A 102,223-nucleotide genomic window follows, 5' to 3' on the forward strand; every position below is an offset into this window, starting at 1 on the left:
TTTTGGTCTGACACCTGTTTTAGGTTTCTTAGAGCAAAACATTGACACTGCCATCCTTTCTATTATATTGAAGGGTACCCATCTCATATCCGCAACTCCTGCTATACCACCAAATAAAATTTAATGATACTTTCACAGATTCTTAATTACATAATTGTGCACCTTCTATCATTTTTTGATCTGACACTTATTTCGGGTCTCTCGGAGCAAAACATGGAATTTACATCATACCCCGGTAACTATATGGGAGGCGGGGTATCATAATGTGAGTTCATTGCTCACAGTACTCCTAGTTCTTAATTTTGGATCCTTCAATCTATACATATACAGTGCAAATATGAAATGTTTTTGTGTCAAATTAAGAATACATTTAATGATAGTAATATTGTTTGAATTCAGATTTACCTATTTTTGTTTCTTTAGCAAGTATTGTTTTCCCCTTTCAAATTTTGATCAAAAAAGAGGGAAAATAAAAATATGTATCAAATCATCCCCTACCGTCCTGTTTGAATTTTTATTGGAAAAAATATCGATTGCAAGAATATAGATGAAAAAGAGTTAAGCTGGAGATAATAATATAGCAGCAACTCAATTTGCATTCTTAACAGTTATATTGGCTTTTTTAGAATGAAACGTATGGAGATAACAGTATTCAAGTTCAAATGTCCATAAAACAATACAAAATAGGAGCAAAGCAAATACGGACCTCAAAAGCATCATTGGTTGGACCAGGTTCCATGAAGGAGTGAGCATCCCCCTGCTGACCGGTCCCACCCGTCGTGTGTTCCTTGTCATGATCGGGAAATAATGAAAAAATCCGTCGTCAATTCAGTGTGTACTTAATGGCCTAAGAATTAGTATGAAAAATGTCAGTCAGCATTTGACCTAATGATAAATTGTATTTGCTAGAAAGTCATTGTATCGACCATAGAACTTACAAAATAATTTAAACGAGACTGCTGATATTCTTGTTTAAGCAACTTGTTTGTCAATATTTTACCTCGTTTTAAGGGGGCCGACTATAGTTTTATTGTGTGAAAACTACAAATAGCGAAACTCTTCATTTTTATACCATTTATAACTTACATTAACTTCAGTGTACATGCAAAGTTTGGGGGAAATCTACCGTCCAGGTATTTTGAGGGACCGTCTCAAAATACAGGTTCATTTACTATAGGATTATACTGTAAAACGAGAATATTTGGCGCACTACTAATTTTAGCGCCTTTGGCGCAAGAACCCCTGAGCGCTAAAATTTATTGTGCGCTAAAGGATTTCTAAATATCATTTTTTTTTTTGTTCAAAGCTTTTACATAAGTACATGTAAACCGGAACGCGCGATTACGTAATGTCAAAGGTTCAATGGATTTTATAAACACACTAGCACTGTACATGGTAGGATTAATCGAGAAAGTTCTGCCAAATTATAATTTAATTAAACTATTGTTACCCCGGTAGTTGTTACCCAATTCTCGTCATTAGCACCTTCAAAGTTTGGCTTCTCGGCGTGTCAATCATCTATCGCCTTGAGGTAAACAATGATCAAGCATGGCGATTGAGCTAGCAGACAACACCTGATTAGGATTACCGTTTTATCGAAGTAATTATCTGTCGATGCATGCATTGTTTTAATATGATTTAAATGAGAAAATACTCAATTTCTTTTAATTGAAAATAGAAATAAAATAAATTTTTATATTGTGCCACGTCCATGTGATAGCAACACGTACCGCGGTAAAGTTAACTAACGAATGTTAACTGATATACGGGAGTACTAATGTGTTTCCGTGCTTGACTAACAAAAAAATCAAATACGGGTGTGGATAAAAAAACAAAATATCACATTTATATATTTTACTGACAAGTGCAAGCGCTAAATTTATTTTATGACATTCCCACTTGCGTTTGCGCTAAAATACGTATGCGCCAAATTTTCTCGTTTTACAGTATAGGAAAATGCCAATTTTTAGCACTTTAAAGTAAATTATACAAATACTACAATAAACATTTTGTTCAAACTATAATATTTGATGAGTAATACTATATTATACAATATATGTAAAAAACACAATATTCTACCGTCTTGTTACCAGAGGGGGCATCTCAAAATGCAAAAAATTAGCAAATTTTACTATTTTTATATATATTAAAAATATGAAGTAAACAATGGTATTTTACTTATATCATTGTTCAAATACAACTATTTTTCAAAGTGCTAATTGGAGGTCTTTGATAGCAAATGCTTAATTAAAAATACATATCTCAAACTTGCTTTCAAACTTTCAAGATGACAAGTATCATTTTTAACCATCAGCCTTCCTTCATTAAAACGATTAATCCAATCATTAATTGAATTTATAGGAACTCATTTATCTCAATAAACTGTGTACAAATTATGTATTTGATACTGAAGAGGGATTTCTAAGATATTACAATAAACGTTTGTTGAACGAGTTCGACTGAGACAACCATTTTTCGTCACAAGTTTGACGTCATTTTTCACAAACAAGGAAAGAAACTTTTTCAATAATATTTTTATTACCCGAATTTTTTTGAAGAGGTACAGATTATATAACGTCAAAAACACACTGCAAACGTCAAAAACACACTACCTATCAATTGCAAAATCGGTTAAAAAATCAGTAATATCAAATTGTAATTACATTTTTATACCTATAATTTCTTAATTTTGTTTAATTTTAATAATTAAGCGAAAAAAGTTGCATTAAAACAGTAAATACGCTTCATTTTACTATGATGCGCGAAATATTGCAATGGAAACTATAGTCGGCCCCCTTAAAAATTGTAGATCATGCTTTTGCGTATCGAAACAGCCGAGATATATAAATCCTGTATGCAGGTGATGACGGTATATTGATGCATAAGTGAGGGAAGTTGACAATTAAAAAGTTAAAACCATCTCGTTTGTCATGAAGCTTGGTTGTTAGATTACCATTTACGCCCTTTTCAAGTGAAATATCCAAATGCGAAACAGATGTGTCAGACTCTGAGGCATCTTTTATTTCAAGCTCAACGGGAAATATCGTATCGACATAAGAATGGAGATAGCCATTGTTAATTGACAATACGTCGTTGATATATACAAATGTCGAGTTGTACATTTCACTTATAAGATTCTATACAAACTCTGCTTCATATGAATACAAAAATAGGTCTGCTAATAACGGGGCGCAATTAGTACCCATTAGAATTCCAATATACCGTTGGAAATCCTGGTCTCCAAAAACCACAAAGATACATGTATTGTCAATCAGAAACTCGAGCATCTATTTATTATCAAGATCAGAGTACTTGTATGTACAATCAGAATGTTTTACTATGCAAAAAAAAAAACCAATAAACTAATTGTGTGCAAGAATATAGATTTATAATAAAGTTAAGCAGAAGATTAAAATTTAGCGGCAACTAAATTTGAATTCTTAACAATTATATCGACATATTTTACTATAAAATTTTCTAAAACATTGATCATTTTTTATTTCGACATCAATTTGCTTTTGAAATCTTTAGGAAATGCATAAAAAATACATGTAAATTTATTATAGTTCTGTACTTGTAAGATTTAAAAATACCGTTTTATTATTTTCTAAAGGAACGGGAAAACATATGAAAAAAGATGAGAATATTAAGCTTATATCTGCTTCTTGTATTATTATATTAGTCATTTTTTTCCCTCTATCGAAGCATATGTATTTACTGTGTCTATTTCATGACATAATTATCTGTGCAATTTTTGGTATCCTTTATATTAAAATTAAATAGGGCATTCGATCAAAAGGCTGTATGTCGCTTGAATGCCCATGAAGTAACCATTGAACAATAAGTAACAATGTCTCTGGTTTGTCTTTCCAAAGCAGCTACATCAAACCATGTTCTTTGAATTTCAATTGACCTGCTGAATTATTTTTATTCATTTTAAAAATCATTTTATACACTAAAGATTTAAAAGCAAGCAGTCTTTAAAACTGGCCGACGCCCTCAGTTTGATCTTACCTGAGGTAGAGCATATATAAATGTAAGATATCAATTTTACTTACATTTACTTTTATTTAATCAGTTCTTTATTTTGATTGAACCTTTCTCGAGACAGATTCATTATATTTTATCTTAATTTAAATCTAAACTTGGTAGCTTACCCAGAATCTGCCTTCTGCAGACCTGCCATGCTCCAGCGACGCAGGCCAGGTATTTGCAGACTGCTTGTTTAACGCATTATCACCTTGTACTTATTTTCTGAAGCGGGACGATTCAAACTATTATTTTACTTAGAGGGATTTGAAGTAATTCGCCATACATTGAAGCCTTGATAGCTTGGTAGTAAATTTAAGTCTGAACAAACACAATAATTAATATACACACAAAAAATCAAAGTCTTAGACTTATTAAAATCAGCGGCTTTTTCAATATAAATGGAGCGTTGGAAATATTCAAAACAATTTTGTACGGAAACATTATGGCTTTACAAACAGGTACTTAAAGTTGATACTAAAATGACGCTTAAGCTCGGGGTCATCAATATCTACATGTACATGTATCATGTATGTATTTTTTTAACTGCAGAACTCTAGCGATATGGTTGTATATATTATTCTTTGAACAAAGCGCTACAGATCCCGTAATGCAAATAATGTGTAATTTAAGGCGCAAGATTTGCTGCGCACTGTTTGGAAATATTTCTCCACATTCCAACATTGGTAAATCATCTACCTTTCCCTCATACTTCTAGAACATTTTTTAATAAACTATATGAGTATTTTATACACCTCCCATAGCTTGAGAGTCGTCTCTACAAGCGATAAACTTGCTTGAATTAGAATTTTCCCTCAGACAATTCAAATCAAGCCAGTTTATCGCCTGTTAAGGTAACTACAAATGGTTAAGAGGAGGATAAAATATATAAATTGGATTAAGAATATGTCTGAATTACGAGGTGAACGGTAGATGATTTACCAAGTGGAGAAATTCTCCCAAACAGTGCGCAATAAATCTTTGGAATCATTTTAATTCGTGGATCAGTGTTCGTGGTAAGCAAAATTTTGTGGGTTCCTTGAGGTGTTCTTTCTTGGGTAACTCACATATACAGAAGATTCAATAACAATGTTTACAAAAATTAATGTTCGTAGGGATGCAAATTCGTGGATAAGGATAGCTCACAATCATTGGTCCCCACGAACATTGAAGATTTCACAGTATATAAAACTATAACGCACCAGTTCTGAACTAGTAGCTTTTGGAGATAAAGTCTTGAACTATCTATTTGATTTACTTACTATTACCTACATATGCTTGCTACCCCTTTTTGGGTATGTACCGCTGACAAGATACCCCCAGGCCCCTCTATCCTGAGCAATACTTTCTATTTCTTTTCAGGTCTTGTCTCTTGCCAGGTGTGCATTGGCTTATCTCTCTTACGTTTTTCTTGGGGTTCCAGGATAGGGCTTGTCTTATGATGTTATTGTGGGCCTTGCTTAAAGTGTGTCCTATCCAGCTCCACCTTCTCTGCATTCCTAGTATTTCTTCTATTGGGCATTGGTTTGTTCTGTGCTACAAATCGATTTTGCTAATTTTGTCGGGCCATCTAACCTGGAGGATGCTTCTCAGACAAGAGTTGATGAATGTTTTGGATCCTGTTTGTCATGGTAACAGTCATCCTCCATGACGAGAACAGCCTTGTAGGAATTACTTAAGGGTTTAATTGCGCCCTTTATAACTTTTACTGATATATAAAGGAAGTCTCTTGCTTTGGCCATCATTTCTACATTCTGATTTATTGACGGCTTTTTATCAATACACAACATAAATTTTCAAGATTTTGATTCAAGAATTGAAAAATAAGTTGCTGATAATAGAATATCAATATTTCGCAAATTCTATTGAAGATATCCAGTAATGTTGTTAGCAAATGCAATCTATCGTTTACTGGCCTATTTTTATTCAAATTGTGAGGCCATTATTTTCACACTGAATTGTCTTCCGACGACATTGCCCTACTTTCATCAGCAATGAACCATCTTCAGTCTAAAACAACCATATTGGAAGAAAAATCCGCAAAAGTTGGGTTGAAGCTGAATGCCAAGAATTGCAAAGTGATAAAGATAAAAAGCAAGAGTGAAATCAGCCTGCCAGTTGGAAACAGCGAAGCCGACGAGGCGGACAACTTTACCTACCTCGGCGCCAATATCACTAAGAATGGAGATGGGACTTCTGACATAAGGAAGAGGATAGCACTGGCCGGTGCATCCTTCAGGCGACTAGCAAACATCTGGAACACTACAGACAGTCTAAAGATTTCTTTCAGTAGAAAGATAAAAGTCTCCCTCTTTAGGAGTCTGTTCCTCCCTGCATTGCTATATGGATGCTAGACTTGGAAGTTTACCAAGACAGAGGAAAAGAAGATTGACAACTTTTAAAACACGGTGTCTCAGAAGGATTCTTATGGTCAGATGGCAGCAGCATATCCCAAACAAGACTGTTCTGGAGATGGTAGATGTAGAAAGCATCAGTGGTGAGGTGAGGAGGAGGAGATAGAATTGGATCGGCCATGTGCTTAGAAAGGACCCAACAGATGACTGTGTTGTGGCCCTCGGGTAGACACCTGAAGGGAGAAGTAAGCAAGATCTTGGTTGTTAGATTACCATTAACGTCTTTATGATGCAAATTAAGAGTCCCAAGTTGTTGTTTTTTTATTATTCAACAAATAGCATTCATGTTCCTCCTCCCTTCTTACATTGATAACAGAAATGAAGGTGACATTACAAGCCAAATGCTGTAGCTAAGAGAAAAAATGAGGCTCGCTGAACTGAACAGATTGTAACATGTGTAATTTTTGTCTTTTGACCTGAGTTTGCTAACTGTGTTGTCAAGGAACTATTTTATATACCATTTCTGAATTGTATGTTTGCGATCGGAGGCCTACATGCTTTTGTGTCCATATATGCATTTCTTAATTAATAGTTAATTTTTAAAAATGTTCTCCATCGATTTTTTTTTTAATAAACTAACTTACTCGTTATTTTGGTTTTATAAAATGTGTTTTGAGAAGAGCCCTAGAACTACTACTTCCATAGACGCGTACTAGGGCCCACCACTTTTGTAGGTCACCTGAGTAAACTCAGGTGACATATTGCTATAGATGATATCTGTTTTCGTCCGTCGTCGTCGTGCGTTGTGCGTTGTGTGTTAACATTTGAACATTTTCAGCTTCTTCTCTGCAACCGCTCAACCAATTTTGGCATATAGCATCTATGGGTGAAGGGGAACAAAAATTATTGATTTAATGGTCCCTGTCCCCTGGGACCTGAGGGGTTGGGCAAAAACCACTAAAATTAATGCAATCTTTCAAAATCTTCTTCTTTACTCCTGGACATCAAGCAGTCAAACTACTGTCATGATTGTAATCAGTATTGAGTCCTCTAACAAAATTGTGGATTTCATGGCCCCAGGGTCGGGGTTGTAATGCTAGTGCCGAATTAAATAGATTACATTGTGAAAATGCATTATTTCTTTGAAATCTTCTAAGCTCCTGAGCATTAAATAAACTAACCAATTACATAGTTATGTTAAATAAGACTGCCTCTTCCAAAATTGTTAATTTTATGGCCCCGGGATCAAGGGTTCTAGTGCTAGGGCAGGGCTATAGATTCACATTGATAGGTGAATATGCACGATTTCTTTGAAAATTTTCTTCTCTGCTCCTGGGTTTTAAACAAATTAGCCAAGTACATAGTTATGATGAGGAAGGAAGCCTCTTTCAAACTTGTGAATCTCATGGCCCCCGGGTTGAGGTTCAAATGTAGGGCGGGGCTCTACGGATTACGTAATGAAAATGCATAAATTCTTTGAAAATCTTCTCTGCTCTTGGGTATCAAATAAACTAACTAGGTACATAGTTACAATGAGAAAGAATGTCTCTTCCAAATTTGTGAATTTTATGGCCCCTTGGTCGCGGGTTCTGGTGTTAGGGCAGGGCTCTATTGATTATATAGTGAAAATACATTCTTTAAAATTCTTCTTCTCTGTTCCTTGGTATTTATGGCACGCCAAATTCACAAAAATGAGCTAAACACAGTTTCACAGTTGATAAACTAGGTTTATCGACTGTAAACTATAATTTACAAACCGTAAACTATAGTTAACAATTCGATAACTATAGTTTTCATCTGTAAAACTAAATTTAATGGTTGTTAACTATACTTTACGAATGCTAATTTTAGTTTATTTATCAGTAATAAAACGTTAACAATAGATTTTGTTGATGAACATAGATTCACATGAACTATGTAAAACATAGTTCACAAATGAAACTATATTTACAATCTATAGTTAAGAGTGTAAACTAGTTTAGTGCAAATGATTGTTTTCATGCAAATGATTTTTTTTAAGTATAGTTTACGGTTCTGAAACATAGATTATCGTGTTAACTATGGTTTACAGATGTAAAATATAGACTAACGTTGTTAAATAAAGTTTACAGTCCGTAAACTATAATTTACAACCGATAAACCTACCTGTAGTTTATCGACTGTGAAAGTATGTTTAGCTCATTTTTGTGAATTTGGCGTGTCATAGGTATTACATAAACTAACCAATACAAAGATATGTTGAATAAAGCTGCCTCTTCCAAAATTATGAATTTCATGGCATGGCCCTTGGGTCAGGGGTTCTGGTGTTTTAGGGCAGGCTCTAATAAGTAATGAGAATATATCACTATTTAGTGAAAATTCATTAATTCTTTGAAAATCTTCTCCTTTGCTTCTTGGTATTATGCCAATTATCTAATTACATATTCATGAAATCTTAGGAAAGGTGTCTCTTCCAAAATGGTTAATTTCAGGACCCCTGGCTCTTTGGTATTAATCAACCATTTATGATATAATAAAATTGATGATAAAATTTCCAAAATTTTGAAATATGTGGCCCAAGGGTCTGTGGTTCCTGTGATGTGGGGTGCAAAACTGGTTATAAACTGGAAATGCATTTTCTCTTTGTTACTCTGATCTACCTCTGGGTATAAAGTAAACAGAGTAACCATGCTAAGTGTGTAGTAATAAAAGCAATGGTGCCTCTTTCAAAGTTGTGAATTTCATGGCCTTTGGTTTAAAATTTGAATCAAATTCAATTGTTGGAAAGTGGTTACATGATACTCAGGTGACCTATAAGGCCCGTGGGCCTCTTGTGTCAAACATAACTTTCTTTCTACCATAGAAATGAATGACCGATCCCAACCTTTTTTGTTCTTGAATAGTAAAACAAGGACTTCCTTAATACTACAAATATCAGAATAAATCTCGCACTGTTGGAAAGAGAAAATAATTACGATAAAATAATATACAGAATTTTTTTATTGGTTGTACCAACTTTTTGATAGAAATGAAATCAATGCGGGGGCAACATGTTATATGTCAAAATGCTAAATTCTGGTGATTACCTCCCACCCCACCCCACCCTCCCGCCAAAATACTTAAAATTGGTTTGTAAAAAAAAAAATGCACAACATGTAAATATGAATCTAAAATAATGGAAATTCAAGCATGATTATGGTGTATTTTGTTGCCATGGCAACTGAAATGATATTTTTATAATCATTTTCAGAAACTACACAATACCTGCTTTCAGAATATATATATATACATTGGTAAATACAAAAATTGCAAGAAATACTCAAAAAATGGATTGAAATCTTAATATCAATTTGTCCAGAAATGCTTAAAATCTATGCCATGGAAGGGGTTAATAGGTAATAACACCATTTGAAATTAAAAAAAAAAAGTGATATCACAAGATTGAATATGTGATTTTATATACTTAATGGCATTAATTCTACAACGGCTCCTCATACTTAGCACATTTTCTTTATGAGGTATTTTAGGAGGGTTTTACAAAAGTTATCGTTTTTAGTGGGGGGGGGGGGGCGGCCAGAGAATTTTTTTTTTACCCCCTTGACAAGCAAAAAAAAAAAAGGGGGATAAAAAGTTACCTGAAGTCAAAAAAAAAAAATTCCTGAATTCTCCCTTGCAGTTTGAATAGAAAATTACTCTGATTTAACATGTTTAAACTAAGTTTTGCCAAGTTTGTCTTGCAAAACAAAATTTAACTAAGTGGGGCATCCGTTGTAGGGAAAATCACTTGAATAAGGTTATAAATAACTTGCATGTGCTCTCCATATTTAATTGCTGAAATTAATTGCTGGGCCATATATTCACAATATACTCTTGGCAGTCTAGTTTCGTTTTGCAAAAATGTGGAAATAACGGAACTTTCGATCTATCTTTGATTCCCGTGATTGTAAACTTCTTAAGTGAAAGCATGGATGTCGTAGTAAGTACTTTTTTTCTTAACAGAAACTGATTATTTATCATGTTTATATATACTAGTGATGTTCAGGCCATATAGTTAGCAACATCTCTTTGTTAGTGGACTGTTAAATACATGCTTATTCTGTATATAACATTTGGTTTTCTTGATAATTATAAATCTCTTTAAAAATTTTGATATAAAGAGTTTTGATATAATTGGTCCAACGTTTCTAAAAATATCCCAAAACAGGAAATTCTAAAACTAAATATATATACAGGAGATTTTTAAAATGTTGTCGTCTGCTGTGGGTAGTTGACGGACAGTTTGTCCGTTTTCATAAAAAAAAATGATTATGGAAAGTCGTGAATTCATTTTCATTTTGTGAGTACATTTATTTTCTTTGGTGAACGTAAATCAAAAGAAAGCACCGCGTGTCCCTTGAGAAATATTGATGAATTTTTACAGAAACCCTGTTTTTTCATTGTGATTTATAATAATATAGAATAATATCACAAGAAATATGAATTCTGTTACAGGGAGTCAAGTTCATTTATTCTCTCAAAACTTAGCTCAGTTCAATTAAATTATTAACGATAAATGTTCAAACTACAAGAAAATGTGGAGGAATTAGAGTTACTGTATTTCATTGCTCAGTGCTTAACATTATTTATTAATTTATTATAAACATATAAAAGAAAATGTCTGAATCGACGTATTTCAGATTAATCAAGGCAGTGTGGACGAAGAAGAGCAAGAGGCTACGGATAATATAAAGAGAGTTCAAGGTCAAATTAACGAGCTGATCAACATACTGAATACGAATGTTGAGGCGCTACAGAAGAGAGGTGGGAATTTGGAAACATTGGAGGGTCTCGCAGATCAACTGTATGAAAAGGTCATTTTTCAAATTTAACAGAATGTTTCATGCAGAATTTTACATACTCTAAGAGAAATAACAGTAAATGTTATATACTGTAAATCACGTTTTATTCGGAGAACTTTATTTTTGTGTAATTAGAGAAATAATTAAAAGTATTCCTTATAATTATATGTTATGAAAATAGCCCTAATAAAGAATATGCTATATTATAAAATGTTTGTCTATGTATATTATAAAATGTTTGTCAATAATTTATTTTTTTGGTTTATATTGGATTTTATCTCGCTTGGTATTTCAAACTTGCTGGAATATCAATGATTAATTTGTATTAGAAAATTTTCATTCAAAAGTTTATAATAGCAGAAAAAGTACTTTCATCTTTAGAGAAAAATTCAATTCATACTTAAAGATAAATTTAATATATAGCTTCAGAAATAACCACACTTATTCATAGAAAATTGCCATTTATGTTTACAGAGAAAATTCAATCAAAACTTCAGGAAAAAAGTGAAAGTCACACAGGAATTCAAGTCAAAGTTAATGACAAGATCCTTTCATGCCTATAGAAAAATTACTATAATCGTTTACTAATTTTTGAAGAAAAAAAATCCTATGATACCTATTATGGGGTATGCTTACTGAAATTTTCATTCTTTCTTTCAGCGAAATTCAAATCATACAGAAAAAAATTCTATCGTCACGCACAAAAAAAAAAATTTCCTACTTTCAGAGAAATTTCAAATTCAAAAATCTTTTCTACAGCGACAGAAAACTGCATTCATTTCTGACATACTTACCAAAAAATTCCAATTATTTATTTTAAACAATTACAAACAAAATTTTTGTCTGATTTATTTGTTTGTGTTACAGGCCGGTGAATTCAAGGTGGTCACGAGAAGAATGAGGTACAAACACATGGCCAGAAACAACAAGTGGTGCCTGTTGTCCGCGGTGCTCGCCTTCCTCCTCGTGGGACTAATTATAGGAGTGGTGGTTTTAGGAATAAAGCTATCGTCCGCGTAGCTAGAGTCATGTACTTAAAACTTCGGGAGATACGGGTGTGTGTTGGGGTTAGCTACTGCATGTCTGTGTAGTTTGATTACATGAAATTTTACATTTACTGTGACTCTAATACAATGTATGTGGAGCCAGTGATATAGAAACTTGTATATGTACAAGGATTTCCCATGTTCTAAGTATGACTCTTGAAGCCAGTGATATATTTGTACAAAGATTATCCATGTATTGTGGCTCTTGAAGCCAGTGATAAAGAACTGGTGAGCGTTGTGGCCAGTGGACCTCTGTACTTATTCTTTGCTTACGAGCTGCAGAATAGGTTTTTGTACTTATATGTATGATGTACTAGTAGATAAAATACAAATTGTCTTTTTATTGTATATCTTTTATATTTTATACATGCTTGAATGTGCATCCGTCGTTATAGGCAATTCTGTACTTATTATACTAATTGCGGTATTTTTGCTCTGTTTATTTAAAATAAATATCGTGTGTGGTTGTATTTTGTTGTTTTATTAGGGTTAGCAATTAGTTATTGATTAAATTAATATGATGTGGTACTCTATAAGGTTTGTTAAAAGATGCTTAGTGGAGTTTCTTTTACATTCGACAGCTGACTTTTACATTTTAGTAACTGGAGTTTGTCTCTGTTTAAATTGTAGTTCTAAGTCAGTCGTGACTCTTCGATTGTAAAAGTAAGTCTCTTCATAAAACTCCAGTATGAACTTTTCTGACTTTAGATTTCTTATATATTATATGTAGGAATTTAATTATCATAATGAAAAAAAAAGTTATAAAACAATAAAAAGCGTACCGACCATGGGAACAAATCTTCCAAAAAAATATCAAGAACAGCAAAGCCGTGATTAATTAAAAGATTATGGAAGAATTCTCAGAAAGTGTATGTTTCAAATTTATTCAAATCATGGCCCCTGGGGGTATAAGGTAGGGTCACAATAAAATTGAAAGTTCAGTGGCGGATTCTGGAATCTTGAAAAGGGGGACCAGTTTGAGGTCAGGGTAAGGGCCAACAGCCACACCCTAAAAAACGGTTTATGAAATCTTATGTATATATTTTGGATACAAAAGGGGGTCCTTGGGCACTCTTAATCCGCCAGTGAAGTTTTACATTGAAATATATGTAATATAAAAATTGCTGATGACGTATCCTCTAGTTCTATGTCTACCATTCTGCGGCCACAGTCTACCACTGGTGATACTGCCACTTCCGTGCGCTTCCCAATTAAAAAATAAGATTTAATTCTCTACAGTTCCAAAGTACATTACAGAATCTCTGGGGATTTTCAGACAGGTCTAAAAACTTTTTTTTCTTTTCACACCCGATGCTGCATGCGTTTACAATGCAGCCTATAAAAGTTACTTCAAGTAACCGAAAAGTTACTTTAAATTCGTTCTAGGTAAATGGAACCCTTGTAAGAAAATAAATGATTCGTTTTGAACCGATTACATTATAGGCCTATACCCGGCTATACCAACTGGAATCGGTTGTCTATATTAATATTGTCTTACTTTGTACGTGTAATTATGTTCCCCAAACGGAGTTTGGGAACATATTGTTTTTACTCGGTTTCTTATTATTATTATTATTATTATTATTCTTTTTTTTCTTCTTTGTTCTCCGGTACTTTTTTTGTCCGCGAGTGTTCTCAGAAACTGTTCACCCAACTGAGCTAAAACCTTTTTAGGGTTAATAGGTGTGTAGTGTAGGTGTGCAACACGAAGGTTATTTTGCGCGCATACGCATGCACGTGCGGGCGCGTGAAATGAGTGAAATGACGGATATACTTTATATAGCCATAACTTTAACATTTTTTGATGAAATATTTTAAAACTCATTTAATAAGGATATATTCATAGTGTAGATAATGTGACACTGTCAAATTAGCACGAACTCACGCGCATGCACGTGCGCTTCGCTCTGATTGGCTGAAACAGAAATCTCAATATCTTTTCTGTTTTTTGACAAAATGCTATGAAATTTAAAATATAGGCATACTTTAGGATGTACTACAATATGATATATAACAATTGTCATGTAAACACGCGCATGCACGTGCGCTGCAATCTGATTGGCTTAAACTTTAAATGGCTATAACTCCCTTGTTTTTCAACGAAACAGTATGGGATTTAGAACATAGACAAACATAATGGACTCCCACAAGGAGGTATGGTCGTCATGCACAGGCATGCACGTGTGCTTTGCTGTGATTCGCTGAAACAAAAATCGCAATATCTTTTTTTAATTTTTGACGAAATGCTTTAAGATTTTAAACATAATCATGCATTAGGATGTCCTACAATATGATACATAACAGTTGTCATGAAAACATGTGCATACACGTGCGCTGCAATCTGATTGGCTTAAACTTAAAATGGCAATAACTTCCTCGTTTTTCAACCAAACAGGATGGGATTTAGAACATAGACAAACATAACAGACTCCTACAAGAAAATATGGTCGACATGCACGCACGTGCGTGCACGTGAAATGAGTAAATTTACAAATACACTAGATTAAAACGTATTTTTTAATACTTTTGGATAAAACGCTGTAATTTCTAGTATATAAATAGTGTAGACAAGATGATAAGGTCATTACGCACATGCATTCAAATGCGCATGCGTGCAATGCATAAATTTGAATATACTGAATATACTTTTGGGAAACATTGTTATAGTCTAAAAGGCATAGAGTTCGTCTTATTTAATGAAGCTTTAAGGCACCAAAAGGGAGTTGGGGAGCGTTTGGGGAACATCTGTAACGGTTCCCGTTACAATTAGCCCTAGTTATATATGTTATATGTTTATGTTCATTTATGTTCATAGGGCCATGATTTGATAATAAATCTTTTTTTTCTATTTCATACTAGGAAAGTCGCTCGTCCATGAGCATCCCCCCCCCAAAAAAAAAACTAGCGGAATAGTTATTCATGTTTGACTTCTTTTAATTATATTTAGAAAATCAATATTTAAAAGATTTCGAGTCGGGTTTATTTTGTGGTTACGGTTTCCGTTTATAAATTTTGATATGGTATTTACTCGTATTTTCCTCACTGTACATGAACCAAGTGAGCAAAATATGGATTGAAAATGCAAATCGGAAGTGAAGTTTCAATCCGATGTTTTCGAGGACGTCCGCGTTTATAGTATATATTTCGTAACTCGACCTCGAGGCATTTCCCTTAGACTTCACACGAGGAAGGAACAATGGCGTCTCCGACGAAATCTCCCACTAAGAAACCTGCCGCCAAAAGCGCCCCTAAACTCCATCCGACCTTCCTGGACATGGCCATTGAAGCCATTCAGGCCAATACAGACACCAAAGGCGCCTCCGTGCCATCAATCCGGAATTACATTACTGAAAAATATAAGACTGTAGACCCTACGACAGTTCGCTTCCACCTCAAACAAGCTCTGGCGAAGGGCGTGGAGAAAAACATGATCTTAAAAACTAAAAAATCCGAAGAAAGACCCATCATGACCAGCAGATTCAAAGTGAACAAGGTTAAAAAAGCGGCAGAGAAAAAGAAACGGACGGACAGCGAAAACAAAAAGGCGGCAAAACCAAAGGAGACCAAGAAAAAGGAGACGGCAGCCAAGAAAACCAAACCCAAGGCCACGAAACCAAAGGCGCCTAAAGCAGCAGCGAAGTCGCCTAAGCCTAAAGCTAAGAAGTCTCCAGCGAAGGTGAAGAAAACACCTGTCAAGGTCGTCAAACCAAAGGTAACTCCATTTTTATTTTCATTTTTAATAGCAAAAACGCAAACTATTGATAAAGATGAATTGAAAATATACCATAACGTAATGTGGCATTGTAGAAATGTTGATGCGACAGATTAAAAACTTGTTAAAGGCTGGCATTTGATGATTTGTGGCGCCAAATCATCATGAATGGCAAATATTGAATTACACATAGATTTATGTACAGAAAATGATACATTTCAGTTGTTTTAATATTTTCAGACTCCAAAGAGGCCACAAAGTGTGAAGAAAATGAAGAAGGCTAAGTGAGAGCTATTGGAACCAAGGTGCGTTACTGTAAATAGAATGACTGCAAGGAAGTGTTCGATTGGATTTATATATCTACTGGTGCTTTAACTTATTCAATGTATGGGAGATGACATTGGGTGATTGGTGCTGAGAATTTTTATTTTACTTTGTTTTAATATGTGACTGCAAATGGCTACATTACACAAGTGTGCATTTTCAATTTTTAGATAAAGGTTTCTTAAATTTTGGGTTGTTATGTTTATCTCATGGAAATAGTTGTGCACAGCAAAATGAACTAGAGGTACTGTGAGCATCGAGCTCACTAAATGATACCCCCCGCCTCCCATATGATTACAATGGAAAAGTTCATGTTTTGTTGTGTCCAGGAAACCCAAAATATGTGTCGGATCAAAAAGTAAAATAGGAGGTGCACAATGGCAATATATAATAAAGATTCTGTGAAAGTTTCATTATATTTCACTCAGTGGTATAAGAGGAGTTGCGGATAAGAGATGGGTACCCCAAAGCGTAACAGACAGACGGACGGACGGAAATACCGATTACTATACACCCTCCCACTTTTCAAGCGGGGGATATAATGAAATTCATTGATTAAAGATATCTGCAAGTGTTTAAGCTATAATATCTTAGTACATGAATCCATCATGTGAATGATAATAAATTCTGAAGTATCGTTTTGGAAAAGCATCCAAGAACAAAAAATAAGTCATATTGGTATGGAAGCATGCTCTGGAAGAATCTAAATTTATTCAAATATGGCGACCTCAAGTTTGGTGGGGCTGCAACGGGGGGTTGGAGTTTTACATTGGAATAACTGGGGGGGGGGGGGCGGGGTGAAAATATTTTATGGAAATGACATGATTTTAAGAAACTTGAATCTACCATGCTTGGAGTTGCTACCAATGTTGATACATGGCTATAAATGATGGCCATGCTGTTTTCTGAGTATTTTTCACCCCCACCCCCCCATTATTCTAATGTAAAACTCCAATCCCCATTGCAATCCCACCTTACAACTTGTGCTTGTCATTTGAATAAATTTAGATTCTCAATGTGCTACCAGAGCATGCTTCCATACCTATATGACTAATCTTTTTCTGTTCCTAGCTGATTTATAGTTAAAACTTGGATCTTCCATTGTGGCCCAACCCTACCCCTGGGGGGTCATCATTTGAACAAATTTGAATCAACTCTACTGAGGATGCTTCCATATTAAGGTCAGACAACATTTCTCAAAAGTATAAATTTTCCCAAGAATTTGTCATTAAATATAGGTACTAGAACAAGCTTTCTCACAAATCACAAGAGAATGCAACAATTTTTATATACATATAGATATTGCATGTAGTTGCGTGTAACATTGAAAATTGTCAACAGAGGCAGCAGAAGCCATGTTGACAGTGTTGCTATGCTTAAAAATCCGATCCTCAGCCAGGAAGGATAACTGCAAAAATTAATAATGAATTTGAAATGCATCAAAATTTATGGAAAATGTAATTTTTTCATTTTACACAATGAATTTTCATTTGTGTGTAATCTTTATAAGATTCAAGGGTTTTGGATATCTAAAAGAAAAATTTATGAAAGTTGATATTTGTACCTTTCTATAAAAGGAAAAAAAAATTTGAACAGTTTTCACACAAAGATTTTTATGAATCTAGGTTCTAATGGCCATTGACCAATGCTTATTAGCATGATATGACATAAAAGTGATTTGTGGTGTCTTGCAATGATAGCAAAATTTGGTGTGCCTTTTACACTATTTACTATAGGGTGTGAATATATGATGAAGGTCACTGAAAAAAAAAAATTCCTAAATAAGTATAAAAGGATAAATCATGACAATTTCATGAATGCCTGGATACCTAGGGTGTGTTTAAAACCTAAAATATATTTGCAATTAGAAAATACAATGCAGATATTGATAATTTTTTTCTGCAAAAATATTGATTTTTTTTATTAGGCTGCATCTTTGTTTTGTTCATTTATATAATATGATTAATATTATCATCTTTAAATGTTTAAAGAAATTGTGAACAAATAAAATATTTAATTTGGGGGGGGGGGTATTTCTCCCTTTTGGACAGTTCTAGTTTATTTAGCTCCCCCCTCCCTCCTTACAGTATCTTCATATACGCATGTTCTTTTATCATTCCGTTTGGCGACAAAGTGGGTCGCAAAACGGGCAGTCAGTTGTAAAGAATGAGAATTTTTTTTTATTTTTCCTTAAGGACATACGCAAGGTACCTTACCTACTGATAATTTTTCAAATTTTTCAAGATATTCTTATTTTCAGATTATAGTGCCATCAGATGTTCATAGACAAAAATCAGCATGCCTTACTAGGGTGTTTTAGAAGATATTAATTTACGAAAATTTTTGCAATATTCAAAGAAAAATATACAAACATTACGAAACATAAATTCCAGATTTTTTCCCGTCAAAATTTGTTTTAGAAGAGGTGTTCAAATCCATATATAGACATTAAAGGTATTGAACATAGGTCCTTCGTTTAGTGGAACTCTTCAACTTCAAGCTTTGTAAAGATAGGTAACTCTAATGATATCGATGATTTCACATCGCCTATTGTACCAAGAGTTATGTTTCTTATATTTTCCGTAAAATGAAATTGCCATGTCTATAGCACTTTTGTTTTTATCTAGATTTGAATAAACTTCCCATTCCAAGGTAATTGTGTCATTAAAAAGTGAGGGGGAGTTCCTATACCCAGCGGGAAAGATGTAATTTTAAAACATCGACAATTTCATGATTTTGAATAATTCAGTAATGCAAAAAATTGAACGCCTTTTACCCAAAAGCAATACTTGTGCACGGAAAAGAATGATGTTAAATTAATGAAATCCGGGGCGGTCACAAGAAAGTTTTATGTTCACATAATTTTTTGCCCTTTTCTCGGGCTAGATTAAATTTTAACGCCATAAATCCTCATGCTTCATGGCTACAAATTTTGTTCCGTATGGATGATGACGGGTCTTGCATGCATTTTAATTTTCGTCATTATGAAAGACAGTTATTTTAAGAAATGTATTATAAGTCTCAAAAACTGTTGACATCAAATTTCTTAGTAATCAAAATAATTTTTAAATCTTTATGCTTATAATTTTTCAGCGTCTGTACAATACTTCTTGTTAACTATTGGCATGTTTTTTTAAGAATATATATTATAATAATGGTAATATACGGTAAATGACGACAATTTAGGGGTGGGGCGCATTCAATATATCTACCATGCAGTGAGTGTACTCCATCCGTCACTGGTTTTGACAATTACAAATGCACACCAAGTTCGGATTTCAGGACTAAACTCGAACATTAAAACCATGGTGTGAAAATCGATTTATTAAAGTTTCAAAAATTTTCAGGCATCTGCAACATCAGAAGTAAATGAACATCCATAGTTTTATTGCAGACAAATAATGGAATTTATTTCTGGAATGTAAAGGACTTTCTTTTTTCTTTGATTTTTCACGAGTACGAAGCAAGAGTGAAAAAAAAATTAAAAAGGACATTCACAAGAGTGAAATTAAACATTCACCTAGATAAAATTTCCAGTTTATTGCCTTTTTTATTGCAGTAACACACAAATCACCCTTTTCCGCCGTGTGCCAGCGTCCGAGGAAGTTTGTGTAGTAAAGGGAAATATCTGTGACAAAATATCTTTTTTTTCAGTAAACAAAGCTATGTATTCTAATTTTGTCCTTGCGTTGTCAGAGACCAGAAAGGTAACTTTCTTTTTCTGTCTGTAAACAATTTTTCAAAACGCTACTCCTCCTACAATTTTAGTCTGATTTCAGTATTACTTGGCACACAAGTGAAAAAAAAATCGGTTTTTAAAACGGTGTTGCCATGGTGACTAAAAATAGAATTTTCTGTGAAATTCCTTAAAAACGCTACTCCTTCTACAGTTTTGGTCTGATTTCAATATAACTTGGCACACAAGTAGACTACACACAAAGAATAGTGCATCGGTTTTTGAAAATTTGCCATGGTTACTAAAAATAGAATTTTCTGTGAAATGAAAAATGCTACTCTTTCTACACTTTTGGTCTGATTTCAGTATAACATGGCATACAAGTAGACTACACTAAGATACATAGAATTGCATCGGTTTTTGATTTCGATGAACGGTGTTGCCATGGTTACACACATTTTCTGTGAAATTCCTTTAAAACGCCTTTTCAGATTTGGTCTGATTACAATATAATCTGGCACACATGTGCCTAAGCGTCATCGGTTTTTGATTTCGATGAAGTGTTGCCATGGTTACTAAAAATAGAATTTTCTGTGAAATTGCTTTAAAACGCTACTCATTCTACAGTTTTGGTCTGATTTCAATTTAACTTCAGTAAACAAAGCATTTCACTGATTAAAATGTAACAAAGACAATGTATTCTAATTTTGTCCTTGCGTTGTTTTTATTACAAAGAGCCTAGTTCTTATATGTTGAGAACAAGAATCGAATCGTTTATGATCTAAAAAGAGTGTTTGAATAACATACTTCTTCCGCTTATGGGCATCAAAACATGTAATTCCAAATGTGGTCAATAATTCTTCTGAATTAATTAAGTTTAGGGAAAAGTTATAATGTTTAAACTTTTTTGCAACCTCTAACAATTTTTTTTTAATTCGATGTTAAATAAGAACATTTTACATCAATCTGCATGCGCATCTATTTCAAGTGACTTGCTTCTGGTCTTCTACCCATGCATAGTTGTTTTAGAAATGTTAACTGGGTCTAAGTTACTGTGTATCGGCACCAAATTTATGTATTTATACATTGTGAGGGAAGCTTAAGAATCTGTGCCGTCACAGTTTTATTTATGTACATGTACGTATAATAAATACTGGCAACCAAACGCATATATTTCATTATACAAGTCGTTAACATTATTATAATTAATGTAATTTTGCTTGAATTAGGCCTAAACAAATAAGAACATTATCCTTGTCTAATTTAAATCTATGTCTACGTTGAACAAAAAGTACCCTAGAATCTATCCACCATGATTTTCAGCTGATCTTGAATATATTTTTTAAAACTTTTTTCAGTTTGGTTTATTAAACCTATATTTTACCTATTATCTTCACAATCCGCTGGTTTTGGAAATTGTGATAATCTAGAATTCTTGAAAGTAAATAATACAAAAATATTGATTTTAATATAGAAAAAATACCCTAAATAGTTATACCAAAAATCCTATGCGTAATTTCATTGACATATTGTTTCATAACGAAATTAATTGCTTGTCAAATAACGCATGATGTTATCAATCAGTTATTATTTTCATTCGGAATAATTAACGAAAAACTTAGTACGGAATGAAAATCTTTCGTAACTTTGGAACTATGATAAGTTCAATATTTTTTTTTATTTCTCACAGCAATATTACATTTTTCTTGCGTTATAGAATGAAACGTTAGATCAAGGTAATCTTATAATGAAGTGACCTAGGAAGTCCTTGACAAGCTCCGCAAATTTCACCAAAAGGTCGTCACTCACACACACTTCAGAAAAGGCCAGGTCTGTAAATTAAAATTTCCTTTACATTACGGATAATATTAGACCACGTACATACATGTAATTTACTCTCTCTCTCTCTCTCTCTCTCTCTCTCTCAAAGATGGTGTTTTCACCTTTCAAGAATTAGCAGTCTTTAGATAATTGTCTTTACGTATATTTTATATGATCTATGATATGCTTATTCAAATAGACATGTTTGCTGCCTCAGTATCATAAGAAAAGACAATATCAATTAATAAATTGCGCAGTTTATTTTGAAGATATTAATGTATGGGTCTGTTGAAGAAAAAGGAGTCTTCTCTCATTGGGAGATGTGTGTATTGTCTCTTATTTACTTTTCAAAGGAAATAAAAAAATAATTGTGGTTAAATTTAAACCAATTTACATATTGTTGACTTGATCGAAGGAGAAAGGGTGAAGATTGTATGCCAAACACGGAGAAAGATACAGCTTCGTGAAAATTCCACGAATTATTTCTCGGATCATTTACTACTTAGCATATTTAGTAATGGCATTATACATCAAACTGTGAACGTTTGGGTATACTTTGGGATAATTTATGTTTCTAGAATTTTATAGTTACGTGGTAATACACAGAACATTAGAAAATCTGTATGTTCCCTGACTGAAACTACGTGTACGTTATAATTAATAAGTTTAAGCGATATTATCATTATTATTATTTATAATTCTTCTAAAATTCATATCTTCTCAGGGAAACAATATATTTTTCTTTCAAATTATAACCATTTTTGCTTATTTCGGGATAAAAATAGAATTCTGCAGGTTAAAAAAAATGTTAAACATTGATTAAGGTGTAAGTTATTGCAGTTGTCGGTAAAAAAAAAAGACATGCATTGTGCTAATTTATGCATTAGTATATACATGTGTATGTTTCAATATCCACACGTTAATTAATCGGCGATACGCGGTCGCACTATCATCGACACCAGAGGTCAATAGGTGTTTTTATCCTCGTAAAATAAATACTCTCTCTAACCCGCTACGCCCTTCCATCACACAACCGCTATCATAAACAAAGATTAAGGATCTGAAATACGCTGTCGAATAATTATGAATTTATTAATCCTTGTTTGAAAAGTTTCTGTGGCCTTCTCGATCGATTTCGCGATTCAATTATTGAATTATATAATGGCGTAAAACGAGGGAGGGTGGCCTCGGAATTCGATAAATAAAACATTTTCAGTTGGCCGCACGGTCATAAATCATAGACATTTCTTTAGCTAAGACCCCCGAGGACTGAATGATAGGTTCCTAAATCCATAAATGATGCAAATTATCCCCAAATAAGCAACCACACCCATCGTACACAACAGCTGATATTGTTTGGTTTTAGGTCAGGCATAGTCTGTTTCAGGAATAGACCGCCTTCGCCTTGTTTATTCTCTGGCTTTGTTTTCACAGCTCCATTTCACATATCTGCATTATTCAAACATAGATGAAGAATTTTGACTGATTTTTCTGTATATTTCGCATTTTATTCCACCAAAACGCTGTTCTTGGGTGGGTATGAATGAACATTTATGTGACTTCCCATTGGGCGCTGTTATAGTCTTAGCGCAATATAAGCAGTTATACTACAAATGAGGCTACTAAAGGGGCATTATTGACATCAATTCCCGATAAAAATGGTGAAAATTCATAGTTTCAATAAGTAAAAAACTAAATGATCCTCGGCCCAATAACTGTAGAGATATTGACATTGTATATGCGATACTTTATGAGCATTTAATCTAGCCGAGCTGCTGAAATGCGGATGTGTATTTGGAATGTGTGTTTCCCCGTGCAAAGCCCCTTGTGATCTCGTATTACGATGAGCGACACGGTATTATTATCATTCCACGCCGGTATTATGACAAAGTTAGATTGAAATTATTATATATATTGATGATTGAAAAAAATGGATTTTAAGTTCATTCTTGATGTATTTGGGAATCTTTTCCTCTTGTCAGGAATATACTACTGAATGGAATTAGATTCTGAGGAACACTATGTTTATTGTCGTGGTCTCTAAACATAGATGCTGGGAAACCGCTCTTCGTACTGTACATGCAGGGGATTAAATGAATGTACTCTTTGCACAGAATAATAATAAAATAATTGGATATTCTTGGTGGTCTCGTTGTCCTACTTTCCCGATGCCCGGGCCGGACTCGGGGTGTGAACTTTTTTCCCATTCTACAAGCAAATGGTCCGGTCATTTCGGCTGATGTCCAAACCGCAACACTTTCTAACCCTTGTTGTTCTCTGGTCAGTGTTCAACTCTGTCTGCGTCCACTCTCAGGTGAGTTAATTAGGTCATGGCAGGGTCACCATCCATTACCCCATGACCCATATATTTGATTTAATGTATAGTGTGTACTCTTAAACTCATGGTATATAGAGTCAGTGCAAGTCGGAAGTGCAAAGGGAAAGTGGTTTGAAAAGTTTCACGATACGTTTAATGGCTTAAAAGACTCGCATTCTTAATTAGAAAGTAACTAATTTATGGAAATATTATTCTTCTACCTTTTAATGATATAAAGAAATTTCTAATTTGAATGTACGTAATGTATGTTTATCATTCATGTAACATGCATTTTATTTTCGACAAATAAAAGGTTATATCTTTGTCACTTCAACAGTCAAAAAGAAAAGAAACCACTACATCGTTTATATAATTACAGTATTAAAGAAATGTTATTTTTCTGCATTTACACGAGAAATATCTTCAAACATTACAACAGAAATTCAAATGGTGAAAAATTAGATAGCTGAAAAAAAGTTTGAATCCGCCACCTTCCTTTAGATTATGTTCCGCGTCATTGCATGCGATCAGAAGAAAAAAAAATTCTGAGTCACTTTTGGTGGTTATGGTTTTTTTTTCTGCTATCATTAACGCGAGTATTAATTATTTTGGATCACACAAATAACAATCAATAATTTATTATCACTTTAACACTGTCAAAAAGACCAAGAGGAACTATATCGTAATTAGAACAGGTCGTGACTTTCTTGTTCTTCATTAATTTTAATTTTACCAACATCAAAGACGAGTTTGATATTTTGCGCTTCGTGACGAAAATGTAGTTTGTCTCTGAGACACATGCAAATGACGAACGAAGATATGATAACTTCCTATGTAAAAAAAAAAAAAAAAAAATTCACCCACAGTGTTTGAAAATATAATTCTTTTGAATTATTTGTTTTACAAAATAATAATACATTGTTTTAAAATTAATGCGTTTTTTTTTTTTTTTTTTTTTGTAAATAATTTTTTTTCTTTTATAGTTTAATCAAATTCTGTAATATTTTTTAACATGTTTTATAGCTTTTTAGATTTAGAAAAGAAAAAAATGGCGCGAACATAATCAAATATATGCTTGAAGCATAATCTGCAGTTATATACTTAGGCATGCGAAAGAAACAAGTCATATGGTTGTTGAAATTGACAAGCCACAGATTGGGTGGACGTTTAATATCCTAACAAGAAATAACGCGGAAGTTCGGGAGTTTTAATGTACCAAATAAACTGCAGGTCCCCATATGCTTTGTATTAGTCAGTGTTAACGTGCTGCAGCCTGGGATTCTGCACAAGACCCGAAGAAAAATCATTTAATTATCAGAAATTCCCAGCAGTTAATTATAAATTGAGCCAAATTTAAAATCCGATTTTGAATTGTGACTGATATTTGCTAAGGCTAGCTAAAAATGATGTAATAGTTTGGCAATGACATCGAACGGATCGGGAGATATAAATAAAATGCAAATGTAAACACAGCATAACGTAATTATCATTAAAGAATGCTAAATACACCGTACATGATAAGTATTTTTGATAAAAGTAGACACATTGTAAAACATCTTGCAACCATGCATGCACGCAATGTCATCAAAACTTAGAATTCCTGTAGCTTATCCCTAACCAAAATTCTTTGTATTGAGCAAGTTGAATGCTTCTTTTAATTTGCGTCAAAGGTTCGTAAAACATTCAACATAGAGCGTCAGTTTATAGTTTGTAGGCGGATTGAAGCGCTGCTTGGTGCGGGGCATGTCGGTGAGTACACGACTGACCCCGCTATACTGAGCGATAAGTCCTATTGTTGCATGTTGCACATGTTATATTTATCAGCTTGAAGCAAAGAAAAAATCAGATAAAAGTGGTTAAACAAACAGGTGCACTTAAAACTGCAACCGTTTAAAAACGATTCTGGTTTTCAGTTGACAGAAAAGGCCAAGAGAAAGAGAGAGAGAGAGCTCATGTAATATGCTTATACATGATAGCTTCACTTGTGATATAGCAGTTGAAATCTGGAAGATTTCAAAAGAAAATTGATAGAAGTTCAGTCCGTGATTTTCATAATCTCGTTAATAACTGCACCGCACCCTAGTATCGTCATCATATGAAATAAAGAAATATGTTCCAAGTCTTTAAATTAAAGCTAAACACGTGATCAAATATGCATTCTATTCACCAGCAAATTCATACGGGCGCATTATGTCTGCACAGTGTGCAGTAAGTGATCAAAGGCCTACCATTGTTCTGTGTACATTTGTAAAGGTGAAGTTTTGTCAAAATTCTCAGATCGCAAGCTTTCAAGAATTCCATGTCCATTGAAATTGGAATGGTTATATGTGTATATCGTCAAGGTTGTTTAGAGTACATTACACGTGTGTTATAAATGTATCTGATGCATGTAGGTATAAAACGTTAGATAAGAACTGATAAATAATCCATTAATATTGAAATATTGTGTAATAGGCATCATCCCTTTTGATAAGCTGAAATTAAAAAAAAACACTGTCGAGTCAGAAAATGAATATATAAGAGTATTGAATGTATATATATCTGCTGAAAAAATCACACCTTTAAAAATCGCTCTTTTAACGGAAAAGAGGGGTGTATATTTTTTGCACATTATGCATTCCTATCCTTCATTTGAGGTATGGGAAAAAATGAAATAGATCACAGCAAGGCTGTTCATCTGTTTTGACTGCATAGTTATTTATAAGTATTTATTAAAAATTATACATGTATTATTATATATCTTTATTCCGGTATAACACAGTAAAAAAAAAAAATCTACTATTATCGAAAAAATTAGGTGAGAAAAGCGCCTGCCCCATTTTCGTGAATTGTATTTTTTCCCTTTTAAATTATTTTACTTTTAAATTTATAAAAACGTCTAGTAGAATTTTTACCCTACACTATAGATATGAAAATGCCAGGTTTCAATGTTCCGTGATATGCTGCATTTATAAGTCACGTGGATTAATGCATTCTCAATTATTCTTCATAAATCTCAAGATTTTCAAGAAGAAATTTTAGCTTCTTATTCAAATAAAGTATGTGTAAATCAAACTAAAATTAATTATACGTGCGTAACTTTTAATTTTGAATTCCTTGGCGGAGTAAACCATGTCAAAAAATCACGATACCCGGCACCCATCCTCTTATGTTTAGAACCCACACTTTTAACATTGAAAAAATATAAAAGGAATTTAAAAAAATACATTTTCCAAATATATTGTATTTTAAATTTGTAAAACTTCTTGAAAAATCTTCGTCCAGTGATCGAGAATTTCTAGATTCATGTTCGACTATATTTTAAAAAAATATTTCAAAGTACTAGTAGAAGGCATTTCACCAAGTTCGCGATATTTGGCGGGAAGATTGCTACCGTGAAAAAAGAAGAAATAATTTGTTTTATAAAATTGTTATCTTCCAAAAAGTATCTTCTGATTCGTTAGCTTTTTAATAAAATGTAAAAATTTGTTTGTGAAAAATTCTTTGGCAATCATAAGTAAGCAGTATAAGCTGTAGATTTGTGAGGGTCGGGTGTGTGTGTGGGGGAGGGGGGGGAGGGAAAAGGCTTTCAAAAAAATGTTACTATACTGTAGGTTCAATTTATAATAAAAGATCTAAAAATATATATATAATAATTATAAACGATAAAGCAATCGGAATTTAAATGAGAAAGGAATAATATGCATTCTTTTAATACGAACAAATTTCCAAAACCCCTATTCAATAGACAAGATTTATATTTATATCTTCTTCAATCACTTGGGTCCTTCAGATGAGACCTTGAAAACCGAGGCCCCGTGTCAGCGGCAGGCGTTGGCACGATAAAGATCCCTCACTGCTCAATGGCCCTGAATGCCGAGTAAAGGTCAAGATTTGAAGCCCTTCACTGGCATACGGTGACGTCTCCATATAAGTGAAAAATTCTCGAGAGGGACGTTAAACAATATACAATCAATCAATCATCTTCAATCAATTTACGAATTTTGTTATCATATTCATTAAAGCATAACTTTTAATGTCTTTATGGATTATGCAAAGCCTGTTAAGTATACGTTTACTATAAAATACTACCACACTATAACACTGGACATGTAAAGATTAACTTTAAGGACACGCAACGTTTATTCTTAAAATGCAACATCTTGTTGACATGCATCAGAGCTTCTCAGAATACAGTAATGTTTTGATTTTTGGAGATATCCTGAAATTATTCAAACTTAGCGGATTTGTACTGATTTTTATTTGAAAATTAAAAATAAGTGCAAGTACACGACTTTAAATCAGTAAACGACACTTGTAACAATCACTAACTTCGCACTCACTTTAATTTAATTTTAAAAGTTTTACTGTACCAATGATTTACAATACAGCAATCTTGTTTAAATTTTAATCGATCTCTATTAATCATCCATTTGTTAGCAGGTTAGTAAAAATTTCTCTTGTTAGAAGCATTGAGTGAACTGAGGGGTCAATTATTTTACAAAAAGAAAGATGTTCTGTGGTTGATATCTATTTTCGCGCGCTAAGCAATAAATTCCAAACGATGCAGAAAAGCTTTGTACTTGATGGGTGGACCCGATTCTTCGTCGAATTTCGTGCGATAGAATATGAATATATAAATTACCACAAATCTTGTTCCACTGTCAGAAACATCTTCCCCACCCATTGAAATACTAGAATATTGTTTAGTGTTTATCGCGCCGTTTATTCTAGATCTCTTCTAAATTAGCCATATATATGCTGGATCTGTCCGTGATTTAGTTTGTTTAGCACAACTACTGACATGTATATATTTTATAAAATATGAACTTTCAAAGAGTTTATATCAAGTTTGTTGAGGACCAGTTCAAAAAAATGAAGCATGGTAAATCATAGGTCAGGGTTACAGGTCAAGACAGGTGCGAACATTGTGGTTATGTTTAGGGAGGTCTATTTCGTTCACGTTTATTTACTTATTGTTTGAAATTAAAAAAAAAACAGATTTTCCAGCCGTGCAGCAGATTCGATATCTCTTCTTTTTATTTTTTTTTTTTTGTGTAAAAATGTTTTTCCTTTCTGAATTTGTTGTAAAAAAAATTCTTTGACAATCAGACTGGTGGTATAAAGAACTACATGTACTCGGAAATGGCCCTTTGTTTGATTTGGTTTATCTTTCCGCTGGAGTCGGGCGTGTCACATCCCGATTCAAACGAGCCGCTTCCTTAATACAGTCATGGTTTAACATGGGGGTGTTCACTGCACACAATGTCATTATTTGGTTTTCGATCTACATTGTCGTGTACATGAAAAATTTTGTCAGCATTCTAGTTGGAGTAATTATTATTGTATTAGTTTGTATTTTTTTTTCTTTGTCTATACTCTTGTTTAGGGTTTGAATTCGTTCTTCCATAGACAGGTACAGTCCATAGATTCGTCACATTTGTAAACCATAGCTTCGCTCCTTCGACAAAGGCCCATATATGAAGCAGTTTCAACGAGGGGGGGGGGGGCTTTTATTTAAAATTCATCAAACGTATTTGAGAAGAGATCGTACATTAAGTTGGCTTTCTAATGAATGGTATATGCTGACAAAATGTTTGGGGTATGACCACCATCTTTATACATGATGTTGATAAAGATTGTCGATGATGACCACACGTAGAATAAGACCATTTCTCACTCCTTATGAAAATATAGGGTTACTTAGGGACGGTATTCGTGTCTACAAACATTTGCACGTGACCATTTTACATACACGCTCGTCTATAACCTTCAAAATAATTTTCAACATAGATAAAATAAAATAAATAAACAAACAAATTAAAAAAAGAAAGAGCGCACGAACAAACAAACAAAATAATTTTTAAAAATATTAATTTTGCGTGCATGTGTCACTGAGCTAAATACATGTAAGGTGTTTTCTTATGATTATAGATATTTTAAAATATTTCATATTTTTTAATTGATTGATATAATATTTTTGTATTAAAACATGTTGTTAACAACATAATCTAATTAGACTCTACATTTTAAAGAAAAATCTTCTTTATTTATGAAGCCCCTCTAGTTTTTAGCCGAAGGCTCAAGTGAGCTTTTCTGATCACATTTTGTCCGGCGTTCGTCTGTCCGTCTGTCTGACTGTCTGTGAACTTTTCACATTTTCAACTTCTTCTCAAGAACCACTAGGCCAGTTTCAACCAAACTTGCCACAAAGCATCCTTGGGTGAAGGGAATTCAATTGTTTTCAGATGAAGGGCCATGCCCTCATTCAAGGGGAGATAATTGGGAATTAATGAAAATTTGATGGTATGTTTTAAAAATCTTCTTCTCAAAAACCACTGTGCCAGGAAAGATGAAACTTGTGGGGAAACATCCTCAGGTAGTGTAGATTCAAGTTAAGTTTGTTCAAATCATGACCCCCGGGGGTAGGGCGGGGCCACAACGGCCGACCAAAGTTTTACATAGACATAGATAGGGAAATTCTTTAAAAATCTTCTTCTCAAGAATAACAAAGCCATAATTGATCATAATTATATGGAAGCATCCTCAGGTAGTGTAGATTCAAGTTTGTTCAAATCATGACCCCCGGGGGTAGGGCGGGGCCAAAATGGCCGACCAAAGTTTTACATAGAAATATATAGGATATTTAAAATTCTTTAAAAGTCTTCTTCTCAAGAATAGCCAAGCCATAATTTATCATATTTATATGGAAGCATCCTCAGGTAGTGTAGATTCAAGTTTGTTCAAATCATGACCCCCGGGGGTAGGGCGGGACCACAATGGCCGACCAAAGTTTTACATAGAAATATATATGAAAATTCTTTAAAAATATCTTCTCAAGAATATCAAAGCCATAATTGATCGTATTTATATGGAAGCATCCTCAGGTTGTGTAGATTCAAGTTTGTTCAAATCATGACCCCTGGGGGTAGGGCGGGGCCACAATGGCCGACCAAAGTTTTACATAGAAATAGATAGGAAAATTCTTTAAAATTCTTCTTCTCAAGAATAGCAAAGCCATGATTGGTCATGGGATTACTTTATATTTAAACTTTTTAATAATAAACCAATTTCTACTTTTTCCTTGCCACAGTGCTCAGGTGAGCGATGTGTCCCATGGGCTCTTGTACATGCATCCAGACCATATTCCATTTTTAGCCGGATATAAGAAGTTTTGCTATTTTAGACCGAAAGTGCTGCAGACGGCACTTTAATGCAACATCCGGTGGTAATTTTAGAGTTAAGAGGGGGAAGGGAAATAAACATGTAGATGGTGGTTAGTTGCAGCAATCTACCACTTTGACCATACTTCTGTATTTGACTTGGAGTTGGACTTACCACAGGAAATTTCCTATTTCGTCTTAAACGAATTTCTGGGTTTTGTTTTATTAATAAGCCACATTATTTAAAAAATTTTCTGATAGCTGCAGATCGAAAGCTCTCTGTGATTCTGTGAAATGTGAATATGTTCGACCATTTATTTATTGTGGACATTTTTTTTCCTTTTCAACAGTTGTGATCTTAAATTGCAATAGTATTAATAAAATCATTCTACAATAGTCATGAAATGGTTTTAAAAATTAGTAGAATAACACATTGTGAATGGACAATGGCTGAACATACTGAATGCAAGTTACTTTTACTAACCTGTTGTGTTGTGTTTTTCAGGTTTCTGTTCAAGACTTTACAATCCAGTTATATGAGAGAAACTTACCATGGCTAACTTGTCCTGAAGGTTAGTAAATGTAAACCAGAACACATAGGCGCTTATTGTACACAAGGTTCTCCAAATACCATATACAGGGTTGAATACCATATACAGGGTTAAATACCATATACAAGGTTCTCCAAATACCATATACAGGGTTCTCCAAATACCATAAAAAGGGTCCTCCAAATACCATATACAGGGTTCTCCAAATACCATATACAGGGTTCTCCAAATACCATATACAGGGTTCTCCAAATACCATAAAAAGGGTCCTCCAAATACCATATACAGGGTTCTCCAAATACCATATACAGGGTTCTCCAAATACCATAAATACAGGGTTCTCCAAATACCATAAACAGGGTCCTCCAAATACCATAAACAGGGTTCTCCAAATACCATATACCGGGTTCTCCAAATACCATATACAGGGTTAAATACCATATACAGGGTTCTCCAAATACCATATACAGGGTTCTCCAAATACCATATACCGGGTTCTCCAAATACCATATACAGGGTTCTCCAAATACCACCTCCAAATACCATATACAGGGTTCTCCAAATACCATATACAGGGTTCTCCAAATACCATATACAGGGTTCTCCAAATACCATATACAGGGTTCTCCAAATACCATATACAGGGTTCTCCAAATACCATAAAAAGGGTCCTCCAAATACCATATACAGGGTTCTCCAAATACCATATACAGGGTTCTCCAAATACCATATACAGGGTTCTCCAAATACCATAAACAGGGTTCTCCAAATACCATATACAGGGTTCTCCAAATACCATATACAGCCCTAACAGGGTTCCCCAAATACCATATACAGGGTTAAATACCATATACAGGGTTCTCCAAATACATGTACCATATACAGGGTTAAATACCATACACAGGGTTAAATACCATATACAGGGTTCTCCAAATACCATACACAGGGTTCTCCAAATACTACATCAGTGTTTTCCCTAAGAACCCACTACCGGCCAAATTGACTGCTTCATTTGACAAAAATGCCCCTTTGAAATAAAAATTTGTTGTTCATAAACCTCAGCTCCTTGCCTGTAACAACTGATCTCTAACCCTTTACTTTGAAATAAAGGGAAAACACTGACTATATAGCATATACCATATACAGGGTTCTCCAAACAAGGCAGATCACCAAATTTTTGTGAACCCTTATTTTGGTCAGAGATATATTTACAAGCTAGTGAAAACTTTCATAAAAAACTGTTTAATGCATAAAGTGTAAGCAAGGAAGAAATTTTTGTGAGGAGACGTAAAAAAGTTTTCATGAATGAAACATGATATACACTACTACTAGCTACTGTAGATCACATTTTATTCACGAGAACTTTATTTTCAAACAATTAAAGTTATCTCACGTAAATAAGGCTTCACAAATATAGAGAGATTTACAATATATATGGATCTCTCTATAGGTACCATTTACCACTTACCAGTCTCAGTCAGTCTTCATGAAAAAGAAAAAAATCACCAGAGGACATTTGGAAAGACAGTTTCTTTAATTTCACAGGATCAAATGAATTTTAACCAGTCTAAAACTTTTATCATATAATGATCATGACAATATTACTTCATTTTTTTTTGTACACTTTCAACCAATTTGAAATTATTTCCTCTGAGAGGTAGTCTCTTCAGTGTTTCTCATATTCCTTCGGAGGCTTCTTTTTTCTACATTAATTTCTTCCCTGGTACTGCCCCATTGAAATATTTTAGACCTATCATGGTGAAAATATGTTAAAACAATCACGATCGACAAAATGTTTTTATTACTGGTAATGTGTTTTGTTATAAGTTAAAGCGATCAATACGATCAGATAGAAAATATTAAATTTGAAACCCAACCAAAATAAATCTCTGACAAATGGACCGAATTTGACCGATTTTACCAGTTAGTGCACTAATTAGATTTTCATCGTTTTTGTTAGACAGACCTGTGCTTTTGAGATAGACTGCTCTGTTGCCTATAAGGGGATCCACTTGGTGTCCCATTCCCATTGTAAATGTTCTAAACTAAAATAGTTTTTTTTTTTGAATAATGTTTAAATTTAAAACAAAAAACAATGAACCTATTTCAATATTAAATTTCTAGTTTATGATGTTCACAAATATATAGAAAAAAAATGTCACATACTGTCCATGATATTTGCAGACAGATTTATTTCATTCCTTGTCTTAACCTTAAAAATTATGTAGTAGTAAAGTCTTAAGATTTATGTGGACAGAGAGTAAGAAGAGGGGGGAGGTTAAATTAACAGATGGGTTCATTGCTTTCAAAATTCAGTGTTATATCATAGTGATGAACAAAATTGAAATATGATTTCTTGACCCATTGTATTCTCTTATTTTAAAAAATGGTGTTGAAAATTTAACAGTGTATATGAGAGTAAAGGAGAGAATCTTTTCCCTAAGTTTTTATATATTTTTATTGTTTTTCCCTTTAACATGTTCAATATGGTTATAATCCCAGCCATAAATTACAGCATTCCATTTAATAAATTTAGCAGACAAATATCAGATGATACTTGTTATAAAGTAAGTGAACCACTTACCCTTTTAGTGACATGCTTCAAAAAGCATGAAGTAATTACATGTTTTATATGGCAGAGTGTAGCTAATTGTATCTGTTGAATTTCGCCTGTCAGACTTTCATTGATAATTAGGTAAATTGAAGTGCTACTGTTTTGCAGGGTGGAGTAAAGTCGGAAGCAAGTGTGTCCTGGTTTTGGCAGAATTAGCAACATTTACTCAAGCAGAATCATTATGTCAAAGGTAAATAGAAAGGATCAGGATGTATTTATCATCACAAATACAAATTAAAAGTGTGTGCCTTCTAATACGTGTGGTGGCATATATTTTTACCCCTCTTACTAGATACTGTAACTTTCAATTAATGTACAGTGTAAGTGGTTCAAGTCAGATAGTCACTTGGGTTCTTAATTTTTTATTCAAACTAAAAAGAAAAAAATGGAAACAAGGTTTATCTAAAATTAAATGAAATATTAATGGGACATATTCTTAAGTTAATTACAGGATATCAATCTCCTTTTGTATTTCATAATTTAAGTCACAGACTGTTTGGCCATACAATTTTAATTTCAAAACAATACTTTTTTATTTACATTTAGGAATCACTCTGAAAATTCAAAATTTTTATATTTTATATATTGATTTTGAAGAGAGGAGTGGAGGAGAAATCAAACCAATAGCTGATCAGATATTGACAATTGACATTAATCTTGTTATTTCCTCCTTGTGCTGTTTTATATTCTGACAAAAGTATTCAATCATATCGATAGGCCACCCAAGTCCAAAGACTTCCCATCCTCCTGGTAATGAATTGGAACCTTTCAGGCTTGGAATGAGAAATGAAAACGCCATCTGGTGGTCATGGGTTGTCAGAGATATTGACTTTACGATAGGGCCCTCTTATTAATGATGTTAAAACATCTCGAAGATTTGTTAAAGCAGATTTTGTTATCAACTTTTCTTCCCTCTGTTAAGTTTTATCTTTGATCAGGTGTTTTTATTCTCATATTTCCCCCTTATGATATTTTAAAGACAGTCACACCCCACCCTAAATAACCATTTTATGAAATGGAAAAAAATACTTTCTCTATCAATTGAATTTTTTGGTGGTGGTGGTGGTGGTGGGGGTGGGTCTTTTTTATCCATATGACCATATTTTTGTAATTCAAATCAGAAAAAAAACACTTATTTTTGGAGTCTTAGCACCACACTGTTAGAATATGTAATTAATGTAAGTATGTCAGACTTTCCATCAAGGATTGATGACTTTATAACAGGATTTCTTCTGCATAATAAGTTTACACATTGTTTTGGGCGTTATCTGTTAAAGTTAATTGTTTCAATGACCCTTATGTATTCCGCTATTCTCTTCCATGTGATTTAGCAGGCTTGAAGTGAAAAAGTGTGAACACTCTCATTCACAAGTACTGTATTAAAAAAAAAAAGAGTGAAAAAAAAAATAAATAAAAAGCAAAGCAGCTAATATGTTTAAAAGTTCTTATTCATTACAACAAGTACATGTACTGCAGCACATTTTACTAAAATTATGAATTTTTTTCATAAATTGATGCCCCAAGGAAATATATGCGGTACTAATTTAGTTTATTGGAAATCAGTTTTACATTAACTAAAATGAACATTATACTGCAATTTTATGTGTATGCACTCAAATAGTACAAAAATATATGCTTCTTTTTGCAGTTATGGAGGTTGGCTGCTGAAAATAAGAGGATTTAATCAAAATCAGCAGATTGGAAATTTTATAGAAAATGTGCAATTTCAGCAGAGTGACAAGTTTGTATCCCTGGAAGGATGGGATAACGGGCAATTCTGGATTGGTAGGTGACAAGAAACATCTGATAATTAGCTGACATTTTTATAATCGACATTCAGAGAGTGCTACTGCTAAATATAATCTGTCTAGTACAGCCAACTGGCAGAAAAAGTAGGTCCTAATACAGAAACTGGCAAAGATTTTTTGTAAATGGGTCAAAATTACACTATTTTTCTAGAAGTTATTTTGTCTAATTTATAAAATTTATATTGTGGTCTACACCCTATGATACTGTATCTCTACTAAACATAATTGTAAAGTATGAAACTATTTCTTACAAGGGATAAATTTTTGTGGGCTTTGACTTCATACAAGGAATACATGATAAGTGAAAGGACACTTTCCAATGTAAATTTCATTCATTTTCGGTGTTATTAACCTTGCAGTGGAAAGGTCACTGAATCATAAAAAATTCATTTGATTTTCATGAAGTAGGGAAAGGGAAATGTCTTTCTTTATTTGTCACTATAATTGTGGTTCTTGTACAGTTTTGCAAAATATATGCATTAAAACAGATTTCCTTTAGAGTTTTCAGGAATATTCATTAAGGTTCTGAGCCTAAGTTTGAATTGCATTCCTTAAAGCAATCAGTAAAAGAACTTTTGTCATCAGTAAACATGTTAAAGTTTCAGAAATTCTTATACTTATTGTGTTGTTAACAGGTTTGTTCAGAGATGAAAATGGTCAGTATCAATGGAGTGATGGACAGGTGACAAATGTAGAACGGGGCTTCTGGGCCCTCAATCAACCACTGGGCTTTCAAGATGGTAAGGATTTTGGTAGTTGTTCTGTCACTAGATAAAAACACATAGAAAATGGTCAATGGAAAATTTGCCTAAAACATAAATACAGTCAAACCTGCCTAAACAATCCGCAGTTCACTGTATTAAGTGACTTCTCTCATTTAGCCAGAGTGTGGCTGTATATACAACTTTTTGGTACTCAATTTTTTTCATTGTTTCATTTGTTAAGGGCTACCATTGAAAAACCTTTTGAATTAAACATGTTGAAGAGATGTGTTCATATACCTAATGTTAAGAATTTCATTATTTTCCAAATGTATACCACAAAATATAATATTCCTTAATGCAATGTTCTTGTGCCTTGTAGGTCACAAGCAGTGTTCTTCTATAAATGTACGTAGCGTGAGTGACTTTGGTAAATATCGCTGGTCATTGGGACCATGTGAAGTGAAGTTACCATTTGTGTGCCAAACTGTGCCATGTGCTAAGCAGCAATTCCGCTGCCAAGATGGAAGCAAATGCATCAGTTCTGATTGGTTATGCGATGGAGTTGCCGATTGTCTCGACCAATCAGATGAAAAAAATTGTTCAGGTAAGTTTGAATGAATCTTTTAATTTTTTTGTGTTTTCACTTTGAGAAGTCCTAGCAATTTTATTCAAGTTATTTTACTTTTGTAAACACCTCATTTGAAAGAAACTTGACTTCAGTCTGGGTCACGGGTCCTTCTTATATAGATTGAGCACATGTTACGGTCTGAATATGGTTCATAAGTCCTGCTTGGAAGTACACATGTAATTTTAACCTGAGTCTTTGAGTTACATGGAAAGCTTGAATAGTAATCTGCAGCTGGTTCATTGAGTTGCTTGGGTAGATTCTTGTGATAATCTTAATTGGCTGTTGATTGGACATTAAGTCATGTTTTACTTCCAATCTGATTTGTTTTTTTGATTATCTATCCAGTCCTTCTAAGATAGTCTCAGTACAATATCTAATGTACTGAATCAAAAGTACCCGTACATATTCATTGTCAATTGTCAATTTCTTCAAATACTGTATACATCAGATAAAAATCATTTACAGCAAGTTAAGTTGAGTAAATTCAATTTAGTAAGGATAATATTCACAGTGTCCATATTGGGTTTTAATGCACGTTCATTTTGTGGATTAACTTAAACCAGAATCAAGTTTGATATTATTATTTCAAGACATTAATTAAAGAAAAATAGGTTTGGCTTTGTTTACAACCTTACAACATCTATCAATCTAATGAAAGAGTTAAACTTTTTACTACCCCCGTTTTTATAGAAGCAGTGGAGGTATGAATTTGATTTATCTTGCACTTAAAAAAGTTATTAATGAACAAATGATAGGTGTGATTTAGAATTTTTTTTAAATTTCATTTATAACATTTACACTGATAATTTTCCTGTTCAGTACTTCATTTATCTTGATAATGCTTTTCCATTGATTTTTAAAGATTATGTAACCTGCTCAACACTCAGTAGACCCCAATTTTTCTCTGTCACACACTACTGGGGTGATATTTAATTTGTTGGTAAATGAATGACCAGGATGTACATGGATCTGTTTGTATTTTTCACGTTAATCTGAGAAAGAAACTCTATATCCTATAGCTGTTAAAAGCCTTGATTCGTCCCTATCTGTAGTATCTGTATCTTGTGAAAGGTAAACATGTCAAATACGAGCTTGTCAATGGCTTTTGTCTAAACTTGGAGCTGAAAGGAGGGCGTGGGCCCAAATTTGTTCTTTGTGAAACGCTGTATTCTGTCTATATGTTATTCTTATGGAAATTTTGTACCTCAAAAAATTGTAGAATAGAAATGATGAGCAAGTGTCATTAAATTCTTGAGTTTTTGTATTTGGGACTTAACGTTATTTAAAGGTTTTGAAGGAACATTTAAAAAAGAAAAAGAAATTTTTAAAAATATAAAAATCCTTTTGGCAGTATAAAGAAAGGTTTAAATAAGTAATAGTGTGAACTAATTGTAAGAAATGTCATAATGTCAGCTGTGAATTGCAGATGAAGGTCATAATTTGCGTACATTTAGAGAAACATGTCTGTGTAGTCTTGCTAGTAAGCTAGAACATTAGATACACCAGGCTACCATTGCAGTCTCTGTTGATATAGTTAGGTTGGAAAAAAGTATTCTGTCAGAGAAATTAATTGAAATGAATAAAGCTTGTTTGCATAATCTATTAAATCTTTTTATATATGGAATCAGAGGGTAGCATTAGGTGAAAGTTTTAGTTCTTCGGATGTGATTAATTTTACTCTTTACTTTTTGGGGGGGAACTAACTTTGGGAAGGGGTTGAGGTACTTTACTTAACAAATGGAGCAGATGCAGAGCATTTTATTAAATGTGACAGTTTTAGGCTAAATGCTAGTTTGATTATTAGATACTCTGAAGTTCTCACTTCGTACATTTTTTTTTCCTTCTCACTTTAAAGAGACACTTTAAAATTGGACAGGTCCAGAATTATACTTGACGTGCTTATTTATGTTTATAACCTATTTTGTTTGGAAGACAGTAGACCTCCCATGCAATTTTATACATGCAGATGCATTAATTAAGTCATTAAAATTTATTAGCAAAGGGAAGTTTGCAGGTATTTATTCCTAAATGTGACATTATTAGTCGTGGTCTTTTGTAAGAATGTTCACCGTCCTGTTCAAGAGAATTATAATAGTTTCTGTAACACATCTTGGAATGAAACTATAAGAATTGCTTTTTTGTGTAATTTAGGGGCTCAGATTTTATTATAGTTTAAGGCGGGGCACCATTGCTGTCTAGATTTTAAGGGTGAAATAGGATAACTTGTTAAGTAAACTTGCAGTTGAAATGTCGACAAAAAAGAAAGCTGAATCACAGTGATATTGCTAGAAAAAGTTTGGAATGAAAAGAAAAAATGAAATTAAGTTTGTGGAGAAAGAGTGCAATAATTTCTCTGTATATTAGGTGCCCAGGCATCTTCACATGACAGGTTTTGTTAAAAGTCCTTGGAGGGAAAAAACAGACTGGAATTTAATTTTAAAAGTGCAGCAGATCAATTATTTTGAATTTGATTGATGTTTTAGAATTTGTCAGAAAAAAAGTGACATTTTTTCAAAATGGATTCTTTTATGACTGCAAGTTCCATGAATTGTGAGAATATAATATAGATTGCATTCCAGGTCATCTACAAAAGTTGTCACAGAAAGAAATGCTGGAATGTAGAAACCCTGATACACATATATGAAAAAATCCAGCTAACAATTATGATTTTGATTATTTTGATTTTTGTTGTTGTCAGGTTATTGTGGCAATACATATCAGGGAAACACTGGAACATTCCAATCACCGTATTATCCTCATCACTACCCACCCTTCTCATCCTGTCAATGGGACATTCATACTCCTCTTGGGACAAGAGTCTATTTACAAGTAAGACAAACCCTCAGGTCATTTTACAAATTTCTGAGTGCAGCAAAACTTTTTTCTGGTAATTAATATTTGGATGAAATTCATTTTACAAATCTTTCTGAGTACAGTAAAAATGGTTATATATGGATAAAACAAATTATGGATTTATGGGTCCCATGGACTTTGCAATATATACCTGAGTTTACTATACCATCCATAAAAGAAAACAATAGATCTCGTTGAAGTGTTATTCAGCATTGGCGTCGGCAGCAAATTGAAAGTGGGGGGGCTAAGTGTAAAAAAAAAAAATTTGTACCTTCAAAAAAACCTAACAAGCAATTAAAAAAAAAAAAAAAAAGGAAATAATTCATTTCCCAAACACGAAAATCCTATTTCGTGGGGGGAGGGGGGGGGGGTTAGGTTCGAACTTCAGTACCAAAAATTTTTTTCCAAACACCACCACTTTCCCCATTTTTAACCTATACTTAGACGTATCTGTGGAAAGTGGGGAGGCTAAACCTACGAAGATATGTTCAATGTCTATACTAAGTAATATATTTGGAAAAAAAGTGGGGGGCTAAGCCCCCCCTAGCCCCCCCGGTTCCGATGCCTGTGATTCATGGCAGAAACACTAAATATGAATATAAATTTTGTTTGATTGAACATTCTTTTTCTACTTTTAGTTTGAAGCTTTTGACTTAGAAAATGGTTATGATGTTGTCAGCATTTATGATGGCCGCTCCATGTTAGATCCGCTGGTCGGAAACTACAGTGGAAGCAGCATTCCCATAATTCCCCTCTCCTCCAGTAACAGCCTTGTAGTCAAGTTTCTCTCGGATCAGGACAATCAGACCACTGGCTTTAATGTCACCTGGTTTGCAGGTGAGTTAAAAAAAATAAAACAATATATTGACAATCACAACATTTTTTTTAGATGTGTCCTTTGGACTTTCTGTACAATAACCATTGCTGATAACCTTATTCCTGAAACAAATGAAAGACTCCTGTTTTCTCAAAGATAAGTGTATGTTGAAAATATATTTTGAAGTTGAATGCCAGGTTTATTAGTATTGGTTTAAGGTACATATATCAGTTTTGTTCAACACAAGTTCATACTGATGTAAAATACAGAACAGTTAATTAAGGTGTGATGAGAGTGGATCATTGTTTTGGAATCTCAGCTTTATGAACCATTCCTTAGTTTTTGATTTTTTTTAATACATGTAATTAAGATCCAATAAATCTTAATATCCTGTAACATTAATCCATTTCTAGATGACATATATAATTTAACATAATGGAATTTTATTTTTACAAAAGAAGTTCTGATCATGGATGATATATAAGTGACATACATTTCAATATTTAGTTTGATGTACGTATTATCATCAATCATTGGCTTTGATATCGAAGGTGCCCTTCATTCCTCAAAAGAATCAAAAAAGGTTTTAATTAATAGTTTGAATTAGGACAGAAACTTAATTGTAACAAAAAAGGTGACTTCCCTAAAATCTATTCATGTCTTAATTGATGACCTTTAATGATTGTTTGGGTGTTTTAACCAAATTTTGGTTTTTGAATTTGAAAAAAAAAGAAGAGAAAACCACAGCTATTTACCTTCATCTTAATCTTAACAGTATACATTGTACTAGTATATTAATTTATTTGTATAGGTCTTGTGTATTGATCATCTTAATAAAGAATGTATTGCAGTTGATACTCATTTTTACAGAGGATTTTTTGTTCAAAATTTGAAATTTTAATTAAAAAAAAAATGTATAAAGCTTGGGATAAAATCATAAAAGGTTAATTTTTTGCTCTATTGTCTCCTAAAAATTGCAAGAAATAGTAGCTTGGTTGTTTTCTATTTCTTGGTTAGTTTTTTTTTTTAAATCAAAAAAATTATTGCAAATCCCCAATCTTTGATTGGATGCAACCTTTATTCAAAATATATAAAACTCAGTAGGTTTGAAAGATTTGATATTCTTAATGCACAAGTTGATGTGAACTTGACAATAAATGATTAATGTTATTTTCCAAAAAGTTGCAGCATACCAGTGCATTTGGTTTCAGTTCAGTTCTTTTAACTGCTGCTTCATTCCCTGCAATTTTTGTGGAATGATTTATTAAATATCTTGGCATGATGAAACACCCTTTGCTTAATTCACACTATGTACTTTATAAATAAGAGACTGCATTTAATTAGAGGGAGTAAACCTTTTCTGCAGTAAGCTTTTTCCCCTTTGTCTGTGGGGAGATATTTATTTATGGAGGGATGGGGATCACTCTTGATGTGGAAAGATTTTAATTGTGTTAGATATCTCCTGGTATCAATAAAACAAGGGTGTGTCTGATGAAATAACCTGATGAAGTCAAATGACAAAGCTACTCACAGCAACAGAAGCCTGGCATCTGGAGATTTAATGGAGATCGCTTCATAAAATGTTCATTAGGTCTAAGTTTATAGAGTCTGATTGGGGTATATGTCTGGTAAAAAATAATGTGATTTACAGTTTCAGCAAGTCTTGAAGCAAAAAAATTACAGGGAAAATTATCTTTAATAAATGCAAAAAAAAAGTGCATAAAAAATAAATTGCTATGCATTGAAAGTCCCCAGATTCATACTGAATAATGAACTTGCATATAACTAGTTTTAGAGTAGAATTGTTATTACGTGATACATGTGCATACACTAGGAAAAATAATTTACTATGCAGCAGCTATAAACAGAGATTCCAGAGTGAAAGTGTGTGAATCATGTGTATAAAAAAGCATCTGTCTTTTTCTAGATAGCCTGACACTTGTTAGTTACTGGAAGAATGTTTAGGGAAACACCTAGCTATCATCACTAAAATGAATTACCTATTTCCTATGTTTTAGCAGATAACAACTTCTTTTTTCAATAGATGAACAGAGATGTTTTATTTCAATAATTAGTTATATTATATGAACCTCTGTTTGAATATAGGACCAAAAGTCAAGGTCACCAAATTTTTGTTCTAGAATCATGTGCAGAATTCAAAATGTGCATTATATTGTGTGTAGAATTAGTTAGATGTGTGACTTACATATCTTTTTGTGTCGCCTTTTTGAGGTCCCAAATTGGCGGAGGGAGAAGGTGACCTTAAATTGAGGTACAACTAGTAGACATTTTTTCACAGTCACATATTTTGTTACCAGCTAAATACTGTCTTTTATTTTATAAGGTCCGACACTTTGATGTACCAAAGTGTGACCTGCTTGTGAAGTTTACACCTTTTGCATATTACATTATGTCTTGTTGAGATCTTATACTTTAAGTTAAGATATACATTTTGTGATTTGAATATAGCTCCTTCAGCCTTATTGAAATATCACATTACTACAGGAACCAAAATTAACTTTACTCTGTTTGGGTTTCATATTGTATTTCCACATTGTTTGAGGTACAAACTACAAAGTGTACCTTTGATTTTTTTGCATAAGTTACAAGGGTACACCTGGTTCCGTTCCACCCTGTTGTAAGATGTGTACCTTGTTCATTTGAGGTTCAAGCCTGTTAGAATAAAGTTTTACCCTCAGTTTTGTTGAGGTTCCAGCCTACTAGCTTAAAGTTGTACCCTCAGCCCGATTTAGGTCCCTCATTGTGTCTTTTCAAAGCGAAACTTTGGTTCCCTTGATATTTCAGATTGTTAGAAGTATTAACTTTGTAAGTTGGGTCCAGAGTTCTCATATAGTGTATCTTAGACCTTATGCAAGTTCCACATTATTAAGGTCCCACTATAGCTTCTAGATTGTATGATTCAATGTGTACTCTTGAGGCGGTTGAGATGAGGAAATGCATGATCATGATTTAACTGATATTCTGATAAAACATATGCTATTTTCAAAATATCTATTATTGCTTTTTTAACACATCACATAACAGATTCTTTCAAGAAATAAAAGATATTTCAATCGGCATGAATGAGGCCATTGACCTTTACTTAAACGGAAAATATAAAACCATTTTCAGGAAAACAGCAAAACTTGCTTTGTAAAGCCGTACATCATGCTTAGGCATACATCATGCTTTATAGAGAAATTGTTCTAAGATTAATAAATATGACACTTATATTGAAATGAACACATTGTAAGATTTTGAGAGCTGTTCTTTATCAAGGACAGAGTATAAAGTGTTTTCACTACATGAATGTAACGTGTGGTAGTTGCATAACAGCATTCCTTTGATTGCCTTGGAGTTTACCATGGAAACCTGTAGTGCTTTCTGGGCCCCACCCTTTCCTTATTTACTGCATCTATTTGCTGAGTTTATGTTTTGTGTATAGTACCAGCTTCATTTGGGTCTCTGTTCAAATTGTCTTGGCAATGGATATTCCATGATAATTCCCTAGCTTTTAGAGGCAGTATCTTGTAAAATTGTAGATTTTGGCGTATTTTAATCATGCTCACGTACTACGCTTTTAAGAAATAATTATGCTGGGTGTGACAACTTCCTCAATGTCAAGAAATACTTTAAATAAAGTATTATAATTGATGAGAATATTTTTTTCCCATCAATTTGAATTCGTACCCTGAGTCCTTTCAGTATTTTTTTTTTTCGCCTTTCTTATCAATAGAATTTGTAATAGATACCAGCAACAAATGACATTTTACTGACGATTCTCCTACGATATGGCAGCTTCTGGGGTCCGTTATCTTGTAGAAGACCCCACTAATGTCAGGACTGACAAGGGCATTCCGCTGCTGAAGAATGCTCCTGATACTGGGAGTTAGGCAGATCAGATGTGTGCCAGAAATAAAGGGCCCCACTAAATGGCTTCTTGTTATGTTATCTCTTAAATGTGATGGGTGACCTCCCTTTCTCAAGTGATTAAGATTCTAGTTGGCAAGGGAAATAACTCTGTCAATATGCATAGAATACAATTATAATTTCTTTCCCATGAAAAAAGGTTATAAAATTTTTTTTTGAGTTTTTTATAAAATTGAATTATAAATTCGTATTTGTGGGAATTTATCCTTACTTTATGTATATTAATTGTTTATGTTATGCAGAAAGTGTAACAAACGATACAAAAGACTGCAACTTCTTAAAATAGATTATTTCCCATGTAGGAGTCAGAGGGGGTAGTTTAAATTAAAAATTTGCGTCAACACTTGGGAGCTTTTCTGTGACATCGATTCAGCATAACAAAGACTTGTGTTATTGTTGTCAATGATCGATTACCAAGGCATGCAAGAAATAGCAGCTCCACCCAAAAAAATCACAAGCCTGTATAAATATTCTCCAAGTACATCTCTCTGCAGGAGAGAGGAATCTACAGGGGATCTGTTTTAGAATGGATTAAACAATAGCAGGCTGGGCTCAACAGAGAATATTGTACAAGGCTTTTATAAATACTACCATAAAATGTCATTTAGAATGCATTTATAAATAAAAAAATACTACCATAAATTTTGGTGCTTCATATAAGATTTTATTTGAAAATCTTAGCAGGAACAAAAAAACTGTTACTTAGGTGCATGGTTTCAAAGAATACTTAAGGGGGAAAATGATGACATCATGCAGAATCTAATGTGTAGCTTGACATTTAAATCTTTATCAGGAAATGAAAGATTGATATCAATTTTTGAACATTATCAATTTCTGGATTCTCGGTCCACCCAAAACAGCACAGATAAGATGAAAAAACAGTTTGACTGTTATAAATCTCTTAAAATAACAGGCAGCTTTTCTTGGAGAAAGAGGTGGAGATGTTTGTACAAAAGTGAAAATAGGATTTATCTCCATCTTGTCCTGTCTTAGTGAATTCTGACAGTTAGAGTTTCCTTGTTGATCAAAACTTTGGGTTTATGAATTCAGACAGAAAGGTCTTTATGTAATGGTTCATGTTTATTTTCCCTGCAGAGATAAAAAAAAAAGGTTTTTTTATGGAAAAAAGTGCACACCAAGATGATTAGTGTGGTAAAATAAATGGATTTTGTACATGATGAGAATTTTTGTGTAGATGGTGAACTGAACCATTCTGTGTAAATTTCACACTGATTGTAGCCATTAATGACACAGAGAAAAAGAGATTATTTGCATACTTTTAGACACACCCAAATATCTATTCTCATTTTCTATTGATGTTGATTTAATGGTTGATAATAAAATAATGAACATTATGTTCAAATTTGCAAAGGAATAATCAGCTCAACAATTTTTTAGCTCACCTGAGCCAAAGGCTCAAGTGAGCTTTTCTGATCAAAATTTGTCCGTTGTCTGTCGTTGTTGTCGTCGTCGTAGTCGTCGTCGTCGTTGTAAACTTTTCACATTTTCGACTTCTTCTCAAGAACCACTGGGCCAATTTCAACCAAACTTGGCACAAAGTATCCTTAGGTGAAGGGGATTCAAGTTTGTTCAAATGAGGGCCACAGGGGAGATAATTAAGAAATAATGAATATTTGCAGTCAAGAACCACTGTGCCAGGAAAGATTTAAGGAAGCATCCTCAGGTAGTGTAGATTCAAGTTTGTTCCTGGGGGTAGGGCGGGGCCAAAATGGCCGATCAAAGTTTTACATAGAAATATATAGGAAAATTCTTTAAAAATCTTCTTCTCGAGAACCACTGTGCCAGGAAAGATGAAACTTATAGGGAAGCATCCTCAACTAGTGTAGATTCAAGTTTGTTCAAATCATGACCCCTGGGGGTAGGGTGGGGCCAAAATGGCGGATCAAAGTTTTACATAGAAATATATAGGAAAATTCTTTAAAAATCTTCTCAAGAACCACTTGAAACTTATAGGGAAGCATCCTCAACTAGTGTAAATTCAAGTTTGTTCAAATCATGACCCCCAGGGGTAGGGGGGGGGCACAATGGCTGATCAATGTGTTACATAGAAATATATAGGAAATTTTTTTTATGTATCTTCTTCTAAAGAACCACTGTGCCAGGAAAGATGAAACTTATAGGGAAGCATCCTCAACTAGTGTAAATTCAAGTTTGTTCAAATCATGACCCCTGGGGGTAGGGTGGGGCCAAAATGGCCGATCAAAGTTTTACATAGAAATATATAGGAAAATTCTTTAAAAATCTTCCTCTCAAGAACCACTGTGCCAGGAAAGATGAAACTTATAGGGAAGCATCCTTAACTAGAGTAGATTCAATTTTGTTCAAAGTATGACCCCTGGGGGTAGGGTGGGGCCAAAAAGGCCGATCAAAGTTTTACATAGAAATATATAGGAAAATTCTTTAAAAATCTTCTTTTTCTGAGGAAAGATGAAACTTGTAGGGAAGCATCCTATCAAATTGGGGCAAAAATGGCTGATCAAAGTTTTACATAGAAATATATAGGAAATTTTTTTAAAAATCTTCTTCTCAAGAACCACTGTGCCAAGAAAGATGAAACTTATAGGGAAGCATCCTTAACTAGAGTAGATTCAATTTTGTTCAAAGAATGACCCCTGGGGGTAGGGTGGGGCCAAAATGGCCGATCAAAGTTTTACGTAGAAATATATAGGAGAAATATATAGGAAAATTCTTTAAAAATCTTCTTCTCAAGAACCATGGTGCCTGAGGAAAGATGAAACTTGTAGGGAAGCATCCTCAGGTAGTGTAGATTCAAGTTTGTACAAATCATGACCCCTGGGGGTTGGGCAGGGCCACAATGGCCAATCAAAATGTTACATAGAAATATATAGGAAAATTCTTTCAAAATCTTCTTCTCAAGAATAACAAAGGCATGAATGATCATATTTTTGTGGAAGCATCCTCAGGTGGTGGACATTCAATTTTTGTTCAAATCATGACCCCAAGGGGTAGGGCGGGGCCACAACATGGAATCCAAGTTTTACATAGAAACATGTAGAAAAAAATCTTTAAAATTCTTTTCAAGAATAGCAAAGCCATGATTAGTCGTGTTCATATGGAAGCATTCTTGGGTAGTGTAGATTCAATTTTGTTCAAGACATGACCCCTTTGGGAATAGGATGGGGCCACAATGTAAGTTCAAATGTGAAGGGCAATAAAGCCACAGGTAATCAAAGAAATATACATGCATCCTTAGTTAGTGAAGATTCAAGTTTGTTCAAATCATACCATCTCCCTTTTAAGGATTGGTTTAGACCACTACTGGGTTTAAACTTTTCAACCATAAACTGATTTCTGCTTTTTTCCTATCCACATTGCTCAGGTGAGCGATGTGGCCCTTGGGCCTCTTGTTTCCCTTAAATTTGATTTTGCAGTCTAACAGAACAGGTGCAGTACTTTATCGTTCAGTGACTTTCATATTAGACTTTGATTAGGCTGGCTAGTTGAATCCAGCACCTGATAATTTGACAGTCCTGTCAAATATTTCACAAGGTTTCACTAATTCTTATTCTGAGATTCCCGTCAGCTGTGGAGCCTTTTTTAGTTAGGTGTTTTCTTCACTCCTATCAAATTACTGCTCTAGGTCTTCAAACCCTTGAGATAATCCTTTCAAGAAATAGATAGAACAATTATAATTTTGGGCGTAAACATTAATTTGATGCTCTCTGAGTTTGAACTTGTTGGAGTGAGAATTGGCTCTGTTAATCCTCCTGCAGAGAATTACACAGCATCTGTGTTCACTGCACTAAAGGCTCAGGGAGTGTCACAACAATCTAAGAGCATGCTGCGTATTTATTTATAAACAATTCTCATTTTCTGTGCAATTAAGAAAGTGAAAATAGCTGTTTAAGTTATAAAACATGTCTAAAGCTTTGCAATACAGTTAGAGTTAAAATTGTTTTATACTATTCTGGTTTATATCTTATATATCAAAAAAGAAACTAGTACATGCAGACATGTGAATTTGAAGAAAGGAAAATCTTAAATAATTTTTTGTGTAAATTCAGTGAAACAGATTGTAAATATACTTTATGCCAAGGACTTTTCCTGGAACATATGCCAAAAATATTTTTTTAAAATGATGATTTAGAAATAAAGGAAGTTAGACAAATAGAACTGGAAATAGTTTCTTTTTAACAGATAAGCCTCCTGATCTCTATGATACATTTGAACAGAATGGTTACCTGCGACTTGAAGTTTGAAGTTTTGTGTAAGAGGGAGAGCAGGTTGATTTAATGTGTGTCTAACATGATCCTCTGTGGACCGGTGACAGGCCTGGAGTTGACACACCTCATGTTTCTGGCTTGTTACATTCCTGTTACAGACCGTGTAAGGCTGTTGTGACTGATGTCTCCGTTTGTCATGACAAGACTTTTTATACAGACTCAACAACCCCTCAGTTGTCTCCCAAAGCTCTGACTTGTGTCCTAATTATTGTGAGCAGTAATTAGTGTTGTCAAAAGCAGATCGATTTCAGGTGCAGCACATTAGTGTATCTGTTAAGCAGGTACGTTATATGGATCCTGGTCTTTAGAGGAAACAATATTCTAATATATTTGTAATATTTCTTTGATTTATCACTTTTCTCCTTTACATTTTCTCTGCAAAAAATTTTTGAAATTAACTCCTTACAAAGTCTAATAGAGCAAGCTAATTCAGAGAATCTGTTTCCACCTGCTTAAGAAAAAAAAAGAAAAGAAAATACATGCATGGATGGATGGGGGGAGGCGGGGTCAAGGGAGGCACATAAAGAAGGGAGGGTGGAGCCATGGTAAAATATTTAGGCCAAATTTCTCATAAACGCAAAGGCTTCTTGAGATGTATTGCCCTGAAATGAAAGTTTTACACACATACACTGAGAATGTTTTTTTTTTTTTACCTTGACCTTTGACATTTTGACCTGAAAATAAATAGGAGTCTTCCTCAGGCCATAGGATGTTGTATCAAGTTTCACTGCAAGATCTCCAAGGTTTCTCAAGATATTGCATGAAAAGGAAAGTTTTAAAATAGAATTTGTGACCATGATATATGACCTTTTGACCTCAAAATCTGTAGGGACCTTTCTTAGGTCATGCTTTTACATGTTGGGAAATAAATTATATCTTTCATTCCAGTTTTTAAAAATTTTAGGTTAATTTACTTAATGTTGTACTTTATTTTGTAGTTGCCATTGAGGGCTGTGGTGGCACATTGAATGCTACATCCCAGTCTCAGTGGGTTACCTCCCCTGGTTATAAGAAATCTCAGTATGTTAACAACCTCATCTGTGACTGGACGATCACTGCTCAACAAAACCTGATCTCACTACAGGTAGGTGTCTGGACAATCACTGCTCAACAAAACCTGATCTCACTACAGGTAGGTGTCTGGACAATCACTGCTCAACAAAACCTGATCTCACTACAGGTAGGTGCACTGGACAATCACTGCTCAACAAAACCTGATCTCACTACAGGTAGGTGCACTGGACGATCACTGCTCAACAAAACCTGATCTCACTACAGGTAGGTGTCTGGACAATCACTGCTCAACAAAACCTGATCTCACTACAGGTAGGTTTTCTGGACAATCACTGCTCAACAATATTTTATCTTAGAGCAGGTAGGTGTGGCTCAGACTTGTGCAGCAATTCTCAGACTGTAAATTATGTCAAACTGGCAAGCCAGTGAACTGGGTAGAGTTAATGCAATATAGATCATCTTTTAAAAGCCATGTAATCTTATATTATAAATAGCATAAAAAGTGATTTTCACAAGTTCAGTCAGTGAAAAAAAGAGATTAAGTTAAGTGGAAAATAGGAAGATTTACATTGAAGTGTTGAAGTTTGCATTAATTTTCAGGTTTAATTAACATGACTTGAATCTAACGGATGATGACGTGAAAAAAGTTTAAACGAGTTTTTAAATGCAAGATTATGTACTATATTCCAAAAGTAGATAAAAAAAAATACCAAAGCATGTTCAAACTGAAAAGCAAAGATGAAGAAGTAAAGTGTGCGAATAATAAAAGATAACTGAGAAAGAAGCTAGCTTAAGATATCTCAGATGTGTTGACATTTTTTGTTAAGAAGTGTAATGTAGTTTTTAAAAAAATGTGTTACAATAAGCACATGGTACATTTGATTCCCCAAGAAGTTATGAGAACTATATATTTCACTGCAACAGCATTGTTTTATGCAGTTTCCTAGAATTAAATGCATTAAATGGAAACGCTTAGATTGAGTTTCATGTTGTAGATTGAGGATATTTCCCTGGGGTCAGGGGACTGGGTGGAGATTAGAGATGGGGACACGGAGAACTCGGCTCTGTTTGGGAGGTACACCGGTGAAACTTTACCTCCCGTTATCATCTCTACTGGTCACTGTCTCTTCATTCGGCTCCAGGCCGACAGGGAGAAAGTCGGGAGAGGATTCAACATTTCATATAAAGCAGGTACGTGTCAAAAGTTGTGTGCCTCCATTTAAATGTTGAGGTCCATGTCAGTCCTGAGAAAAGCATGTTACCCCTCCACTGAAGTGGCAAGACTATTCCACTAATAAAGCTCTTCTGTTGTCTATAATATCTAGTCTTATCAAGCAAAGGTCATATCAAAAGATTATAGATCATATACATGTACTTAAAAAGCAGAAAGTATAAAAATGCATTGGTTTATTATTCCTTTAACATTTGTTTATTATTCAGGGTGCAATAATATCATAATAAACAAGGAAGCTGCCATTATTTCATCTCCTGGCTACAAACTGGGAGCCTCGTATCCACTCAGTCTTCAGTGTTCATGGCTCATCACCAACCCACGTAATACACAACTCACCATCGTATTTGACGACAACTTCGACACCGAAGTGGACTTTGATGTTTTAACAGTAATTATTTGATAAAATTTAAACTACTGTAGAAGCACAAATTTTCGTGGGCATAAAATTTCGTTCATCGGTAATAGTTTCGTGGGCATTTAATTTCGTTGTTTTAATAGTAAACCTATTCAATATATAGTCATATAAAATTTCGTGTGGGATTTAATTTTTTATTATAAATTTTTTTACGAAATTTAATCAAATATTTTTAAAAAGTGTTGTTAATTTATCAAACATTTTAAAAAGTTTGATTTTTAAGCAAAGTATTATTATTTTTTTCTAAGAATGAAGTTCAACCATGTTTTAAAATCAGTTTTATTTCTACTTACTTATCAAAAAGTTGATAAACTTAATAAATATACATTGTATTACATTCAGTTTAAGAAATATTAAATTTCAAATGTTGACATGGAGCCTCTGTTCTTTTTATAGCTTATAAATGGATCCTCGTCAGAGGAACCTGGTGCTGTGATAAGTAGATATTCTGGGACCAATGGACCTTCTGTCACACGTTCACGTCAAGGTCATTTCAACATTTCCTTCATCTCAGATGACCTTGTATCAAGGCCAGGCTGGGGAGCTACCATATCATACGGTGATTATTGCTGTGTTTGTTAAATTAAATCAGAAAGTTGTCAATGTTAATGTATTCTGAAACCAATTTTATGAATATCTTTTCATCTTCTATTAATTGAGACAAATTGTTATTGTGTAGGAAATGGAAATACAATATAAAAAACATAAATTAATCTAGATATGAAACAAGTAAATGAACGTTTTAATAAGTTAAAATTATTAAATATAGATTGTCCAAAGTTGGAGAACTTGTCCAAACACCTGCATGTGAGTAGTCTGAGAGTGGAGTATGGGACTGCTGTCAAATTTACCTGTGATACTGGCTACCTGTTGGAAGGGGCCACAACTCTCATCTGTGATATAAATGGAACCTGGTCAGACTCACTGCCCACCTGTAAAGGTAAGGGTTCTATTGATCTGTAACCTTTTAGACATTGTAGTACATAAAGTCTCTGCTTTACTAATAATTACCATATTTTATGAAGCAATATTTTTTTTTATAAAGATGATCACCTAAGTACTTCTTAACAAATTTTCATACAGTTATTTTTGAAATACATTTTGTAAGAAATTCCAGAATTTAAACAAATTGATCATGAACTGGTCTGTTTTTAGAAATAAACTGTGGATCACCGACTGTCCCCAACCATGGAGCCATAACTTGGTCTAATTCCTCGTATTACACAGGACTGGTTCAGTATAAGTGTGATGTGGGGTATCGTTCGCTCGACCCACTTTCCTCAAAATGTCAAGGAAATGGGCAGTGGAGTTCTGTTCCTAAGTGTGAAAGTAAGTCAATTTTTCAAGTGTGTTACCCTATAATCAATGTTCTCTAATCTTGGAATAATATCAATAGAAAAATTTGCCATTTCATGAAATAAGTGAGAGGTTTATGCATTAGGTTTGTAACCAAGAACTCTTTCTTACCAGTTTTAATACCACCATCATGGATAGAAATAAATTTTGCTTTCTGTTTATTTTCTTATTTTAGAAGTCAGATGTCCAAAGTTAGACAGTCTGCAGAATGGATCAATTATCTATGACTTTGATCCCTCTTATGGCCAGAAGGTTTACTTCATATGTAGAGAGAACTACCGACTTGTTAATGCCTCAGAAATTGTTTGTCAAGATAATGGACAATGGTCTTCACTAATGCCAAAGTGTGCACGTAAGTAATATTAGTTTTATTTATATCAAAGCTTAAAAAATTGTGTTTTAAAGCTATGTGCCATAACAATTTTAAAACACAATTATAACAAAAAATTTGGTTATATATATGTAAATTGTTAGATCTTTTAAGTATATAATATATTTTAAAGTCACAGGGGATAAAAATTATGTAAGTGTCAATTCCTTACAAGCATGAATGCTATAACCTCATTTTATGGTAAATAAATCAACTTTTTTCTCTTCAGTCCCCCTCTGCCTCACCTACAAAAAAATTACATTTTATAGCTTCAAAACTCTGTCATGACAATATATATATATATACTGATGTTTTTCTCTTCAGCCCCCCTGTGCCCTTACTTGCCTATCAGTAATGGACGTACCAGTGTGGTCCAGCCGGTGGGCGGGACTTCTGTCCAGGTGACCTGTAACCCTGGCTATCAACTACAAGGCCCCCAAAGTGTCAGCTGTTACCTGGATGGAACCTACCAGTCCAATCTACCCTCCTGTACAGGTAAATCCTATTAAAAATTCACTTCAATTCTAGTGTACCATTGAAATGTTTTTTGAAACATTAACAACTTTTGGAATGTCAAATAAGCTATCACCTATCATTTTTCAAAGTGAATCAAGGGCCTTGATCTGCATAGGAAAGAAAAATCCAGCTTTGAAATATAAGATATCTGTCATTTTTCATGTGTTCAGCAATATTTAGAATATGGAGCTTTGTGTTTCAATGCATTATATTTTTAAAAAATGTTAATGATTGTAAAGGACTTATGTATGCATGTGTGTGTGTTCAATGCATTATAATCTATTTATTAGCCCATTTTGTAAATGTTAATGATTGTAAAAAGACTTAATTATGTATGCATGCATGCAGCTACACACATATCACAATGTGTCTTTGTAGATGTAAATGAGTGTGAGAATAGAGACCTGTGTTACCCCCACATGTGTCACAATGTGATGGGGAGTTACCAGTGTAGATGTTCACATGGCTACCAGAAACTTAATGAAACATCGAACGAATGTCAGGGTATGTAGGTTAAGTATGATAGTTCCAAGACTATTATCATACCAAGTTTTCAAATATGATCATTCAATTTTATTGTATTTGTAAAATGTCATTTGATTGGATTAAAAAAATAAGTGTATATTGCAATAGCCTGCATTGCTTACATCACAATATGACCTGTCAAATATTTGTCATTTTGCATGATGTAGTTTGTAGATGTTTTGCAATTTAAGTCATTTTTGAAGGAAAATTTTCTTATTTTTTACACTTAATGAGAGAAAATGAATTTACGAGCTACCCAAGTTATACTACTATTAAATGGGTTAATTGTAACAGTTTAAAAGATTTATTTATAAACCTCTGAACATTGAGCTATGGAGCATAAGCTTTCCCCAGTCCAAAATTTACAAATTAACTTGTGTAGCTATTAAAATTTTAAAAGCATGAAAGATTATATGTAATAAATTTTTAAGTTGTTAGCTAAAAATGATAAATTTTATTACATCTATTAGATAGTATACAATTAGGAATATGACATTCATCATGCACGCTTTTGTAGATATTAATGAGTGTGAGAGTGATGTTTGTGATCACCGGTGTAATAACACAGTGGGGGGCTATATCTGTGAATGTAAACCTGGCTATCAACTCTACAGTGGAAATGACGTCATCGTCCTGAACCAAAGAGTGCTTATTCCCAACAAAACCTGTATAGGTATTGATTACTCTTGTAAAGAAATATAAAGTAGACTTAGAATTTTTAAAAATTTCCTAAAAGAAAAGCAGTTTTTATAATGACTGTATATGTTTGCAGTATTATATTTTCATGAAAATGTAGATTAAAAAAGGAAGACAGTGAAATAATAACTCAATCAATATTGAACAATCTAACTTTCTTGCTAAATGTTTATGATACCCAATGATATTCTTTTTCAGTGTCATGTCCAGCCTTCAACGTGTCCAATGGAGGGAGAGGTTTTGCCAACACTACCAAGCTGCCAGATAATACTTATATCTACCCCACCTCAATGTTTATCTACTGTCCCTTTGGAACTCTTCCCTTGTGGAACACCACCACCATCTACTGCCAGGCCAATGGGACGTGGTCTTATAACATCGACAGCTGTATAGGTAACAATTAAATATACACTGTTTTAAGGTCTAGATTTTGAAAGAACCTATAAATTTTTTTAAAATACCGTTCATTAAATATAAAATATAAACATCTTAATAGCATTTAATTTATGATAATCTACATATTAAAGTTAAATTAGGCTGTTGAAATTATTTTATATGATTTTTTTTTGTTGGTAATTTTTCAAAGAAAATGGAAAAAAAAAGATTTATATCCAAATATCCTTGATGCCTTAGAGCTAAAATTTTAAAATAAATAAGCTAAATTTTTTAAATACCATTCAGTATATATATAAGATATAAACATCTTAATAGCATATAATTTATGATTTATCTGTATCAAAGTTAAAGTAGGCTGTTGAAACTTGACTCACTGTTATTTTCTTTCACTTAGATCAACTGTGTGAAACTCTTCCAACATTAGAGAATGGCTATGTTTACTATGACCGAGATCTATTGAGGCTTCATGGATATACTGCAGAAGGTTACTCTTTGTATACCCAGCTATAGAAAGTGTGTGTCTGAAATCCTTAACAAACTAATGAATTGGATATGACAACACAAATTTCATACGTATGGGATATTTTTTGTCATCTTGGGTTAAAGAAAGATTACTTTTTAGATATTATCACTTTCATTATAGGATATATTTTTGACTATCAATAAATTTTGAAATCTTACAAGATTATGTGAAAGAATGATGACTGTAAGTGGTAACTATTTTTGTAAAATTAACAATAATATATATTGACATAGATTGAGTAACTTTAATGCATTGTTCTATTCTTCATTTTAGCAAAGACATGTATAAGACCAGTAGAGCCAGTCCATGGATTTGTGAATTATTCAGGTGTATCTTATGGGTCAGTGGCTACCTATAGCTGCCAGTGTGGTTACACTCTGATGGGGTCAAAGGTCAGGCACTGTCAAGGAAATGGAGTTTGGAGTGGTAACAGTACCATATGTGTAGGTGAGTGGTCATAGTGATTGTAACCTTACCATATGTTTAAGTGAGGGGTAAATATACCACATGTTTGAGTGGTAACAGCACCATATGTGTACTTAAGTAGTAACAGTACCACTTGTGTTGATGAGTGGTATTAAGTTATTAACAGAAACATATGTGTCGGTAAACAGAGAACAAAAAGGTATTTCTCAGGTTTAGTCAGGAGAGCTGTATAAAAAGTATGATTAGAAAATAATAATTGATGAAATTGAGATAAAGAAGATGTATCAGTTGCTTATTTAAGAGAATATGACACTGTCTACTTTTTTAACAGAGATGGAATGTTCTACACCCACTGTGCCCTTCAATGGTGGTGTATAAAAAGTATGATTGGAAGAAATTTAATAACCTGATGAAATTACTCTCTCATAGGTAATTGTCAGTTAAATCTGCTTATTTAAGAGAATATGATAGTGGTGGCTAGATAGCTTTTGGAGCACCTTACCGGATAGGGGGCCTGGGATGGAATGTTCTGGTCACCCAATTTCTCCTCTCCCGTTTCATTTCGTGCTGTGTGGTATATAGGTGAAAGACCTGCCAGGGATGTCTGGGGTCTTTGGAGGGCCAAAGACCAGAATTTCATACACCTGTCAGAAAGGTTACTCTCTCATAGGTAACTGTCAGTTAAATCTGTTACACTTGTTTAAATTAGTCTTTTTTATCCTGTTTTAGAATTCTTTGAAAAAAGGAATTCTAATTTGCATTAAAATTATGTTGAGAAGGACTTACCTGTATTAGAACTCTGTTAAAATTAACTAATTGTTATGATTTTTCAGGGTCTACTCATTCCACTTGTGCCTTACCAGAGGAAACCACTATTCCTGACCTCTTGCTGTTGTTAAAGGTCAAGTTCAAGGGAGATAACAACATCAATGCAGGATGTGCCCAAAAATACGGAGATGTGTTAGCGACCAAATATAATGAAAGCATTCGTAACCTGCCTGCCTGTTCCTCAGTGCACTTGGATGTTTTAGACTCCAGCAAGATAAACTTTTCTGGCTCTGAGGTAAAGCTTTGTAGAAATGTTTGCTTTTGAAAGTTAACCATTACATGCTATTTTTGCTGCAACTTTTGTTGATTTTCAGATCACTCTTGGGACATCAATAACACTGAGAGGCTCTGGCTTAGCGGTGTGCAGTTGTTCATCAGACATCATACAGAGCACACCAGCAAGTATACACTGGCAAATAACTGTAGCAGGTTGTCCAACGCTGGCTAATAAAGACTCGGCAACACCAGAGAAGAAGTTTCTGGAGAGGGTTCAGGATTGGAAATGTCCAGCAGACTTCACTCTACAAGGTCGGACGGATGGCTGCCAAGACGACGCCTTGGTTCCTACATGTCGGAAAGTCACTGGTAAGATTTATATATCCTATACATATAAAAAATTATCTCTTCTCTTTTATGTAACTCTAGAAGTACTAATTGTTGATATTTTCTGTTACTAAATTGCTTGGAGTGGAATGAGAATTATATTTGTATATGCATCTTTTCTTTGTCTCTGGCTGTGGTCTTTTTTATCTGGTCATTCCCCTGTAGATTATAACTAATAGTTTATTTTGATATGGTGCCAGTATAAAGTGTTGCATGCCATTTGACATTTATTGTTTGATTTTAAGAATGTTTAGATACAGAGGAGCCTGTTGAAATAACTTCTACCATTTCTACACCTCTTACATCTCAATCTACTGCAACCATATTATCAACTACTGCAGCAGAGGATCAAAGGACTGAAAGTACTCTTACCACTGAAGAACCAGCAGAAGTGGTCACAACTGTAACATTTACACAAGATTACACATTGTCATCAACTAGTGCACGTACAGAACAAATAACAACTAAAACCACATTTATAAATGAACAAACAACTTCAACTAGTGCAGAAAGCAGCACACTGTTCTTAAACACAACTTCACTTCCTTACTCAGACTCTGTTTCAGACTTATCTACAAAACCCCCACAAACATCTTCATCAATACAAACAACTGTAATAAGTACAACAGAAAATCTTAATCCTGCAACAACAAAATCAACAACAGCAACCACAGAGGCAATGACAGAAGTTACAGGAGAATTGCAAGCATCAACCACAACGTTTTTACCTTCACAAACAGTTTTAACAACCACTTCTACGGAGGCACTATCTACCAAGACAACAGAAACTGTTACAACAGATGCTGCTACAAAATCAAAAGAGCCTTATTCAACAACCTTAACATTGACAGATCTTACTTCAAAAAAGGCTTCTTTAACAACTACAACAGAGACTCTTACAACATCTTCAATGCTAAAATCTTCAACAACAATAGATCAAAGCAAAACCACAACAACAGAAGCTCTAGATGCTCATACAACAACTTCAACAGCAGAGACTCCAACAACAACATCCACAACAACAGAGGCTCCAACAACAACATCCACAACAACAACAGTGGCTCCAACAACAACATCAGAGGCTGCAACAAAAACAACAGAGGCTCCAACCACTACAACTACAACGAAGGCTCCAACAACAACAACAGAGGCTGCAACAACAACAACAGAGGCTACAACAACAAAGACTCCAACAACAACAACAAAGGCTCCAACAACAACAGAGGCTCCAACAAAAACAACAGAGACTCAAACAAAAACAGAGGCTCCAACAACAATTCCAACAACAATAGAGGCTCTAGATGCTCTTACAACAACTTCAACAGCAGAGGCTCCAACAACAACATCCACAGTAACAGAGGCTCCAAAAACAACAACCACATCAACAAAGGCTCCAACAACAACATCCATAACAACAGAGACTCCATTATCAACAGTGGTTCCAACAACTGCTCAAACATCAGAGACTTCAATAACATCCTCATCAACAAAGGCTCAAACCAGAACCACAACAATTGAGGCTCCAACAACAACACAAGTTCCAACCACAACAGTAGAGGCTTCAACAATTTTATCAACAACAAAGGCTCCAACATCAACAGAAGCTCCAGCAACAACAAAGGCACCACCAACAACTAAAACAACAGACGCTCCAACAACTTCCACATCAACAGTGGTTCCAACAACTACCAGAATTACAGAGATAACAACAACAGAGGCTCAAACAACAACCAAGACAACAGTGGTTCCATCAACCACCACAAGAGTGGCCCCAACAACAACCATTACAACAGAGGCTCAAACAACTTCCTCATCAACTAAGGCTCCAACAACAACAGAGGCTCCAACAACAACCACAACAACAGAGGTTCCAACAACAACATTGAAAACAACAAATGCTTTAACAACAACCACAACAACAGAGGCACCAACCACTACCACAACAACAGAGGCTCCAATAACAACAGAGACTCCAACAACAACAACCACAAGAGAGGCTACAACCACTACCACATCAACAGAGACTCCAACAACAACTACAACAATAAAGGTTCCAACAACAAGCACAACAACAGAGGTTCCAACAACAAGGGCTCCAACAACCACAGCCACAACAACAGAGGCTGCTACAACAACCACAACAACAGAAACTCCCACAACAACCACAACAACAGAAAAGCCAGCAACAACCACAACAACAGAGGCTCCAACAACAAAAACAACAACAGAGGCTCCAAAAACATCAAAGGCTCCAACAACAACCACAACAGAGGTTCCAACAACCCCAACAGAGGCTACAACAACAGAAGCTCCTACAACAACAGAGGCTCCAACCCAAACAGAGGCTCCAAGAACAACATCCACAACAACAGAGGTTCTAACAACAACAGAGGCTCCAACAACAACCACAACAAAGGCTTCAACAACAACAGAGTCTCCAACAACAACCACAACAACAGAGGCTCCAACAACAACCACAACAACAGAGGTGCCTACAACAACCACAACAACAGAGGTGCATACAACAACCACAACAGAGGCTCTAACAACAACAGAGGCTGTTACAACAACCACAACAACAGTTGCTCCAACAACAACAAAGGCTCCAACAACAACAACAGAGGCTCCAACAACAACATCAATCGCAACAGAGGCTCCTACAATAACAGATGCTCCAACAACATCCACAACAACAACAGAGGCTTTTACAACAACAGAGGTGCCTACAACAACCACAACAACAGAGGCTCCAACAACAACCACAACAGAGGCTCTAACAACAACAGAGGCTCCAACAACAACAGAGGCTCCAACAACAACCACAACAACAGAGGCTCCAACAACAACCACAACAACAGAGGCTCCAACAACAACAACAACAGAGGCTCCAACAACAACGAACAACAACCAGCCCAACAACAGAGGCTCAAATAACAGCTACAACAACAGTAGCTTCAACAACCACAACAACAGTGGCTCCAACTTCTGATTTGTCTTATACAATTTCACTCACAAATACTTCTCAAACACCCACCACAAGCACATATGTACCAACAACTTCTACTACTACTACTGCACAGACAACAACAACCGAACCACTGATAGCTGAAACAACAACACCAGGAACAACATTGGCTGCCTGTAAGATTTTATAGTTTTATCTAACATAGGTTAAATTGTCTAACATAGGGTAAAATAGTTCAGGAAGAAATGGAGAATCCACTGCATTGTGTAGATTTTAGTGGTTTAGCTGCATTATTTTCTCAGTCATAGTTCAGTGTGTAACAAATATTTGGCCATTTCAATGAAAAAGTCTTAAACTATGACCAATGATAAAGTTCAAAATTTACCATCTGTTAGGTCTTAAGGTTAATTTTAACTTAACATAATATGCTATTTCCAAGGTTTTTTTTATATTTTGTATGTGTCTTATATGTCTCCCAATAAAGCATGCATACATATGAAATCAACAATTAGCATGATTGACATGTAACAGAATTAAGTCGGAATGATGAGCATGAAGTGATGCCTGTTTGTAGAGTCAGTGGATTATCATAAGTTATTGTAAGAGTACAGTGATCTTGTGTCATTGTAACAGGAAAATATTAGCATGACAGGGCTTTTCAACATAAAAGTTTACATGTTTGTGTTTTTTTTATCTTTAAATTTGTTTCAATAAGCTGGCAAAAAAATTTTGATGATCTTTAGGTGAACAAGTCAGGTAATCAGAATTTAACCCTCAGTCCATTTTGATACCTGTCCAATATAAAAATTTGCAAGACTATATATATTTTTTTTTTGAAAATCATTTTTACCTCATCTTAGACTAAAATAAGTATTAACTCATGGATAAGTATAAAAAAAAAAATAAATACACATTATACCAAGAAATGTCTGATTTCAATGCAGAATTTTGGTTTCCATAACAGACAATTTGTATGCATGTATTTTTTTAGCTCTTCTACCTCTGCATTATGGGATTTATTGGACTTACAAATATCCAGCATATCCTCAAGATACTACCTGCCAACAGAGTTTGGAAAATGTATATGTTAGCAATCTTGATAGCAGCAGAAAAGCAGTTGATAATGCAATGGCAGATTCCGCTAATAGGAAATCCTGTAAAGGGGTTACTTTGTCAGTAACTCGAGAGAGGCCCTACATCACTGATCCATACCAAGAGGTAAGAACTGGCCTGAAAAAAGCTCTAAGGCATGGATTAGCCAATAATATTCTAAAAATATGAAGTTTTGTGGATTTCCAATATCTCAATTACTGAATTTTTAAAAATACATATTTTTTAAACAGTAAATTTAATGAAACTTTAATGTCACAAATTTCACAAAAAAATTTCCACATATAAAACATTTCTTGATCACAGTATGTTTAAATTTCAAATTTTGCAATTAATTTCTTGTTCCAGTTTATTTTCATTTTGAAAATTGGTTTCATGGGTAGCCAGACTCCAGTGGAAACTTGTGCTATGGCTGTCAATGGCACCATCAACTCCAAAGTAGAGAGTTTATTTAATGAAATTGAGAACAATCAACCCTGTCCCTCTATTTATCCCTTCTCAAGTCGCACACTGTCCAAAGAGTATACCTGGATGTGCGGGAGTGACAACTATAGCTATGACGCAGCCCAGCATCTCTGTAAACTGAGACTCCAGAACCTGGCGGCGTCCTTCTACCGCCCAGACTCACGGGCCGACACCCAGCCCGAGGTGGTGATACAGACGGTACCACGACTGGAAACCACCAGTACCACCACTCCTGTAGTCTCCACCACCACCACTGTCCCGAGTTCTACCAGCATTGTGGTTCCGACCTCCACCTCACAGACACCTGGTTAGCTAACAAACGGCTTCATGTTTCGTATCTGTCACTATTTTTATTTTATTTTTTTTTATAAATTGGTGTTTGTTTATTGTATTTCCATACATATTATGTACATTTTGTTTACACCTGTGTCTGTTTTATTTAGAATTCAGTGGACTGGAAGTAAATTTCAGTCTTCTATATTCCAGAATGATCATGTGTTCATTTATAATCAAGCAAATTATAAAAATTATGTATACAGATTTGTTTTTATAATTATTACATGTATTTCTATATTTCTTTTAAGTAGAATGATGCATGTTTTCTTGGTTACAATTTCCTCTGTCCCTTTTAGATATGCATGCTGCATGATATGCATATTAATATGACAATTGTAGAAATCTACCTTGTTGTATTTTGACTCTTTCTCTCCATCCAAAGCAAGACTACTGTATTTTTCATGATTAATTGTAAACCCCCCTTTTTTGGATATATCGAGTTTCATAACCTACCCAGTCGGCAAATAAATAAGTATCAATTATATGTTTATACATGTCTACTTTTCATTCCCCAGTGTTCCTTTTTGTGCTAATGTTTGTTCCATTTTCCAGTTGAACCAGACCAGACTCCATTCTTTATCCTGGAGTATAACTTCACCCTACAAAGTGAGGGGTTAACAGAAGATTGTAAGAAGAGATTGCGTGAAGATGTAGAGCAGGCCGTCCAGCAGACCAGTGCGGCTATTCAACAGATCTTCCCTCACTTACCAGACTGCGACCACATCACAGACGTCAAGCTCCTCAACACCATGTCCAGATTCTCTCACGACCCAACGACAAACCAGGTCTGTCATTTTAAAAGTGGCCTCAAATTCAAGTTTTCATTCGTCTTGTTGACATTTACTACTTGTTTGGAAAAATACTAATTATTTCTTACTACTAAAGCATGCCAAGAAGAGAATAAGAGTGTATAAAATAAATAAGAAAAGGAGGCATTTGGAAATCATTCAAAATGTTATATTTATCTGCATGCTCTTTGTTTCGTCTTAAGATTGACTTGAGGTCAACATCTAGTTATGGCAGAGTTGCTTTAGGTTTTCAGCAGGCTGCTTAGAATAAAGGATTTTTTCCCCATAACAGAACCGAACTGTGTTTGTGCTGTGCATTAGGCATCATTTTCCATTTGTCAATAAGAGTTTTTTAATATGTTGAATTTATCTCTGGAACAGTCAAACCAATATCAACCATTTTTTTGGCATAAATACAGTAAGCATCTGTGGAGTAAGGTCTGGGAGTATAAATCAATTTAATGAATTTAATGGTCTTATCCCATACCTGAAACTTTTTTCTGCTCTTTAAATTTTGGGTAATGGGGGTGGGAGGGGGTCCCTTTGTCTTATGAAGGGCCTGTCTTAAAATTGTCTTTGTTCTAAAAGACAAAAATTGGCTGTCTTGAATACTGTATCAGAAACATATTGTACAAAAGATTTTTTTCATCCTTCAGCTTGTGTGACAGTTGAAATTCTGGGTTCTTTGCATGGTGCTTAATTGCTTGCATTATTTAATATACAGTTAAAGTATATCTTTAGGGAGTTAGCAAGATTCCAGTTCCCAAAGACCAGGACTATTTCCTGATGCAAAGTGGAGGGAAGTAGTCTTGATTGAGGGGAACTGGAATCTTGCTAACTCCCACTAGATATACTTTTAACTGTTTTATTATACCGATACAAACGTAAAATGTAGAGGATTCAGATAGCCTGATCTCAAAGCAGGGATTAGCTCAGTGATCTAACGCACGGGATTAGTCCATTCACATATCATACCAATGTAAAAGTAAAATCTAGAGGAATATGGATAACCAGAAATTAGTTTTCGAAGCAGGGATTAGCTCACTTGACTAACACATGTTGATAAGTCCATTCTTAAATATTTCTAGTGAATTAGTCACATCTAACGATCTAATGTTATATAAGGAAAAAAATCACTAGAGCCTGAGTAGAGGTATAATAATCATAAATGACAAAGAACTGTGCACTGGGTAAATAAAAGCTATTAAATCAACCCGGGAGATTGTATGTTACCCATTGTGCAGTATTTCTTCAGATAAATGTTAAAAACTAACAACTGACTGGACACATTCCCTTTGCAGTCTCTGCAGTTTGATCTTAGGTTCTTGGAGAACGAAACGGTAAGCTATTCAGTGTATCCACCCTAAATCTCAATCTGGCTTGTAGATCTCTTTTTAGTTACTTTCTTGGAGAAAAAAAAATATTGGTATATTTTTTTTATGATCCAATCATTGCAAGTGCTTTGTGCGATACCTTAATGGGTTTGGATTATAGAGAATTCTATGATAATGCTTTGTTATCCAAACTCATCACTTGGCATGCTAATCTGTGCAAAGCTTTCTGCTTGCTTTATACACCATTTTAAAAAAATATATGTTTTTAGCAGTAGCATTAGTCACCCATTTAAATCACATGATGCAGAATGTACTTATAAACAAAAACAAAAAATATTGTTATTAATATCCTTTTCATCAAATTTATTTGGTATTAAGTGTATCATTAAATCATCTTGTAAGCATATTTTATAGCTTTATGTCAGCATGTTTAAAATTCAGAGATTTTTCTGGATCAAAATAAAATTTATTTTATTTTACACGGCTTTATTTGTAGACGACTACCCCACCAAACAAGGTATACCTGGACTGCATGGCATGTCTTGGGCTCATGTTTCTATGCAGACTTGTACAGGCCTCATTTATATAGGTCTACTGCATAGATTTATCACTGAGTGCACCTAGACTGACTGAGCATGAAATCTATTTTAAATGCTAACTTGAGAATTTTGAAGTTCACTGAATTGAAATTCTAACTTTCTTCATGTAATTTTTGGACTCTGTATTTGACATTATTTGCTACGAATGATTCATCTATGATTTTGAATTCACAGTGACTGTACATTTTTTCAAGTGAGCTTTTCTGATCAAAAGGTGCCCGGCATCCATCTGCTTTGTGTTGTCTCTAAATATTTTCACATTTTAGACTTTTTAAATAGAACTACAGGATCAATTTCAAACAAACTTGCCACAAATTATGCTTTGGTGAAGGGAAATCAAGTTTGTTTAGATGAAGAGCCTGACACAGTAACCCTCTTTCCAGGAAAGATTATTAAGGATTAGTGAATGTTGGCATCTTTAAAAAAAATTCAAGAACAACTAGGCAAAAGAATTGTTTACAAAGTGTAGATTTGAGTTTATTCAAATCAGATTCTTGAGGGAAAGGTTGAGCCTCAATAAGGAGCACAAATTTTAGATTTGAATGTGTACAAAAAAATTATTTTTTAAAATTTCTTCATAAGAATATATTATGTGGCCATTAATAATCATTCGTAGGTGGTGTAAAAAATTCAAAAGGTTTAAATCATGTTCATAGAGGCAGAGATGGGCCATAATAAAGGACCAAAAGCTAATATTTTATTGTATCATAAACTTTTTTGGGTATGTTGGCCCACAATATTTTTTTTTACTGGATTTACTGGAATAAAGATCGATCCCCCCCCCCCCCCCCCCCCCTCAGAAATGGCAGTTCCAAGGTGGCTCAAACATTGTGGCCTATGGGCCTCCTGTTAATTTTCATTTTAAAAGAAAGAGAGTTTTGAAGCATGATATATAAACTAAACTTAACTTGAAACGACTTATGGTGCTAGCTTAAGAGCTATATTGATTGAAAAAGCAGTTGTTTCTTACTTTGCATGAGAATCCTGATCATGCTGAGAACTGATTTTATATTCACAATATAGCAGCATCTACTCTCACAGATACCCACAGATCTAAAAAGGGAATCATGAGAATAAAGGTCTTGTCCACATTTGAATGCACCTTGTTACACCTGGCCAGTGCCTCACACTAGTTCTAAATCTAGCTGCATTACTGATACTAGAATACAGACATACTGTCACTCGTAGAACACTCTGATTGGGAGATGCAGCACCTTTGACTCATCATTAAATTTTCTGATAAACTTTTTAAATTTTTATATGAATTTTATGAACTTGTTTTGAATTTATAAACCTGTTATGAAAAGTATTATTCTGGAAGGAAGGGATTGATTAGTAAAAGTTTAATTACTGATGGGAAAAAGGCTTTTGACTTTTTAAGAATTTATACAGATATATAAATACTCATGACATGTTGTACATGTGTAGAATGTCAATGTTTTTTGTTGTTTTACTTAGATGAAACTGAGGGTGCCCTTTGTGCTGCAGTCCAGGAATTTCCCCGTGGATGACATGGAGTACTGCATCAACAACAGTCTCAGACCATTACTGGATAATAGCTTTACCAATAACATCTCAAACCTTGTTAAAGCAATCCCTGCCAACATTTGTCACACCATAGATTATGTGAACTCAGGTTATACACTAGACATTGGATGTCAGAGTCCTTATAAATTCCATTACCTAGCCCGGCGCTGCTATCGAATCCCTGTGCTTTACATGATAACTAGAGAATATAAAATGAAGGTGACCTTCTCAGTTGCTACAGCAAGCTTAAGCTCGTCTCAGTGTAGGTTAGCTTTCCAAAGGTCAATTCGGAAACAACTGGAGAGGCAAGAAGTCACGATTATAAGGGATCGCCTGTATGACATGTGCCTGGATCATAATGTGGTGGTAACAATCAGCAAAAACATCGGTGAACTTGGATATCTCCGAAGTGAAAACAGTCTCAGTGAAATATATGGTAATGTTAGTGTTCTTTTGATGGCTACATCTGAGCAAGCAAATTATGCAGGTTGTGCTTCAACGGAATTGCACAGGCACCTTTGGGGTAGAGAGTTCATTCCAGGGGCCCTAGTGGTGGCAACAGAGAACTCGAGGGAATGTGGGAACGTGACATGGGAAAAAAATGACCCTCTGGATATGAAAGATCACTGTCTGGGTTCCTATCTCTACTATAAACAACTGCAACGATGTATTGACGGTACGTCACAACATTTAGAGTTTTCAGTCTTTAGAAATCTTGACATGAATTTGAAGAAGGTACAGTGCTTACAAATTGCTTTTCTTTTACAGACAGATCAGCCGTATTAAGATCGAACTTTTCCACCGACATAAGCTGGGTGGTGGATCCCAGCCAGACCTGTTTGAGAAGCCTCAGACTACAGCTGAGGGGATACCTGAATGATGTGATCAAGAATGAAGCCAATTTTAGCGAGTGTCGACTGATGACTAAAGGGATTGAAGCCAACATTTACGGGAATCAGGTGTGAGAAAGTTCTGTCTTAAAATTCATGAAGTAACTCATTTGAGTCCCTATTATACATACATATTTTTACAGAGCTAACATGTTGTGTTTTGGATTGTAGATCAAACTGACTTTGAGTATTTTGCCGTATGAATGGGACATAAACCGTACTTTGGAGTGTTTGAAGCTCTTGTTTAATAAGAAGTTGAATTCTGGGTATCAGAGATTCCAACAACATATCAGTTCTACTTGCCCAGTCAGTCAATCAAGGCCTTTCACCAACCCTAATGTCAGCTTTCTATGCATGGCACCAAACTATACATGGGATGACAAGAACCTTCTCTGTATAAAAGGTATGTATCATATATTAGAATTTTTATATCCCCGCTCCGAAAGAGAGGGGGATACTAGTAAGCATTATCATACAAGCAATTTACATGTAGTCGCAAGTTACATGTATTAAAATTAGTACATGTATATAGGTTCCTGCCCTCTCATCAATAAATGTAAAGTAGTGATGGTTGAAACTAATGACTTCCTGCTATAGTATATGGGATACTAACTTTTGTAGGAAGTATTAGAAGGAGAAGAAGTATTTACCAGAGATCTCTGGTACAGGGAATAGCTACACAGCTAAGGGGAGGTAACCTGGAGCAACATGGTGAGAAACATCGACAGAAACGTAGCGTAGCACAAAACACTTCCAGCGATGTGACTGCTTCCTGGCTACCTGCCTCGCCGGAATGTCAAGGTTAGTTGTAAATCAGTGTCAAGGTCATATAACCGTAGTGATGTCAGGTTAAATATTTCAAATAATAACATTGTAGAGAGTACTGACAATGGTACTTAAGTAATTTACCTATATCCCATAATAGATTTCACTGTATTACCGTAATTATATCAGTAATGATTGATCAATTACTTTTATTTTTCATGCATACATGGCCATGATTTTTTTTTTAGATCAACAAGCCCCAGTGTTTGGACCTTGTCTTTCCATCCTTAAGGTTCCAATGGGAAGAAAGGGTCCCTTGCCTGTCAATGTCTCCCTGCCCAGAGCCACAGATAACACTGGAGTCCCCCCTGTCGTCCAGTACTACCCAGCAGACATACTCAGACAACCCTATCTGTTTGAGGGACAGGTGATATATCTACTGTGCTGTAATGTTTTATTTTGAAACATACACAGTTCTTAAGGAGGAACTCAATTGAGACTCTACTATATGTCTGTAGGAAGATTTTTAAAAGACCATATTAAACTTTTTTTTCCTTGGTTAGGACAGAATTGAGATTGGTTTTTATTTTTAGATCTTTGTAAACTTTCTATGATTTTGAAAATTGTGTCTTTTTACCATCACCTTTATAAATCTGCAAAACTTTTATCTCTTTATGAGATTAAAGTGAATCTTTAAATAAATCTCAGCAGCTAAATTTATTGAATTTTCTCATATAAGCATTATTTAAGTTGTTATTTGTATAAATTAGGGGGAGAGATGTTTGTAGCATCTGATTTTATTGTAACATTTTCATATATATGTATATATTTTTTAACAGCAAAACATCACAGTTATGGCCACTGACCAGAGTAATAACACAGCCACCTGTATCATCCAGCTACTCTATGGTATACACTTACTACACAGCGTAGTCTTTATGCAGTTTGGTCTAATGATTCCTTAAGATTTTTTGTTCATTAAGTTCCTTTAAAAGAAGAAATTAGCAAATATGTTTAACCTATTACCAAATAATTCATTAAATGCACATCATATGCCTAAATTTTTAAGACGTAGTAGAAAGGAATTGTTTAGGAATGTTTCTATTTGTTGTTGATTTTTATAGAGGACACCACTCCGCCTGACGTGATATGCCCCGATACAGTGGTGGTAGAGAAATACGATACAATCTACAACCAGACCAACATCACCGCAATCCCTAATGTGGTCACCGCCCAGGACCGCAGTGGTATCCTCTACAATCGAATCAACTACAGCGTTATGTTAGAACACTTGGGTCATGGAATTTCACCAGGAGTGATACCTGTGCGACATTTTGTCAACATTACAGCAAAGGCTAACGACACTTATGGCAATGAAGGGTCATGTGACTTTCTTTATGAGGCTAAAAGTGAGTGATCACAATTCATGAAATTTTGTTTCGCTTCTTAACACCAAACGAATATTTCCAGAAGATAAAGTCTATTTATTGTGTGATATACTGTATTTTACATTCTTGAAGTGAATGTCGTTTAAATTGTATCTGTTTAAATTGCATTACTGTATCTTGTATTCATTTGATCCCATCATGATTTCTGTTTCTGGTACACGAGTTAAAGTACACATAAGAGTAACTTTGCAATTTTATCTATACACTTTCAGGGGCAGATATGAATGCACATGGAAATGTGGTGTTGAATTTTTCTGTGGCCATCACAGATCCGAGGAAAGCCTGTACAGACAACACCTCGCGCCTGATCAGCCTTGACGTGCTGAGTTACGCCAACAACAGCTGTATAGAGAACGCCGAGATCTACCTGGGCTACTTCCTCTATGGCCAGGTTATGTCACTGGTTAGCATCTTGTTATGCATTCTCTAGATCTATGTTTGTAGATGTTTGCTTTGTATGCATGCAGTCATTGAATCCATTCTGTTTTGTATATTTAAAGATAACTGTGTATTATGTCCTTCTTCACACTATTGCATTTTAAGTCAATCATAGCTAAAATATTTACATGGTCTCCTATACATGTACTTCTTTTATTTATGATGTGTTAAAGTAGGAGATGCTTAAATTACAAGTATAAAGTTTATATTGATATAATCAATATAAGAAATAAAATCTTTGTCAAACAGCATGTGGAATGCCCTTAACTCAGCGAATTCTAATAGACTTCAGAATATATCCTTTATATTTTGTAATCACAGTTTTCATTGTAAAAAATCTGTTTTCCTTATTTACAACATGTAAAAGACAGCCCTTATAAAGCATGTTTAGTAGGTGTACATATAAGATGTTGAATTGCTTTAAAATACCGATACTACAAAGATCACTGTGCTTCTCATTAATGCTGCAGATGGACAGTGTGAGTACTTTAATGCACGTCTTAACATTAAGTTTTTATTACTTTAAGCTTGAGCAATCAATTTTATATACTGTCAAAGTATATGAGAAACAGACAAAGAATGGCCGAGATTTCAAACAGGTATATCTGCACAGTAAACAATGGCTGCTTTTCTGATAGCACAGCTTTTCCGCATTTTACACTTTGGTTTCACTTCAGATGATTTTTTTTTCAAATGCAGAATGCACATTTTAACAAAAACACATTTTTCAGAATTTAAAAGACATTTATTTAGTACACCTATTATTTATTGGACATACATATATCTATTCTTATTTACTGTATGATAGAACATTTGAATGTATTGAACACATTGGCATGGGGAATTCTTCTGAGCTCAAGTGTTTTAATATTTTATTGATTTGGTTATTTCCTCCCACCCACCCCCCTCTTCAGAAATGTATTTATGTTTTGTTTGAGGATGTGGAAGCAGTTTACACTAAATATAAACATCATCATTGTTAAGTATCTAAATTGTATAATATTTTGAGCAGGATTTATCAATTCATACTGCATACAGGGTTTATTTCTCCCTGTGTTACATCTGCCCTTTCACATGTGCAAACAATTTTGCCCTGCTTTAAATTCGCCAAGTCCTAGCTCTGTTTAAGAAATTATACTGCGTTCTTTGAATTTGCTCGTTTTAATTTCACCCACCTGTGAGTATAGGGCAAAAAAAAAAAAAAAGGTAAAAAATTTCCTTTTCCTTTGTATACGGTATATATTAGAGAAGATTCATTGATTTTACATTTATTTTAAATATTTTCCAAATTATTAAATTCACTGCAACAAGTGTTCCAGTGTTTTTATTTCTTGAAATTAATTTCAACTTCATTTCTACCAATGGTAGGTGTATATACTGCAATATGTATTCATCGATGTATTATATAATTATTGTGACCCTTATTATGAGGAGTGACATCCCTTTACAGGATTCTCTAGTGCTCACCCTGGTGGTGACCCAGCTCAAAGTTCACAGACAGAAGTTCTACCAGTGTATGGATAACTTTACACAACAAATAGTGAACAAATACCAGAACGGATCCTCAGTAAATGACCCAGTCTGTGGGAACATGAACATCTCACTGAACGCCACCAAAACAGCCGTTACCTGTCCCGCAGATAGTGTGTTAAATGAGACCAGCTTAAAATGTGGTAAGGTTTGCTTATTTAAATACAGGTCTGAGAGAAGAGTACTATAAGGAATACTTTTTATTTTGAGATCAAATGGCATTTTTGTTCTGTTGACAGTTCAATGTGACCTTGGTTACTATGCTAACCAGACCAGCCATACCTGTTTGAGGTGCCCAGGTATAGATGGAATGAAGATAGAATGGGACTGTCAATTGTGTGACAGTGAACATCAAGTCTCCTGTCTCAGTAAGTCTGTGTGTGTACATGTGTATATTTTATTTATCAAGGAGAAAGAGGGGGTCAATAAGTTTTTCCCAACTTGAAAGTGATTATGAATTGTTTGTGTATCTTAGGACAGGAGTAGATTTTAACAAACATGTACATGTATTGTGAAGCTTTTGAGTGGAATTAACAAATTAGTTACAGCCAATTGACTGCTGTTGTAGAATCTTGTAAGCCGGGTGAATTCTCAGAGAATGGACTACAGCCCTGTATCAAGTGTCCACAGGGAAAGTACACTGACCAGCAGGGAGCGAAATCTTGTATTCCTTGTAGCAACGGGTCATCCACTGAAAAATCAGGGGCAGCAAGCTCAACTCAGTGTAAAAGTAAGGTTCATAAATAAATCTATTAACGTGTTTTTCAACAACTTTGAATTTGTTTCCAGTTCTCCTATCCTGGTATCACTTCTTAATTTTGAGACCTCTTTTTAGCTGTATGTATGCCAGGCCAGTATAGTGACACTGGATTAGAGCCATGTATCAACTGTCCATGGAACCACTACTCCAGCTCAGAAATGTCCAGCCAGTGTACAGCATGCCCTACTAACACTGCCACTGATGGTACAGGGAAATCCAGTCCTACTGATTGCAAAGGTAGGAACTCGAGGAAAAGAATGTTTTATACAATGGAAAAGAATTTACCAATATGTTGTTGTTCTGTCGTTAGTAGTGTGAGTTGGGATGGTGTGTAAACTTATGTGATACTGGGTAAATGTCTCGTAGGAGATATGTCACATGAAGTTGACATACAGAGTTTTTCTCATTGTTGTACTTGTATTACAGTATTCATTTATTTCAAAGAAAATGATACAGACTTTGAAAAAAATGGCATAATTTGAAAAAGATGTTACAGTCTACAGTAATAAAACAATAGTGATGGTGATATAACTGAGTATTGACTTGTAATTGTAGTTCTAGACTTCTGTAGCAAGAGTCCTTGTCTGAATGGTGGGACCTGTAGACCAAACCTGGTAGACCATTGGTACAGCTGTACTTGTGCTCCAGGACACTATGGTAAGGCTGGCTTATATCTGAAAACCTTGTAACAGCGCTGAGTTGAATCATAAATATAGAGGTAGCTGCTGAAAATAAACTTGTAAATAAACCTGCTCATATCTGAAGTCATGATTTGAGACTGATCATTACTTAACATTGTAATGAAAGACCTGACAATGAATAAGATTGATCATACAGGGTAATATGACCTGATTATAATTGCCGTCCAAAATAAAACTATCATATTAGTTTGATAGATACAAGTAATTGTATTTTGTTGTAGGTTATAACTGTGAACATGACTACAGCGTCTGTGACAGTGAGCCGTGTATGAATGGAGGAACCTGTAGTGTGTTGTACAACAAACCTGTTTGCCACTGCCCTGCAGGTTAGTATACCTATGGCTAAGTACACGGACATACACAGTTAAATACATAGACAGACACACACACACACAAATTAACAGAATAAGAACTGGTCCAAAGATCATAAATGAGAAAACACTACATTAAGGGAATGTTTTCAAATACTGTACGTGTACATGAATTGCCATATTCAAAATTTTTCATGAATTAGCACATTCTTGTCTGCGCCAAAGCTGCTAAAATTTGAAGCCTGCTCTTTTTAGTACGTGTACAGTAATTTTGGAAATGAAACTAAATTTTTATTGTATTTGTTTTTAATATGATACAAACTTGCACAATTTAAAATATATGTGTTTGTGCAATAAAGAAGATATTCAGAATCTAAATTTTGACTTAAGTCTGTTCTGAGTTTATTGATTTGGAGCATGGTTTTGTCTTTTTTGGACTATATGCAGGGTAGGAGAATGATGGACTTGTTCTGTTGGTTGATGGGGATTTTTTCTGTTACAGGTTACACTGGAGATTTCTGTCAGGTCCCCCAGTCTCCTTGTTCATGTGTTCACGGGTCTTGTAAAACCAGTACAAGTGGATATTACTGCCAGTGCTTTGAAGGATTTACAGGCCTTAGGTTAGTATTTATACCTCAAATTGATTGATCATTTACATGTATCCATGAAATTATAAATTATTATAATTCTAATAACTTTTTAAAAATCAAGGATCAAAGAAATCAGAGAGGTTGTTGTGTTCATGTAAATGCATGTAGAAAGATTATTTATCTGCTAGATAATCACTCAAGTGAATCTTATCCATGCAAATGTGTTGAAACATTTTTTTTTTCAGAATTGTTGATAACCATAGTTGTTCCACATCTAAAAGGATTTTAACATTTTCATTTATTTATTTATTGTGTTATCTTGATTAAATCCCCCAACTCTGTCCTTAAAATATTTATATAAGGGAACTCTCTCAGACAAGTTCAATGAGAATAATAAAAAATACAAGTTTTCCTTAATGAGTACATTCAGTTTCTGTAATACAATGTCCCTGTTCTAATTATAGCTGTTCCCAGGACAGTTTTCCTTAATGAGTACATTCATTTTCTGTAATACACTGTTCCTTTTCTGATTTTAGCTGTTCCCAGGACATTGATGAGTGCTCACCCAATCCGTGTCTCCATGGCGGCAGATGTATCAATCTGATTGGTCAATATCAGTGTGATTGTTCCGTAAGAATTCCTTAGATCTTTTCTTTCAGTTTACCAAAATAGTATTTTCCATAAAAAATGTTTTTAATTTTGGTATTTTTACTTTCAATTTTCCATAAAAGATTATGGTTTCATTTGTATACATGTATTATAGTTTGCATAATGTATTTTACTTTGCTAACAGGAGACTGGGTACAGGGGAGTTAACTGTACAGAACCTGAAAATGAAGTCACCAAAATCTGCTTCAATGGAGGAGTAAAGCACACGCCATACAGCAGCTGCTCCTGTAAGCAAGGTAAGGCATGATCAAATCGGATCACCACAGTCCAGAACGGCTTTACTGATTCAGATGTACCGTATGTAATCTAGTAGTGGAGTAATGGCTGGCGTTTTCTGTTGTAGGGTACACAGGGAATCAGTGTGAAGGTTTGATTGACGAGTGTACCCTGAACTTCTGTGGAGATAATGGTCACTGTATTGATGGTATCAACAACTTCACCTGTATCTGCAAGGTATTAAACAGCCAATATTTGTTATGTAAAACTCTGACAGAAAAAATAAACAACAAAAAACAGTAAGGAGGTAAAATACTGTTAAGAAAAAGGGAACAGATTTTGGGTGGATTTATACATATTTTATTGTAATTTAATTACAAAGGGATTGGGCACAAGTTCTGAAAACTTAATATGCCCTCATTCCTAGATTTTGGGTTGTGGGAAGGAGACATTAGAGATGTATTAAACAATTTTTGTATTATATCTATAAAAAGTAACTGATACTTTTCCTGGGATGGGAATGTCAAAAATCAGTCTCATATGTTTGATTTCTTTTTATCTTTGTGAGTTGTTCATTGTAAGGGACAAAATAAGATTTAACTTAAAACAGTGATGAGACTGAATAAAAGATTGAACTAGTTGTTTGGATAATCACAACCTGACTCCTGCATTCCTAAAATCCAATAGTCACACAGATCAACAAAGAATATTTGCTTTTATTATAATTATACATTTAAAATTAATTGTGAATGTTGGTCATTTTAATTCTTTTCTTTTAGCCTGGTTTTACTGGAAAGTACTGTAACATAAATATCAATGAGTGTTTAGCCAACCCCTGCCTGAACTCTGCCAGATGTGAACCTGGAGAAAATGATTTCAAGTGTATCTGTCCTCCCGGTAAGATAAGGAAATATCACTTAAATCATCTATAAAGTCTTATATCAGTTTTCTAAGGAATTTGGTGTAATGTCTTTCACAATATTGTTGAACTCTGTATCACAGGCTTTCAGGGGAAGCGGTGTGAGATCAATAGAGATGAGTGCTCTCCCTTTCCCTGTAACCTAACCTCGGCTATCGACTGTATCGATGGAGACAACGACTTCACCTGTGTTTGTAGGGAAGGCTGGACAGGTAGGTTGTCTGGAAAAATAAGCACCTTAACCAGGCAATTCTTATTTTTATAAGAATTTATGGCTTGAAAATATATATAAAGTAAATGGAAAACATTAGTTTTCATTGAATTTTATAGGCAAGTGGTGTGAGACTCGTACCCATAGTTGTCCCTTCCAGTGCCAGAATGATGGATTGTGTAACATCAGTTTGGGAAGATGTGACTGCATAGCTGGATATACAGGGCCTTACTGTGAGGTAAAAGAGGGGTTTTTTTAATTACACTTGTTTTCACTGTTGAATGAAACACACACACAAAATTTCCATTCATCTGACCTAAATTTATCTGCACTGTACTCATTAAAGAATTTTGGATTGAAAGATTATATATATTTCTTCAGGTGGAACTTGATGAGTGTGCCTCCCTGCCTTGTTTAAATGGAGGGAACTGTACAGACCTTGTAGATGGATTTTATTGTAGCTGTCCTCCAGGATTTAAAAATAAAACCTGTAATGTCAATATTGATGACTGCAGCTCAGATCCATGCAGAAACGGGGGCACCTGTTTTGATCTGGTTAATAAGTTTACCTGCAGGTGGGTATATTAATTTTGTAAAATTTAAGTGATATCTTTATTATTTAATTTTTTTCTGTAATTCTGTTCAATTTATCTTTCATTGCACAATTTCTTTGCATGTACATACAAAAGGGAACAGGCTCAATATGCTTTTGTAGGCACATTTTAACTGCATATAAAATATGAAGAATAACAGATAGAAAATATTTTAAGATGCAATTGGGGAAAACAGAGATAATAAGTGAAATAGGAATTTTTTGCTTTACTCGTTACCACTTCATTACTTAATGATGCATCCATTTCCTTACAGCTGTCCCATCTGAGTGGACAGGCCTCACATGTGAAAACAAAATAAGTCCCTGTACTTCTCTGCCCTGCCAGAATAATGGAACATGTTTGGACTCTTCTCAGAGTGGAAAATACTTCTGTGTTTGTCCAGAAGGTAGGTGTAAGCTCGGATTTATCACTTTGAGAATAGATAGGGGAAAATTATCTAATTAGTCACATTTAATTAAGAAGACTAAGATTAAATAATATTAAGAACTGTTTATCACAAAATTTTGGCAACACTTTATGTTTTTGATATAAACAAACCAGACAACATTGTCACAAATGCTGGTGTTTGCTATATGTATCCTACTCAGAAAAAATACATGCACTCAAGAATGAAATTTTTGAGAGCAGACTGTTTTGCATAATAACACAGAAATAAATTTGTCATGAATAACTATTGAAACTAACACTAATACTTTGACACTTATATTAGGGTATTATGGAGACAACTGTTCAGAAGAGGTGATAACTTGTGAATCTTCACGTTGTAAAAATGGAGGTATCTGTGTTAATGGTGAGACTGGCTTCATGTGTAACTGTACCTCGGGATACACAGGGAAGAAGTGTGGGGATAAAGTGGATCCCTGCCTCAGCCACAATGTCTGTCAAAACGGCGCGACCTGTCAGAACGGCACCTGTCTGTGTTCTCCATATTACAATGGATTTGACTGCGGAAAAGGTGCAGATAATTTTTTCTGTGAATCAAGCCCATTCTTTAACAGTACAGTAAAAATGATGTTCCTCGAATTTTTGCTGAATTTTCTCAAGTTAAAGAATTGTTTTGTAATTTGTTTTAAAAAATGCTGTCTAAGTATATGTAAATTTATCTGGAAAGCAGCTTGTCTTGTTGACTTGCAGTACATTACTATAGTATGCTCTCAGGTTTACATTCTTTAATGTTATACTTGTAAATCTGTGATTGTATTTTAATTTTTATTTACAGAGAAAGTCTCTAATTTTGATTTGTTCTTCCATGGATTGAATGGATCATCAAGTCAGACCTGGATCACAGTGGGAGATGAATTGTCCATCTGTCTATGGGTGCGATCCTTCATTGTTGGCCAGAATAAAACCATTTTGACCTTAGCAGTGTGAGATTTCTTTATACCTTGTTTTAAATTGAACATACAAAACAACATTTCAACTTTCGGTCTTAGAGTTGGTTTTCTTCTTATTTACAAATGTGTCTATAAAATCTTCTAGAAATGATACCTACCAGATAGTGGAGTTCCGTGAAAACAGTTTGGCAACCATTTCCAAAGCCAAACTGTGGTACAACAATTGGGACCTTAACAATGGCCTCTGGAACCATGTCTGCTTTGTTTGGACAAAGAAAAACTCAAAAACTTGGTCTATTTACCTGAATGGAACAAAACTAGTGGGAGATAGTCTGATGGACATACCCAATAGGTAAACATCATAGAATAGTTTCAGAATATATGTATATATCATGAACATTAATTTTATGTTACACATAAACTAACATAGACATATCAACTGGGAAGAATTATCATTGTGTGTTGGGTAATTTTAAATGACTTCTTTTGTTTTAATTGATAGGCATTTCATGCAGATGTTCAATTATTATTCTAAAATATACGGAAAGACTGGTTTAAGTTGCATACTGTGTATTACTTATTAAAATAAAATAACACTTTATATACAGTATGTACTTTAGATAAAAAAAATGTAAAGTACATTTTCAGGAATTTAAGGATTACTATTTACTGAAAAAGAACACTTGTTTTCCAGGGTAATGATTTTACTGGGACAACCATTACAATCAGTGCCAGATCAGGACCAGTTTCATGGTGAGATGAGCCAGCTTCAGGTATTTCCTAACCAGTTAGAGCCAAACTACATCTCCACATTATCCAAGACATGCTACTCCATGCCAGGAGTCAGTGGTCCGTGGATGGAGTTACAAGCTAACATCCGAGGTGATCTGGAGGTGGTCGAACCCTCAACCTGCGGTGACAAGCGGTGTCCTGCTGGGTATAAGGGACATAACTGCAGCATTAAGATCGATAAAAGTCCCCCAGTACTTGTAAGCTGTCCAAGTGATTTCAGAGTAGTCAGTTCTCAACGGTTAAGCCTGGTCAACTGGACGGAGCCTGTATTTTATGATGATGTGGGTGTGGTGAATATCATCCAAACACACAGATCAGGTAATAGTACAAGTAGTTCAGATCTAAAGGTTCTCAAGTGACTGAGATCACAGAAAGCCTATGCAGTAAAACTCAGTCATAGGGATGTCACTGGGACCTCAAACCTCATTTTTTTTACCAAAATTCTTTATATTTGTGGAAGAAACATGGTGAAAAAACTTCTAAGGAATTCATAAACTTTGTTGTAACTAACATTTCCAAATAAATGAGTTCTTTAGAGTAGAGTTGCACTGTTGTTATTCCTTTACTACTAAACTGATGTTCCTTTTGGTTTTCAAAACAAGAACGGATATCCTTTTGCTATATAAATTTAATGAATTTCTTGTATGGTTATTTAGATATGGAGACAAGTATTGATCAGATTGTACTGTATGTATTTTGTAGTAACTAGCTGCCTTATGATTTTAGGGGAAGTGCTGGCCTATGGGGAGTATGTCGTCATGTATGTGGCATTTGATGCAGCAAACAACACAGCAAACTGTAGCTTTCACGTCGCAGTCTCTCGTAAGTCAGCTCATTTCAGATTGTTTATACTGGTATTGCTGGAGATTGATAATCTTTAGAGTATCTTCTTTAATAACTAATTATAGTTGGAATAAAAAAATATAATGATTTAGATATGATTTGTATTCTAGAAAGAATTAAATAAATATTTAACTTGAAATCCTATCTTACAAAATATGTTTTTAGCGTTTGACTGTGAAGTGCCTTTAGTATCTTACAAAATATGTTTTTAGCGTTTGACTGGGTGTGAACCACAGCTGTAGGACGGTAGGGAGTAAGAGGTACTGCTGGCTGAGCTGTGACAGTCCAGACACCCACACATTCAGCGAATCTGTCCCACAGTTCTACAAGTGTGGACTGACCGGGCAGTGGGACCCAGCCAGGGGAGAGAACTTCACATTCCCTGCTTGTGCAGGTAAATATTCAATTTCTTTGACAATTAATTTAAGTTACTAACATATCATTTGATATACATGTACTTTCATGCTTAAATGTTTCAAAATAAAATAAAAAAGTGAAAGTATACTTCTTAAATTTGTTTATTTACAAATAGAATATTAAAATATCTCTGTTGCTCCTACAGGGTTTTCTGCCCCTGCTGCGAGTGTGACGGGAACCATTAGTTTTGGAGGACCGTTGTGTAGAGAGGACCTGAGACAGAAGCTGAAGCTGGTGTTTGACCAGACGATGGCTCAGTGGAACCAGGAGTTTGGACTGTGTCCAGACAATGTCTGTAACATGTACGTCAAGATCCACTGCTCGGGGGACGTCAGTCGCAGGAGGAAGCGCCGACAGGCTGAAGATAACTCCTACCTTGTTAGATTCAACTTTCCTGTTAACAAGTAAGTTAGATTTGTTTTGATTAATTTTTTCTTCTCTATTTATGCATGCATATTGAGGGATTTCATGTGCTTCAGCTGATGATAATATAATATACCCACATTTTCTTTATAGGACATCCTTGGAGACATCAAATGCTCAACCATTGGACAGCATCAAGACTTATGTAAAGAAAGGAGCCTTCAACAGTGAAGGTTTTGTTGCCAAAAATGACTCTGTGATTGTAACAGCCCAATATAACTGTTTAGATGGCCAGGAGCTCATACACACAGAGACCACAGAGTATTGTGGTAGGTGGCATTTTGCCCCATGTTATTTTCTTGACTTGCGAACAATTTTGCCCCGTTTTAAATTTGCCAACATAGCTCTGTTTAGAAAATGCTGTGCAATTTTTTTATTATCAAAAATATACAGATATAAACATAGTTTTTATTGATAATTTTGCTGTACTTGTAGTGAACTGTGCCATAGGTAGCTTCCACAATCAGACTGTAAGTCCGGGCACATGTGACTTGTGTCCACTTGGCTCTTATAATGATCAGGAAAGACAAACTCAGTGTAAACCATGTCCAGAGGGGCAGACAACTCAAGATCCAGGGGCCACACAACAGGCTCAGTGCTACAGTAGGCATTAAAAAACTTTAAAAATGAATCAAATTGTCACATTTTTTTGCCAAAAATAGAATGGAATTACTACGACAATCACTTAGAAATAATAAATTAAATGTGTGGTTATACCTATAGCTTTGCCAATGTGTAATCTTGTTGTTGAGAGGAATAATTAATGTGATTATTTTAATAAATATGATTTATTAATTACAGCCATCTGTCCAGCTGGTCAGTATGCAGAGGATGTAACTAATGTGTGTAGGAACTGTCCGCGGGGTTACTACCAGACCAGGCCAGGTAGAAGGATGTGTCAGTCGTGTCCTAACGGTCAGATGACTCTAGAAGAGGGCTCCACGTCACTGCAGAACTGTACAGGCAAGTTAATAAAGCACACATAATAGTCTTATAATAGAATATGAGTTTTGCTCCATTTTAATCAAGTATGAATGAAGTAGGTGCTCTCTATTCCTATAGAAAGTTGTGCTTTACTATTTATGGAATGATAATTTTAGAGACAAGTGGAGGAGAATTTATTTAAATATTGAATGGAATGTTTAAATCTTTATACAGTTTCATATAAGGATACAATGATAAAGGTTTGCTATCTTTACTACAGCTGGGTGTCTGGCTGGGGAAGAGCTATCAGTGAGGGGGGTCTGTGTGCTGTGTGGGCGGGGATTCTACAAGGAGGGGACCACTCAGGCCTCCTGTCAGCCCTGTCCCTTTGGAACCACAACATCAAATCTAGGAAGCAAGTCTATAGACCAGTGTAATATTAGTAAGTGGACAAGACAATCTAAAACTCTGTAAACTGTAACTCACTATAAGATGAATTCTATTTCTTTGTGACAACTTGTGTATTGTAAGCAACTAAACAGTTCAGTTTATAAAGTTTGATTTGTTCACTAAAGTTAAATTTTATTTTAGTTGTGTGCCCTGCTGGATCTTATGCCTCAAACAACAAGTGCCTTCTCTGTCCCCTGGGTCAATATCAGCCGGCCCGAGGTCAGGTCCAATGTCTGAAATGTGCCCAAGGGCAGACAACTCTCCTGGAGGGAAGTCAAAGCCCCGCAGACTGTGTGAAGGGAAACGTCAATGAATGTGATACTGGTGTAGCAGAGTGTGGAACCAATGAAAAATGCAGTGACACACCAGACTACTATAAATGTGTCTGTAAGCAAGGATATGAACGTGTCGATGGAACATATTGTTTAGGTTTTTGTTGATCTTTGCACTAGAACGTAATATGGATATTTTTAAAACTTACTTTTACCAACTGATTGCATTATAATTATATCAATTCACTTATTTCTTTTTCTTTTATCTCTTTTAAGCAATCCAAACACCTGTTAAAGAAGGTAACTATTTTAAGCTTATATTTATACAAAGTTAAACTTGTGTGGTTTTTAAATTACTTACAGAAAGTACAAAAAGTGAATAATGCAAGAGTTTGAAATTAAACTCTACATATAAAATTTTAACGAGTGTACATATCCTTTTTTTAACCTCCAGATGACAGTACAATAATCATAGTCGGAGCGACAGTGGGGGCAGGAGTTGTCATTCTTGTTGTGCTGGGAATCTATCTGGGCCTTCGCTGCAGGTCATTCTTTTTAAGAAGTACAACTTAGATAATCTAAACAAATCTTCAGGCTTAATTTAAACAAATCTTCAGGCTTAATTTATCAAACCAAGAAACAATTCTAAAAATCATGCCTCTGTACAAATAGTATTCCCTTTAATAGTATTTATTTTTTGACAATATTTTTGTTTTAGATTATTGATACAAATATATGTATTTTATGTGCAAGCCCTATGAACTTGTTACTTTTCTATTTGTTTTTATATTTTTTGGATTAGTATGTCTTCAACTGAATACCTCATGCTTTTTAATGAGTTAAATAAATTGAATTGTTTTCATCTGAATAGGAAAAAGAAGGATTCCATGGAGCACAAGGCGAGAGTCCATCGAGATCTACCTGTTGTCTATCTACCTGGAGGACCAGCTACAGCGTACCAGAACCGTGTGTACAGCTCCAGCCGCTCCAGCAGCGTGATGTCACTTCCTGGCTCTGACATCGAGCTGAGACCGGTAATGTCTCCTATTCGCTGGCATCCAAGTTTATTTCCAGAGGTAGTGTCATTGTTAGTAATATGCCCAAGTATGCACAGATGCTTCATATTGATGTATCCAGCAAGTATTACCAACTTAGATGCTTCTTATAAGTGTAACCACTAAGACTCACCATTAACGATGCCTCTTATCCATATACCACAAGTATTACCTCAAAATCAGAATCTGCACACGTCAAAACTGTATCATACACATGTCTTTGTGTAAAAATGTATTATTTATAAGTATACAGATAAAAAGGCTTGTGTATTTGTAACTGTAAGTGTATTATTTATATGTACATACAGTTATAAAGGCTTATTAATTTGAATTTAATAAATGCTAATTCAATTATATGTGAATATATGATATTTTTAGCGAATAGATAAATTTGATTTTCTATATTCCAAATATATACAGGCATTCAAATTGTCAGCAATGAAATACATTTTCTTTCACCAAGAAAATTATATTTAATACCAGTACATTTAAAGTACTATTACAAGGGGATTTTACTTTTGTTAGTTTTAAAATAAGAGAAATTGACCTTTGGATTAAAATGAGTCATTGTTGTTACCATATACAAAGATCATATATCATAATAGCTATTTCTTAACATCAGAGTACTTTTGATATGCATAAATTTCAGTAACGTTATTATTTTTATTTCAGTCGGATGATGACATCCTGCCATCTTTCTATGAATCGCCCAACATCTCGGATATCTCAGAAAATGGCTCCTCGGAGGGAGGGCGTAGCTCAGGAAGCGGGTTTGATGTCGACTCGGACTCTTACTTCTGATCACGTGGAACAGCACCATTCCACTATACAGAGATTCTGATGAAAATTTCAGTCTCATGGTAGCTTGCACAAGCCCCCCAGGATAAACATGTAAATGTTGTACAGTGGGGGAAAACCAAATGTCATATCAAAATTATATGTCCAGAAAATTCCAAAAAATGTTGTGATACCAACTCAAAAGTATTTCAAAGCCTAAAAATTTATTAATATCAAAGATGAAATGTGATTTTACTTCACATTGCCTGAATCATTTTGGGGGAAAAAGCACATACCTGGAGATGTGCTGAACAACATAGATTTCTCCATTCCCTAACGGACGGGAAGATGGAGGAATTGTGCCATAAAGTCTCATACAAACCAGTGAATCTGTGAACTAGTCAGGGGATATTGGAACTAGTCATGATGATAGGGAGTCAAACGTTATAACACTTAGAAAACAGTATGAATGTCCCATTATTGAACTCATCAATATTTATGTGTGTATATACTTTTATCATCAAGTCATAATTTGTGTTCATTCTCCACATTTCATGTTCAGAGACGTTCCTATCAGAGGAATGTTAATTACGAATTCTTTTGTTAAGTCTCGCTGAACCATGGATGATATTGGAGTGAGAGTAATCTCTTGTGAACGAGGACCATTTCTGTGTTCAGTGGAAAAAGCCACGGCTAAAGGACAGCAGAAAAAAGATTGGCATTGGAGACCATCCATCATTATGCATAGCATAACTAAAGGCATCCATCATTATGCATTGCATAACTAAGGGGGAAAAAACATTTACATCCAAAACGGATGAAAGACCTTTTGAATCAAAGCTAGTGAAATATTTCATTACTGCACTGACATGCATATTAATGGTGCAATAATATTCAAGAATTTTTACAAAACATTTAGTGATTGCACAGTACCTGTGTTTTGTGTGTGTGTTATTAATGTCCCTGTTAACTTATTTAGTTGTATAGTTACTGATGTCTATTTTATACTTTGTATATAATATGTATAGACTTGTACTTATAACACAATTTAGAGATGGGGAAAATCTTATCCGTTTTTAAAATGGCAGGTCCAAATGTGTGTCTTAATGTTAAGTGCTCAAAGTGTCTGTGTAAATATTTATATTTCATTTTAAATTGACGTGTTATTGTGTGGAAGATCAATTAGGGTTTATTATAGAGAGGTATTTATCCTTGTATAAAAACTACTTCCCGGTTCAGAATTGCTTTTTGTCCAGTTTTTGTTAATTTAAATTTGATCAAACTGGATTTTTCTTAATCTTTATGTAACATTAAGTTTTAGTTTGTGAGTAACTATTTAAACTGTTAACTCTTGTTGAAACAAATGTTGGCTTATTGAATGTGGAATGTTTGTTACTTAATTCTGATTTCTGAAGCCTCCATTAATTTTTAGAATGTTTAGAGAATTTGAGTGAAGGTGAATATACTTGTATAAGTACATTGAGTGCCTTGTTGTATATATGGAAATTAATTTCATATCTGTATTTGATTTTATGATTATCAACTGAATTTTTACTTTAGATGTTAGTTGTCCACTTGACAGGTGCTACTAATTAATTTGAATTCATGTAACCTTGTTTATACAGCACTTAACACACCACATGTAACGTCAAATAACATTCCAGTTCTGTTCATAACCATTGTCTACAGTACCATGTATCAATACAACATAGCAATGCATATTGTACTGACGTTCAAGCCATACTTGTATTTATGTGTGATAGTACTTGTATCTTATTGTAGATAAACTGAAATGGTGCAAAATTTTAAAAATAATATGATTTTCAAATGTTTTAAAATGTTTATCATGAATATTGTTACAGCCATATTGTGCACTAGTTGTATACACATAGTACTATGGATGTGCCAAAGTTCAACATATTTTACGCATTGGTTTACATACATTCATGAATAATTTTATGTTGAAGCCAGCAGTCTAGTCCTATTGTTTCTTCTCAATAATGTTGGTTTATTTTTACGAACTTTTTATTGGGTTAGGTTATTTTACTTAATTAATATATAAACAGAACATTAACCATTAGATTGAAAATTCCACTTGATTGCAAAAAGAAGCTGAGTAGTTAGCAATATTTTTATTGACAACAGTTCTGAATTGTTTAGGCAGTGAGCAATAATTTGAATGACAATTCTTTAAAGTTTTATTAAGTTAGCAATAATTTTAATTATTCACTTGATTTTAAGTTTTCATTCAGACTTGTCCTGATTTTAGTTGTCAGACATGTAGTACTGGTGTTCATTATAACAATCAGACCCTCATCGCACACAATCAAAATATCAGGGTGTCAGAACCCAACACTACATCAACTCCTTGTATTATGTAGAACAAATTGTGATATGTTTTACTTTGTGCCATAATGATGAAAATAAATTTAAATACCAAAATATTTGTAGTTTATTCATTGAATTTGTGGTGAAGATGTTCAAGAATGACATTCATTTCCACCCGAAATTCCAAAACCTATCTTTATCTGGGAAAAATAAACAACGAAAAGGGATTGCAGAATTTTGTGTCGAGACTGTAGCTCTACTGATGTGAATTTGTATCAAAGGAAGAGAGAGTGTCACGGACTTGAAACATTGCAACAGCAATAATAGAATAATGATCTGGTATTTGTTGTGGCAAGATTTATTGCAGTCAGAATAAAACTATAGGAAGAGTAGCCTTTTTTACGTTTGTCTACTTGTGTGTCAAGTTTCTTTGAAATCGGACCAAAACTGTAGGAAGGATAGCGATTTGAAAATATATCACAGAAATTTCTGTTTTTAGCAAAATTTCCGACACCATTTATTGAAATGAAAAAAATGGTAAACAAAATCTTGTATCTTAGTTCAGTCTACTTGTGTGCCAAGTTATATTGAAATCGGACCCAAACTGTAAGAAGAGTAGCGTTTTGAAAGTATTTCACAGAAATTTCTATTTTTATTAACAATGTCAACACCTTTCAACAATACCACAAGCCGATACTCAGAATTATGTATCTTTTTGTAGTCTACTTGTGTGCCAAGTTATTTTGAAATCAGACCATAACTGTAAGAGAAGTTTTCAAAGAAATGTCTATTTTTAGTAATCATGACAACACCGAACATCGAAATCAAAACCCGATACATGCAATAATATACCCAAATGTGGTCTACTTGGGAATTTTGGGACTGCACCCATGCGTCTTTATTAATTTAAGTTGGTTGGTTTTTAGCTCGACTGGTCGTGATCATCCGCCAAGCTGTCCGTCTGTCTTTATAATGATCTGTCTGTCTGTTCGTAAACAATTTTCCAAAACGTACGCCTCCTAGAGTTTTGGTTTGATTTCAATATAACTTGGTACACAGATAAACTACACTGAGATACATTAATTACAGTTTATCCTTTAAAATGCTACCTCTCATATAACTTTGGTCTAATTTCTAGTGCAGAAAATTAAATCGTACTAATGCTACTTTGTGATTTTAAAATTTTAAAAATGTTCTTTAGAGCGTTTGAAATTTTGAATGTTTGGTTTAAAAGAGTATCTGTCATTTGTGTCTATCTGGAAATGGAATTTCCAATGATAGGTTGCTTTTTACAGGTTTGAATGTAGTTACACGTAAGTACATGTATGCATATCCACAGACTGTTCAATATCACATTGACATGCAATCATGGATACTTATATACATGTGGAATATGGAAGCCCTGATGTCTCTTCTCGTTCAAAAATAATGACCAAGGTCAAAGTTTTGTGACAAACATTGACCCCCCTTCTTCAAAGTTCATCATTAACATTAATCATATTATACATGTATTGGGAAATATATTTAATCCCTAATATTTTTCAGGAAATGCAAATCAAAATACGCTCTACACATTTTCTGATTGAAAATTTATGAACAGATATATTTTACGACAAAAATTATTATTGTTGTGAGACATTAAAGATCACTTCTTATTTCATTTCATGCTTATAAGCAATGGTATGAAAGGCTATACTGAAGGAAATTCGATTTCTATAAAATGGATTTATTTTTGTCTTTCATGCAGATATCAAAGTCAAATTTTTACAAGAACATTTCTAAGACTTCAAAGAAACTTGAATTATTTTGGGATGCATAATGCAAATATATATCTGTTATTACATGTAACAGGGGAACAAAAGAACATAAAAACTTACGACTTTTCAACTTTATATACAACTATTCCCCACGATAAATTAGTTTCCAGGCTTTTTGACATCATTGACAGTTTTTTTTTTTTTTTTTTTTTTGAATAAAAATGGAACTCGTAAATTTACTTACGTTGTCATTGGTGATGTGCAAAATTACTTTGTTAAAACCTTCTGATTGTACACACAAATATTCTGAAGTTGATATTAAAAAGATGCTCGAGTTTCTGATTGACAATATCTATGTGGTTTTTGGATACCAGGTCTTCCAACAATCTATTTAAATTCCCATGGGTACCGATTGCGCCCCGTTATTAACAGACCTACTGACCTATTTTTGAATTTATTTGAAGCAGAATTTCAAAATCTTTTACTTGAAAAAAAATACTTGCTGTTGCCTTTGGTAATATCGACGACGTATTGTCAGTTAACAATGGTTATTTCCATTCTTATGTCGATACGATATATCCCGGTGAGTTTGAGATAAAAGATACACTAGAGACTGACACAACTGTTTCATATTTGGATATTCTACTAGTTACTAACAAGCGAGAATATCAGCAGTCTAATCTAAAGTCCTCATTTCGTTAGTTCTAAGGTCGATACAATATAACACTGTCAACAAATACAATTCATCATTAAGTTAAATGCTGACTGCCTTTTGTATACTGATTGTTAGGCCATTGTTTACACACTGAGTTGTCTACAGATTTTTTCCGTTGCTCCCGATCACAACAATGAGCACACGGTGAGTGTGATCGGTCGGCAGGGATGCTCACTCCTCCATGGCACCTGATCCCACGTCTGATGTTAATTTTTTATAGTGTTGCATTGTACTCGGAAGACCATTAGGTCTCTTGAGCTTTTATGAATCGAGACCAAGCAGAATGTAATAACGCAAAATTCAACAAGAGGCCCATGGGCCACATCGCTCACCTGAGCACTGTGGCTAGGAAAAAGTAGAAATTGGTTTATTATTGAAAAGTTTAAATCCAAAAAATTGTCCCATGACCAATCATGGCTTTGCTATTCTTGGGAAGATGATTTTTAAAGAATTTTCCTACATATGTCTATATAAAACTTTGATCGGCCATTGTGGCCCCGCCCTACCCCCCGGGGTCATGATTTGAACAAACTTGAATCTACACTACCTAAGGTTGCTTCATTATAAATATGATCAATTATAGCTTTTCTATTCTTGAGAAGATTTTTTAAAGAATTTTCCTATATATTTCTATGTAAAATTTTGGTCGGCCATTGTGGCCCCGCCCTACACCTAGGGGTCATGGTTTGAACAAACTTGATCCTACACTACCTGAGGATGCTTCTATATTAATATGATCAATTATGGATTTGCTGTTCTTGAGAAGAAGATTTTTAAAGAATTTTCCTATATTTCTATGTAAAACTTTGGTCGGCCATTGTGGCTCTTCCCTACCCCCGGGGGTCATGATTTGAACAAACTTGAATCTACACTACCTGAGGATGTTTCCCCATAAATTTCATCTTTCCTGGCACAGTGGTTCTTGAGAAGAAGATTTTTTAAACATGCCACCAAATTTTCATTAATTCCCAATTATCTCCGCTTGAATGAGAGCGTGGCCCTTCATTTGAACAAACTTGAATCCCCTTTACCCAAGGATGCTTTGTGACTTGAGAAGAAGTTGAAAATGTGAAAAGTTTACAGACAGACGGACAGACAGACAGACGGACGCCGGACAAAATGTGATCAGAAAAGCTCACTGGAGCCTTCGGCTCAGGTGAGCTAAAAACCGAATTTTCAGGTTTATTACAACGCCTTCTAAACACTTTGTTCGTAATCTTATAGGATAAAATAAAAGGTGAGGAAGAATTTTAGTCCTCTCTGGTAAATAATGAGAATTTTTATAAAGTTTACATGATTTATTTTATATATATACTTGTATTTTACAAATTTATTTTAAACCACGTTTCAAACGTCTTTTTATTATTTCTACATGTAGTTACATGTATGTATATATTTTAAAATCAATTAACAACAACAAAACCGGCAGCCTTAAATGTTCAGTCATGGTTATGTTACAACCTATAATAGTGAAATTAAATTAAAACGATCTAAATAGTGTACTTATAATAAGATTCTGACTTAATAAAATATAATGATGTTTTTTCTTTCTTTTTTTCCCCATCTTAGAAGCTTGCGAAGTAAAATAATGAATACAACAAAATTCATCTAATCCCTACAATATGGAATCTCTCTCTCTCTCTCTCTCACAAACACACACACACACACACCCTCTCCCTCACACACACACACACACACACACCCCCTCTCTCTCACACACACACACACACACACTACGCCTTTTAAATTGATAACGTCTTTCTATTTTCATTTATACTTTATTTAGGTTTAATGGGTCCTGTACCACTAGCCCTTCTTCTGGTTCTTTTCTCTCTGATGCTGTTTTCACCTGTCACTGATGCACAATTACCCTGTAGCTATAGAGCTAATGGATGTTCCATTCCTGGAAATCTGCCATTTTTCTATAAAAGAACTTTTAAACCAGCATGCAATATGCATGACCAGTGCTATAACTGTGTAAGCGATAATGGAAAAGATTTTACAATATTATATCAAAGATATTAGAAGATTAAAAGTTTCTTTAGTTTAAACGTTCAAATGAATGCTGAAAAAACGAGTGCAAGATGTGGACGGAATAATTTATTTCAACAATTAGACATTATCCATGTATGTAAATTCTAAATTACGGTAATGTAATTGTCTACTATGCTTTAAAAGGTTTTTGATAGATATGAAAAATCAAATCTCATTTTGATAAACTAATAATTAATATATTGAAGTAAAAAAAAAAATTATTCAGTTTTTTTTTATTTGTCTGCTTTTTTCTTGTTCTTTTTTTAGGAGTGTTAAATGTCCTTGGATAGATTCATTTTCTAATTTTTATATATTTACATTTCTAAATAGTTTTGCTTAAGATTCTTTTCAAATTATATAAAAAAGTTCACTTTCTTTTGAACTATGATGGGGTGATTAGATTTCTCATTAAACTAAATAATTTCTTAAATAAATTCATAACGCCTTCTAAATAAATTGTGACCAATTTATTTAGAGCAAATGAAAGGTGAAGAACATATCTTTAGTAGGAAGGGGGGGGGGGTTGTATGATTGTATATTATTCTGTATTTGATGATGGTATTATATGACAAATACCAAACCTCTATTTGAGAAATGTTCAACAGATGCATGTTTTGCGAAATGTATAAAATTTTGCATTTAGCTAAGATGATTACTGTAGTGCAAGTAGTGTCAAAATTAGGACCCGGCTACCAAAATACATATCTTTAAAAGCAAAGCATGTAATGATATAAATTCCAAATGATTTCTAAAATTTTTATTCGTGGTGTTAAGACATGGAAGGATATCAACTTACAGAAAAATAATGACATTTATATCAGATAACATCAAATAGGCTAGATGTCTTTTGAATATTGCTATAGGCCCACAAATCTCGTATAAGAAGCAAGAAACGCTGAACACGGATAAAATTTCTTTACTGCTTTTTTGTAAGAGAATCACTCTTTGCTTCTCTTTTTGTAGGGTTCCTCTCACCAATATCGCATTTCCCGGAGAAGCTGTGACAATAAATTCCATCGGAATATGCAGAGAATTTGCAGACGAATAGGTTTGTTGCGTCGGATTAGCTGTTTCAAGTACGCGTTGGTTTACTTTACGGCCGTTCGAGTTGGAAGGAAATCTCTATATCTAAGAAAACCAGAAAAACATTGTCCTTTGGTATCACACTGTCTGAAGTGAAAGGAAAGATTACACTTCATATTGAAAATATTATTTAGCAAATAGCACACATTACCAAGAATGAAAGTTTTCTTGATAAAAATGAACCAGACTTTTTTTCTGTTTTTTTTTTTTAATAAAATGCGTAACTTCACCGAAATATGGCAGAGATACTGCCGATTCGGCGTTTTACAATCAATGAATCTTTTTTTGGTCTGCCAGCTATGAAGTTGTTTTCTTTGCTTTTGGATCTTTCTGTTTATCAACTTGTCTTGGATGTCAGATACTTACAAATTTATCATTGCTTTTTGTAAGACATTCTTAAGAAGTATTTCATTGTTATTTGCTAAGTTTGTTTTATTTTCCTATAACCTCTAAAGATGTCTTCTTTTAGACATGTGTGAAGAGAATTTTGAACTTTCTTGGACAACACTCGCACACGTATTTAAAAATGGGTTTATAATAAACGGAGGAAACGAACCTTAATCAAGCAAAAAAAAAGTCAATTGAAACAATACAAAATAGGAGCAGAGCAAATATGGACCTCCAAAACATCAGAGATGGGATCAGGTACCATGGAGGATTGAGCACCCCCTCTTGTGGAGAAATGATGTACTGTTTATTCATGAGATTGCCCCACGTGATTTACTTACAATTATTATGATCATTAATATTCATAAGATCCTGCATAAACTTGAAATATTCCATTTCTTTAAATTTTTGTATTTAAACCTGGAAGCACAGTTTTTGGGTTTTTTTCTTTAAGCATCTATCATAGTTATTTAACTTATTTGGGCAGAATTTTGTGTTATTTACAGTTGACAACTCATGATACCATCTTTTTGGTAATAAGAAGGTCACACTGATGCAAGAAATTGCGTTTTTTCAAATTAACACACGGCCGTAACTCTTCCTGAGATGATAAATCATCTTTATTTTATAAAACCCTAGGGTAGACTACTTGGGATTTTTGGAACTTCATCCATGAATGGATAAATGGCTATACAAATTTTCTACGTGTTCTTTAGGGCTTTTGAGAATTTGAGTCTTCGGTTTAAAAGAATATCTGTCATGTGTGTCTATTTCGAAATTTCCAAAGATAGGTCGCTTATCACAGCCTTGACTATAGCTACAAGTAAGTGTGCATATTCACAGTCTGTTCAATATTTTACTGACATGCAATTATGATTGCTATCAAGTACCACATGGATACTTAATACCATATATAAACTCTTACCATCTGTTTCATGCACGAACATCTCTCCAGAACATCAGAAAAGAACATCTTATTCAGGTCTGAATATATCTAGTACTGCAGTATATATCTTTAAATTTTTATTTATTCATTTGTTAATTTATCCAATTATCTTGTTTATCTTATTTTTAATGTCAACTTGTGAATCAGCGAAGTATATTCCTAATTGTAAATCCATTTATTATACAATGCATATTTATCGCCAGTAGCATCTAGAAAAAATATTGATTTAGTATTTTAAATGTTTCTGTATTACATTTCTAAAATTCAATTTTCATTTTCGAATCCACGGCCAAAAAAGAAATAAAGATCGAAATTTCATACTTTGAAGTTCTGTGGACTAGTTTTAATTCTCTATAATTTTTTAAGAATCATAGATTTAACAAAAAAAAATAGATTTTGTTTTGTTGAATCTATAAGAAATTAACTTGTAAACGTTATAAATACGAGATTTTCTCCTTAATCTAAACACCTTTATTATCTCTCTTTCTCTCTCTCTCTCTCACATGATAAGAAAAATTCAAAAATATTATATAGACTTGTATTCAATTATCATTAAATTTTTTCAACTGTGTATTCAAGCATTATGAGTCCAATACCTGTGTTCCTCCTTCTGTGGATGTCCTCTCTGATGTTGTTGTCACCTGGCACCGATGCATTCAGGTACTCCTGTGGTTATAGAGCTAATGGCTGCTCCATACCTGGAAACCTGCCTTTTTTCTATAAAAATATTTTCAGACCAGCGTGCAACAAACATGACCAGTGCTACAAGTGTGTAAGTAATTATGAACTTGCACAAATTAAGAGAGTATTTTCAAAGTCATTAAAATTACATAGTAAAATAACCGAAATTTTATCAAGTCCCTCCCCTTTCCCCGGAAACAGAGACGCCTATATAACGGTATGTAATATACGTAATACTATAAATTATATGATGGAAAGTATAAATCGTTCTCGACTTCTGCTATGTTCTTTTTGAAACACCCCCAAAAATGTTTTGTTTTTCTTATGGTGTTCTCTTTCTTTCTTATTTATGTCAAAGAAGTCTAAGTTGATTTTTTTAAAATCATAAATATGTCATGTTTGACAAAATATGCCATAGATATTGACATCTCACCCACAAAGACAACGAAAGCGAGGGGGTGGGGTTCACAATCATTTTAATTTGCTTGATCTCCAAAATCTACAACAAATATTTGACACTTTATACACACGAATATTGTCCTTCTTTCATTAGAATTCCCCCGATGTTAGTTGGAGAACAATATATTCAAACTTTTCCCTTAGAAATGCTTTGAATTTATATCATTTAAACTCTTATATATATCATCTTAGAGCTCTTTTATAGCAGTGTTTTCTATTGTTTTCTAATAGGGTTCCTCTCGGCGATATCGCATAAGTCGTTTCAGCTGTGACAATAAATTCGTTCGGAACATGCTGTCAATTTGCAGAAGACGATTCTGGCATAGTGCTTTTGGAAAATGTAGAGAGTTTGCAGGACTATATTACACGGCCGTTCGGTTTGGAGGGAGGTCTCACTATCTGTCAACACCAGAGTCTCACTGCCCATGGGTAGCACACTGCTTGAATTGAAGAAAATGGAAAAGGCAATAAATATGACCTAAAACAATGATTAAATAAATATTTGATAAACAAAATCGGACGGTGTTGAATTGTCTCATTCTATTTTCTATCCATTTTATCAGTCACTGTATTTTGAGTGTTATATGTTTATTTATCTTAAACTTTGTATTTACTGCCTCCCGATTTTAAAAACTAACATCAGGACATATCCTTAACATTAATCTGAAACAATAAACACTTTTTTGGTAATAACCTCTCAAGATAGGTTTGTTGCGTCGGAATCGCTGTTTCAAACCAAAAGGGCGCACGGACCTTATAGGTCACCTGAGTTTCATATAACAACTTTCCAACAATTGAATTTGGTTCTTGTTTTAAATCAGAGGCCATGGAATTCACAATTTTGAAAGAGGCACCGTTGCTTATCATAACTATACACTTAGCATGCTTACTTTGGTTACTTAATACCCGGAGGTAGACCACACAGAGAAAATGCATTTCCACTTTATAACCAGTTGTGCACTCCGCCCTACAGGAACCACTGACCCTGGGGCCATTGAATTCATAATTTTGGAAGAGGCAGTCTAATTTAACATAACTATGTACTTGGTTAGTTTATCTAATGACCAGGAGCAGAGAAGAATTTTATAGAAATAATGCATTTTCATTGTATAGTCTATCTAGCCCCGCCCTAGTACTAGAACCCCTGACCCAGAGGCCATGCATTTCACAATATGGGTAGAGGACTCAATACTGATATAATCAATAAATCCCGCCATAACTCCAAAACCCCTGACCCAAGGGCCATGGATTTCACAATTTTGGAAGAAACATTCTTGCTCATCTTAACTATGTACTTGGTTAGTTTGTTTAATACCCAGGAGCAGAGGTGAAAATTTTCAAAGAATTTATGCCTCATTTTCACTATTTAATCGATAGAGCCCTGCCTTAACACCAGAACCCCTGACCCTGCACTAGCTGGGTTAATTAAATTCACAATGTTGGAAGAGGCAGTCTTATTCAACATAACTATGTACTTGGTTAGTTTGTTTAGTAAGATTTTCGAAGAATTGATGTATTTTCACTATATAACCAATAGAGCCCCGCCCTTACATGAAAACCCCTGACCCAGGGGCCATGGAATTCACACTTTGGGAAGAGACAGCCTTATTCAACATAACTATGTACTTGTACTTCTTTTGTTAAACCGCTGTTTAAATCATTTTGACATATACATTGTAGCATTAGTGCGTGAAGGGATAAAAGGAGTTAATCAGGTGACCTATTCCTATCCCGCAAGCATGTGTTAATTTCTGAAGATTTTCAGTTTCGTTTTTTAAACTAATGAACACATTTTAGCTAATTCTATGGATAAGGGGGAACAAACTTTGTGAATATTATTATCCCCGTCACCCCTTGGGCCAGAAAAGTGGGATTTAACCCATCAATATTGATGCAATCTTTAAAAATCTCCTCATTTCGTCCTAGACATCAAACTTGTTGGCATAATTGTAATAAGCACGAAGTTATAACAACTCAAAAAGTATTTTTTCTAATGGTCCGATAGACTTGTATATGATCTAATGATATAATGAATTCAACAATTATTTTAGCAGTGTATCAGGTTGAGCGTTAAGGCCCCTGAGTCATTTGAATAATCCTTCTTTTACACGACTTTTGTAACCTTCCTTGCTTTTATATTAAAAAAATATTCATGTCCTATTTTCAAAGTTATTTCAGAAATTTAAACGATGCAAGATTTAACTATGCAATATAGTTTTAGAAATAGATACATTTACATGTCGTTGGTCTCCTCTTTTACAAGAAAATTCACAATACATCAACCTAGCAAGTATAAACAAATGATTAAATGAATGAGGCTTTTGGCGTTTCTTCGTTCAATCTTCGTTCAATTTTGTTAGTGAGAATTATGCAAAGAATTTCCAAAAAGAAAATGTTTTGTTCAAAATTTTCTGGGATGTACAGAAAAGCTAAAAATAAATAAAACTTACTTCCACGCAGTATGATGATTATATATTACTGAATTCTACAAAACCAGCCAGGTGACGTGTGTCTAAAAAACATGTATATTAAATTATTTTTTGTAAATAAAACAATAGTTTGAAGCAAAATTCAATAGCTGTTTTATTTTGTATATGACAAATTCTGTTGAAATTAAAATGGCAACATTTTAATGTATGCAGATCAGTAAACAAATCAGTATTGAGTAATGATTAGAAACCCCATTTACAATTTTTACAAATACAATTATTTTTTTCTTCAATATATTGACTTATTAATAAACTTATGATATTTATAAAGTTTGATCATTTTTCTTATATGAATGTTTTTTTTTATAATCATGTGTGGGCTTTTTAAATTTATAGCAGAAAAAAATCCAACTTAAAAGTTAAAAAAAGTTAAAATTACCAACTTTAAAGTTGAAGATGCCAAAATTAAAGTTAAAAAAGCCTTTGTCCCAGTAAATACTATAAATCGCACCTGATCCTACCTTTTATGTTTTGGAGGTCCGTGTTTGCTCTGCTCCTGTTTTGTATTGTTTTATTGACGTTTGATCTTGAATATGGTTCGTTATCTCCATATATTTCATAAAAGGGTCCATTATTTCGTGTCAAGGCACATACCCTGTGTCATCTACGGAAGCGAATTGGTGCCACGTAATATTTTTTAAGTTTGTAATTCCAACTTAAAAGTTGGAAACTCAGACTTTTATCTTGGCTTTTCCTAATTCAAAGTTAGTAATACCAAATTTAATCTAAGTTTTTTTTACATTTAAAGTTGACTTTTCTTACTTTATTCTTGGCTTCTCCAACTTTAAAATTGGTTATTTTAACTTTAACATTGACTTATTGGTAATTCCAGTTTTTATATTTGCCTTTCCAATCCTTATTTGAGTTTTTCTAGCCCTTTCCCTCAGCCTTTTCCTCCTTTATTTTGAATTATTACAAACTTTATAAATGCAAAATAAATTCATTGAAATAAATTGGCTAGCACTTCTTTTCTGCCAGTTTCCTTTGTTACCTTGACTTTAACTAGATATCCTTTATTTCAACTTTCAATTAAAAATCCCTTTATTTTCTTTGGTCCATCTTATACAATTATGTAGAGAATTAATTCATACAACTCCGTGCATGACAGAATTTCAACCTAACCTATAAGAGATCGGACAATTTTGTTTGGTATGAAAAAATAAGCTTTAAAATGAGACCATTATTAAGTGTTTGATATAAATTATATAGGATTAATCAAACGCTATATTACATGTTACAAATATAATAGAACTAAATTATCAATTCTATATGTAGAACACAATGAATTTATTCCTCCTTTCATCATAATTTTATATAATTAAATCATATCTTTCCATTGTAATTACATGTGAAAAAATAAAGAAAACGCAACCCGAGTTTAGCTACAAACTTTAAAACTGGAAAACCAAAACTAAAATTGGAATTGCCAAATATATAGTTGGAAAAGCCAAGATTAAAGTTGGAATTCCCAACTACAAAGTTAAATAAGCAAAGATTATAGTTGTAATTGCAAACTTTAAAGTTGGAAAAGCCAAGATTATTGTTGGAATTACAAAGTTTAAAGTTTGAAAAACCAAGATTAATGTTGGAAAGGCCAACTTTAAAGTTGGAATTACCAACTTAATTTAAAAATATTACGTGGCACTTTTGTAATCATCGACTATTGCTCCAACTTCTTTGAATAAATGCACAGTGCCTAGATATCCAACATTCTTAATCATAATCCTAATACGTGTTGATGTTTTTTTTAATCTTCCTTACAACTACAGTCCTACCAGACAGCTCATTGCAATTGATGTAAATAAAGTAAATACAATAAAGATCTTTAATTACTCGTTTCTCTTTGTCACTATTTAGTAATCTGAACTATCATCCGCCGGTAAAATTTTGAAATACCGGGTATAATAAATTCTTTCAAAGTTTACGCAAGGCGATATGCCAATCTTGAAAAAAGAATTTTCTGACACGTTTAATCAAAATTATATCAAAAGTTACATTGATTTCAATTTTTTACTTAAGGTTGTTCTCAGTTTATGGTCATGGGCCAAGGAAAATTGAGCAGTTAAGGATCTACTACTCAACTTGTTTTCATCCACAAATCATATCACCATTAACCAGTGTATTTTCCTCAACTAAGGAAATGTGACCCCTTGAGAATTTGTGATTTTACGGTACTCAAAACACAGAATACGTTTTTTTAAATAGCTGAAGCTATAGGAAGCTATAGGATTCTGGATGTCTTGTTCATCCATCTTCTTGAATAAATAACACATTTAAAGTTAGATTACATATTTAATAGACACAGTACTGGTCCAACCGACGGGGAGGTAATACCATTGTCTTTTAAAGGTTACTTTAACTGGACAAAGAGTGTAATTAAAGTATTGGGATCAGGTGCCATGGAGAAGTGAGCATTCCCTGTCGACCGGTCACACCCGCCATCTGCTCCTTGTTATGATCTGAAAATGACGGAAAAAAATTTCTCATTTGTCATGTGTATAATTTGCGTAGTTGATAATAGGTCAATATGGTCTATAGTCAATAAAATATCGAAAAATGAAACAGGTGTGGCAATTGAATATTATAGAGAGTATTTTTAAATAAAAATTAAATTCGAAATATTTTTTGAAGAATTTCCTCCTAAAAAGCGGAATATTTATTTATAAGCTGGATTACCACTTTCAGAATTAAACATAATTTCCTCCAGTGCTTTCTCTTCCTCAACATCTGATCCCTCCTCTGAAATCATGTTTCTTTGTAAGAAAATCACTCTTTACGTTTTCAGTTTGGATAGGGTTCCTCTCGTCAATATCCTGTTATCCCGGGACACTGTGACGGGAAATTTTATTGGCAGAGAATTTGCAGACGGTTAGGGATGTTGCGCCGAGTTTTCTGTTTCAAAAATGCGCTGGTTTAAAGCATTATTTGCATAATTGAAAAAAAAATATTTTGCTGCTAAAATGTGTTATTCTGATAAATTTGTATGTTATTCAAACCCCTATGATTAATTAAACCAAAATAAAATTTTTAATTGCTTCAGGAGAAATATTTTGGTACAATAGAATATGTGGCATTATTATATAAGAAATTTATATTGTTCAGGACGACAATAATTATTTTGCTTCATTTAAAGCTGGTAAAAATTCTTCCATTGCAAATTTGAACAACAGGAGTTTATAAATGAGCAATTTTTCTGTCACTGTAATAGTTGATTTCAAATTTGCAACAAAATTTTTCCATGTCAAATTTGCAGATCATATTGCTTTAATTTTTGGGCCGTTCCACTCGGAGGGAACTCTCGTTATCATAGAAACAAGAAACGCATTGTCTTTTGGTACCACCGTGCCTGAAGTGAATAGAGAAATTTTAGAAAATCCTATTTAGCAAATAGCAGAAATTTGAGTGAAATGAAACTACAGACGTTTTTCTTCTCCTTTAAAATATCTTTATATTTCTATATATATCTTAAATATCTTAATATATTGACTTAGCAGGATCGGATACTGCAAGTATATAAATTTGTTTTCTTTGGTTTAAGAACTTTCTGTTAATCAAATTGTAAAGAGGACACTTACACATTAATTTTATCATTGCTTTTTTTGTGAGACATGATTAAACGTGTAAGTTACTGTAAATGCTTCTATTCTTACATATCGCCTTGTATCTTATCACAAAGAAGTTAACTTCTGTAAGACACGTGCACTCCCAAGCACTATCAAAAATCGGTTTCTAAAAAAACATGGAGAAAAGGAACCGTAATCAGTTGCAAAAGTCAATTAAAACAACACAAATCGGAAGCAGAGCAAATATGGAAATCAAAACACACAGAGTCGGGTTCAGGTGCCATTGACAAGTAAACATTCCCTGCCGACTGGTCAAACCTGTCGTGTGTGCATGCTTCTTGTGCAGTATTCAATATCAAAGTTCAATAAAACAATACAAAACATCAGAGATGGGATCATGTGCAAAGGAGGAGTGAGCATCCTCTGTCGACCGGTCACACGCGCCGTGTGCTCCTTGTCATGATCGGGAAATAAGGGGGAAAATCCGTCATCAATTCAATGTATAAATAATGGACTAACAATTAGTATGAAAAACGTCAGTCAGCGTTTGACTTAAAAATAAATTGCATTTGCCGACAAGATCATTGTATCGACCATAGAACTTACGAAATGATGACTTTAAACGAGACTGCTGATATTCTTGTTTTTTCAACTTGCTTGTCAATAATTTACCTCGTTTTAGAAATTGTTTATAAGTAGAGCTTGCTCCTGAGTTTCGAATCAACTGAGATATATACTCCGTATGCAGTTGATAAAGGTATATTGCTGCATAAGTAAGGGGAGTTGACGATAGAAAAGTTAAAGTCATCACGTGTATCATAGAGCTTGGTTGTTAGAATATCATTAACGTCTTTTTCAAGTAAAATATCCTATTTTGAAAAAGATGTGTCAGACTCTGTGGTATCTTTTATTTCAAGCTTACCAGGATCTATCGTATCAACGTTCATGTAGGAATGGAAATAACCATTGTTAATTGACAATGCGTCGTCGATATATCT

At 34.1% G+C, this 102,223-nt stretch overlaps 5 protein-coding genes across 5 annotated transcripts; all 5 read left to right on the top strand.

Annotated features, from left to right (window-relative positions):
* The first annotated feature begins 10,153 nt into the window (after positions 1 to 10,153).
* On the top strand, positions 10,154 to 12,716 carry LOC134268030 (uncharacterized). The gene is made up of 3 exons (XM_062750233.1): positions 10,154 to 10,338; positions 11,039 to 11,212; positions 12,068 to 12,716. Exons 1-3 carry the CDS (start codon positions 10,327 to 10,329, stop codon positions 12,218 to 12,220), a joined length of 339 nt encoding a protein of 112 aa, XP_062606217.1. The 5' UTR covers positions 10,154 to 10,326; the 3' UTR covers positions 12,221 to 12,716.
* Positions 12,717 to 15,398: 2,682 nt separating this feature from the next.
* On the top strand, positions 15,399 to 16,472 carry LOC134268031 (sperm-specific protein PHI-2B/PHI-3-like). The gene is made up of 2 exons (XM_062750234.1): positions 15,399 to 15,958; positions 16,199 to 16,472. The coding sequence occupies exons 1-2, from the start codon at positions 15,443 to 15,445 to the stop codon at positions 16,244 to 16,246; spliced, it is 564 nt and encodes a 187-aa protein (XP_062606218.1). The 5' UTR covers positions 15,399 to 15,442; the 3' UTR covers positions 16,247 to 16,472.
* A 7,129-nt stretch (positions 16,473 to 23,601) lies between these two features.
* Positions 23,602 to 85,486, top strand: LOC134268024 (uncharacterized). Its single transcript, XM_062750227.1, is given in 73 exon segments — positions 23,602 to 24,093; positions 31,744 to 31,810; positions 34,512 to 34,593; positions 36,052 to 36,188; positions 36,847 to 36,951; positions 37,295 to 37,519; positions 40,242 to 40,372; positions 41,035 to 41,233; positions 50,347 to 50,492; positions 51,418 to 51,613; positions 51,863 to 52,044; positions 52,468 to 52,630; positions 52,841 to 53,011; positions 53,227 to 53,400; positions 53,603 to 53,779; positions 54,122 to 54,292; positions 54,692 to 54,817; positions 55,356 to 55,511; positions 55,733 to 55,927; positions 56,325 to 56,414; positions 56,727 to 56,900; positions 57,211 to 57,251; positions 57,462 to 57,549; positions 57,713 to 57,942; positions 58,022 to 58,292; positions 58,556 to 61,264; positions 61,266 to 61,451; positions 62,267 to 62,493; positions 62,734 to 63,157; positions 63,739 to 63,971; positions 65,276 to 65,314; positions 65,805 to 65,825; positions 67,366 to 68,110; positions 68,203 to 68,393; positions 68,496 to 68,727; positions 68,946 to 69,125; positions 69,338 to 69,516; positions 69,929 to 69,998; positions 70,214 to 70,498; positions 70,750 to 70,940; positions 71,503 to 71,574; positions 72,426 to 72,648; positions 72,745 to 72,873; positions 73,074 to 73,235; positions 73,341 to 73,502; positions 73,821 to 73,922; positions 74,188 to 74,292; positions 74,780 to 74,897; positions 75,404 to 75,497; positions 75,661 to 75,772; positions 75,880 to 75,989; positions 76,532 to 76,649; positions 76,755 to 76,883; positions 77,002 to 77,120; positions 77,264 to 77,460; positions 77,754 to 77,881; positions 78,206 to 78,451; positions 78,716 to 78,863; positions 78,976 to 79,182; positions 79,525 to 79,940; positions 80,349 to 80,444; positions 80,631 to 80,662; positions 80,664 to 80,859; positions 81,028 to 81,286; positions 81,399 to 81,574; positions 81,741 to 81,908; positions 82,107 to 82,268; positions 82,510 to 82,671; positions 82,821 to 83,108; positions 83,228 to 83,251; positions 83,406 to 83,496; positions 83,823 to 84,027; positions 84,679 to 85,486. Coding segments are annotated over 73 exon segments (14,790 nt in total). The 5' UTR covers positions 23,602 to 23,997; the 3' UTR covers positions 84,808 to 85,486.
* A 5,880-nt stretch (positions 85,487 to 91,366) lies between these two features.
* LOC134268032 (uncharacterized) lies at positions 91,367 to 92,882 on the top strand. The gene is made up of 2 exons (XM_062750235.1): positions 91,367 to 91,560; positions 92,581 to 92,882. Exons 1-2 carry the CDS (start codon positions 91,375 to 91,377, stop codon positions 92,794 to 92,796), a joined length of 402 nt encoding a protein of 133 aa, XP_062606219.1. The 5' UTR covers positions 91,367 to 91,374; the 3' UTR covers positions 92,797 to 92,882.
* Positions 92,883 to 94,572: 1,690 nt separating this feature from the next.
* Positions 94,573 to 95,663, top strand: LOC134268033 (conodipine-P1-like). The gene is made up of 2 exons (XM_062750236.1): positions 94,573 to 94,805; positions 95,405 to 95,663. Exons 1-2 carry the CDS (start codon positions 94,617 to 94,619, stop codon positions 95,621 to 95,623), a joined length of 408 nt encoding a protein of 135 aa, XP_062606220.1. The 5' UTR covers positions 94,573 to 94,616; the 3' UTR covers positions 95,624 to 95,663.
* Positions 95,664 to 102,223: the final 6,560 nt, after the last annotated feature.

Source organism: Saccostrea cucullata, unplaced genomic scaffold (assembly GCF_032062105.1).
Source record: "Saccostrea cucullata isolate Sc308-1 unplaced genomic scaffold, CSIRO_AGI_Scuc_v1 ctg416, whole genome shotgun sequence".
In the NCBI taxonomy this organism is placed as follows: Eukaryota; Metazoa; Mollusca; class Bivalvia; order Ostreida; family Ostreidae; genus Saccostrea; species Saccostrea cuccullata.

Bases quoted from the DNA above. Each gene is read 5' to 3' on its own strand.
- LOC134268030 (XM_062750233.1), top strand. The intron at 11,213-12,067 runs GTCATTTTTCAA...TTTGTGTTACAG, and splicing joins CAGATCAACTGTATGAAAAG to GCCGGTGAATTCAAGGTGGT.
- LOC134268031 (XM_062750234.1), top strand. From the start codon at position 15,443: ATGGCGTCTCCGACGAAATCTCCCACTAAGAAACCTGCCGCCAAAAGC. The intron at 15,959-16,198 runs GTAACTCCATTT...TAATATTTTCAG, and splicing joins TCAAGGTCGTCAAACCAAAG to ACTCCAAAGAGGCCACAAAG.
- LOC134268032 (XM_062750235.1), top strand. From the start codon at position 91,375: ATGGGTCCTGTACCACTAGCCCTTCTTCTGGTTCTTTTCTCTCTGATG. The intron at 91,561-92,580 runs GTAAGCGATAAT...CTCTTTTTGTAG, and splicing joins ATGACCAGTGCTATAACTGT to GGTTCCTCTCACCAATATCG.
- LOC134268033 (XM_062750236.1), top strand. From the start codon at position 94,617: ATGAGTCCAATACCTGTGTTCCTCCTTCTGTGGATGTCCTCTCTGATG. The intron at 94,806-95,404 runs GTAAGTAATTAT...GTTTTCTAATAG, and splicing joins ATGACCAGTGCTACAAGTGT to GGTTCCTCTCGGCGATATCG.